This window comes from Cebidichthys violaceus, unplaced genomic scaffold (assembly GCF_023349555.1).
Source record: "Cebidichthys violaceus isolate CVI_PGR_0920_01 unplaced genomic scaffold, fCebVio1.0.p SCAF_6, whole genome shotgun sequence".
NCBI lineage: Eukaryota > Metazoa > Chordata > Actinopteri > Perciformes > Stichaeidae > Cebidichthys > Cebidichthys violaceus.
In genome coordinates this window covers 9,044,580-9,186,964 of record NW_027176816.1, presented here as the reverse complement: position 1 = coordinate 9,186,964, position 142,385 = coordinate 9,044,580, and the positions used below count along the sequence as shown (strand labels likewise).

The 142,385-nt window shown below is 41.2% G+C and overlaps 10 protein-coding genes across 17 annotated transcripts in view; 5 read left to right on the top strand and 5 right to left on the bottom strand.

The window, feature by feature from the left end:
- LOC137889596 (forkhead box protein J3-like) overlaps positions 1-34,597 on the bottom strand; it is a 53,179-nt gene extending 18,582 nt beyond the window's left edge. For 3 of the 4 annotated variants that reach the window (XM_068733523.1, XM_068733526.1, XM_068733525.1), the window contains exons 1-6: positions 34,326-34,597; positions 25,354-25,477; positions 24,574-25,053; positions 9,629-9,703; positions 4,931-5,014; positions 1,136-1,237 (exon numbers count right to left, since the gene is read on the bottom strand). In XM_068733523.1, the coding sequence (XP_068589624.1) occupies positions 1,136-1,237; positions 4,931-5,014; positions 9,629-9,703; positions 24,574-24,936 (624 nt within the window). In that variant the 5' untranslated portion in view covers positions 24,937-25,053; positions 25,354-25,477; positions 34,326-34,597. Of the gene's footprint in view, positions 1-1,135; positions 1,238-4,930; positions 5,015-9,628; positions 9,704-24,573; positions 25,054-25,353; positions 25,478-27,222; positions 27,281-34,325 lie in introns of those variants that run through there. The other variant, XM_068733524.1, reaches the window with a different exon arrangement.
- Positions 34,598-38,578: 3,981 nt separating this feature from the next.
- On the top strand, positions 38,579-53,667 carry rimkla (ribosomal modification protein rimK-like family member A). 2 transcript variants are annotated; one of them, XM_068733121.1, is made up of 5 exons: positions 38,579-39,504; positions 46,406-46,636; positions 48,409-48,495; positions 49,797-50,000; positions 50,696-53,667. In XM_068733121.1, the coding sequence occupies exons 1-5, from the start codon at positions 39,342-39,344 to the stop codon at positions 51,205-51,207; spliced, it is 1,197 nt and encodes a 398-aa protein (XP_068589222.1). In that variant the 5' UTR covers positions 38,579-39,341; the 3' UTR covers positions 51,208-53,667. The 2 variants fall into 2 exon arrangements, with proteins under 2 accessions (XP_068589222.1, XP_068589223.1); XM_068733122.1 differs by lacking the exon at positions 48,409-48,495.
- A 1,611-nt stretch (positions 53,668-55,278) lies between these two features.
- Positions 55,279-61,184, bottom strand: zmynd12 (zinc finger, MYND-type containing 12). Its single transcript, XM_068733419.1, has 8 exons — positions 61,027-61,184; positions 59,397-59,520; positions 58,388-58,559; positions 58,129-58,292; positions 57,803-57,925; positions 57,607-57,700; positions 56,881-57,026; positions 55,279-55,628 (listed from the first exon to the last, which is right to left on the bottom strand). Exons 1-8 carry the CDS (start codon positions 61,161-61,163, stop codon positions 55,497-55,499), a joined length of 1,092 nt encoding a protein of 363 aa, XP_068589520.1. The 5' UTR covers positions 61,164-61,184; the 3' UTR covers positions 55,279-55,496.
- A 292-nt stretch (positions 61,185-61,476) lies between these two features.
- Positions 61,477-64,390, bottom strand: emp3b (epithelial membrane protein 3b (MAM blood group)). Its single transcript, XM_068733215.1, has 5 exons — positions 64,306-64,390; positions 63,128-63,215; positions 62,924-63,026; positions 62,676-62,816; positions 61,477-62,165 (listed from the first exon to the last, which is right to left on the bottom strand). The coding sequence occupies exons 2-5, from the start codon at positions 63,203-63,205 to the stop codon at positions 61,990-61,992; spliced, it is 498 nt and encodes a 165-aa protein (XP_068589316.1). The 5' UTR covers positions 63,206-63,215; positions 64,306-64,390; the 3' UTR covers positions 61,477-61,989.
- A 3,083-nt stretch (positions 64,391-67,473) lies between these two features.
- Positions 67,474-81,977, top strand: ccdc30 (coiled-coil domain containing 30). 3 transcript variants are annotated; one of them, XM_068733119.1, is made up of 28 exons: positions 67,474-67,531; positions 68,350-68,537; positions 69,611-69,760; positions 69,924-70,044; positions 70,353-70,543; positions 70,666-70,746; positions 70,913-70,990; positions 71,481-71,637; positions 72,106-72,177; positions 72,975-73,090; positions 73,180-73,307; positions 73,473-73,665; positions 73,916-74,014; positions 74,451-74,579; positions 74,751-74,888; positions 75,070-75,248; positions 75,344-75,611; positions 76,445-76,567; positions 76,993-77,163; positions 77,376-77,585; positions 78,015-78,172; positions 78,299-78,464; positions 78,808-78,929; positions 79,113-79,254; positions 79,461-79,597; positions 79,959-80,076; positions 80,233-80,297; positions 80,514-81,977. In XM_068733119.1, the coding sequence occupies exons 2-28, from the start codon at positions 68,526-68,528 to the stop codon at positions 80,719-80,721; spliced, it is 3,732 nt and encodes a 1,243-aa protein (XP_068589220.1). In that variant the 5' UTR covers positions 67,474-67,531; positions 68,350-68,525; the 3' UTR covers positions 80,722-81,977. The 3 variants fall into 3 exon arrangements, with proteins under 3 accessions (XP_068589220.1, XP_068589219.1, XP_068589221.1); XM_068733118.1 differs by having other exon boundaries at positions 69,611-69,793; XM_068733120.1 differs by lacking the exon at positions 70,913-70,990 and having other exon boundaries at positions 69,611-69,793.
- A 99-nt stretch (positions 81,978-82,076) lies between these two features.
- znf362b (zinc finger protein 362b) lies at positions 82,077-90,101 on the bottom strand. The gene is made up of 9 exons (XM_068733471.1): positions 90,059-90,101; positions 88,050-88,113; positions 87,500-87,761; positions 87,260-87,364; positions 86,766-87,084; positions 85,980-86,204; positions 85,571-85,649; positions 85,288-85,446; positions 82,077-84,301 (listed from the first exon to the last, which is right to left on the bottom strand). Exons 2-9 carry the CDS (start codon positions 88,110-88,112, stop codon positions 84,185-84,187), a joined length of 1,329 nt encoding a protein of 442 aa, XP_068589572.1. The 5' UTR covers position 88,113; positions 90,059-90,101; the 3' UTR covers positions 82,077-84,184.
- A 1,775-nt stretch (positions 90,102-91,876) lies between these two features.
- Positions 91,877-102,940, top strand: si:ch211-112c15.8 (tumor necrosis factor receptor superfamily member 1A). The gene is given in 11 exon segments (XM_068733163.1): positions 91,877-92,055; positions 93,575-93,665; positions 93,771-93,896; positions 94,288-94,401; positions 94,539-94,587; positions 95,945-96,114; positions 96,396-96,560; positions 97,307-97,344; positions 97,630-97,732; positions 101,162-101,457; positions 101,460-102,940. Coding segments are annotated over 11 exon segments (1,251 nt in total). The 5' UTR covers positions 91,877-92,040; the 3' UTR covers positions 101,544-102,940.
- Positions 102,941-103,532: 592 nt separating this feature from the next.
- Positions 103,533-111,315, top strand: ttc34 (tetratricopeptide repeat domain 34). 2 transcript variants are annotated; one of them, XM_068733212.1, is made up of 8 exons: positions 103,533-103,734; positions 104,752-106,536; positions 106,946-107,168; positions 108,231-108,423; positions 108,736-108,902; positions 109,281-109,554; positions 109,715-109,929; positions 110,497-111,315. In XM_068733212.1, exons 2-8 carry the CDS (start codon positions 104,825-104,827, stop codon positions 111,040-111,042), a joined length of 3,330 nt encoding a protein of 1,109 aa, XP_068589313.1. In that variant the 5' UTR covers positions 103,533-103,734; positions 104,752-104,824; the 3' UTR covers positions 111,043-111,315. The 2 variants fall into 2 exon arrangements, with proteins under 2 accessions (XP_068589313.1, XP_068589314.1); XM_068733213.1 differs by lacking the exon at positions 103,533-103,734 and adding an exon at positions 103,958-104,000.
- A 95-nt stretch (positions 111,316-111,410) lies between these two features.
- Positions 111,411-118,843, bottom strand: alas2 (aminolevulinate, delta-, synthase 2). Its single transcript, XM_068733214.1, has 10 exons — positions 118,699-118,843; positions 117,118-117,469; positions 116,935-117,030; positions 116,581-116,803; positions 115,892-116,076; positions 115,580-115,759; positions 114,752-114,916; positions 113,383-113,651; positions 112,251-112,413; positions 111,411-111,908 (listed from the first exon to the last, which is right to left on the bottom strand). The coding sequence occupies exons 2-10, from the start codon at positions 117,446-117,448 to the stop codon at positions 111,745-111,747; spliced, it is 1,776 nt and encodes a 591-aa protein (XP_068589315.1). The 5' UTR covers positions 117,449-117,469; positions 118,699-118,843; the 3' UTR covers positions 111,411-111,744.
- A 983-nt stretch (positions 118,844-119,826) lies between these two features.
- LOC137889621 (N-terminal EF-hand calcium-binding protein 1-like) lies at positions 119,827-138,765 on the top strand. Its single transcript, XM_068733561.1, has 12 exons — positions 119,827-120,128; positions 123,464-123,488; positions 128,190-128,298; positions 129,462-129,487; positions 129,694-129,791; positions 133,138-133,396; positions 133,591-133,670; positions 134,799-134,852; positions 135,960-136,072; positions 136,202-136,279; positions 136,455-136,546; positions 137,528-138,765. Exons 1-12 carry the CDS (start codon positions 120,012-120,014, stop codon positions 137,554-137,556), a joined length of 1,080 nt encoding a protein of 359 aa, XP_068589662.1. The 5' UTR covers positions 119,827-120,011; the 3' UTR covers positions 137,557-138,765.
- The last annotated feature ends 3,620 nt before the right edge of the window (positions 138,766-142,385 follow it).

Here is a 142,385-nt window from a genome sequence, read left to right as displayed (position 1 = left end):
AAAACAGAATAAGTGCAAACTGACACCAGTCTAGAAAACAATAATCACATGACGCTGATCTCCTTGGCCTTTAATGATGCCCACCTCTCACTTTCTGTTTAAGACTCTATTTGTCTGTGGATCTAACAAAACTGTTTTGCACAATAATGTTATTTACGCAAACTATTTAGATTCAGATTATATCAATCTATGCATGACTTTGTTATTCAGTCTATACAATGTCAAAATGAATGAGAAATACCTTTAACTAATTCCAAAAACCCCAAAAGACAAAGCTAGAAATATAAACATCAGCAATTTTTCACATTAAAAAAAGCAGGAACCAGCAAGTGCTTACCATCTTTAGTGGATAAATGATTAATGATATAATGATGATGATCAAATCATTTTTAATTAACAGCGTTAATAATCTCTTATAAAAGTGTTTCATATTGACAAATTCTGGGAAGTATGAGTCAAAATGTGTGAAAAGAGCAGAATGGAGAACTGGAATAAGCTGTCAAGTCCAGACCTTCACATTACGTCCCGACCAAACACTCAGGAGTTATGTGAGCTGCTGCTGTGGGACAAATGTTCCTCTTTGGTCGGGGTCAGATGAAGAGGTCACGTACCACACGTCATCATTCTCTTTGTGTGTGTGTGTGTGTGTGTGTGTGTGGCAGTTCAGACAGGCGTCAGAGGTCCCAGTCGCTACTTAATCTCTGACCCTTATACAGACGGTCACACCAAGTTTATCTTTTTAGTCAGCGTGTGTGTGTGTGTGTGTGTGTGTGTGTGTGTGTGTGTGTTTGTGTGTTTGAGTGCATATAGGTTGTGTGTGTAAGTGAGGGCCTGTAAAACAGTATTTGGATGTGTGCGACCACTATGCATTGTTTGACCTGGAAGACTCATTCTGCTGCAAGTACGTCTGACATCCAGTTAGTAATCATTATTAAAAACTTCAACACATTCTTCTGAGCTTCAAGTACAAATGACTACAGCTTCCTGACTAATTCATTTGTGAAGAATCATCATTACACATCATTAGAACAGGAATATTTATTAGACTTAAAGGGCCACTAAGTAACATTGCAAAACAAAAGTTCTGTATGTGATATTAGACAAAACTTTCAAAAGTGAGTAGCCGGTGTCTTACCTTGTTGGTTACAGCATTGATGGCCAGAGTGGGGGACGCCCCTCCTGACATAATGCAGTCCATTCTCAGAGACTCGGACTCCAGGCTGTAAGGAGTTGATGCCTGAAAGTAGAGGACAGAGGACTGACGACAGAGGACTGAGAACGAGGACGGACACACCACATTAATCTATGCTTCCAGTGGATCAGAGACATTTTTGATACGTCAAATTAGAAAAGCCAGAGTGTAAAAATATTTAACAATATATGTTAGAGTACGTATTTTCTTTTAGTTTTCTTTATACTCATGTGGTGCCAATCAATTTGAAGAGGCATATCATTTACTTTCATTTGCACTTAAAGCTAGGGCTGGTAAGAAGAAAGTAGCTAGCAGCACTAGCTACAAAAGTTGCTTAATCTAGCGGGAAAGTAGCCAAGTTGGCAACATCGACAGCCCGTCCCTTCAGGTTTCCCTCCAAAGCCACTCCCCTAAAATGATCATTATGAACTTAAACAACAAACATGGCTATCATTACAGCTGATTGTGACAGTAGAAATTATGACGGAAATTGAATTGGACAAATGTTATGAGAAATCTCTGAACGCTGCAAATTCGTGAGCCTTTCTGAGCCTCCTGAATCACCGCCACGCCCCCGGGCTCCAACTATGTGCCCCAGTCGAGGTGCACTTAATTTTAACGGCTGGACACTTAAACAGCCTGAAAAGTTGATACATCATTCGCACTTGATAAGATAAATGAACCCATCCCTCATGCATTATTCAAAAATCTAAAATGGATTCAGCAGCATTTCATTTTCTGCTGTCCTCACAGAGAGCTAAAGTAGAGTTAACCGAGTGTGGGGATATGAGCAACTGTTCAAAGAACGATGAGGGGCTAAATTGACGCCAGCAAAATAAAAAAAAATAATATTTAAAAATAAAAACGAGGACACATTTTTTTTTTTTCTCTTCTGACTCCTTGCAGGGTTCAAGACAGCTTGCATGCCTTCCCAAACTGCTTACAGTAAGAGGATTGGTTGGTAACAATGCAATCTTTAATTTATGATAAACTCCCAGTGAAATGGGTTGTCGGTTCCCTGGTGGAGGCACTTAAAAAGAAGACAACGGAGAGGTGAGGAGAGGAGTGAGCAAGGCTTGTGGAAGAAGGGGAGCGAAAAAGGAAGAATAGGTAGGGAGATAATTGAGTGGTGACGGACCGGCAGACAGGCAGACAGAGAGGCATACAGGAAATGAAAGAAAGTGATTATGCTGAGGGGCACCGGAGACGCAGCTACTAAACTAAGTGTACCCTGCCTGTCTACACATTTATACAATGCATTTATGCAGCTGCCGTTTAGCCTCGCTGCCAACTTCAAATCTTTTCATTTGCACACCCGCTGTCATCAGGAGACGTTAAAGACTTTGACAGTGGAGCCTAGGTGCAACAAAACCCTAATAAAAACAGTACCACATATTTAGCCCAGCTTTTTTTTTTTTTTTTTTTCAGACGGTAACACTGCTATAAATCTTAGCACTTAAAACCTCCCTGTTTCTCTTTAGCCCATGTGACAGCCCACAGTGTGTCTGCCAGCAGTGCAAGTGAGGCGTAAGAAAAGGGGTCGAAGGGCCCATCCATGTAAGACGAGATGACAAGGCTCTGAATTAATTAATGTTTGTAATAAAAAAACGGTGAAGAAAATATGTCTAATGGCAGCCCCGGGGCCTTCTGTGGTAATTAACTGGAACACAAGCCTAGAATACTCTCCCTCCTCTCCATCTTACTTCTCTTACTTTTTTCCCCTCTCCTTCCCCTTGCAGCTCGATTTCCCCTCTCTGCTCTCTACCTTGATGTCATTTTTTTTCTGCATCCTTTCTTTCACACTTCTTTCTTTTGTTCCCCCCTCTTTTCGCCCCCTTCTCTCCCTCTTTTACCTCAATGCTTTCTCCAATGAGCAACTGTGATTGTGCACTTTACTGCGCCACGCCTGCCTGAGGTCCCTGGAGAGGAGAGGGCTAAAGCAGCGATACAGACAGAGAGAGAGGGAGAGACAGAGGAAAGAGTGGCAGACAAACAGACGCACAGAAAGATAATGATCAAGATACACAAAGAGTTACGGAGACACGGGAGGAGAAAAGAAAGGAGACGACCAGCTGTGCTGCACCATGATGAAAGACTCTGCAGGTTTTTAATGCAACAACAAACACAGTCAGCTGTACATTCATAAAAACCTCAGTGGGTCAGAAGCTGAATACAGAATGCAATGGAACAAAAACAGATTGGTATCTGCATACTGGAATTAAAAGACTCACATTTGAAATAGTTGCTCAACCTTGGCTGAAGGGTTGTCATGCTACTTGAAGTTTAGCGTTGATATGGGATGTTGATAAGTTATGAATACTTATCATAACATCACCGAATTACAGTTTATTATGTTCTATTTATACAATCTCTGAGGTATTTTCTGCAGAGCATGTGGTAATGTCAACTGTGCAGCAATATAATGCCTGCAGCTCCTTTAACAATCCAAGTCTTGGTGTTTTTCTAAACGCTACGGCAACTTCTTTATGGGTGCTAAATTCCAAATTTAGAGCATATTGAGGGATTGGCTCCACACAGGTCTCAACATGTATGTACAATATATGGTGGTGACCTTGTTTAATTGAGACTATAAGTTCATTCAGCATGCGGTACACAGGGACACTTTCTAGCTTAGAGGTCCAGTAATAAGCAGGTAATATCAATCAAATAGCACAAAGCAAATCTGGTGTCACAGATAACCCTGCCTGTTCAACTCAGCCAAGGAAAAAGGTGGACAATGTAATTGAGGTCTTTGCTACTTTTGTGTGTCTTTACAGAATCATAATTATACAATCCTATTCAAAGTCAGACTTTTTCTGGTCGACAATTAGACTAATGGAGATCATCCAAACAAGCACAGCATGAGGCAAGAGACATTTATTTGTACTACAGTCAGGCAGGTAGCTGTTTAACGTTGTTCCACACAAAACTGCACAGTGTCAATATAGGAAGTCTGGCGTCGGGAGTGCTTGTATCGTCTCTAAACCATACGTTCCCCTGTCACCAAATCCTCTTGGGTGTTTCACTTGGTATCACTGATCTAGCACATAATCACAGACTCTTTTCAACCGTGATGCAGAAGCAATTACCAAAACGGTGTCATCACACCACACAGAGCCGCAAGCTTGGCTTTAGACTCTTAGGTTTTTGCTTTAAAGGGACACCTTGTTTGCCTGCTGGTCTATAAAAAGATTGTAAGTCTGTTCCCACACAAACATTTCTGTAGCATCTCAGTTGACCTTAAATCAAGGCTTTGCCGCTGCCTTTTATTAAATCAATTCTTACACTTTTATTATTGTATTATTGTCTTATTCTTTTTTCATTCATTTTATCTTGTTTTTATTTTCTATTCTCTCTTAAATCACTGATTGTAATTTAAATGTCCTTTTCATAATGTGTTTCTTTTGCACTTTGTCATTTGTTTTATGTAAAGTGCTTTGAATTGCCTTCTGAAATGTGCTGTATAAATAAATTTGCCTTGCCTTTTCTCGCTCTCTTGTTTTTTGTGACCACGGGCCTTCTCACACAGCTACATCCTTTGCCACTTTGATGTCAGTGAGCTTGAATTGGTGTAAATAAATATTTTTTTTAAATGGAAACTAACAAAGGTTATTGAGATTATTGTTTTGCGGCAGCAACAGCCCAACTGAGCAGCGTGCTGCCACATTGTAAGGTTTTTAAAACAACCAGCTTTAGTGTTAAAAGGAAGATTTTATCGCGCATTGTTAAAGTACTTACCCTCTCTCCAGAGCGCGGTCTCTTCTTTGGCCTGCTCGGTACTGCGTCTTCTTTAGGATTGGTGTCTATGGCCCAGTACGAACCCTGGAGAGTGACAGCAACAAAACATAGAGGTAAGTCTTGAGTTTGATGGAAGATGCTCTGCTTGTCATTTTTCTCCACTGCTTTTGATTGTTGGTTTAGGTACACTTTCAAATTCCTTTTATTTCTATTTTACTTAAATAAGGAGTCAGTGGTGGAAATTAAAGTCCTTAAATAATCACTTAAAAAAACAAAACAGAAAATGTTCCATTACAAGCAAAATTATGAAAGTTAGAAATTAAATTTGTATTTGTGTTACCTGTGAAATAAATACAAATATATACTCTGTGTATTCATAAAATGACTCATTATAAGGATTCAATATTTCTGTGTTAAAAGGTGTTTTCGGATCTGGATCTTTTATTGGTGTAGGTGGTCCAGGTGGTGTTAGTCAAACAATGTAACTGTAGTGCTGGGCAGTACTGCAGCAAATTATATATCTATTATATAAATATAAATAATTATATAAATATGAAGTAGATAGACCAATACAATAAAGGAAATAAGTAGATAAACTTATGTTTTCAATGTGAAAACCCAGATCTGTAACTAGTAATTACAACCATTTTCCAAAAATCAAAACTCAAAACTTTATTTAAATACAGTGCTTAAGAAAATGTAATTGTGCTTCCCATCTCTTTCATTACCATCATTGATCTCCAGATGGTAAACTTATTTGTTTGCCCTTGTAAAGTGACAAATAGCAAGAGAAGCACAGGTCAGACAGATGGCAACATATGAAAGACAACTAACACATAACCCAAGAGGAATATGAAGGTAGCTCAGCAGCCTGCCAAACCACTAATTCTAAAACTATGTATCTAGCTGATCAATGACTAAATAAGCAGCCTACTACAAGTATATAACAAATAAAGCTCTAGCGTAAGTTCAGACAGGAAGACTATACTCTTGTATGCCTAAGCCCGTAGTTTATTTCTCATATATCTGCCAATCACCCCTTACGCATGTTCACTCATAATTTCCTTGCTGTCATTGTTTGGGGCTGTCAATCATGATATCAGATGTTCTGATCAGCTGGTCTTTTCTATCCAATAGCACAACGACACAATTACAGCGTTAGCCTATCATCTTGCTGCCGTCTCTTTTTAAATACGATTGTCTCTCTACCTTCAGTACGTTCATGTTGCTGTTACAATCCCCTCCACCTCTCCATCTCCACCCAATCTTCGCAGATCCATCAGCTTCATCAACTCATCATTCTATCAGCCTCATCAGCCACCACCACCACCACCAGTGTCTGGACTTCACTTGGGGATTTATCTTGCTGCTGCTCAGGGCAGACGCCCCTCGCTTACAAATCTCCCTGTAGAGTCCAAGTGCCAAAGACTCTGTCAAGACTTTATCACCACATATCATCTGTTAATTATAAACAATTATTGTTTACTTCATCTGACTCGTCTCTCCTGATTGAAAAATAAAATTAAACCTTCAAATTGTACAATTGCATAAACAATCCACATGAAACCAAACCTAACCTATGTGATGAACAAAAATCATGTGAACACAAAGGTTCTTCTAAATCTTTGGAGGATCTTAACCAGTCACTCACCACTACCAACATCAAACAGGGGTAACCTTTAAACTTAAACCTCTGTCTCTAAGGGGACTTTCAACTACTCCAAAGCCTCCATTCCCACACATTTGTATTAACACTGGGCAAATAAAAAACACAACATGATGGTTTCATCGGCCAGCATATGTTTTGGGGGTATTTACTGACAACTGATGACTGCCTGTACAGTAACAGCACTCTGGTTGTCCTGTCCTTCATACACGCTCGAGCTGTGAGCAAAACCCATTCCTGACTGTTAGCTCACCAATAGCTAAGCCAGCTAAGAACACACTTGTCCTGTTTAGGTAGAAGTTAACGGCCTCCCCACACCGCTCCCCGTGTACAACTTTGTTTATTATTGCAGATGGCGCGCCAGCTCCAAGCATGCACGGACGCGTTTATATTCAATGAGCAGTTCGTTGCATTACTCTCCGAAACGCCAGAGGTCGTACAAACAAAATTAACTGTGAAGAAATAAAAAGACGAGTGTAACCCATAGACTATAGGTGTAACCGGCAAAAACCAACACTGCCGAGGAGGGAATGTAATTATCTGAAAACTCATATCTTATATTCATGGCCTACTTTATTGCCTTTGTACAAGCCCTGTGAAGAAACAAGTCAAGAATTAAATGAATTATGAAGAAACAAAGGTTAAATATTGACTTGACTGGCAAAATATTTACCCAAATGAAGATTTTTAAGACCACCAGTTTCTAAGCATTTAAAACTGGCCTTCTTTGTATAATCCCCAGACATGTAAAAAGTGCTTTTATCAGTGAACTATTTGTGACAGTGACGTGATGGTCCGGCTTCACTACAGCGAGTATAAACTAAGCTTTGAGCAAGCACGTCACAGACTGAACGATCAGAGGTGAAAGTGATATGAACCCTGCATCAAACACCTGGTGACAGAGCGTCACGGATACTGTATGAATACTTGTAATTAATCACTACATATCAAACTATAATCACGTACACTACTCACACTTAACACAGCTAGTAAAAAACAATTACGGATCCAGTCTCTTTAATTAACATGTTAATCCTGTTCTTATTATTGGCAGTAATGCTGTTATCCCGACATATAACAGCATAAAACAAGGCACTACATTTAAACATTTAAAAGCTTCTGAGTGACCTAGAGGGACTTTAATTTCCTTCAGAAACACAAACCAGAGTCTGGCCAGTTCAGTTTTATGTCAAATATTTGCATGAGATAACTATTTAAACCCTTACATCGTTACTGTAAATAATATATTAGCTCTGCTGTCATTATACAATGTCAACTACTATGTGTGCTAGAGTAATATCCATCTCATTCTTTACAATATTTCCATTTGTCTCTGGTGTATCTCCTCCTATTGTGGATACTATTTAGTCTATTTTTCCCACTTCTTTAGTGTCACTAAACAGAAAAAAAAGCACAGCAGAGGGATCTCCCTTGCATCTGATAAAACCAATGTATCAGTTGTTATTCCACTTCTCTATCCAATCAGTTTTCTCTGGGTTTATTTTTCCTGCGGTGCACGCTCCTGCTTCGCTTCCCCGAAAAAATCCACTGCAATCCTTTTGATACACAATGTTAAAACACAGCACACTCCAAAATAAAGACAATCAATGAGAGCGGAGGAAATCAGTTTGCTTTTAGGTCCTTGATTTCCTGCCGGTCTGCCCCCCCCCTTTTCATTTTCCCTCTGTCCTCCCAGGGAGGTCCAAAGCTGCAGACAAAATTCAGGACGTTCATCTAGGCCACACACACACACACACACACACACACACACACACACACACACACACACACACACACACACAGACAGACACGCACACACAAGGCTCATCTCTGAACACCTCGCCCCCTCCCCCATACTTGCCTCTTCTCCTCCCCCTGTCTCTCAGTCCCACATCAGTGAGCAGTACACAGCCAATTAACGTTAGCACATGCATGATTTAGCTTCTCCCCGCTCTCTATGGCTTCAAACAGAGCTCACACATTCAACTTCTCCACACAGATGTGTAGCCGAGGTATCGACCACTTCGATCCACGGTGTGAATTAAGGGGCTGGTCAGGTCCAAGTCGGGCTAATCACGGGGGAGCTGCTCTCTTTGTGTCTTTGCAGACTATAGGCCTACACTCAAGCCCATGGATTTTGTTTGAATTATTTAAACCTTCTTCCCCCTAATTCATTTTTCAATGGCTCAAAAATCCCTGCAGCCTGGAGAAACTCCCCCCACCCTACAAATAAAATTAGTTTTGAGTGCACAATGAAAAGTTTTGGCTTGTCAGTTTTTTGAAAAAGTGGTGGATTGCTTCTCACATTCACCCCGTGATGAGTTGAAAAGCAAACATTTGAGCTTTTAAGAAAATATTGTAGGGGCAAGCTTCACTGATCAACTTGTAATTATATACTTTCTCCATCTGAGCAATTCCTTCGATTCAGCACAAACAAGGAGTTGACAAATTGTTGTTTTCAAACCGGTGCTGCTGAAGTGGCTGTGGCAACTGTGCTTCCTAACCACAGCAGTAGCAGTGGTGAAACATATCAATGCTTCCTCTGATTGTGTGTGTGTGTGTGTGTGTGTGTGTGTGTGTGTGTGTGTGTGTGCGAGAGAGAAACAGGGCCTAATAAAGCATAACAGATGCATGAACAGCCTTGCAACTGAAGGAGTGTACCTACATATACTTATTATTCATTACTCTCTGTAGCACATTATTACTTGGCAGAATCAATATGCGAAGAGCCGCAGAAAACGAAGAAAGCGTCCATTAGGCATTCAGGCGGTTACGGAGCTACGAATTGCTTTTAAGTTCAGACACTCTGCGTGTGCGACAAAGAATCTGAGCAGGTGAGTGTGGTCTGTTGGGCGCTCCCATGCACGAGCGTGTGCACACGTGCGGCACAAGGGCAACTAAACACGTGACAAGTAATCGCCGCCGCCGCATTTTTGTAAGCTCGCTGAAATGGGCTTGTATTTTCATTGTGTGCCGCACCTTAATTCAAGCTGAGCTTTTCAGTCGCATTACATTGTTCAGGTCATACTTACTTTTCCAGGGTCATCTTTGGAGCGAGGCACTTTGAGAAAACACTTGTTCAAGGACAGGTTGTGTCGTATGGAATTCTGCAGGCAGCGACAAACAGCGAGAAAGAGAGAAGGTAAGGGGAAGAAAAAGGGAAGGAGAGAAGAAGAAACAGGAAAAAACGATTGTTGGTTAACACAAATCCATTGTTTCTAACAAGTAAAATACATTTTCAGTCAACTGATTCTGGTACCAGTCTATGTTAATTGCAACAGCACTTAGTTGCCTTTTTTCCAGAGAGAGAGATATTGGATATTCTGTCCCTTTATCAGTGGTTCACAACCTAGGGGTCAGGATCCCCCCAGACGGGTCATAAAATGTCAGGGGTCCAAGGCTGAAATGGGGTTGAATGCAGTTTTTAATATGTGAAGGGGGCGTGTTCAAGCTAAAACTCAAGCAGAACTGAGACAACACTCTGTTATACAATAACAAATTCATAGTTCTGGCCCTAATGAAGGGAAACCGACATTTCCACAATTTGTAACACTTCCTATTGTTTGTGGGTGTTGTGTACATGTGAAAATAGGTAGAGAGAGAGAGAGAGAGAGAGAGAGAGAGAGAGAGAGAGAGAGAGAGAGCTCACAGCAGTGCAGGCTAACCTAATGTGAACCTGTTCTCCCTTCAGGCTCCCGTTCTCCACTCATCTGCTGCTGCTAATTAATACCACTGGGGAGGAGGAGGAGGGGAGAAGACAGAGGGATGGGAGGTATTTCTCCGCTCTTTTTCCTGAGCTTCACTGCTCTACACCGGCTTTGTTTCTCCAGCAACAACCAACCTCTCTCTCCGTCTCTAGCATACCATAACAGCCTTGTCCACCTCTGCCTCGCCCTTCCGCACCCGGAGAAAAGCTCCAGCAGTTTTCGGCTGCTCTACTTAGCGGGTCACTGGCTGTATGCGGCCGTCCGTCAAGGAAACGCGTGACAGTGGGGCGATGAAAAACGGCAAGGAGGACTGCCACCAGCTCGCCGCACAAAGGCAACCATCTGTTCCAGAAAACTTTCCTGTGGGAGGTGGTGTTGGATCATTAACATCGAGTCCAATCACCCCTTCAGCGGCCAGCCCGCCTAACTTTGCAAACCTCTATCTACGGTTTCTTTATTTACACACTATTTTTTATTACCCAAGCACTTTTTGCACACCTGTGCACTACTGGCAAAGCACAATCCTGTGTATTTCAGACTTTGCACACTCTGGCAATTTCACCTTCAGGCATGTGTGATCTCTGTTGGGGCCGGGCAGTGTACCGAAAAGTTACCAATGCTGACGTTAAAATCTCATATTAGCCTTTGTTGGCACTTGTTCATGTCATTAAGTATGAATGCATGGAGTAATTTCCTCTCCCCTTATAGAAAATGAAGAGTTTTTATTTGTATTTATTTTTTATTTCTAGGATGGTTTGGGGAGCTTGTTTTTCTCATCAGTGTGTCCTTAATATGTGATCCACACATATAACCCTTTAACACCAAACCCATTGAAACACCAGGATACCAAACAACGGCTGTTTTCACATCAAAATTATCTCCTTATGCCGTTAGTGATCAGTGTCAGTAGTCTGGCATATTTAAAACATATTTTAGCATTTAATACTGAGATACGATGCTTTGAGGTGAATGCTAACATTAGCATGCTAACATGCTCAGGATGACAGTGCTGCTAACATGGTGATGTTCAGCAGGTATAATGTTTAACGTTCTTGGAAATCCACCCAATAGCTGTTGAGATATTTCTGGACTAAGTGTTGGACCAAACAACAAACCAAACATGTGGATATCACATTATTATATTATAATTATTATTATGATAGCTCATATTTGTGTTTCCTGCTCTCACTGGTGTCTATAAGTGAAACAAATAATAAATGCCTCTGCTTGATGTTTTTTTCTCAAAATGTTCCTGTCAATTATCTTCTTAAAGCTCCAATTGTCAGCCACAAGCTAATCTCAGCATTACATCAATACATGTTGGTTTGGTCCAAAATTATAGTGATATTTGAATTTGTCAATATCACCCAGACTTTGTATTATCCAAAACAACTATAATTGTATCTGTTCAATTCCATTTAGTTCCATTTACAGTATGATCTTTTCTACTATGATCATTATGACCATTTCATTTCTAATATGCTTAGCAGGGAGCTTTTGTAACAAGACGTCCATACACAGCTCAATGACAAAAAAGGAACCAAAGGGAAAAAAAATGGACAAAGGAAACAGAAAACAAACCTACCACAATTTTCCCACTTGCATAGCTTCAAGGGCGAACATGTTCGTAAAAGAAACTGTGTGTGTGTCTTTGTGTGTATAATTTTGTTGCGAGAAAGGAGCCCGTCATCCTGGAGAGCATCAGTCTAAGCCTGCTTGTGCGCACATACTGGATACAATGCCTTCTTTCCTGCATGTTAAGGAAACAGTAATATCCCCTCACTGAAAGGGAATAGACATCATCAATGAATGTACTGATTAGCAGTGCTGTGAAGTAAGATAATGAGATTCACTGCTGTGTCCTCCTTCCTCCCGCTCCTCACCCTGCCTGATTAATGAGCTTATTGGTCCGGGATGAGGCCACGCCATTCCTGCCCAGTAGCTGATGGATCGCACCGTCGCAGGCGTCATGTCTGCGTGAAATGAAAGAAGGACATTGGGCGACTGGTCCAACTCTATAACTCCCTCTCGATAAATATTTGATGTTTCCACTGCAGGAAAATATCTCTAAATGGAGTAAATCAGTGTTTGTCTTCTGTATATGCAGCAGTATAGCCAAACTCATGAAAATCAATGTCACAGTGTTAGTGTTTTTCATACACAACCAATATTTGTATACAAAGCCATAAGGTGTCAGATGTCTGATGATCACATAGCTTCGGGTTCCCCCTCCCCCCACACCTTTCCAACATCGGATTACTGGCGTCCCTGTCCCACCATTTCTATTACTTTCCGAAACCAACAATCCCAACGTGCGCGCGCGCGCACACACACACACACACACACACACACACACACACACACACACACACACACACACACACTCACTCACTCACTCACTCACTCACTCACTCACTCACTCACTCACTCACTCTTCATGCCGGGATTGGCCAGCTGTGTGGAGGTGAGAAAGGAGCCAGAGTTTGAACTTCTCTCTATGGCTCCCTTTGTTTATTCTTAACACACCTATACGTCACTTTTCATGAGTACAATCAAGTGCAACACTATGGATGTCTTCCAGAGGCGACTGTCTGAAAATGTGCACCGTCACAGCCGTATTTAAACAATATCCTGACTCCCTCCTCTCTATGCTTTTCACAACAAGTACAAACACTTAGGATTTCCCACTCGTGCTGTGCATAGCTTGTTCAAACCTAAATAAACCCAAATGAAAAAAACACTACAGATCCAAAAGTTTCTTGAGACATGTCCCAGACTGAATTTTGGGAAAATGTATACAATATGACAAGACTACAATATTTCCACTTGATAACATCTTTGATTTAAATAATGTATGAATAATTGTATAAGCATTGTATATTCTAAGAAAAAAACGTGCATATTGTCTTAGGTAATACTTACATTTTCAACACAATCTTATTGTTGTAAAATAATGATATTGTATGAAGACACTGGATATATCATGTTTAGTGCAAACTAGAATGCACCCCGTTCATTGTTTAATGTATCATACCAGTTCAGTTCCCATAATGCCTCATGATTTTACAGGACCACTTTTTTAGAGACTGGAGATTAAGAGCTATGTTGCAGAGAAATAAGGTCAAACTACTGTTTTTACACAGTTATTATTATATATGAGGCTTCGTGCATGCATGTGTAGTATCTACAGTAGATACTGTTTATGTTTGTGTGTGGCTGCTGCTGCTGCTTAACGTACGGCGCAGCATACTGGCATTGAAGAGGTTAGTTACATAAGGCGGGCTTGATAAGCATGGATGACTTTTTGACTAAATGCAATGTGATATAATGTGATGTGTGACAAAAAGTCAGGTTTTGGAAACTTGCTTTCGGGTGGAGAGGAAAGACAGAGGAACGGAGTATAAGACTCTCTCTCTGTGTGTGTGTGTGTGTGTGTGTGTGTGTGTGTGTGTGTGTGTGTGTGTGTGTGTTTATGTTTGTGTGGATCAGTCAGAAGCGTGATCAAGGAAAGACCGCCATGTTTGAAGCTTGACAGAAATGGTCGAAAAGGTAAAAATACGTACGTGTGTGAGATGAGGTAGGGTGCAGGTTAAAAGAGCCAGAAGGATGTTCTGGCCATAGGCAGGAAGCTTGCTGTATGTGTGTGTGTGTGTGTGTGTGTGTGTGTGTGTGTGTGTGTGTGTGTGAGCGTGTGTAGATACGCCAAGGAAACAGGTCACACGGAGAAGGCTGAAGTTATATAAGCCGGTAGGTTTGGAAGATTTGGGTCATGGCAGCTGAGTTAAATACAAAGGGGCAACACGAGATGGCATTTCCTCTAAACTGAATTAAACAGTCTTGAAAAGCTTCACAAGTCAGGCAACAACACTTAAACAGTCCCACTTTAACAAAACAATGCAGATGACACTGAAATAGAGGGTTGGTGAAGTTGGGTGCACTGGAAACATACAGTGCAGCCCAACTGGTATAGAGTCGCAAATTGGAAAGGAAGTACTTTCGGTTGCCTAAGTTTCCAGGAGTGACAGTTCTATTGCTCTGCTGTCTCCTCTGTTGCTCTCCCAACGGTTTCTTCCTTTCTTTTCTCCCCGGTAAAGGGGAGTTTCTCCTGTTCCGATGCAAGGGTCCAAGGATGTCGTATGCTGTGCAGATTGTAAAGCCCTCTGAGGCAAATCTGTGATTTTGGGCTATACACAATTAATTGAATTTAATTAATTTTCTGCAGAGAAAATGTGAGGTGACTCATAATTCAAACACTCCAACTGTCCTGGTTGAATCATCAGCTGAGCAGCTGCATTAGGAAGATATCTGGTTCTTTGATAAAAAGGCACAAGTCTGTGAGCATAAAAACTTAAGGAGGGAGGTCAACTACGACTCCCAAACAACATTTATGTGATAAACAAAAGCTTAAAGGCCCTCAAAAAATTTTTTTTCAGCATCTTTCTATGAGTGATTGGATCCTACATGAACACAATGTTTTCTGCCAATGTTAGAAATGTTTTGGTGAGTTAGTTACATCATGGAGGGCGATAAGCAGGTCAAGTTGAAATTAATTCATCAGTAGTAAAGTTTCCATCCAGAAAATTAGTGAAGCAGAATACAAATTAATGTGTTTCTATCCGCTACTGTTGTGTGAAAATAGAAGTTGAATGCATTAAGATAAACACTTCTCCAGTTGGGTCATTAAACCAAAAGAAGAGGGCAAACCTCTAACAGACAAAACAAATTTAAAAACTTGTTGAAAATATGAAATCTTTGTTAATTTGAGGAGCAAATGAGGAGTCTCATTTTTACTCCATGCAGATCTGATGTTTATGTCTCCTTCAAATGTATTTGCTAAGTTGCTTTTTGTTTTTATCGATAAACCAACTTTTTCACCTCAGACAACTGCTTTTTTAAATGTTTTTTAAATTGAAAATGAATACACAAACACAGGTGGATGGCACCTAGTGACTATGACTGTGTTATTGTACTGATGGAACAATTGCTGTAAAAAATGAAATCACACTAAATTTTATTTGCTAGACTTTAAGTATAGACATTGATACTTTTCTCTTTCTTTTTTCAATCCTATCTATTCCATATTTCAGACCCATCCATTCTTCAAGTATGGCTTTTGGATTATTTAGGAATTTAAACATTAAATATTAAAGGAACATTAAACCCAAATACAGAGAAGTAAAATGCACAAACACAGGTATCAACTTCAGGACTGTTGACAATGTAAAAATAAATTTAATGATGATCAATTTAATGATAATGTTAGATTTTACAGCTGAAAAAAAAAATGCCAAAAATAAAGAAAGTAATTCAAACAAAAGGACCATTGCTGTTTTAGATATGGCAAAACCTCAGAGGCTGAAAAAAAAAGTGAGTGTGGCTTGGCAAGCTGTGACAGAAAGGATGTATGTGGTTGTGTGAATCCCTGCTCAACTGTGCGCCTGCAGGGAGACTGAGGTCAAAGGGCAAGACGTTTACTGGCATTGATGTATTAACCTGTGGAGGGCCTATGGAGTTTGACGTGCACAAACAAACAGACACTCTCACAGCAGTATTCAGGAGCTTCTCATGCCCTTCAAGGTGCATGCATTGTGGAAGCATATAGAGTCCTTGTGCGCCCACAGACTGAACAAGACATAGAGCAACGAAGAAAAAGACAGAAAAGTAAGGACGATATTGCGAGAGGGGATATATTGAGAGAAGAGAAGCAGTAGGAGATTTTATTAACTTTCAGCTGAACCCATACAGTGCATGAAGAGAGGGTAAAATGTGGTAAAGTTTCAAGGTAAGGCAGAGGAGAAGGAGCTGGGAGGGGGGTACAAGAGGCACAAAGAAGAAGCGCTGGAGTCGGCTGGAAGAGGGAATGTGGGGGTACGAGCGCATATGGACAGGTGTCTTAGATGTGAAAGTCTCCTGGGTTCTGAGCATCATTCAGATGCCTTATTATATCCTGATGGTGACGGAGTGACAGACACTCCGTGAGAATGCGGGGTTGGATACAAGTCACTACTTCAAACTCCATCTCATACATATTCATTTCATTTGATGGACCCTTCCCCGCCCTCTTCACTCCCTCACTGAAGTACTTCACACAAGTCATCTATAAGATGAGGTGTGTGTGTGTGTGTGTGTGTGTGTGTGTGACTGTGCAGTGTGTGTTTGTACACTGCTGTATGTGCTTGCATGTGTGTGTGTGTGTGTGTGTGTGTGTGTGTGTGTGTGTGTGTGTGTGTGCTTGCAGTTGTGAGTATTTATAGTGTTTGTTCAGTTTTTGCTTGCGCATTCACCTGAGCACAAGTGTGTATATATGCAGGTGTGTGTGCATCTGTGCAGGCGCCTGTCACACCTGTTTATCTGTGTGAATATGAGTGTGTATACGCATGTTCTACTGCAATAGTGTACCTGTATCTGCTTACAGATGTGTTTGTGTGGGATGGGAAGGGGAGGAGAAAAAGGCACGAGTGAGTGAGTGTGTACGTGTGTGTGTGTGTGTGTGTGTGTGTGTGTGTGTGTGTGTGTGTGTGTGTGTGTGTGTGTGTGTGTGTGTGTGTGTGTGTGTGTGTGTGTGTCTGGCACAAAGACATCTCAGACAAGGTGGAAGAAGGATTGCTGTTGTCTCTGGAGATCTAGTAAGAAGCTGCAAAACAATAATATTCTCAAATTTTGAGATTTTTTCCGTCACAACACCAACACCTGAACTTGCAGATACCGAGTATCGATCCAATACCAGTGCATAAAAAACTAAAAAAGTGAAACAGGTCACATTTCCTTTTCCTACATTTATTTTATATTGCTGTGAAAACATCTCTTTTAAACAACTGGATTTATTACAAGATAACATTTGAAAATGATGTTATAGTTTACCATTGGCCAATACAAATTTTTACTGAATAGAGCATGAACGCCTCATATTGTAACTCATTGCAACCTCTGTGCGTTCGCTGTTAGCTCTGTTATTTAGTAAAGCATCACTGTGCTGTCCAAGGGCTGCTAACAGCTAACGTTGGTTAGCTCTCTTCCTGCTGATTTCGACAGGGATTTGTTGTTCACAGTGTTGCATCATCAGTGAAAAAATAGGGATCACGAGTGTGTTTAACCACAGGTAACAAGCCTTAGTCGGCCTGCTTTAATTACCACAAAGAGCTGCGCCAAGCCATTAACACATGCAGTGGTCCTGCCTGGTCTCCAACTCCCCCCACCCTCACCTCCTCTCCGGCTTTTCTGCAAACCAACACATCTCTAAGGTAAACAACTTCTTCTACCTCGTCATTCTGTACAGAGGATAAACACCCCAGCATGACGTGAGTGGTCGCAGTTGCTCACGGCTGTTCCCACTGTTTCCACCACTTAAAAAAACAAAAACAGTGTCATAAGCAGTCCGAAAGTGGCAAAACTATCCAGTCTTTCACAATAAAAAGAAAAGATTAAAGAAAAGTACCCATCTAGTGACCCTTGGATTTATCAGGGTGTCCTGACCTCCAGGTTGGTCACCAGTGTCCTAAACTGCCAAACATTAGACAGACTCTTCTAGCTACCATCCTCCCTGTGTCACATCAGCAGCATTTTCTCACCTGACGAAAGCTTTCAGCTGCTATTTTAATACAATGTTTCAAAAAGCAATACTGAGACCAAACTAGGTTGCGGAGCAGCAAGAGGCCACTGTAGTACACTTCCTGTTGCTGCTTGTGTCGAGGCCGAGCGGTGCGGTGAGGTGACAGCTTCTGTCAGCGGCTTTCTGGGAGCGGAGGCGAGTGAGCAGGGAAGGAGGCAAAGGAGAACAAGGAGTGTCCTGCTCGTGCTCTGTTGCTCTACCAATGTTCGACAGCCTCATTTTCTTATTCTCGAAGCTGTTCAGGTTGGTTTATTAGTTAGCATTTACCAGCCACGATCACATCTCGTTTATGTTAGCTTAGTTGTCTGACTACAGAATCCCAAAAATATGAACAAAGTTTGGAGGTTTATTCATTTCAGATTCAGCAAAGTACCCAAACCGTTGTCGGCAGTGACGCACACCTTTGTTGTTTGGCAACACAAAGAGGATGAAGAAGAGGAGTTCTAGCCTATTTTGACTTGTTTCAGTGTGGAAACTGATGTCTACCAAAATGACCTGAGAGTGCTAAGGGTGGGGGCGTGTGGGTTTATACATGCAAAGTGAAAAATTGGATGTTTTCATGTAAAAGTGTCCACACATTTATACCGTGCAAGTTTGATCGCAGTGACCGTGTTCAGAGCACAAACAAGCTCAAATACAAAACGAGATTAAGAACAGTTTTTTTGTTACTTTATACCACTTACTTTGGTATGATAGGAAATATAGCTTTTAGTCAACACTTCCATTGTCTTTATATTGATTTCTGAAAAACCTAAAAATGTAAAATCGACTGATCACAACTGACAAAAGTCTGCTTTGGTTCAAACTTGGTTACGTCAAAATACTTCAGTGAAAAGTCAACTGATGATACCAGTGTCCATTTCATATGCCAGCTTCTAACTTTGTCAAACATCTACAGTTTCCTCTTTAATTCTATAAACACTGTGATGTTATTCAGGATCAGACAAGAGATGGGCCCCATGTCTCTTTTCAGGGTTCAAACCCAGTGACTAGAGAATAAGCTCATTCTGTGGTATAATTGTTGCATTCCAGAGTGCTACGGAAACCAGCCTTAAGCCTATTATTAGCCATATGGAGAGTGCTACAGGCCTGGCTGGTTAGAGAGGGAAACACAGTGCTGGATGGGCGCCAAATCCTCGAGGAGACCGCAAGAGAAATCCTTGTTTTTAATTAAGAATTCAATACCGAGACTGCTATTAGTGATTAGTATGTAATTAACAGCACAAGCAGTGTTACACAGTTAAACTATGTATGTGTGTAGATATACTGTAAATATATACCATAAGTGCCTCATTTCATTGTTTCAGTTTCACAACTTCTTGCAGAATTAAACCTAAATATTTGTTGCATGAGATATTACCACAGTTATAAATCTCAACATTAACTTTGTATTGAAGAAGAAATACTTTGTTGTTGTATATTATTTTAAAAGCCGTGGTTCATCTATCTCAAGATGCTTTCATGTTACAGAAGTATAACTTATGACAGTGCATTTTTTGAGAGTGTCAGAGTATTTTCTACCTTCAGTAATATAGGCTCCATCTATACACTTTATTACTTCAATTTCCATTGTGGTATGAGCTTTGATTTGAAATATAAAAATAATGTCAGAGTCTCAGAGTCAAAGTTTTATTTGAATGACATGGGATCTGTATTGTATATTATAATGTATTACAGTTTCAGGTAGGAGACTGAGGCACGCACGCGTGCGCACACACACACACACACACACACACACACACACACACACACACACACACGTCTGGACAGCAGACTGATCTAATGTGACATGTAAACTGGGACAGTTATGTATGCGTTACCCAGTGGTGAAGGGGTCAACACAGAGACTCAATAAAACAAACAGGCCGCTGTGGCATTCTCCTCTTCTTGAAATGACTCTCACAGACAAAAGCAAGCCGCTGTACACACAAACGCATCATCTCAGCCCCAGACGTACATGTGCATCATATTCTGTAGCTGTACAGACACACACTGTGTTTTCCACAGACTATCTCAAAGCTGAATCACAACAAGCATATCACTGTGGTGAGATTTCAGTTGTGCTCATAATACACAAGCTCAGGAGCCCCGGTGTGGCTACATCCACATAATAAAAACTCCCAGCAGCCAATGACAACAGCCTTTCCCCACACACGTAAGTACACTTGACACTGTGCACCGATCTCCACTGAGCTCAGCCGGAGATCTCCCACAGAGCAGGCAGGAGAGGATGGGAGGCAGAATAATGGCCCAGTGCTGATTCATATCAGGTGATTGTCTGCGACATGTGGTGTTCAGCCAAAGGCCAAAGGCCACTACGGTAGCGCTGCCCTTTACAGCGTCACATTAGGCCTTGCTAATTCGCAGGCAATTAGCCTGGCTGCATGGGAGCTAGCCTGAGGCGATGGGGGTCGCCAGGGAGCAGCACCGACTGCAACAAACCATTCGGTGAAGGTACGGGACGAGACTGTGTTTCTCAAGCGGTAAATAATGGGAAGGCCTTCACATTTCAATAATAATATAACTGTGAGGTGAGCTTTGAATAACCAACACTTCCCATCATTATTAGTTCAGCCTGAATAGAATAGAGCAGCATTGAATATGGATTAATCTTTCATAGCTTTTCATTTAATCAATTTATCATTTAGTCTTTAAATTGTCAAACAAATAGGGAAAAATAACAGCATAAAAGGAAAGCTAATTAAAGCAAAACGGAAAACGGAAAATACTGTAGGGCAGGTGGTGAAGGTCTGTTTTAGAGTTTGGAATTGCACTTGGAATAAAAAAAGACATTCTCAAAAACACCAAAAACAGATTTCATTTCAGACAAACTGATGAATAAGAGACAAAGACAAAAGCAACAAAAAGAGAAACCCCTGCCTGGCTTTGGTCTCCCGCTGCGTGCTCACTACGAGTTGTGGTGAAAGTGGACCCTAAAGTGGAGGGACACGTGGGTGTGAAAGGGCGGCAGAGAACACGGGAAAGTAGAGTGATGCACGGTGTAGGACACAGACAGAGAGCGGGAGAGATAACATGAGGGACATAATGCTGTTCCAGTGATAAAACATAATGTGGGAATGATGCAGCCTGATGCAACGCTGTTTGCATTCTGCTCCAGTAGCTCCATTCGGTTGCTTTAAAAAACAGAGATGCTTTTTGGGTGCGTCAACGAGCTTCATAAACAAATGACAAACGCATTTGTGTGTTATCTAATTTCATGTTTTTATTTTGTTGCAAATTCCAAATCTCCTCCACAGCTCTGGAGGAAGGTGCTCATCATTACTCCACCAACACAAAAAAATCTCACGACCTTGGAAAGCATTTGAAAGTGTGTGTGTGTGTGTGTGTGTGTGTGTGTGTGTGTGTGTGTGTGTATACGCAACACATGCAGTAAGCCTGTGGTGTTCAACCAGGGTACGTAATTGTGTGATTTCTAAGGATGGAAGCTGACGTGTGTGTGTGTGTGTGTGTGTGTGTGTGTGTGTGTCCTGGTTTCAACTCTGCCGTTCCTGCGCTCCTCTCACATTATCATACAGAGCAGACGGAGTGCGTGTGCTGGGTAGTAAAACTCTCCTCTGCTCTCTGACAGTCTCCTCTCTCTTCTCCGACTCCCCCCCTCACCCTCCTCTCCTGCTGCGCTCCTTGTGTGTAATCTGCAGACTGCACACGTACACTGCCTACCTGAGTGGGAGTCTCTCTGTGTGTGTGTCTGCACGCATGTGTGGCAGAGGGTGAAAGGAGATGGCAAACACAACGGACCACGTATGAGGCGTTTTTCTGAAACCTGAAGTGTTTCGCCTTGAGTCGGTACATTTAGAAAACACGGATTTCCAAGAGTGCAACGTGTGCACCGACCATGTCTGCCGAACGTGGCAGCCAGACAATCTCTGTGTCTGTGTCCCACTGTGTACAGCTGACAGCAATCACCTGAACTGGAATGAACCAGACTTACGTAACTTTCCCTGTGACGGCCATTGGCTGGTATAAAACAAGCCCCACTGTTTTGAGTCGGGTCATCCAGGAAGCAACAGTTTACAGCTTTTTCTAACACAGAAATGGGACTTTTGCTTTACCTTGAAGTACTGCTGAATTTCATACTTTACGGACTTCTTAAATATCAGTTCATGTACAAGTCAGAGGTTTCTTATCTCACCACAGATCTGTGTAAGACTGTATTACGTTTCACTGGTAACAAAACAGGCCAAAAACAGAAAGGACAAACTGCTTTGAATACTGCATATCATTGTGTATTGTTTAAATGGACCTGGCCTAACAGGAAAGCAACACAACGTATTATATGTATGTCACAACAAACTCTCTGCACTGACATTGTGGATAAATGCCAGAACATGTGAAACTATAGCCACAACACCATCAGTGCAGTGCTTTAATGACGCTACTTGAATGCAGCCACACATACGCACTAATCAATGAATCTAAAGGTGTAATTATGGGATTCTAAAACATCCCGGGCGCCCAAGTACAACCAGCAGGAGAAGGCAGTCACGGGCTGCAGCGAGAGATATCCTGACTGGTCTTAATAACACATATCCTCTCTCTCCGAAACAGAAATCAAATTGATTGAATCCTACATGCAGGTAAGAAGCTCTGCCAACACAACCTGGCTTGTATCATAACCTTTTTGTCTCCGTTTCTGGCATTGCATCTCTGCTCAGGGAACGGCGTGTTGAAGATTATAGGCGGCGAACAAACAAGTTTGTGAAAGGGAAAAGAAGAAGAGAAGAGAGGAGTGAGTGACTAAGAGAGAGGACGAGAGAGAGGGAGGGGGGGAGTGCAAGTGCTTGGAAGATGAAGATAGAAAGTGAAAGAGAGAAATAATGAGAGAAGAAGAAAAAATGCCGCCGCTCTCGGAGAGATGAATTGGTTGATAGTTTGCAGACAGCCTTTACAATGTGTCAGTGGAAGGACTGTATCCTTCCCCTTCTTCACTAATAAGGTAGAGAATCCCCAAGACACAACCGTAGGGATCTATTCATTTCTCTCCAATAACACTGCCACCTCTCTGCTCATACCAGCCAGGATTTGCATAGCGGCATTTACATAAGGATTTAATAATGTCGTCTGAATGAGACAACACGCGTCTGTCAATCATTCCTGGTTCACTAAAAGGTTTCTGTGCTCTTCCGGGCAACCGCTGGTGTGCAGGTTTGAGCACTAAGCAATGGGGTTGAGGTCTGATAGCATTTGATCAGTCCAGTAGTCTAGTCTAGGTTTGGCTTTCAACATTTGGAAGTAAATAAATAACTTCACTTGAAATGGAGATCTGTAATCACCTTTTGTTGCATGGGAAGGTAGAAGCACTTTGAACAGCTATAAGATGATAATAAGATGAGCACAATGAAACAAATAATTGTTGTCGCCTTAGTGCTGGGTGGTATGGCCAAAAATGTGTATCACGGTATTTTGTAAGTTTCTGGCGGTTTCACAGTATTTTTTTTCCTCTTTAACGCATAAATTAATTAACGCATTATTTCATTATTAAGCGGCCATTTTTAACACAACCGGCCGGTGAGCGGTTTGTGTGGCGTGTCTTCCGTCACTTCCTGTTTCTTTCACCTACATTCCCTTGGGCCCAAGTCCCTCCACGTACAGCTTCTTATCACCCTCTATGTACCAACGTACATTTATAACAAATACCACACATAGCACACGGTAATCAGCATTGCATATGTGTCTAACCAAAATACCCAAAAAAGCAAAAGTCTCTTTGTTCCTCCTGCATCGCTCTTTTCTGTTCTTAATGTAGCGACGGAGCCTCTCCCAGCTGTTAGCAGATTTGTACTACCGGGGTAGCTAGCGAGCTGTACCCAGCATGCCGTTCGGTGGTGTAATTTTATAAATGTACAATTATTAGTGTTACAAATTGTTGCTGTGTCACAAACTGTTGTGTCGTGGTGTTTTGCCCTGTTAAAGAGCGTTAGTTGTGGGTTATTAATTGTTGTGTTATAAAGTTATAACCATGATTAGGGGTCCCTCTCAATACAGTTAAGACAACTAGCTCCGACCGTAGCGCTACTCGCAGCAAACAATATATTTTGCTGCTTATTGAAGAGCGACAGCAGTTGTTTCGGCTATGCACCTGTATGGCGGTATATAAAAAATGTATATCATATGGGAAATTAAAACCGGTATACCACCCAGTACTATGTCGCCTGCTTGGATTTCATGAGCTACTTGCTCCAAAACAGAAGGTCCTACTTCAGAATTACTAGGTTGCAATCTGACACAGACTAAACCTAACCAAAAACAACATAGATAAAGTCATTCTTTTAAAAAGAGACCACACTCCCCAGCAGAGGATGCGCTATGAATAAAATAAAACAGCGGCAATTTAATAATAACGACCTCAGAACTAATTTCTTAAGAGCTAATTAAAAAAATAAGTAATTTAAAGGCTTCAAATCTGTTTATTAAATTCAAAAAAGTAAATGTTATTTAAAAGCATAGAAGTTTGACATAAGCTACTGCCTTCCTCCAATATTTTCACCCAGTGATTGCGATGACCACAAGGTCAGAGCTGGAGTGCACTCGGATCCATCCGGATCCACTTGGGTATTAGACATGTCGACACACAGAACTGAGACCAGATATAGAAGCTTGACAACATATTGCAAAGTGTTCCTCTCCTGTCTGGTCTTACCTTCCAGCCGCTGCCCGCCTCTCGGTAGTAGGGGAAGTTGTCACAGATCCACTGGTAGATCTCGCTGAGGGTCATCCGTTTGCGCGGCGAGCCGTTGATGGCAAAGGTGATCAGGCTGGCGTAGCTGTAGGGCGGTTTGCCGTCTCTGTGCTGCGCAGCTTCCTCCTGGTCCAGCGTCGTCCCCGGGTCCAGGTGGACCACTTTCTTGCCGGGCCCGTGCCCGTGATGGTGGCCGTGATGGTGGTGGTGTCCGTGGTGGTGGCTGTGGTGGTGGCCCGCGTCGGCCTTCTGGATGGCCGCCCTCATGCTGAGCTGGGGGAGCCAGTCCATTGAGGTCAGGCTGCTCTCCAGCTCTGAGGTCATGGCTCTTGTAGGATGAAGGGGTCCAAAGGGAAGGGGTGAGAGGCTCAGCGATGTGGCGTACGGAGGATCAACTGTTGGCTCACTGAATGGGTGCTGTGCAGCAGCCTTGGCTCAAGTCTGGAAGAGCAGGAGGTTTGTTTACTACGACTATTCATCTCCTTTAGCTGGAGCAGAAAGCACACTTGGCAAGAGACACGCAGATGTTAACTTGCACATCATTTTCCACATACAGTGCTGCTTTGTATAATGGAAAACTAAATATTTTGGCAGGTTCATCACTTCCTCTTTGCACATAAATATGATCTGCAACGTGCGCTATGGCTATGAGAGAAACTTTAATCACACAGTTGTATTCCATTAATTACAAAGTGAAAAGCAGAGCAGTATGGGAGGCTAGGTATGAGTTAAGGGTCTTACTCTTCCCATTGCTTTCCATCTTTCTTTGGGCCAAAGCATCTGGGGAAGTCACCGAAGTGAAAGGTAGAGTCCTTCCCTCGTGCATCCTCACACGTTCTTCATTTAGCCACGGCAATGGCCGCCGCTGCAATGCACAAACACAAAAACCACACAAGACGGTGAGCTTGCGCTGCCAGACAGCCTTCATGAGATATTAATATCGCACAAGCGCTCAACTGGCCTCGGCATCTGTCCAGTCCGATTAAAACTCTGCTCTCTTTCCCTCTCTGTGTTCTGTCTATCTGGATTGCCTCTCTCGGTCTCGTTCGCTCTCCAAAGTGGAAATGGCAATTGGATCTGCAGAGTGACTAAAAGCTGGGGAATTGTTTTCACAAGTGCCTGCCAAATGGGGGGGAACAGCGCAGGAGGAATTCCAACCCTCTAGAGGAGCCGAAAAGGCTCGTCCCCTTCCCCTCTCTGTGTAGCCCCCCCGCACCGTGTTCCCATTCTTCGACTCTCGACGTGCCTCACTCTCCTGTCAAACCCCCCCACCACCACACACACACACACACACACACACACACACACACACACACACACTACTCCCCCAGCATCTCAGATCCTGTTCAGACAGACACACAGACAATGAAAGAACTCAAGAAGTCCCAACATTTTAACTTGGTAGCTATTTTTAGAGCAGCGCTGAACTTAGAAATGTGTCCTGCATAAGTAGAGAACTTTTTTTTTTTGGGTGGTGGGGGCTTTTGAAAATACTTTGAAAAAACAAAGACGATCATTTGACACTCGAGTGAAATTACTCACCGATTGTTCTGTCACAGAACATTCGTAGATGTGTCACTACTGGACTGAGAATGTCATGTAACTGTTACTCATCGCTGGAGCGAAGATGTTGCATTCAGACCACACTCTGATTCTACAAGGAGAATGGCCTCATTACGTTTCTCGGTGCCTTTAGAAGATAAACATCCTGCATTCTGGGAAATGCAGGTAAACCGAGTTTTATGAAAGAGATGGATACAGAGTGGGCCAATGCCAGTGAGTAGTTAACAATGGCTGGGTGGATTCAGCCTCCTAAGGATACAAAAATCTACATCTCAACCTTCATCTGCCATCCCATCCCGATTGTAGCGAGACCGAGACGCCCCGTCAGCCTCAGCCGTCCTACCACGGACCCCGCCGCCCCGTTACGCGCTCCCCTGGCGAGCCTCCTACTCACGCCCAGGCGGGTGCTCCGGGAAACATGCACCCGTAACAAGTAACCTTCACATGTCCCTGAACAACAAAGAGCCTATTGGCCCACGCATTTTCCATTCATGCTCACTGTATATAATCAAGGTGGGAGAACTTCAAGGAGCCTGCCTACCAGCAACACAAATCCCTGTCTCTCTCTCTCTCCACCAATCCCCCTGGAGAGCCCGGTACGCCAGGATGAAGAAGAGGAAGGGAAGTGCTCAGCTCCTGCAGAAACCTTGCTTAATTACAAGTAGAAATGTTTAGCCGCAGACTCGTCAAGCCGAACGAGCCAGGCAGTGGGTCTACAGGAAAGGAAGGAGGAACGGAGAGAAGAGATGTGCCCGATGAGGCCTCTTTCACAACACCACCCCCATCTCCTCCCTCAAGGCCCTGCTACAGTGGGAGAAGCCATAGCCAACCCCCCCCCATCTTACAAATCCCAGGAAGCCGTCTTAATTAGTGCACCTTTTTCTTTTTTTTTTTCCTCGCTGAAGGGAAGGTAGCATTGCTAGTTGTAGTGGTGGCGGGTAGGTGGGGATGGGGGTGGTGACACACAAGACACATCACAACAAGTACTTATTTTCCCCTCATTAAAAGGAGGCTCAAGTTGCAAATCAGCCCGCCACAAGCCCTGACCTGCTGTGCTGCGCTGCCGCGGCTGCTGTTGTTGTCGAGAAGTTTGGGAGCGTGGGCTGGCTGCACGGCGGCATGGTGTAGCACCGTTAGCCCGGTCGGGATGATGAGTAATAGAAGAGAGCAGAGAGCGGAGAGCGGAGAGAGAGAGAGAGAGAGAGAGAAAGAGAGAGAGAGAGAGAGAGAGAGAGAGAGGGAGGAGAGGAGGGGCATGACTTGGCTTCTGGGGGAGAGGGGCCCTGCTCGGCGGGTAGACGCTACCAATTACCTCGTCGACTCAGTCAACTGCTCCCAAGGTGACTGGGCCAACCTCAGCGCTGTGCCTTTTGTTTCTGATATCTGCTGTTTCACATCAGCCTCGGGGGCCCGCATGGTACCAGGGGAGAAGAAATGATCACGGCAGAGAAGTACTGTATATCTCCTCTATCTTAGGGCTATCAGTTTTCTAAAGAAACGCATTGTATTGTATGCGTAGATGCTGAGTGCTCAACACTCGTCTCATGTAATTGTTCGTGATTATCTGAGTGTACTGAAACAGCAATGTGTGTGAGAGAGAGAGAGGAGAGTAACCCTTCCGTCGCTGATGTTCCTTCAGGTCAAATTTTGCATTTCAGGGACAAACGTTTGGACTAGGAACATCCATACGTTCTATCAGTATACTGCACGTACTTCACTTATGTAGCCAGAGATCCTTATCAAGTGCCTATGATGCAATTTTACCATTTATTAAATCCAGGTGTCACCTTAAACACAATACTGATATTATGTTATCATCAATAACAAAATATATCTGTTTTCGTTCATAAATATGCGATTAACTGCATGTTTAGAGACAAAACTGAACCGAATAATTTAAAGTAAATTTCGTGACAGTTCAGAGAATCGTCCCTGAAAGTGATTCTCCTTGCTGCAGGGCAGGAGAGAGCTAATTGTAATACAATGATTTAGGGGCTCATAGAGTAACCCAAATGACACAATTCCTGCACAGTAAAAGACAAATCCCCCACGAGATATCACTCTGTATCATCGATCAGGACACACCAAAAACTCAACCAACCAGGCACATTTCAAAGAGCTGTAGTTGAAGACAAAATAAAGGTGGTGAAGAGGGGATATCCTGGCAGCTGATCATACAGAAGTATAGGAGTGTTTGATTAAATAGTTTGAACGCTTGTAGTATGAATGTGCATGGGAACGTAGAATTTCAGAGATAGACATTTGGCTAACATTAGAAGAAGGAGAATATGTGGCATCTCAGATTTTAATTTCTTACCCGACATTTCTTTGGCAACTTGGAAGTTGTGATCTATTTCGACTTGGCACTTCCAGAAAAGATTACAAGCATTAATATAAAAAGAAGAGCAAGGATTTGGATGTTTACGAACAAGAAATCTTTCATCCTCCAAAGAATTTAAACACATCACTCTCTGCACTGTGGATGGGGGGGCTTTCATGACTGGGAACATTGTCCCTTTAAAAAGAGTTGAGGGTCCGTGTGTGATTGAATGTATTCACCCATTAGACTTTGTAGCTGTGATGCACTCGCTCAGCTGTATGCATCCCTAACAGCTAACAGTCCCCCGCTGCTAGCAGGCTTTTAGACTGAGAGAGGCTTTACAGTTCTGCATTTTAATAGAGAACTTTGAATGGAGTGACGGGGGATGGGTGAGCGAAGGGGGGGGGGGGGGGGGGGGGCAAAAGAAAGAGGCATCAAAATATTTTCAGAGGAAAATGAAGTAATGACAAAATACCCACCCGGAGCGCGCAAAAGCAGAGGGGGTTTCTGGGAAGGACTGCCTTGGCAACGGTAAGGCTAATGTGTCAAAAGAACGTCTGTAAGTGTCGAGGAGGGTGGGCCATTCAAAGGAAGAAGGAAAAGGTCCAAAAAGCAGTATTGAACGTCTTAATTACTTTCTGCTTCGGCGCCAGAAAACATACCCCTGAAAAGGCTCAATTATAAGATATCAAGGCAAATCAGCTGCCCTTATGGTGGCTGCTTGCTCATCGCTCAATGGATGCTGGGTTAAGCAATTATCGCCTGATACTGTCTACGTATTCTCAAAGGAGACCTGGAGAGGCATCGATGTAACGCACCGTTTCTAACTCAGATCTAGTTTTGTGGCCTTACTCCTTAAAGCGAGTGGTCAGGCAAACTAATGCTTAAGAGGAAAAAATAACATTGGGGGGGAGTAGGCCTAATTCAGAGAAAGGACGAGATTTGATCAGAACAACACTTTCATCAATGGTTTCTGATCGCTGGCCCATGTCAATCAAGTGGCATCTCAAATGAAACACAACCTCCTGATGAAAATATTTTTTCTAAGGAAATCAGTAGGTTCCACTGAATCCCCGAAGGCCTCGAATGAAATATTGAAGTCACTGAGCCCACACAGAACATAACACCTGAAAACATCTGCCGAGGTAGAGGGAGTTAGCGACCCTGAAGACTTACCGCTGCCGACGAGGAAAAAGCTATCACAATTCCAGATTCTGACAACGGCAAAGTTAAAAAGGCATATTTTGTCATAAATAAAACATAGGAGTGCAGCATTTCGGCAAACTCCCCCAACGAAAGGTCCCGAGAGAGGGACGGGGATGCTGTTTGTGAACTCATGCTTTGCACAGTAAAAGGAGGCTATAGCGCTGCATCACCACGACTCAAACTACATTTTCACATCAAGCCCTATTCAGCGAGGACTAGTCCTCTTTAAAAATTCATTAATTTACAGCAAAAATAGATTAAAGCGCCCAACCTAAAAAGTTTGGCTTGTGAATAGCATTAATAATGGAAGCGAGCATCCAAAACCTAGAGGCCCTGGCTCAGAGGCATGGCTTAGGTTTTTGTTGCGCTTTATAAATGGAGAGTAATTTACATTTTTTAGAAGTATTACAGCTTTTTGATGCTTGTTTATAATTACATTGTTTTACATGCAAATTGGCTAACAATTGTTCCTCATTAAAACGTTACCAGGAGAGTGCAGCAACACTCTCAGCTTGTGTACAGACGCAGGCTTTACATCAGGTTCACAATGGAGGCTTTGCACTGAACTCTCATTGCTGGCAGCGCTGCCGCTGAGTTCAATCCAAATGACAGCCCTTTAAAAGTGATCATCCCCCGTCTTATCTTTTACATCTTTCTCTTTCAAATCACGGTTTCTGAACAGAATCAAAAGAGGATTTTGACAAGATAAAAGGATTTGCTGCATTTGAATCCAAATTATGTGTACTTTACTGGGGACAAGACAGAAAAGAAAAAAAATCACACTGACTGGTAGCACTCAGAGAACTTAAAGGTACTTAAAAAGGAGAGTAAGTCTGCTGTAATGCCTTGTCAAATTTCTTTTTTTCGCCTTCCCAGCCTGCAGATAGAAGAGTTTGCTATGGTACGATATATAGGTACATCAACAACTAAGGAACAGCTGATTGGGCATGAAGGGTTTCACAGCCACTCACTTGCAGAGGTCTGCTAATTACATCTAATATCAGGTCATTTCAATAATCACTTTGTCTAAATGATGATTTAAACAGCTGATTATTGACGTGACCTGAGGTAATTAAAATGACCTGTTGACCCAGTAGTGGCCGGATAATTACAGAGGAAGATCAGATGGCTTTTGAGACCACTTCCTCATCTCTTTTAATAGCTGTGGCCGAGCCATCTTCCAGCATGGCAGTTCATCAACAGCCGCTCTGGCGGAAGTGTTCGTGATAAACAGTAGAAATGGAAGACGCTTGCAGGCATCAATCCGTACAACTGAAGAGAGTGGGTGTCAGTGTTTGCTAAAAGCATAATCGTACTTAGTAAGTCCTTAAGTAAACAGATCTTCTCTCCAAGGTTAAACACAGATTCTGTATAATGGCAGCGGTATGAAGAGGTGAGCCTATAGTCTCTTTACAGGGAGCTGTGGTTAAGACAAACATTTTACGCAGAGCTCATCAAAGCCATTGAGCTGTAAAAAAAAAAAAAAAAAAAAAAAGACTGAATGATACATGCTAACCCTAACTCATGCTGAGTTTTTCAATAGAATGAACTCCGAAAAACAGACACCAGGATATGCTGGGATCATGTATATATGTATACATGTATGTATGTGTGTATATATCATATATATCAATCTTGGCTGCCCACTATTACTAATGAAGTCACACAAAAAGAAAACATTACGAGTCATATTGAACATGCAGGAACACAACGTAAAATCTTGACCGCCACGATGATTCATAAACCAGCCACTGTAACTGGGATAAAATGTACATAATTTATTAGTTCCGAATTTTATTTTGAATATGTGAATTTTATTCATAATGAAATAATTCTGTTTAGAATTTGTGAATTTGATCTCATTGAGCAGCCAAGGCCTTCTATATTTACCAACGTTTCCTGTGCTAATTAAGTCACATCGCTGTTAATGGACTGTACCTGCCGCGTTCCCGTAACACCCCTCACAGTGCTGCTTTGCATTGTGGGTAACTTGTGTGGTGCTATTTTACTGTTTATACACTAATCAAGTTGTAATCTTTAATGCCTATTGTTAACATTACTTTGCTGTTTTTAAGTGATTGACAGATGTTATTATTTTTGTAGATGCTTCCATTTCACATATGTGTTGGGGTGACCGTGGCTAAGTGGAGAGCAGGGCCGCCTTTCAATCAGAGGGTCAGCGGTTCGATCCTGCTCTGCTAGTCTCATGTCAATGTGTCCTTGAGCAAGACACTTCACCAAAATGAACCCAAAATTGCTCCCGTAGCTGCGTCTACAGTGTGTAGATAGATACTGAATTGTAAGTCGCTTTGGATAAAAGCGTCTGCTAAATGACTGTAATGTAATGTTGTATTGTCTTCATACAGGTACATGCTCTGTGGTAAGTGTTATGTTGTCGCTTATGTTAAGTGGCATAACTCCACATGCATCTTATTACACTGGATAACATTTTCTATATTTTGTATGTTATTAGTATGTTATTAATGTCTTATTGAGAGACACAGTTAATGTTTTGTTCTATTGATTTAAGGAAAATGGAAAAAAAGGAGTTCCAGTCAATTTTAAAAACTCTTCGCTAATAATTTTCTAACATAAGGAACACATTGTCAAAGCTATATATGTCAAAGTAATGAAGTATTGTTGTGTTGCTTGAGACATTATGAAGAAAAAAGTCCTCAAAGTGGTGCTTTGCATTGATGATCCAGATGTGCAATGACCAACCTGGAGGAAATGTGTGTGTGTGCGTGATATTGTCTTCTGCAAAGAATGGAATAAATGGTCTGAGTGTTGCTCGTCTATGCCAACCTAACATCTGTTACACTGGCATAGGAGTTCATCTTGATAAAAACGCATGTAGTGTATCCACAAATAGCCCTTGATTCAAAAAAGTCACTCATACACCCGTTTCTTAGCGTTGCATTTGCTGACATTGACGATAATAACAGCGACCTTTCCGATGATAAAACAGAAATCAGTCAAACATTATGAGGGTCCCTTCTCTTCGCGTTTCATGCGATTTTGCATAACGTTTTAATGAGGCATTTAGGGGCCTATGAGTGATCTACTGAAAAAAAAGTCTACAATGGCAATCAGCAGTGAGTGTGGCAGCTGTTTGGCAATTAAAAAGCCAAATTACCCTCAATCAACACCATTTACAAGCGCAAGTAAATCTCAGAGCAAATAATGATGAGAGAAATCTGTTCAGACAGCTCTCATCTTGATAGGAATTAGAGGCGCATCCAAATCAGGAACAGTGTACTCTCTCAAATGTTTTCTCAGTCTGTTTGCCACAAGCACGCACGCACGCACGCACGCACGCACGCACGCACGCACGCACGCACACACACACACACACACACACACACACCCCTCCCCATATCTGTGCATTTTTGTATAGTGTTGGCTGGCCAACTGCAGCATGATGAAGGATAATGACTCCTTTACAGTAATGGATGGTCACTGTTCATGTTAAGGTGGTGTAGTCTCTTCATGGAAAGAGACTACACCTGTCTATTTGAGGCCGCCTGTGGAAAATAAATCCATAGTAGGTGAGCATAACTGCACCATCAACAAACTCCAATTAGTATTGGTAAATGGCAAACAAAAGTGAACTGCATGCACTGTTGAAAAACAGGCACTCAAGGGCAGCCATGGCAAATTGCAGTATCTACTGTCTGCATCAAGTATACCAAGATATTTTCACTCAAAGATGTGCCATTTTGTGCTATCTGTGTCTAATATGAAGCACCACGTTAAGTCTGTAAATAATGAATGGTGTAAATCTGACTTGGAAATTCAAATCCTCATACTGCATACAACCTTTGTAAAATAGTCCCCAACAAGACATGGGGAGCCACTGAAAATGACACATCCTGCAAAAAATGTGCCGGGCTGATGATGCATACAGGGATAGTATATATGAATGACATACTGTACATCCACACAGGAGCCTACACACAAAGGAAAAATACTGTCAAAGTCTATGCATTCAGAAACCAACACCTACAGTGTATATAAAGCTATGTAGAATATTTTAATAAGCTGTAAAAACAAAGTGGATTAGACCATCATGAATCCACGCGAATCAAGTGAACCGACTTATTTTTCCTCCTCTTACTACTTTTTCTTCTCCACTTATAGAGTCAATGTGCTTTAAACTTTGCGGTGGATTCACTACTTTAAAGATAAATTTGCCTCTCCATACATTGACGTTGCTGACGGTAAGGACTCGGTGTTCTTCGAGCTTGGTCTGTGGCTCGGTCAGACTCTAAGCTTCTTCCACCGTTATCACTTCAAAAGTGTTTTCAGCTGTGCAGAGCACCGTCCTCCAACTGCTTGGATAATTCTTCATTAAAACATTACTTTCTTCACAGCCCGTTACCCGACGGCTCCTCGCTGTCTGAATGCTATTGCAAACTTATAAATAAGTTGACTTTATCTGACTGACATTCGGGATAAAAACGAATGCTCCCGTGTCTGCATGCATACAGTGACAGGCAGCGAACTTGTCATAGCCTGCCTACCCATTGAGTAAAAAGCACTAGAAGCTTTCCCGGTAAATCAACATACTGTCACAAAACCACAACGACCGACATTCAAACATTCTTCTGCACAGACTACTCACCGTCGTATGCTGAATATGAACCGGCTCAATTTTGTGTGTGTGTGTGTGTGTGTGTGTGTGTGTGTGTACTCTGGTTCAGAAGCTCCAGACGCCTATTCCGCAATTGAAAAATCCCCCCTCGAAGACAAAAGCTCCAGCGGTGCCTGGACGCTGTCACTTGGGCTGCACGCAAGTGAGCGTCTGCGGGCGTCAAGCTGACCGCTGCTGTGGGTCATTCGACAGTCATGACGGGCGGACTCGACCCACAATTCGCATTTGCGCTCAACAGCACGAAGATCCCAGGTCTCTGTGCTCCGCTCCGCTGCTGAACCACCGGAACTACTTCCAACGCCAGCCGGAGCACGTTGAAGATAAATTCATGCACCACAATGGGAGAAAAATAAAATCACATCCATTTAACTAGTTCCCAAATTCATATTAATGAGATTCTACCAGGACACCACACGCAGACACACCACATTTAACCCATGGATAGCATATAAGCCATACATATAATAACTATTAATATTAACAACGTGATCATTATCACACTATTATGTTAGGTTTATGTATTTAAGTAATCACCATCATCTGATGCACTCTGATCATCATAAATATTAGATGTATGACAAATCATTAAAGCATGACAGTCATTTTGACTGTTTTGCTAAAAGGGTGAAACTATTTTTTGGTTTTTAAACACTGTGATATCCAGAGTTATTGTCGGGAGGGAAACATGCATTTAATTTACACACTGCTAAAAGTGCAACAAAACATTTGCTGCAAAATTAGTAGCATTTAGTGGCACCTAGAAGCCTTTTATACTGTTCTGTTACACAATAAATTGGGGGGCTTGGTGATTCCTCAGCCAGGCTGCAATCCTGGTTATTTGTTGATTAAATGCAAAGAGAAGCTTGATGTGAAGCACAGCGCGGCAACCTGGACAGAACATCAGTCAGAGCGCCTTGTTGAAGCTGAAGATTTCTGGTCAGAGTGATATTTGTTTGACATTTTTTAACTCACCCAGTCTCAAGGATGTGTTTTGCAGTGTGTGGTCTCGCACTGGCTGTTTGCTGTGGAGTTAACACACAGCTAACTCCATAATCCCACCATAAAGCCTGAGAGGATGGCTGAAACAATTCACTTTAAAATAAAAGTGTAGAGATATAGTTGTATGAAATTTCATTTTATGTCTTGTGTGGAGCACTTTGAACTACCTTGTTGTTGAAAAGTGCAAAAATTAGCTTATTAAAAACTGATTAATACTGGTATGATGCTGGCAAGATGAGCAAATACAAAATAGGGAACATTTGGCCTGACTTGCAAATAATAGCAGTTTTGCTTATTGTTATATTTCACTTGGATGTTTGACCTTTAATGTGGAGAATGACTTAACAAGCATGGGTTTGTGACATTACAACCACCATTGGTGATCCAGCATGTAACTTACACAAGTGCGGTATGGATACTTGAACCCTCCGAGGCACGCACAAAGTGGAATTTACAGAGAAGTAAAAAACATTTTGTGTCCAACAGTTGAACTTTTGAATTTCAATTACAATGATTTTCAATTAGGGAGAAGGAGCAGATGCCATTTTAAATATGTTAAATAAGGTAATTCAACTTTTTGGAAAAATCATATTGGACACAAATGTATGTATGTATGTATATATATATATATATATATATATATATATATATATATATATATATAGTTTTGTGTCTGAATGGGTTCTTTAAGCTTCCTGCAAACTCCAGTGTTCATCTATTAAAACAACTAAAATTACGTTTCTGATCAGCATTCCTGTAATATCATTTCTTCCTCTATCTTTTAACACCACTACATTTAGTCAGACCACTTCAGTGCTTTTGTCTGGAGCTTGGTCACATGGCTTCAGTCCCACTTCATCAGCTCAGAAACAGCTCAGTGCTGCACTCGTCTGGATGTTGGAGGTGCTTGCAATTGCACATATTTGTTCCAGGATTTGAGGATTTTCAAAGCAGCAATAAACAGTGCTACATATTTTTTTAGGATGAAAGAGATTATAAAACTGTAAAGATAAAAATCCATGTATGTTCATGAATTTTCTCTTATTTATTTTTTTAAAGATTAATAAAATGAAAACATAGGAATAAACAATCTTGGAATTTCTTCTGGGCCAGCTGTTGTATTTTGTGAGTCCACCACCAGAGGACTCTCCAGGTTAAAAAAAAAGTGTTGCCATAGTTAGACAGACCTACTGAAGGTTTTTTTTTTTTTTTTTAATGTGCACTTATCTGTGTTTTGTATTATTTTAATCTAATTTATAAAACTCTGTAAACTGTGAAAAGCCACGTTTTTCGTCTTTTAAGTCGTTAAATGAGTATCACCTGTCTGCTCCATACCAAATGCAACCAGGCTTGACCTGTCATGTTAAAAGCTATTTAGCTGAATCTTCTGTGTTGATTCCATCCAAACATGGTGAGCTTATAGTCTGCAAATTAAGTGACACTGAATTATGATTCAAAACAGAATATACTAGTACAGTCATGTGTGGGTCAATATGCAGTGTATTTTGCCACAATACATGTACAACATAGGCTGTTTCAGGACAACCACAGTTAATTTTGGCACAGAATTAAAGGTTTAAGTTTGTGTTGTAAACATGATAGGATAGGAGGTTGGCTTCAAAGCAGAAAACCTGTCTGTTGTTGAATGTGTGACGTTGATCTTGAGGCATGTGTCTACCTCGATGGCTTACCCCTACGTTGTAACAATTAGGCAGCACGACTGGATCTGCCCGGTTTGATCCTGCTGACTTTTAGACGTTGCAGTGTGTGGAGGCAAGGGATGCCCGAGATATCACACACACACGCGCACACACATCACAACCGGATATGCAACTTCTCAGGGAGGAATTGGGTGGAACCTTAAGGGTGCAACACGTCATCAACGCAAACATTTCAATTCCTCTGATGAGTAAACATCTCAAGATGGCAGATTAATGAGTTAATGAGTCCAGTCACATAATTTCATCATTTTGTATCATATATGATGAGAGCAGAGCAGCGCATGAGCCAGCCTCGCGAGAATACGCCTCGCTCGCCATGAGAAAGAGGAGAGTGTTGCGCATGCGCACCGTTGCATCTGCCGAAACAATTATCCTAAACGATGGAGAAAAAAAATAAGTTTGTAAAAATAAGTTTGTTCTGGTGAGTTCTCTTCAACAATTTGCTTTTACGTTGACTTGTATGTTAGGTAACATGTCTGTTGATGCTTCCTAATAGGGTCACCACGAGGATCATCTTGAAGCCGTTTTAAGCGCCTGGGATTCGAGCAAAGATCGTCAGATGGATGTAATTAAAATGTGACGTTTCAAATTGTTATAGGCAGTTGCATGCCTACTTTTGACTATCATATTTTTCTTTTATTCTAATAAAATATTCCTTGGGCATGTCAGTATTGACTCTTTGTTCTGTTAAATTGAATAGATTACTTGTACGCCTTATTTAGTCAAGGATTGTTGTGTGTTTTCTATGTGTGTATATATATATATATATATATATATATATATATATATATATATATATATATATATTGGTGCACCATTGTAATGAGCTATTACCTTTCATGTTTGCAATATGTACAGACATACTTTAAAAAAAATAAAGACCTGATTCGGGAGTTTTTAAGCGGATTCGTGGACGTTATTAGTGATGGACGTCGGAGATGAAATCCTCGGAAAGTCCCACTGAATCTAAAAATATGTGTATCATACACACACACACACGCACACACACACACACACACACACACACACACACACACACACACACACACACACACACACACACACACACACACACAGCGACGTTAGTCTCTGGCACAGGGACAGAGGGAGGAAGTGGGTCACACGCATAATTTCGCACCATTATCACATGGGAGTGTTTTCCTTCCAGTCAGCGGACTCAGTGGTCCCTGGAAGGCACTGCTACACACCAGGACTGTCACAATACTGGGTAATAGCGGAGTAAGCGCCTCTCAATCTGGGATTATGAAGCAGAACTGAGGAAAACAAAAGGAATATAGTCAGTGGCTTCGGTTTGTGATGACCTTGTTTCATTTCCTGCCACTTCGGCATGGAGACAGCGCTGTCGGTATTCGCCAAAACCTCCTCGCAACGTCTGGTCTGAACCGGTTCGGGGATGTGCGCAGTCTCGTGCGCACTGCAGACTCCACGCACTGATTTCACGCAGCACTCCGCGCCCTTCTCAGGCTCCGTCCTCATTGGTTCGGACGCTTGCTTCCCGCCCACATCTTTCAGCGTGCTGTGTGGACAATGGGGAAGTTTCCGATTTGCGATTGGTTCACGCCACTCCAAAACTTTTATTTTGGGGCAGGCCCCGTATGTTGTTGTGCACGGGCACGCACAGAAGTGGAGTTGTAAACGAAGCTCGTGCACGTTTCAGCACCAAAACTCGTGGACAGCAGCCAAACGAAGGAGAGAGGGTGGTCGTTGTGGGCTAGCTTATTGTACTAAACCGACGAGTCTGCGGTTTGCCGTACCATACCGCTGCGATCGCGGGAAAACTTCATTGGTAGTTTTGAGTCGTAAAGTGGACACTATACAGCGGCACGGCTTTGGCTTTGTTCGCCCCGGCGGGCAAGTAGCGCCGAGATCCGGATAACGGTGGAAAAGGGGACACGTTTCTGCGGGTAAATATACCGTTATCTTCGGCTCACTCGTGTCGAATTTTGCGCGGTCTTGGGTTCAACTAGCTGCACCACGGGAAGACTAAATGGCTGCAAATGAAGACGATCGAAGGTGATACAGAAGATTGTTCGTCCTAGCCGGATCGGTCCAGACAACGGGGGAGCAGTGGTCCTGTTTTTAGCCACATTACAACCTGCTCGTGCTGCTAGCCGCGGAGCTCTCCATTGTGTGAGCCCCTGGATCACCACACACACACACCTGCCGCCTCGCACAGCTACAACTGTGTGTGTTTTAGTTTTTTGCCGGATATATATATTTTTTTACTTTAATCCACGCATCCAGAATGTGCTCTCGGGTTTGGTTCGTGACCGACCGCCGTATCAGCCAGGAATACCCTCAGGTTCAGATCCTTCGGGCGCTGAAGGAGCGCTGCGCCGACGAGGACGTTGAATTCCGCTCGCTTCTCATGGATCAGATCGTGCTAACGATCAGTGAGGGACAATTAGGCAAGTATCACACAATTAAACCAAAGCAGCAGGTGCGTCTTGACGTAGAGCTGTGTCAATGGATGGTGCAGTGGAGCTGATTGTTTCGGATCCGCGGTGATCTACGTGGTCCAACAAAGTTATAATGGCAGGCGGGTATTGTTTGGGGACCAACACTGCTGTGAGGAAAGGAAAGGGCTAGCCCGGTCTGCCTGCTAGCAAGGAAGCGAAGTGTAACCACAGACGTGACCGCCTAACCCACTTTCCAGCGAGAGTGCCTCCAGAGGGGGAGCGAGGATGCTTGATTTGATTTCGCTGAATAAGTTACAATCCCAGCAAATCCGTCGATCATACGATTTACTTAATATCACAAAGGCAATTACTATTACAGAGGACTTGTAATTAAAACATTGTGCTATGCTCTCATGTGCTGGCACCACAGCCCATAGGAGGCACACGCGCATGCTAACATGCTTCACATACAAAGGGGCGTATGTGGACTAGTGGTGTTTGAGTGATCAATTCAAATATTTACTCTGTAAGGATTTTATGTACACCAGATCCAACCAGCAACTAAATGTATATCTTAAAATTGAGTCCAAATAAGTGTACAGGTTAAAGGAAGGAAAACATTAAGCAAATTTTGCATCAATGGAGCCTTGACCGGGACTTGTTTATTGATGATATATTGCTAAATTGGGGCATTGATTATCAAAACTCTCTTATTCGATTAGTCGACTAATCTTTCGAATGACTTAATGCAGAGAAACGTGATGCACATAACTTTGGTAAACACAAGATTGTATGTGATTTATTTCCATGATTACTCAGTTTTACAGATCTATCGATTAAACCAATTAGCCAACAAAATCACACGAGTGTTAGTCGACTACTAATTGATTTGGTCGAGGACAGCCCTATGTATCACCTTAATCCTTCAGGTTTTCTGTATATTTTTACCGTATCTACGCTGCCCACAGTATGTCACAATGACAGATCTAATGTACATTTTGTTATTGTGGTACTGCTTTGTCCAGAACACATTGTTTGAGTTCAGCTTGTTATGAGATGACAACATTTTCTCACTATTTACCCAGGAGGCCTTGAGAAAGAGATGGTAACAGTAGGAACTCTCGACAAACAGACACACATGGAATTCATCGGGACGGTGTGAAGTGGGGCTGGTGTCATCAGATGAGAGGCGTGCGGGTCTCAATTAACACATAAACGTGTAGGCTGGCACTGGCAGATGCTGAATAGTTCGGAGACCATGTGGGACGGATCGGGGTGAGCTTGAGCAAGCACGTCCCTCACAGGCGACATACTGATGATACTGTTACATCAGCTCTACTGTACGGCTCAGTCATGGCAGAGCTTTTCAACTCAACGCGGGGCTTCATGCGCCAACAACAGAGTATTAAAGTGGAAGGCATGACATTTAAGAAATCGCATGTCTTTTTAACACCTTAGTTCAGCCAAAGGACCATTTGTGAACATAAGGAAATCCTGGAAACGGCTAGTTGTAAAGAGAATATCACATAAAAATCACAGTATGACGCCGTTTTTTGCTACCATATCAAGATAATCCTATTTTATGAATATGCTAATCATCACAAAATGCTAAATATATCAAGGAAATACTGAATTTGAGACCATATTAGCCAACACAGGGAGGTAGGTAGGCGGGTGTCTAGACCTGTGGCTCAGCAAGATACACACAACTGGAGCAGGGCAGTTAGCATGAGCTGTAATACAGCCTGGCCCCAAGTCTGCGTACGTCTTCTGAGCCTTGTCTTAACATCACAGATTAACAGCCAGTGGACAGATTAGCCACGCTGTGGGCCTGCTACACATACTCTGTGGCTGCATGCTGGCCCTGTACACCGAGCATTACGCGCAGCTTTTTATCTACGTTTGAATTAACCCACGTTACATTTACACATAGACTGCAGTAACTCTGGAGCTGGACGATACTTTCTAGTGCAAAATCCAAGTGGAAACTGCAACTTGTCCACATCATCTTTACCAAGTCAAAGTTGCCAGTCTCTTGTAATATGCATATCCTTTTACATTACATTACAGTCATTTAGCAGACGCTTTTATCCAAAGCGACTTACAATTCAGTATCTATCTACACACCGTAGAAGCAGCTACGGGAGACATTTTGGGGTTAAGTGTCTTGCTCAAGGACACATTGACATGAGACTAGGAGAGTAGGAGCCGGGGATCGAACCGCCAACCCTCTGATTGAAAAGCGGCCCTGCTCTCCACTTAGCCACGGTCACCCACTTTTAAATTGTCTGAATTGCTGTGTGGATTAGCAATATAGCATAAGCATACTGTACAACATCAGTGAGAGTATACAATCCTCACTGTTTCTAACACAAGTGGTATTTCACCATCATGTGATCAATAAGGCCCATTGGTCACTGACCAAAGAGTTATTCTCCACTTCACATTTCATGCATTTATATTTGAATAAAAACTAAAACAAACAATGTTTAGGTTAAGTAAAAATAAATGTTCCTGGACACAAAGTATTTGTTAGGGTGGGTCAGAATGCAAACCATTAAAACACCTGTACCGGTTTCTCAGGTTGAATTCCCCAGGTTCAATATGGCCACAGGAGGAGAGATAAGTGCACACACCTTAGCCAGCCAAACCAGTTTTGAGCTCATTTTAAACTTAAAACAGAGATTGAATATTTTACGATCCTTTGAAGTCCTCACACATGCCGCTGGGCAAATTTCACCCCCAAAGATGATAAATGCAACGCTCCTATGCCAGTGAACGGGAAGATGAGGTTCAGTATCTTGATTTACTACCAGACATGTAGGTGTATATTAGCATCAATATACATGCGGTCAAAGTTTATGGCATGAACACTAGTTCATGCCATAAACTGGAAAAAGGGAGAATTGATGGGTCTTGATCATGGTAATGAATTTTACCTCCCACTGTAGGTCCTTAGTTGGAAAATAACAGCTCCTTTTTTCTGAAAAAATGCTTTGCAAATATATGTTAAAAAAAGTGTGAGATTTAAGGGCTGTGGCTTGATTGCACATGTCAATCCATCAAAGGAAAATTCTTTGATCATTACATAACCTGCAGTAATCTCATTTGCAAGTTCTCTCATGCAGCCAGGAACATTTACATGTTATTGGTATTGCCAAAGAGGCTCATACTAGCTTTTTTCTCTTGATAGAAAAGCAACAAAAAAACAAAATAATAGGATAATATCAAATCATTTATGTGACAGCAACATTGACTGATACTCCCTCAAAAAATACTTTTACTGTTATTGTTCCTGGAATAGCAGCACCGTATTAGGGTGTGAGTGGCTGACACATCTTTCCCATGTCTGACTAGCTGTGTTGAGTGTTCAGCCTTTTCTTTTATATACGGTCATACCGCTAATAAGCACATGCGTTTGTAATTTGCATAGTTGCAGTAGTCAAAGAGAACAGTGTCTAGTGCACGATTACTGGACTCCAACCCTTCTAACGTCATACTATCTGATGCTGACTGATGTTGCATCACTGTAAAAACTCACTGTGTTGGGAGGAAGCTGCAAGTTAACTCAAACCCGCAAATATTAAGGAAAGAATAATGTTTCTCTTCTATTTTCTTTCCTGATTTTCCTGTCATACCAAATAAATGACTCGCCGTACAAGCTGACAACAGCCACCACACTAAAGTTGTTCAGTATTACCAGTCACTCTGGCAGGTAATGACACATTACATGTCAAAGACACATCAGTTAAAATAGCAGTGGTGGATATGTTTTTTTGTTTGTACCAGCCCATGTGGCTGGTGGGTACAAAATATGCCCTACACAGCATTATGTCAAAAATATAAAAATAGCCATTGAGTAAGGTTTGGCAAGACTGTGTACAGACTCACTCTGCTACCAGACCAAAGTACTTTCTCCTCCATTCTCTCCCACAAACCTTATAATGACATGTTGCATTATTCATTAATAACATTTTACTTTATTGTACACATATAGTATATGAATATATATATATATATATATATATATATATATATATATATATATATATATATATATATATATATATATGACTAATGTACAGTATATTAGAGTAATTAAGTATTTTATAATATTGATTCATCACTGTAGTACTGCCCACTACATTGAACTGGTATCTTCAAAAACAATCTTCATAAACATGTTTCATTCTTTTCAGAACTTCATCAGTTTAAATCAGCCAAAATAAATCAGAATATATAGAAAATGGCTCTACTTTTCACTTGATGTATAACCTCAAACATCGTATGAGTTCATGGTCTCAATCCTTAGTCTTCTTTAATACAGCATGATGTTCGTTTAGTAAATTATGGTCTCATTAAAAGTAAAATAAACAACAAATCAGGTTATGCTTTAGGGCGTGGCTTCCTTGTGATTGACAGGCCGCTTCCACGGCCCATCTGGGAGTTGCCCTTTTATTATATTTAGAACTTATTTCGAACTTTCATGAACTGTTTTCAGTTCATGAAAGTTTATTGTAACCTTTTAATCGCCTGAAAAAATGTCTTATTCAGTGTTGGGTTTTACTCGCTGTGCTGTGCCGATGCTTGGCCTCACAGTATAGGCCTACAATATATGATTTTTTTGTCTGAAACTGTGGATAAACCTGCTGCCCCATCATGCTAATTTAGACAGGATACCCAGACCCAGTCCGGACCCGCCGGCCTAGCGTTGGCACAGCATTTGTCAGCGTTGCGTGCTTTGTGACGTTGCAGCGGTATGCATAGAATGCTTGTAATGCTTGTTAGCTTTGTCAGGCAGATGGACACACACACACACACACACACACACACACACACACACACACACACACACACACACACAGTCCATTGAACCATAAAACCATAAAACCATAAAAACATCACGCTCTGTCATAGAGCACAGAAGAAATCCCATCCGCTGTCACTCTGAACAGGTCACGTCCACACTAAATGTAGACAGAAAAAAACCCTGCATGTTGCCTTTGTTGTACACCAAAATGGTCAGGAAGGGTTTCTGAATGTTTTTTTTGCAAATGGTCACATGACTTACAGTGCAGTGCACACCAACACTTGCACACATGAATAGGACTGATTCATCTGGCTGCCTCGCTGGTCTCTGTTTGGTTCCCCTGGAGATGGAGACGAGCACCATGAACAGAGAATATTGTCTGTCAAAAAAGCATGAGACCGTGTCCCCTGACACTTCCCACTGTAATACCATTCTCAGTGCTCTCAGTAGCCGCACAATCAGAGCAGTGTGGCCGGAGAGACAGTAAATCCTCCTGCTTCTATACTGAGATTGTGAGGAGGAGGAGAAAAAGGGAGGGGCGGCAGTCTTTTCATGGCTTCATACTGCTTTCTTATGCCCCTCCCCTCCTCCCTCCCTTCCTCTGTGTTAAGGCTACAAGACATCCCTGACCTTTTCTGCCTGCTGCCTCGTCCCCCGTTCCCTCCTCTACCTGTCTCTGCACAGAGCTGCCTGAAGAACGAGTGCCGGCTGGGCCCCGCCCATAGTGCGCGCACCATACACACTGTGTGGGCTTGAGGCACGGCGCATCTGCCGGCACATTGGGGGCTGTCTGTTCTAATTACGTATGCAGCAACCATCAAGCTTCTGGTGACCTCTGATGATCTCAGCCAGTGGCGCTGTCTCTATAGTGAGCCGGCAGATTCTAAGATGGCTGAAATTCAGGTCACGGTTAGAGATGAAGTGCTGTGCTAGTGACAAATGTGTCTCCTCCCTTCCATCCCGTACACACACACGAACACACAGGTTTGGTTGTCACCCAATCTGTTCTTCCCGATGAGCCGTTGGGTCGCATCGCCTGCTCAAGAATCTCACAGTCTGTCTCTGTTTCCTCCTCTCAACCGGGGTGACAAAGTAACACCAGTCACCAGTGAAATGCTGCCAAATCTCTGGCTTTGGCCGGTGAATTTGCCATCTGTGTTTGGCAAATATCAAGCCAATATTCCATCAAAACTGTATTCTGTTCTGCAGATCCAGATAGCTGTGGATAGAGACTGGAGATGGCGAGTAGGAAAGTTAGTGTCACGCCACGTGTTCATTTAGCCTGTTGTATTTAGTAAGCTTACATTAGTATTATATATATATATATTAATAGGTGTCTGAAATTGGTTTTTAATGTCTAGTCTGTCAACAAAACACCTTGAATTTCAGATAACAGACACTAAAGACTATTATTTTGCTTTGTTCATAAAAAGTGATTACCAAATACAATATAATTCCAACCATGCCTTTCTCCATGATGTGTGTTCATGTGTGATTCAATTCAAGACATCTCTGGCTACCCCACTGCCCTACATTTAGACAAAGTAGAGTATAGTGTTAGCACATCAGCAAGGATATCGGCCCAAAAGGCAGAGGAAAGCTGGCAGCGCTGCAGGGGAGTACTGTTTATGGATATGGGCAGCATGTAAATAATCGTATCAGCTAGCAAGGCAGCTTCCAAATTCATGACTTAACACCACCAGCCTCGGATAGCTGGCTGCTTCTGCCCGGTCCTGTAACCCGGCCAACTCTCAGTCTGAGCTGTGGGGGACGACTGCAGCAATGTCCACAAAAGAGTCTCTATGAGAGGAGTTAACTTTTCCACCAGGAGATGGTGGATTCCAAATCTCACCTACCCCCTTTCACAATATTTCCAGCGCCTGTAAATATGACTTTGGGGATGTAACGGTAGCTGTAAACAATGACACGTTGCTTTTCTCACGTAAGGTCTCGCTATAGTGGCTCAGAATTTTTTTGCATGCTCTGAAGAACTTCCTATATGTATGAGGTTCAGGTCCAACCGTTTGGATACTTGTTTAATGATGGCCTTCTTGTTTCCACCACCTCCTTCAACCCCGGACCCACTTTCTCAACCTCCAGGTCTGCGAGTGGAGCAGGAATTGGTGACATCTTATCCACAGGTGGTGGTGGTACGGGTGCCCACGCCCTGGGTGCAGTCAGATAGTGACATCACCGTGCTGCGCCACCTGGAGAAGATGGGCTGCCGGCTGATCAACCGTCCCCAGGCCATACTCAACTGTGTCAACAAGTTCTGGACCTTCCAGGAGCTGGCCGGCCATGGTGTGCCTCTGCCTGACACCTTCTCATACGGTAAATCAATACGTGACGTTTGTCCTTTTTTTTAGTGTTGGTGTGTTGTGGTGGCGGCACGGCGCTGTTGCAACTCAGGCGTCAGTCCACAAGTCAGTGGAGGAAAAGTGTGATGCAACTGGCTTCATTAATACTTCCCAGTGTGTGGACAACAAGTAGTCCATGCTGCATTGTACCTTATAAATGGCTCGAGGGGTCCAGTGCAGACTACAGAATGCAGACTGTAATTCCCTCAGTGGAGGGCATAAGGAAGTGCACAGACGAATAAACACAGGCACCTGCTGGACAATTTCTTATCAGCAGTCCCAAAGATCTAGTCAAGTTTGCTTCAAAGCCTCAGCTCTTTCATACATCATTCATCAATTATTTATGAAATTATGTCCCACATGATTGTGTTTCAAAAAAATATGGACAGCCCTTGCTGCTTATGTCAATGATATGGCTGTGTTCTAGTAAATACAAGCTATAGATTATTATATATTATATTATGATAGATGTAATTATTGTCTGCAAGTATGTATAACAAATTATAGGGGAGTATAACTGCATCATCTACAGTGAAATGACTATTAGCATGATTGCCATCACTGCTGTGTCAAGTATGTTGTTTTTGGACATTTCAATCACATCAGTCACATCACAGGCTTTAGTCCATGTGTCTGTGTGACAGTTTATTAGGCCATTCGTCAGACCATCACTACACCACTGCAATTATTCCAATAACAGAGAGAAAACTCCATTTACATACCGAGTCAAATCCTCATAACCGTCCACTAAACCACGTGTATTTAAAGTTACCACTGTTGATAACAGCACAAGCCAGGCTGCTGTTTTCATTGGTTGTAGTTTGCTGATTTTGTAAGATAAAACCGAGGCTGACAACCAACACCACGCATTTTTATTTTTCTTCTCTTTTCCAAAAATCAACAGCGGTGTGGTGTTTGTGAGAGCAGACAGAGAAGGATACAGACAGAGAAAGAAAGAAAGAAAGAAAGAGGAGGGGGGTGTTTGGCCTACATTCCATCCGTCTCTCTGCACAGTAGGCCAGGCGATGCATGCAGAGCGGCTGGAGAGCTTATGTAACACCCCCTCAAACGCCCCACCCCATGCCCCCCCTCACGATTTTTCAAAATAAAAGATGCCATAGCTCTCCCTCCTGCTCTCCACCTCGGCAGCTTATGACGTGGATGGACCCACATTTGCTGCCCACTCTCTCCTCCTCCACTCCCTCTGTTCTTTCTCCCTCTCACTGAAAACACACACATGTGTGAGAGAGAGAGAGAGAGAGAGAGAGAGAGAGAGAGAGACAGTAGTGGAGTAGTGGAGATAGAGAGGAAAAAGAAGAAGTTACACCTCATTTTCTTTTTCAATATTTTCAATCGCTTCTCAAGCCGAAGCACATCTGTTGCTGCACGAGCTGCCACTGAGTCAAAGTCAGATATGGTCAGCTGCTTCACATTAACGCATCCCTCAGTGACTGCTCTGTTCCAATCTCATGAATCAAGCAAGCAGCAAAAACGATTACAAGCTCAGGACAAACACTCCTACAGCCTCGCTGTTTTGAGTCACTTCTGTTGCCATGGCAACGTGCTACATCCCCCCCTCCCCACCCCCACCCTGTTCAGCCGGCTGTAATGTGTGAACCATGCTATCAAAACAAAGGACGATTTTTACAAAAAACATAATTATAATTATATAATTTGACACCACTGTGTGGGTGCATGTTTCTGGGTGTGTGTCTGCTGCGTGTTTGTGTGCATGGCGTATCCCAGGAGGGCATGACAACTTCCGTAAGATGATTGACGAGGCAGAGCCGCTGGGCTACCCTGTGGTGGTGAAGAATGCACGTGGCCACAGAGGTAAGACCATCAAGTCTATTTCTTCCTGTCACCAGCTCTATTCACCACACCACACCTTAAAAAAAAGAGATCTGTTTTCACTGCAGGCCCCCGGTGGCAGCTCAGTCCACCCTGACATGAAATTCATTGACAGAGTGTTAAATGATTAGAACTCCGGTGCTGCAACAACCAGCGTGACAGAAGCTTGCAATGCTTGCAGGATGGCTGCTAGGTTAATCACTTCTGTTTCTAGTAAATTTACCCCGGGTTTCACACATTTTGCATGAATTCACAGGGGGCTTGTGTGGGGAAATTTGAGCCTTGCCATTGATGTTGGAGATGAGCCCCAGTGTCTGCTGACCCATTGGGATTTTCCTTTTCATAGTAATTGACACATGAAGGACTCGCCAAGGAATAACAATGCACCGCGGTGAGCCCAGGCTGCCGTCATAACGCATTGTTAGTCAAAGCAGCCATTGGTCAACCACTAACTTGACCCTTTTTTATGGAGTTCTGCATCTAAAGGGTTGCTTTCCTCCCCTCTGTGTTTAACCATTGTCATTGGCTTAAGTCTAGCTTTCCTTCCTTCTGTTGAGCAAATATAAAGGCCTACAAACAATTATAAAGGGCTCTTTCAAAATCATTTGTATTATCAGGCCAATACTAGATCCCACATGTCATGTGATTTTCCTGGCCAGTTGTTGGGATGTGAAATACTGTAATTGAAAACTAAGTGAATGCCTTCGTGTGCCCAATCTCTAAATCAATGTTTTAGTGCCACCAGTACAAAGTAGTCATGTGTCTCAGTGAGTCACAGGACCATGATTCCCTGCTTGTCTTGTTTTTGTAAAGTGTGCCTGCCACTGTCCGTCCTCACATCTTCATGATGTTACCAGGGGATTGCCTTGTCATCTTGTTTGGATTGTCACCTACTCACAATGTACACACACGTAGCATGCGCAACATTTTCCCTGGTGCCGGATCAGGGCTTGACAACCATGAGACGGAGCCGAGTGGAACTAATTAAAACAGGCGTTTTCTATCCTCTGTGAGAAGCAATTCTGGGGCTGCTGAGAGGAGTGTCCCATCTATTATAGTAGACACGGGAACTGGCATGAGACTTGGTCAGCAGAAGCAGCTTCTTGTCAGCAAGACTTAAAAGAAGTTACCCAACCTCAGCTAATATTGCGCAAATGTCAGACCCCGCACACATCTTATTTTCATGTTCACATAAACCTCATCTACTTTATCGTCACAGCCTGAAAACTAGCTCATCTTTCCTTTTGTTTCCTTAATCTTATCTCTCCTCCTTTCCCCCTCAGGCAAGGCTGTATTCCTGGCACGGGACAAACACCACCTGACAGACCTGTGTCACTTGATCCGGCACGATACCCCCTACTTGTTTCAAGAGTACGTCAAGGAGTCGCACGGCCGCGATGTCCGGGTGGTCTTGGTGGGTGGCCGTGTCATCGGCTCGATGCTACGCTGCTCCACCGATGGTCGCATGCAGAGCAACTGCTCCCTGGGTAGGCAGACGATGACACACTGAATTACTCAACTATTGAGCACTGTCACACACACACACACACACACACACACACATTACATTACATTATTGAACTCGCTGCCCCTTCCCTTCATTTACCGTCACAGTCACCAGTCACCCCCGATGCCACCTCTGTCGAACTGGAACGGATCTTAATCTTGGAAAATATTCTATTTTTAATGTTTTTGTTTTGACTTTGATGTAATGATCCTTTGGATCTTATGGGATCTGTTAGACAGGCATTTGTTCTAATCATTTGTGTATATGAGGATAATATTTAACGATCATATCGTCAATGCTCCATCTGCTATACAAACCAGTTTTGGGCGACAGTGTCAAATCTACAAGCTCGTCCTGAAACGGCCTCGGAGACATGAAGTGACATGAAGCATTCCAGCTGATGAGACTGCATGGACAAGATTGGTCTAGTGGATGCTGGAATGTGCCGTGACATATTTAGGACACCAGCCATCAGATTATTCTGAATTTATGAAACAGATCATGTTGACACTGACTGTAGGTGGATCCGATGTTTCCTATATCAGCCACACACACTGTATGTTTTAATATTGCTCTTGATTCATCATAGATTATTTTTTGACAATTTGGTGAATTGAACGATGCACAGATTCCTGTGGGTTTTAATCAGTTTGATATCTCTCTCTGGATCGTTAGGCGGCGTCGGTATGATGTGCCCACTGAGCGAGCAGGGAAAGCAGCTGGCCATAGAGGTGTCTAACATCCTCGGCATGGATGTGTGCGGCATCGACCTGCTGCAGCTCAACGACGGCTCCTTTGTGGTCTGCGAGGCCAACGCCAACGTGGGCTTCATTGCCTTCGACCAGGCCTGTGGCATGGACGTGGCAGGCATTGTCGCCGACTACGCCCTGTCGATGCTCCCCAGCCGCCTCACCCGTAAGATGTCCCTGCTGTCCGTCGTGTCGAGCACCAGCGAGACCAGCAGCGAGCCGGAGGTGTGCCCCGTGCCCACCGGCGGCGGCTCGCTGCCCGAGGCCGTCTGCAACATGAGCGTGGGTTCTACTTCCAGCGAAAGTGACCCGGAGCTGGCCGAGCCCTCCCAGTCCTCGCCCCGCCAGTCCACAGCCCCCGCCCTCCCCGATCTCCCCGATCCAGCCTACAACTTCAACACTCTTCTCGCCAATGAAATCAAATTATTGACTGAGTAAGATTCAAGCAGCTTCATGCACACACAAACACCACAAATACATATTAAAAACACGCAGACACACACCTGTACGCATGCCAACAGACATTTCTTTTTTAAAACACATATCAATCCAAAAACTATGAAAACATAGAATGTTAAATGCAAAACAAGAGCAGAGAAAAAGAAAAAAAACTCCACACACATACAGACACAGACCACAGAAATACAAAACATGAGCCTTCTCCTACTAACTCCTGTCAAAAGTAACAAAGATCTGAGGCTGCTCCCCTGACTCTCCTCACTTTGCACCTCGACTCCCAAACGGCAAACCCCACTTTCCAAACTTAGCTCACACTCAAGCAGGGTGGCGGCACGGTGGTGGGAGATAGTACATAAGATGACTGCCAAATTGGCCTCTCCTAGTTTCTATTTTGCAAAATAGCAAGGGTGAAGGTAACTATGTATTTTGTATGGGTGTGGGATTCCCATAAAAGGCACCTGCCATGTTTTTATCCTTACGTTTATTTAAAGGCGAATCTACAGTATGTTGTCATAAAAAAAAGTGGTTTCCTGCGGGGACTGTAGTAAGGTTTGGTGGATTGGAGGTGGGGGTTTTTTCTTCAAGTGATTAGCTCCTTGGGAGAGGAATACATCCTCATGCTAGGCACATTATACTGACAGTTCCAATGTAGCAATGTAGTACTCTCAAGGCTACAGAACAGGATGGGGACCGTCCTACAGCAGCTGGATTTCATGTCACATTTACTTCTTACTCATAACTGAAATGAGACTTGAATTCACTACATATGTCATATGTTGTAAATCCAACTACAACAGAATGTATACACAATGTTTTACGGCTCCTATAACTAAAATCCCAATTTTGATTCGCTAATATTTAAATGTAGCCAGAGCTTCTACTTTCACCGTTAATAAGAGGCTGACGTTGTGCTGTCAGAATGATTTCCCTTCCATGTGTCAATAACAATATTATCAACCCAGACCACAAACCCCACAGCACCAGAGAGTCCTCCTGGGTGCTAACACGGTGTCCATTCACTGTGAGTGAAGCAGGCTAATATAAATGTCAGCAAAGCTGCACTAACCTGAGCGAGGTGGGAGAAATAACAAATAGCTGTTGTGTTTTAGAGTCACATCCCGGAAAATAAAAAAATTAATTGAGTGCCATGACTCGAATCCTAGTTTTTAATTTCTTAGATAGCTTGTTTGATTAGCCTTACCAGCAGCAGCAGTCTGCAGCTTTTTAAAATTCATTCAATAGCACTTTATGATAAACAGATGCTTTTTTTTTTTTTTTTTTGTCGCTCAGATGACATATTTAGGAAAACACAATATGTGAAAGCTGCGTCTACACATGCGAACAAAATATACCTCAAAACAGTGACTTTTCACTGCCATGACGACATAGTTATTCAAACATACATATCAGCCAGGATCCTTGTGGTTTTCAAGTGGCCCCTGATACACCAGGTGTTCCTTCTCTTTATGTCCAAGAGCTAAAATGGTAGTAGTGTTATTTTTATTTTATTTTATTTTTTTAGCTTTTTTGTACATATTTAGGTAGTGAATTAGCTTAATACTAGTGTCCAGCGGATGAAACCGGAATGGCCAACATAACTGCCAACATTGAAATCTTCTTCAGCTAATGTGGACAGACTTGTTTGTACAGACCTGCAATACTGAAAAGGTTGAAACTGAAAATTGGTGCTAACATTTCTGGATTTGGTCAGATGTGTTTTCATAGTCATATGATTTGTAGATTTTTACTTTTGTTGTTTTCACCTTATTTTTTGATAACAATGAAGTACCTAACACACAAAAATCTGTTGGCATGATGTACAAATAAAAACAATGGGAACTATATTTTTTGCAGTCTCTTTGATTAGAATGTTACGTTTTACGAAAGAAAAACAAATCCAGGGATTTCAGTGGCCAAGAGCTTATTGCTTATGGTTTTTGTTCCAGTTGATTCGCCCCCCTGTACACCTTCGGAGATAGCTGTCAACATAGGGGTTGGGTATTCTGGTGAAAATGTCATTCAGTAAGAAAAATAATTTACATCTCTGATCAAAAGCACAAATTCTTCAGTTCCACGTAGTGACGTCCATGTTTTTAGACTCCTAACCCTTTCTGTTGAACACTACTCAGGGAAGCAGCCTGGATCTCACCCCTGAACCCCAAAAAGCACGACATATCCATTGGAGCTTAAGACATGTAAAAAAAAAAACATTACACGTACCTACAGGCAGACAAAAAGATACACAAACAATGAAAAAAAGGCTGGAAACTACAGTATGAGACAATGTGGTGTATACCATGGTTAACATTCACTTTTTTTCCTTGCTTGTTTTATATTGTTCCTTGTTTTCTTCCTAATTTATAGTATTTTTAAAGAAAAGAAAAGTGGTTTTTGTGCACTAATATTGTCTCAATAAAGTGAAACCGCTGTGAAGCTTGATTTTATTTTCCTTTTTTGTGGGCCAAATTTACTAACCGCCTGGAATCTAACAGGGGCCCGATGGTGCCAAATCTGAACACGAAACAACAGGGAATGCAGCTTTTATTTTAAGTCTGCCTGTCAAGTGATCACAGTGGCTCCACTGACAAGATGACACCAGTTACACGGCTGTGACGTCCCGTATCTACATAATGAAAGTATCTGACAAACAAACTGTGAAATCCGCTGATGTCCACTCTCCTGACATGCAAGGGCTGGTGGCCTTGATTATCAACAAGTCACACCCTGACCTAGAAGCTTGTATGATTGAACTATCTCCAGATGTGGTTGTCCCCTATTTTTTTGAAAGTCTTTGTCTTTTTATTGATGCCTGTGTCATTCTACATTGTGTACGTAAATGTTGATCAAAGATCACATATCCTTCACATTGACAAGCCAGCCATAGGAAAGAGTGAAATGTTCGTATCATTCCTACAGCCCTGTTATTTCAATCTGTAGTTTACACGGCATCCGTATGCACACAGAGCACATCTAGCCGTTTCGGGTTAGCACTGTGCCCCAACAACTTTCACAATGCCTTTTCATTGTCTGGTCTCCTCTGGGAGCAATGATTTGAGGATCATAGTTGAGTCATGATCCCAGTTCAGGTGGGTTTCTTTCTGCTTGGTATTTGTACAACAATGGCCATGATAAAGTGGATACAAGACATGGATGCTGCTGAAAGAAACGTGTACTGCGTGGTAGTGACACAGGGAAGGAAGAGAAAAAGTGTGCAAATCATGAAGCGATAGAAAGTGTGTTGGCCTGTGTGGGGCCTGGGCAGCCTGGAACAAATGTGTTGGGACCTCTGAACTGTTCACTGTGTACAACAACACACAACAGAGCACAAGGTTACTATTTAATTCCAAACTGCTGCTAATGTATATTTGGCTCCGAAATTAAAAAGGGAATATGTGGAAATCCCAGTGTTTCCACGTTTTGCTGCCTCTCGACACATAAAAATGAATCTGAATGCCAAAAAAACAAACTTTTTGTTGTTCAATTCAGTACTAGTGACACTAGTAGTGGGATGATTTTAACGGTGATTCTTTGTTTTGATATAATGAATAAATGTTTCAGAATTGTATATAATATGAAGAATTTCACTGCAATCATCGGGTTCATTTTTTGTCAATGTGTTTTAAAACGAACCTGAGGTTTGCTTCGGTTTACAATGTACTTTGATTTGCAGAAGGAAAATGCAATGTTTATGCTCTGCTGACGATTTATAGGCATTGGATTATATTTGCATAACATGGTGAATAGATGATGAGGTTCTGGACTGCTAAGTACGAGGTACGCAAATAACATTGCGCAAAAAAATGGTTTTACCAAATGCCCGAACCATTATTCTGTTCTGTATCATTCTGACAGTGTTACGAAATGATCCTGAAATCATGTTATTTACAAATGTGCATAATGATGTAAATATATATCCTTCTTCTTTTTTTTTAGATTCAAATAAAAATGAGTCATTATTCAAAACCAATGAAAATTAGTCTCCTCTTTATATCAGCACTTCAATATCAAAATGTTTTCACATGCTTATTAAAGATATGTAACTGAGCACCAATGTGATTTTCTTTCCCCCAATTTTTTTCATCATCCGCTTACAACACCAATTCACAACATCTGGATAAACCCTACATTACATAGAAAGCTCTGTCCTCTTTTATTTGTCTCTAATTCATTGAGCTCTACATTTGAACGGGTGAATCATTGTCGGCCTAAACAGATGTCTCGGTGAAGCACATCTGTAAGCAGAGGGATCGGCCGGGCCAGTACTGTGACTAGTCAGAACTAGTGTGTGGCTCTGTCTGTAGACTCTGCACCAGCTGCAGCAGGCCCTGGATAGGTTCTGTCAGGTCATGGTTCGGTATCAGCTGGCTGGCCTGCAGGGCCGTACTGCCAAATCCCAGTGCCTGGCAAACACACACAAATGGAAACAAACACAGCAGCTGCAGCTGTTAGACTCTCCGGGGAGAGTAAAGCTGACTTATATAATAATATAACTGAAAATTGGATTGCAACCTGGTCGGCTTGACTTATCCCACTTAACCCCTCCGACAACCTGATGTGGGAGGTTGTTACACTGTATAACAGTTAGGATACAAGAAAACATGATTTATACTGCTGACAAAACCATGCATGCTTAGATGGAAACATGACAAACATTCAAGTGTTTGTGTTAGTGTTATATCCACCCAGATCTCTCTCAGCCGTGAATACCAATACTCCTGTGCATTTTTTTTTTTTTTTACTTTGTAGTTCAATAAGGAAAAAGAGACAATTAGACCGAACAGTAGACTTGTGGCCTGGCACAGAGGTTGAGCAAATGTTATAGCTGACAATGATCTCCATATTGAGGAAGGCAAGCCAAAATGTAATCAATGTGGAGATCAAAGATACTGTTCAATCAGGCCCTCAGGATTAGTAACTTCGACTCCATCCTGGTGAGCCTTTGTCCTTCTTCCTACAGCTGCCAGTTTATAAGTAACTGCTAACTTTCCTATGTTGCTTAACATTTTGAAAAGTCACCATTTTAAAAGAGTTTTGGAAACTGGTGTGGGTGAAATTAAAAAAAAACTTCAACTTCAAATTTCATCCAGCTGTACCAACCCACCAACCCACCAGATAGAAACATGAATGTGAAACAATAGAACACATAAACTGATAGTAGTCTACCGCTCTGGTGTCCCGTCTGTTTCTATGAGTGAGGCTACTTGCACTTTGCCATCAGATCTGATCCAATCTTCAATCCCCCATCTGCCCAGGACCCACTGAACCTAAGACCTCAACAAGGTGTTAAGTCTGTGGCAGTCGCCACTGATACAGGACGTCCTGTAGAATCAGTGGTATGGACACACACACACACACACCATTTCTCACATTCTCTAAACTGGCGTGACACACTGGAGATCTGCTCATTCATCCCACAGCTAAAGAGGAGCGGTTTTGCCTCTGAGGCATTACAGAGACTGGAGGACGTCAGAGAATCGAGACAGTCAAATCAACTTCCGCTAATTCCCACCTCATCTTTACGGCTTTACCAGTTAGAGATAATCCCATCTTGAGTCCAGCCAGCCAAAGCAGGTGCGTGAAGGGGAAATGTGGAACTGTGTCACTGTGTCAAACCGAACCTTTAGTGCCTGCACACCTCGACAAGTGACTCACCTTTAGGGAGTCTCCTCCGAGGAACCACAGCATGGCCAGGCAGTGGGCCACCAGTGCAAGCTGAGCTGAGTCTTTTCTGGAGTAGTTCTGCTCAAACTCCAACATGGATTTTAACATATCGTGCACTTCAACTCGCTGGCCTTCGTCTGATTGAAAGTCAGGGATAAAAACAAAGATGCGTATGTTCGTTTTACTACCCTGGGTAGTATATTTGAAGATTGAAACACCTAATTAATTTTAATAGTGATGATCAACATAAAATTCTGGTGTTGTCTGTGTCTTCTGTATAGTTTGCTTAAGCTTCCACATCCACTTTTCCCCGGTAAACATCCCAGAAAGCCTTGGAAATTGCACGGCAGCTAACAGGCTTAGAATCATATGTAGGGCAGCAGCTGCGATAGAGGCTAGTGGTGCGGATGCTGCACAGCCAGAGATGTGTCAGCACTGGTCTCAGGTCAGCCCTAAGCATGCTAGTGTAAATCTGGGGTTTAGCTTTCGGATTGCACAGCAAGACAGCTCAGATAAATATAGGCACTATTGACCTTGTTTTTTTTTGTGATACGCTAATGGAGATCCCTGCTGATTAGCGAGTGGAGCAAATGATGGATTGGTGATGTAATTTTCTGATTCTTTCTGTTTTAATAGTGCGGCAAATCCTAAATGTATACATTTTTTTGGTGGTTCTTTATCATATTCAAAGTGTTCATGTTTGATGACAAGACTAACCATGAGAGGGCTCCAACACCCTGTCAGGATCTTGGTAATTTTGTGCATGGGTCTCGAGGAGTTTGGTCAAATGGCCGTGCCAAGTTTGTGCCACCTACAGTACAAAATGAGCAATATAAGATAAACCATGCAGCACATAAACAAAAACAGATTTGGTCAAATTGCCTGATGCCTCATCACATCTGACTTATTTTACCTTAGAGTACAAGGAACGAGCAAGGGGCATTTTCCCCTGTTTGGCAAACACACCAGCCATGAGAAAGTAGCCGCCACAGGCGACTGTGCTGTCCAGACCATATTCCTCACTGGCAAAGTATATCTGAGAAAGAAATATCAGAGAAATTAGCTTTTTTAGGAGGTATCTCAGGTGTACATCCTAAGACATCAACAATGTACACTATTATGCTGTTCTGAAAATAAGCTGTGAGACAAGTTCATATGGTGAACAAAGTGCATACAAAGTAACTGAGCAGTTGACAATACTTAATGTACTCTGGTGAGTGAGTTACTTATGACACAGACGTCATTTGCAAAGTTGAACAGAGCTGCTTCGAGGTTTCCAGTCGCTATGTGGAGGCGGCCCAGGCTCCTGTGCAGCCGGTGGTGGACTGAGTGCTCTGGGCTCTTCAACACCGCCCACTCTGCCTGTGCCAAGAGCTCTGTTACCTGGGCTAGATTACCCAAACCTGGAAAGTACAAATACACACATTAAATATCATATAGGGGGAAGGAGACAGGAGACAATTTGAGCTATTTAACCATTTCTGTGCTCTTTCCTCACCCATGTTAGCCTCAGCCAGTAGCAGGTAGGCAGGGACCATTTGGACAGCACTGGGGCCGTGGACGTCTTTGGAGCAGCGCAGGCAGCACTGGGCGGCCGGCAGAGCCTCCTGGTGTTTCCCCTCAGACAGCTTGCTCTGAGCCACCAACCTGCAAATCTCAATCAGCTCCACCTAAGCAGGGAACCAAAGCACTCGTCAGGTTGCTTTTACCCTTCATTGATTTTGCAGGAGTGAACCACTCTTTTTACTGACAGCGATCACAGGAATATCCCATGTAAGCTTGAGTATCACCATTGTAACATCCAAACATTGATCACTGAAGATGGAACTCGCTCTGGAAACCAGACTAGGAAGCAGAAAGGAACCTTGATAAAACATTGTTCAATTAAACTTTAAGAAAAAAAATAACTTTGTCAGCTGTTCTCTATGGTAGTTATTCAAAGGAAAAGAAAAAACAAACAGTTTTTAAGTAGTTCCCTGCACTTATGTCAGTCACATGACAACCTCCTGCTCAAATAAAAGACTCTAGGGAAGAACTGAGACTAAAAAAGTGTAGAGTGCAGTAAGGAAGCCTCGTTATCCCTCTACTCTTATCTAGTCTGTGTTTTATGACATTTTCACTCAGCTTACTTCATAATAGCAAAGGTCCTTGTGTTTCACCATTATTGTTTCCTGAGCGATAACACAGGCTGTGTTGGAAATTGTGAGAATCTATGCTGTTCTGTTGTTGTTAGACAGTTAATTCTACCATTTCATTGTATGCTCCGGGTTTGGATTTGGTCTTATGAAATGATGACGGCTAAAACAAAAAACCTGGAAGCGAAACACTAGGCCATTCAAAAAGATAAAATACATCGTGAACAGACTTCTGGGAATAAAATTAAAAATGGCCTGAGGATAGTTTCCAGACTCCATGTTATTCGTTGCATTTTCTAGTAAACTAGACTCAAACTCGAAACAAGAAGTCTGTGTGTGCATGTGGTCCCAATGCATAGCATAGATCCTCACCTTATTTGGCTCTGTCTCATTGTGGCCAGCCTGTTGGAGAACTTTTGGGGTGCGAATGGGAACCAGCAACGGACAGATTCTCTCATGGATCCCCACCCAGTCAGCCTGCTGGTGCTCTGCATTACTGAGGAATACAGAAGTGCAACTTCAGGTCATGTTTATATTCCCGAACTGACTCCCTCCCTCAAGTTACCGTAAAATTATTCAAATAGCTTCAATGTCATATCGCAAATTTGCCTCAAGGGGCTCATGGCCTCAGTTTCCCTCTTTCAATTCTGTCGCCTTGGATCAATAGAGTCCCCAAATCTCCCCTCTGGGCACAATGCAGGATGATGTTGGCAGAATGGAGCTATTGAAAAATAACCTGTTCTCCATGCTATGATCTGAACAACTTTGCCGCAATTTGCACTGAGTGAAATGTGTCTAAACAGTTTATATCAGTTGGTTTGCTAACATTAAAAAGCAAACCAAAGCAGAGCCTCTATCCCATTTAGAAAATATCATCTGAGTGCACAGAGGGCATGCTAAATTGTATGCCATTACATAACTGGTCTGTAATTTTGTTCATCTGGCTCTCCTCTCCTGCACACTTCTGTGGAAACTGTCGCGGTTTTCCTTGCTTTTTTTCCCCTTCTTCTTCTACTGAAGAGCATGTGTGTTCGCACCAGTGTATTTGTGTTTCTGGCCTTGAGACAGAGACAGCGAGCAGGCAGTGATCCGGCCACGTCACATCAACACTGATATACCTGGTGTGCACAGGGTCACTATACTATACACTCTACTTTCTTGTCGCTGCTGAGCTTTCTTTGCATATAATTCTCTGCATAATAATAAATGATAGCTTTACAGTCTTATTTTGAGCCACAGTAAGTAAGTCTCTTAACTAGCAACATGTAGGCTATAAACTGTAGTATTTGTTTCAGTTCTCATGGAAACTCCTGTATTCTCCTCTTTATACCTTGTTCTGAGGTATAGCTGAATGTCATGTAGGCTATAATGTTCATAATCTAACTCATGAAATGTGCTAAGACATGTAAATAATTTTAAAAGGCAGAGAGGGAAGCAAGCACAATAAGTGTCTGTAAGCTCCTTTTAGGAGACTGGCTTTAATGCATCATCCCTTCACATAAATCCCTGCAGGGAGGGACGTCACCACGTGTTCCTCCTCACTCTCCATATTGTGCCAATAAGGGTTTCACCCAGCACCATCTTATGATCTGTAATTGACTCTGAAGAGTTGTCCACCTATGCCAAACGGTATTGTTGACCTTCATTTGAAAAAAAAAAAAGATGAGGTGGACTAATTCAAGCAAAGGCTTCCTGTCACATGAACAAAAAACAACCGTTTTGGTGATTGTATTTCCAGCTGTTCCTCTCCCTCCCTCCTTACGTCACAGTCACGTGATCGTTCTTCACGCCAACGTGCTACATGCATGGTTTTTCTTATGGTGTGTGCTGTGAAACAATATGGCGAACACTGCCACCTAGCGTCCGAACCGCAGACGTAATTTGAACAAGCTCACACAAAAAAGAATACAAGACGAGTTATCTTGAGTATGCTCTCACACATTAATGTCCCGACAGCCATGAACAGCCCTACCGTTTCATGTCTAAGACGACTCGAACTTACCAGTAAAAGGTGACCCGACACCTGGTGCATTGCAGGCGCGCTGCTCCTTGACACAGTTCACACAACTTTACCTTTCCTTTGGGTAAGGCAAGAGGAACTACCTCTGATGTCCCCAAAACACGAGGTTGAGCTTGCATTATCACAAGATAGCCCGCTTAAAATGGGTCAACACACGTCCAGTGTGATGCTAGTTTTTCAACCAAACTAGCTGATGAAGCTAATGCCAGTTGTTGAGAAACTCAAAGTTTACGGTCGCTACGACAACTATATTCTCCAGCAGACACACACACACGCACGCACGCACACACATATACACACGCACACACAATAAACACTATAGTACATGGTCTAAATAATGTAGGATATATGCTCTTAATATGATCAAATAATGTCGAATTTACAGCTTTATTTAGTGTCAAATGTGTATTTTATTTAATGTATTATCAAAAATGAAAACGGGTGCTGTAGATAATAACAATAGAGAACTTTCTTTCTTTGTGTGATATTTATTTCAAACAACTACTGAATATATTCTTAATATCAGCTTTAGGTAAAAAAAATATACACATTTTCAGCTTTCTCTACAGGCTAGGTGAAATTAAAAGTAATTCAAATGCCTAATAAGACCTACAACACTATTTAAAAATACATAACACTGCTTTGGTATTTACTTTCCTTGGTCAACACAGGTCAACAGTGGACAACAAAACCTCTTATAGTAAAAAAAAAAAAAGAAGGGGAGCATTATATATTGGATTGATATTAAGGATTCAATGTTTGAAGGCAAAAATACATGTAGGCCATAAAAACATGATCAGATTAACCAAAGCCTGAGCAATGACCATAGTATAGGCATTTGTGACTAAAACAAACAAAAACATTTCTGATTAACAAGAAATGTTAATCAGAAAATATTTTCCCCATTAAAACAACAAAAAAATGTTTTTGTTATCCCTTTTCTGGTCACTCTTTCTTACGCAAGTGTATGTAGATGACCCCGCTACACAGCAACAAGGGGACACACACCCAGGCCAGGATGAAGCAGTAGCCAAAGTGTCCAGATGTCAGTTCTCTGGAGTCCTGAAGGATTTCCTTATTGTGTAATGTGTAAATGAGAGCTGCAGAAAAGGCAGTCAACCCTAGAAAAAAAAAGAGCCAAGATTTTTGTTTTAGTTAACCTGCTTCATTTTGTTACCTATTGATTAATGTAATTAATGTAATGCAACAACCACCCCCTGCCCACCTGTAGATTTTGGGCAAAACAACATGAATACATCACAACATACTAACTTTTACTTCCGGCAGTGTCACAGAAACGCTAATATCTGCAAGCAATGCAAAATCTGTGTAGGTGTTTGCGTGACTCATTCAATATAGACTTAAAAATGAGAGACGTATACAAATCAGATGTATACCTCATCCACCACATTACACAGGTTTGTACCAATTTAGCCATCACTAAGAGTAATTTAAAGGCACAGCCACTGTACTTAAGGATTAGACCAATATATATATTAACCTAAACCTAAAATTTAGAGGGTCAAAATGTATAGCTTATTTAGTAGATTTGTCAGACCAAATATTAGCCTTTTCAAACAGTATCATGATAATGAGACATGTCGGGGGACATTGTTTCACTCCACTGTTACCTGCAAAGACTTGACACAGCCCAGTGAAGTAGAACAGTCCACCCTTAGACATAGTGAACAGTTGACCCAGGAACACCAAGAAGGAGACGGAGGAGAAGACCACTGAGAGAACCATCAGGACCTGCACTGCCTTAAGCCACTCTGAGAAAAAGAAAACTTTCAGACATCTAAAAAACTCAGATTCTCAGATTCTACCTTTTGGAGGGAAATGTTCATGTGTAAAGGTGATGAAAAAGACTGTTGCTTACCAGTTTCTTTGGAGGATGCACACAACCAGGTTCCTGTGAAGTTGTCAAATCTACAGTTGTACCATAGGTCGGAGTTCTCCATGCCATCCCACACCCACCAGGACTTTAAAGAGAGATTAGACATGATAGATACAGCTGGATAGGTTGCACATACAGCTGAATATGTTGGGCATGATTGTTTGCCATCCTAAATATGACTACTACCTTCTCCATAGTTGCAATGAAGAGAATTGCCAGTGTGATGAGATGCAGCAGGGTCACAAACATAAGCAGGTACGCCATTTTCAACCCCCTGCCAAAAACAAACAAAACTGTTTAAATATAGGCTTCCTGAGCAACTGCATCCAACGTAACTGTTAGCAAGGAAATAGCGTGCAACCAATTTAACGTGTTTGTAGGTTCCACAGTGAAAATCAGTGTTGGGGAACTTTCTTGTTTTGCCTTGGAAAAAAAAAAGGGAAAATCTGAGTAGCTGAACAGAGCATACTCTGTTGCGTAAGACCACGCTTCAAAACAGAGTTATGAGTTATTTCTGAAACTCCTCTTTGACTGGGCTGTGTGTCGCCATCACACAGCAAACCACAGAGAACCTGGGAGAGCCTATTGAAATCTAAACGGCACCAAAATATTTACCCAATTAATCTCTCTACCCTTCTGAATGGCTGTTTTTGTAATTGCGTATAGGGTATACTGTCTGTAATTTAACTTACTTTTGGATTTCATTAAAGCAGGGAATTATAGTTTGAGGAAAGCCTATGATTTCACAAAGCTTTTTGGCATTTGCACCTATACAGTAGTAAGCCTAGAGCACAAGCAAACGCTTCAGAGGCTATTAAAGCTGTCGTGACAATAATTTCAGTTCACAATAAGGAGACATGCAGCGAGAGAGAAAAAGACAGGGAAATGAAAGACAAATATTGTCTTTGAGATTTTTATCTGTAGGAGAGGTCCATTTGGGGTTGGGTGATGGAGTCACAACACTGTAACATTATGTCATTACACTAGATTTCATCCATCACATGAAAGTCAATGAAAGGTAAACATTATGTGAAAATAGGTTAAAAACAAAACCAATGGTTATGAAAAAAATGTTAGTGCAAGAATCAAATAAAATACACCAATGACACCGATACAATAAGTAACATACTTTTTTCAGTGGCAGAATTATCAAAATAAGCAATGGCACACAAAATGTGTGATAATAAAAACATGTGTCTTTTGACGGCATGATTTATTTTGCTTCCGGTTACTTTTAAAACTTGTGTTCTTATAAGACGTGAAGAATCACTATAACGAAATCTTTGTTTTAAAATCAACTGGAACCATGATTTAACACGCTATGAACTGAAATCATATGAAAACGCAAGCATTTGTCTACTTACTCTGTGTATTGCTTGTCTCTGTGAATCAGGTCTCAGGAGCTGCGTAGAAGCAGCTTCACCACTCCACTAAACGTTCTGTCCCTCTTGGTGGTCCTCTCCTTTCCAGCCATACCACACCCCCTTATTTTTACAGTCACTCCATCCAAACTTTCCAAGGAGCACGCCCATTTCCTCTGTGCAGAACAGAGCTCTCTTTTGCTGTGCGTTGTAATCGCTTGGCACAACATCACCCTCCAAAAAAGCCTCAAAAGAGACCCACCCATAGGCAGTGGACGCACACAAAACCACATGAAAATCCCTCCTGTGTAAACAGTCCACTTGGAATGCTTTTCGGCATGATGATAATTCTACCATGTCACATCCATTCATGATTCCAGTCTTGTTGGGGCAAATATGAAAAATAAACACACAGCTGCAACATAACAAATTTCTAAACCAGAACATAATGAGTATTGAGAGTGCACTGGTCACACAGCAAACATCTGAGTGGGGGAGACCATGTACACATGCCTTAGTTCATGTAGTAAGATCAGTGGAGGCCACAGCAAAACAACAAATCATGAAGTTTCAAAACACCAATTATGCATTTGCATCTACGTTAAAAAGGGAAAGAGTAAGATGGATGTACTTGAAAATGTTTATGTTTATGTGAATGCCAGTATCCCTCCATTGAGTCTATAAACAAATACTTTCTAAAAGTTATTGGGTGATTAGTGGTAAAATCATGACAAAATTCATTACATTACAGTTTTTCTTGATTGCTTTGACCTGCTTAAAGAAACTGGGATCCACTCGGTTTTCATCGTCACTGTCTCAGCAGAGCACAAGACACCTCTTGCAAATGTGTTAACCCTTTCTCATTGGATTGACACATTTTCCCCACCCTTTTGCAGAACAGTTAACACGGATGTCATTCAAGCAGTCCAAACTCCATTGTTTTAGCTATGGTAACCAAAAAGAAACCATCTGTTCCTAACTATTAGAAACTACCTACATCAGTATGAAATCACTGAAGCACCTGTTTGACACTCCTTCACACAAATCTGCAATTAGCAATCAGTCTGCAGGCCTTAAAAGGTGCAGCGTCTGGGTTGTTCTTTGCCAACATGGATGGAAGAGGTCTAAGGCAGATGAGAGTGAGAGTAAGAGGTAGAGGGGTCCGAGGAAGAGGAGTCCGAGTGCGAGGTGGAGGTATAGTTGGAAGGGCTCAGGTTTCTGATGAAATTCGGGCAACTGTTATTGATCACGTTATCAATCATGGTCTTTCACTGAGAGAGGCTGGACAAAGAGTCCAACCTGTGCTAAACAGAAACACTGAAACAACAGCTCTATACAGTTCCATTTCAAAGGAACTCTGACGTTGTGAAGGAGGCCAGATGCCAATATGTGGAGGTAAGGAAACATTACTACAGTATACTGTAATGCCTTGTCATATCATGCAGTTAGAGTCAACTGGAGTCACTTTTCATTGTCATTTTGCCTTTTTTTACTTAGAGAATAATGGAGCTTGAAGCTGAGGGGCCACATCATGTCTTCATTTATGTTGATGAAGCCGGCTTCAATCTCTGTAAAGTAAGGAGACGTGGAAGGAACCTCATTGGGTACAGGGCCACTATCACAGTTCCAGGACAGAGGGGCGCCAACATAACCATGTGTACTGCCATCTCCAATGATGGTGTCCTATGCCATATCCCCACTATTGGCCCATACAACACCGAGCGCCTCATAATATTCCTGAATGCACTTCATGACAGGCTGATCCCACCTGAGGAGAGAGGGCTGTTGAGGCCTGGCATGCCACTCTTCGTCATTATCTGGGACAATGTGGCGTTCCACCACTCTCGCCTTGTCAATGAGTGGTTTGCAGTACACCCTCGAATGATGATGCAGTTCCTTCCAGCATATTCCCCATTTTTGAATCCCATAGAGGAGTTCTTCAGTGCTTGGAGGTGGAAGGTTTATGATCACCGTCCCTATGAGCAGATGCCCTTGCTGAATGCAATGACTGCTGCTGCCCAAGAAATAGGTGCAGAGGAATGTCAAGGTTGGATAAGGCATGCAAGAAGATTTTTCCCTCGGTGCATTGCAAGAGAGGATATTGAATGTGATGTGGATGAGGCCATGTGGCCCCATCGTCAAGACAGAAGAGACTGAGTATCAATAGTGGCTATTTCTTATACTTTACTGTAATAGATTTTATTTTGGTTTACATGTATTTTGTGTAATATTTAAAGTATTTCAGTTTTCAGCCACAGTTTGAAAAAAAGAATCAATGGAATCAATAAAATTTGCATCAAAGCATTTCTGATTCTGGATCCAATTCTTTGCAAGAAGGCAAATTTGACAACAAATGGCACTGGCATGAAAGCTACGTACAGTAATTGGCTACAATGACAAGCAATGGTGCACTGATTCGCACTGAGTGCTGTATTTTGTATTTTGTTGTCCACTGTGTAATGGTTGATTGGAAGAGCTCATACACTTGTTTGCAAGTTGTGTTGTTTGAAGGCAAAATTTGCTTTTGTTGCATATTTTAAATGTTTTGGCACGGTTAGAGCCTTTTGCAAACAAAATGTGTCATTTCGACCATGAGTGCCACTGTTTCGGCCTGTGTGTTAACTGTTTTGAAAATGTGGAGTTTGAGTTGACTGCTGCATCAAAGCAATCAAGAAAAACTGTAACATGAATTCTAATATTTCACCTCCCTGTAGAAAAAGACTAACTTGTTTGTTAGTCGCCCCCTGGTGTTTACATCCAGGGATTCATAAGGCTCTATATGGGCATGCTTCATCAAAATCGATGTCCATTAACTGTCACTGAAAACAGTGAATAAAGCATGATAATGGTAAAGATTAATCTCTTTTGGATTACTCCCTGGTTGCCAAAACCGAAACGAAACCAATTTTGAAGATTGTTTAATTGCCATGAGGTCCATTCATAGGGTCCAGGTCAAGACCCGGGTCAACCCTATCTCGGTTGGAACTCCTTAGTGTTAGGACTTGCGCCAAATTGCAAAACTATCATTTAAAACAACAATATTCCCGGAATATTTCTTTCTAAACCAAAACGAACACCACCATTTGGTCGCTTGCAACTTTCCTGACCGATTGTCCCCCTGCATCATTTCAATGGTACGGTCCGTTGCCTAGGTGCTAGTAGAAGCCAATTCACTTCGCCACGCCTGTCCTCGGTACTTGGCTTTCTGGTCCCCTTTACCTTTTGAAAGGTGAGTACAACTATAGCGACACATTGCATACTCAGGTTCTCCACTGCAATTAAGTCACTGTTTAAGCAGCAGCCTTCAGTCACCACAACGAAACCCTCGCAGCGTTCACCCGCTGCTGCCAAGCGGTCACTGGAGAAAGCTATGGCTACCGTTAGCGAGCTAGCGTTAGCTGAACGTAAACTATACCAATTGTAACTTTGAAACTAACTTAACTTAACTAATTTCGCAGGGCTGTGGGTAATCACAAGTGTCGGTGTTGCTTATTTACCAGCTTATCATAACACGACGTGGTCAGCAAATATGCTAATGTTAGTTAGCGTTAACCATATCTTTATGACAAGTGAGCTTGCGTGGCCAAAAGGAATGCAAGTGGCTGTTGTTCTACACAAACCCTCGTTTGCTCCTCCTCGTCAGACATTTTGGGAAGAATGGGTAAGCTGGAAAGCAAAGATGTTTACCTCCACATGAGGGGGAACTCGTTACTTACTGCAGCGACACCGTGCACATTGCAGGGAAGTAATGTAACTAACTGATAGTAAAATTGTGTTGAAAAATGCATCGTTCCCAACTGCAAGCTTCGATGATAGAGGTGTCACCCATATTGCTAAATTCCTCTAGATTACATTGGCTACAGTAGATCAAACATATCTAATCATCATGAAGATTTGCATAGCCTCAGGTGATGCCATATAACTCAGCTGTTGAACTGAAGTGTGCTTGTCTAAACTGAGAGAGATTGTCTAATCTCTAAACTTGTGACTGCAAGTCTCAACATGACATGATGAAGCATTGTTCAAAAAGTATCTCATGTTTTGCAGGGGAGCTCGAGGACAAGAGACGTTGTCATGGATGAAATGCAACAACAATGGAAGTGACTTGTGTTGTATTGGATACCACATAGGCTAAACTGTTGTTTGAGATCAGAACTATCACTTTTGAGCAAAAAAAAGTCCATCATTCACAGATGCTGCTTCATCAAAGTTAATGTCTGACCATGGATCATGAGGTAATGTTGACAGCTGTTCATTTGCTTACATATAACATAGTGGCAGTCACTGTTGAGTAGCTTTGTTCCAGTGTTCAACACCAGAAATATGTGATTGCACTTAACCATTTCAATCTACACAATTTGTGACATTGTTTTGTTAATCTCTGATGCTTTTTTGTCTACCAGCAATTTGTACACTGTCAACTCGTAAATTTAACAAGAATAAGTTACTGTAAAAATGAAAGATGCAAAACTGTCTGTTGTAGTGTATACGTACAGCATTCAGTCAATACGGATGGTGGTTGTAGTTAATGTCCGATCTTTAAGCTATTTGTCCCACGAAGGCAAGATCATATACCCGTTTCTGTGATGTTTAAATACAACAGGCACAGGAGACCCGATACCTAGCAATATGTTACATGTTGTTGGAGCAGTGACCGCTCCAAGAGTAGTTTGAATGCTGCATGGGGGGGGGGGGGGGGGGGCTGCTCAGGTTACAAGTCCTACAACATACAGTATTGAATTCAGCAACAGGTGTTTAGTGCTGGCATGCCACTCTGATGTTGTGATGTCCTTCTGCTGTGTGTTACACGCACAGGCTCAGCTTTCAGCGAGACTGACCACCTTGATGTTGAACATTGTTGTTAATGCTATTGCTTGCAGGTTAGTTTGCTGGATAATTGTTTGGCAAAAGTAAGTAATTCAAGTACAAAAGTACGACTATTTGTGCTGCAGTTGTCATAGCGTGTCACTTATTAAAAAGCAACCTGTAGCGTATACAACCGCATAAAGCATAAAAGTTAAGGACATTTCTGCATATGTGGCTTTGAAATTGTATCAGCCTATAGCTTAGTGACACTTGAGTTGAAGTATATTATGTTATAACTGCTGTGGCATGCAGGGTAATCAATGCCACTCATTCACTGAAGAGCCTAATTTGTGGGTGCTTCATGATTTCCCACACTACTGAGAGGGATTTCATTAATTTTACAACATTTTACAAGCTGCAGCTTAACAAAACAGTTCAACACTTATGTGATTAATATGGTATCTGGTCACAAAACTTTCAGCTCCTCCTCTGGGTTTCTCAGGTGAGGACAGAGCTGGACCAGATTTCTATGCGGCTTCAGGAGGATGGCTTGCCCCCAGGGGCAAGTGTGGAGGAGCAGCAGCGCCACCTGTGGCAGCAGCTGCTCGCTAGGGAGGCAACGCTTCAGTCAGCCAACCAAGAGCTGCAGACCGTACGTACGCAGCAGGCCAGTGAAATGAAGGAGGTGAACACTGGGTGTTTGATGTGTATGATGGAAAGCTCCCAAGCTTCCAGTCTATCATACATTTGCCAATTGCTCAAAATGGTATGTCAGTTCCTGTCAGCAGTTTGATTTTTGTCTTTTTGTCTGTCAGGTGGAAAGCTATGTTGCACATATTCGAGGGCTGCTGGAAGAGCGAGAGTGTCTGACTTCCGACTATGAGAGAGACAATGATCACTTGCGACAAGAGCTTCACCAGATCAGACAACATCAAGGTGAATTCAATATAAATGTAGTACAACGTTGGCATTCTTTCCTTTTGAGTTGTCGCCTTGCCTGGCTCTCCAGAGCCCCTGAGCTGGATATTTTCAAACACACCATAGTTTACAGTTTCTAAAATCGTGCCTGTGAATATATTACAGGATCTGCTATCTGAGTTGGATTTGTATTTGTGTTTATGTTAAATATTCTGCCATATAGCAAACTTGTGCACTATTTTGTTGTTATTCTGTCTTGTCTGCAATGTTATTTCACAGTCCTGCTGGACAAACCTCTGACCAGTGAAAAAAACCCTTTCTTCCAGAGATTCAGAGCAAGGAGCTGGCGGAGATGTTGGCTCAGGAGGACCTTGGGGAGATGGGCTTGAACAGCCCCAGCGAGCAGGTGGCTTACTTGCTGGTGGAGAGAGCCACGCTTCTGGAGAGGCTGGAGGTGGCTGAGAGGAGACTGGAAAGTCAGAGCCTCACTGTCGACTTTAGGCAAGTCCACCACCAGGTAAAGGACTGACCTACGTACATCAGAACTGTTCAGTTTCCTCAGAATATCAATGTAATGGTTATCCAGGGCAGATACAGAGACCATATAAACATGGTTAAGTGAGTCTCTATCTTGGACAGGAGCATATTAGCCACACAATGGGGGAAGAGCTAAGGCAGCAGAGGGAGGACATGCAGAAAACCAAGGATAACCTGACGAAGGTGAGGCGACGGTCATTGTGCTGTGTTACAGCTCTGTATAACTTTAGATTGAATTAAATTCATGAAGAAAAGAACAATATTTTGTTTCCAGTTAAAGGGCAGGGATACCACGTGATAGTTATGTAGTGTCTGTTGTGACTCTGCACACATGGGTCTCTCCTCTCAGCAGTGTTCATCCCAGAGTCCATGGAAGAAGCTCTTTGGGCTGCGCAGGTCTGGTCAGAGCAAACACAATATTACCCCTGTAGGTTTCCCCCTCACCGCATATACAGTACTAACTAAGTAACTAACACTGACGTTGTGATAAAGAGGGCATCGCAGGCTTGTTTCAAAGTGTTACGACATTTTTAAATACATTCCACGCTGACAATGTGCTTCGATATCTGCATGACCGATACGATGCGGACGACATTGCTTGTCTCAGTAACACGTCTGTGAATGTAATTTTCTAACAACTGACGAGTGCTCGAAGTGGGTGGAACAGTAATGGCATGTCACAGGTAACAGCATGTGTACTTTTTGTCCCTCTGGCGCAGGAGAATGTTGAAATATAAGAGAATAACTCATTGCCCTCACTCCTTTCCAGGCCTGTGGTGATGATGAATCTCAACCTCTGAATGCATGTCTCTTACATCAGCATGTTGGGACACTTGCATCTCCAGCCTAACAACCAATCTTCTTTCCTGTTGCATTCCTCCCACTCTTACCATCCGTGCTTCATTCTCTTACATCAGGCCCATGGTGAGCAGATTTCCCAGGAGCGAAATGAGCGCCAGCGGCTGGAGCGGGACCTTGAAGAGGCGTCTAGGAGGCTGGCGATGGCTCATCAGGATATTCGCAGACTCACCAACGAGCTGGATGCTGCCAAAAACAATAACCTAGACCAAAATGGTATGTTGCAAGACTTACAGTATGTATCCCTTAAAGAATTGTGAGTCTGGGGTTAGATTTTGATGTAATGTTTCTTAAGACTATACACTAAAGTTTTGTATTTTGTTTTGCGCACTGTTGCTGAATTAGGTGGTTGGAAGAAACATGCAGATGTTCAAATGCAGCCCCAGTCTCTGGTCTATCCAGCTGGCTACCTCTGACCTTTTTAAAATCTTTTTACGTCCATATAAAGTAGCTTCAATGTCTTGCCCCACTCATATGTCAATATTTTTTGTTGTCAGGCTACAGATTTGGCAATATAACAACTTCATTTTCTAAGCTGTACATTTTTTTATGTGGAACTAGTGTGTTCTAGCAATCTGCAGGACACGTGAACAGCATGTGAAAAGAAATGTAATAAAAGTCATGCATGTGAAGAGCGCATATTTTTGGCTTTATAGAATTAAAAAAATATGCTTATAATCTCAGGATCTGAGCTTCAAGGAACGGTCCAAGAAGTAGAGAACCTGAGGAAGGAAGTGGACAAACTGAAACACTGTGGTGAGACAGACTTGGGTGTGAACTTAAAAACTGCCATTCAGTGTGTGACGTTAACACCAGCCACATAGCCACATCTATTTTACTATTCTACAATTCTGGTTGGTTGAAGAGTTCGGGTTGGATATTGTTTACATATTACTGTTCTGTTTGTGCTTAGGAAAAGGAAAATATAAAATGCTTTAACAAACTTTTTTCATTTTTCATATTTAGGTTAATTTCAATCCTTTTACTTTCAGATTGTATTCTTTTAAATGTAATTCATTTTGATACAGGTTACTAGTTGAAACGCTACCTGATTAGGAAGTTGATTTACCTACTATTACTTTTATACTGTATATCCCTCTCCATTGGCTTGAATAGGGCATTGTATTATTCCCCTTATATTCATAATAAGCTGGGGTAAATGTTTGATTATGAAACAGTCAAATCTTACAGCAGCTACCAAATGCATCCATGGTTTGGCACGACATTTGGCAAGTAAATAATCTTGCATAACCAGACAGATGCACAAAGTCACTAATGTAACACTAGTCCCAACAGAATGTTCCATTAGTTAGTTAAAATGCTTCATGCGGTTCGCTTTACGGATTGAATAAACACATTTTTAACATGCTGAGCAACTTTCAAACAACTTTCTTAACAAATTGATCACCTTCCCTTTGTTGCCACAGTGTGCTATAGGTATTAACATCATAGTTACTTCATACTGTATATGTGTAACATTGTACAATATGGTTTAAAAAGACAAAACAGGATTTTAGATGTTCATACACAGTCATGGTTTTCTCTTATCACAGATATGATGAAGCTGCAGCGAGCCAAAGAGCAAAATGACACGCTAGACGTTGAGAACAGAGCTCTGATGGAGAGAGTCCGCACTTTAGAGTCTGAAAAGAAAAAACTCCTGGACCAGGTTGGTATTTCACTAATTTTCTTCATTGAATTGAAAACTTATACTGTTGTTGCAGCAGCTTGGCATGGTTTGGTGTTGTGTTTGTCCAGTTGGCAATAAATGACGCAGACCAAGATGTTGTGACCAAAGACGATCAAAAGGACAAATGCATTAGCAGTGAACAACAAAACAATCTGTCTGGCTCTTCAACCCAAGACAAGGATTACATTCACAAACGGTAAATACATTCATTTTTCATCTTTTATTTATCCCACGCCAGGCATATTCAGTTGTTACAGCAGCTCAACAGTGGTTGATAGTGTGATAAATGAATGTTGGCATTCTTTGAGACGATCCCACCTGCTTTTTCCAACTTAAAATCATCATCATCGTTCTCTGTCAGGTGTCATGAGGCGGTAGAAGACGGGCTTATACAGATGAGGGAGCTGCAACGGCAAATCCAGAGGCTACGCAAGGATCTGGAAGAGCTGGAGGAGAGGAATGAGGAGCTGGAGGCTCTGCTAGGGGAGGCCCAGAATGCCAGCAAAGGGGCGAGGCATCGCCACGAGGGAGAACTAGAGGGACTACACAGGAGGGTAATGAGCAGCGCTAAAAAGACATTTTCTTAACCAAACAAAATTGGATTGGACGAATTATTTACTTAACATACTAAATGTGATTTTAAAGACATTTCACCTGAGATAATGAAGAAAGCTGGTGTCTCAGACATTCATTAATGCCGGTCTTTGACTGTAAGAACTCATACAGTATGATTTAGTCTAGCACCTGTCTTGGAAACTGTCATCTCCCTAATGGCTGAGTAATAATCTTAACTGGTCAATGCAGGTCAAGGCCCTGGAGGCAGAGTTGAAGAAGCAGGAGGTCCATGAAAGAATGTTGAAGAATGGTGAGGAGGTCAAAACCACTGAGTCCTACTTACAGCTGGTAAGACATTACTCACTTTTACATATCATATACTGTATATTTGTTGTATATATATCATATACGTTTCCTCTGTGCTCATTTCACAGTGGTTTGTTAACACAGCAAGAACACTACGGCTTGTGATTAGCTCAGCTACACAGATTTGAATAGAGCACGAAGAGGTGCAATTACAATGCTTAAAATGTTAATTAAAGTTGTTGTTTTTTAAATATAAGCAGCAACAGGACAATAGACGTCACTCTGTAATTTCAACTCAAATAGAATAAAATAGAATAGTTTTTACCGTACAGTCAAATTCTTACAATACTATTGACATGCAGAGAAAGTTAAATGTGAAAAGGAGGAAAAACCTTAAACTTTGACCATCAGCCTGCAGATTCTATGACTCAGTGCAACCTATAAAATGCTTTGTGTTCCCCTGACACTGTGTGTGAAGCACCTAAGGGACAGCAGCCAGGAGAGATTGGTTCTTCTAGAGGCTCGTCTGACTGAGGAGAAAGACTGGAGGAAACAGCTGGAGGTAGACCTCAGTGCTGCCCAGGCCGCCCTCAAAAAAGACAAGGAGGTAAAAAACCACACATAGCCAATGCTTTGGCTGACAGAGAGCAATAACACTACAGTTACACAAATATCTGAAATTCAATTTTCAGCTCAGGAGATTTAGTCCTTAAGTACAAAATTGGAGTTACAAGCCACGCAGATGCGTTATCAAAATCCCTCATTCACTACATTAAAGGCTTTGCAGATAGGTGAGCGAGAGCTGAAGAAGCTGAGACTTGAGGTCAAGAGCCTACAGACAGAATGCCAACAAGGAAAAACACTCATCAAGAGCCTCACCCAAGTCAAGGGGGAAAAAGCAGTTCTGGAGGAAAAGGTTTGTTGATTTTACAAGTCTGCCTGCTCTGCGATAGGGATAAATGATTATTGAATAGTGGAAATGAATGAAAATGAACTTGACAACATTAAAATAAGTCAATTTACAGCATCAATTCCACATTTGCGCCACTAAAATGAGTTTCTGACTACTTTCCCGTCTTTGCCTCTCTGCCTGACAGGTGGCCCAGATGGAGCGTGCCCACAGCCGGCTCGGGAACGAGTTGGAGCGCTACAAGGACGACAACCGAGCCCAGGAGGACAAGAGGCAGAGCAGGCTTCAGGTTGACCAGCTGCAGGAACAGGCTGACCGGCTAACTGCTGAACTCAGCAGCCTCCAGACGACACACAGTGCCTTGAGGTACTTCTATCATGTATAATGGCCAGTCCTATCCTGTGACCCGCCACGACACACCGGAGCTTACTTAGTTTTGCATAACTTTGCATATGTTCCAGGGATGAGATGGTTTCTGAGCGGCTGCAGACTGCCAAGCTCCAGACCAAGCTGAGCTCCAGTGTCCAGGAGAAGCTGACAGCTGAGGGGCAAAGAGAGAGACTGGAGCTTGAGATGCAGCGCCTCAAAGAGCAGCTCAAGTGGCATCAAGAGCAACTCTCCTCAACGAAGGAAGCGCTTACTAGCAGCCAGAAGCCTGAACAGCACACGGCTCATATAGAATCTAGGCTTAGTCCAGTGGAGAGGACAAAGGAGGAGTGGTTGGATCAGGTAATAATAATGATAATAACAATAATAATATACATTTAAAGTATGCTTTGTGTGCTTTTCAAAACAAATTTACAATGTGCTTGACATGTTCGAACCAGGATGAAAACATTTCAGGACTAAAATCTGGTAAATAAACAAATAAGACATGAAGATACAATGGTGTGCTAAAATAAATAAAACGCTTTACTGAAAAGATCAGTTTAGGGAAGTGATATCAAAGATGCCAATGATTCTGCAAGCCTCAGACGCTCATGCAGGTAGTTCCAGAGCTGAGGGTCCTTGACTGCAAAAGTCCGGTCACATTTAGTCTTGAGCTAGGTCTCAGGAACAGCCAGCAGAGTCCTCCCTGGGGATCTGAGCAATGTAGCTGGGGGCTGAACCCTGAAGTGTTTTAAAGGTGATCAATAAAATCGTTAAGTCAATTCTAAAACTAACCAGTGAATAGAGACTAAAACAGGACTGTTATGATCTTCTAGTATTTGTTAAAGGCTGAGCAGCTGCATTTTGTACCAGCTGGAGGTAACTGGATTAAATGTCCTTTGGTAGTTTTAAATTTGTTTGTAAAAAGCTCCATCTGTATTGATTATTTAGAAGCTCAGTAATCGGGGTAACAGGTTATATTGGAGAGGATGTCCTTCAACATAACAGCCTTGGATCAACGTGCCGCTGTCCAGTTTTTATGTCCTTGAGTGAGACACTAGTTCCCACCAGCTTGAGTACTGAAGCTGATCCTAACCGTTGACCTGCTTGTAGAGGAAGGCGAGCAGAGAGGGAATTTCCTCTGCCAGAATCATGTATTATGCATACTGTATATGTGTGTGTTTTCTTTGTAGCTTCCATGTGTGAAGCGGGAGCTGCATCATCTGCAGACCAAGCTGGGGGAGGAGCGGCAGCTGGCCTCTCAGCACCAACTGGCACTGCAAGCTCAGGTCAATGAAGCCCAGGCACGCATCAAGGTATGCATGATCATAACTCACCCTTAACATGCCCAGATAGCCATGCTGTTTCTGCAGTTCCATTTCAAATCTCTAATAATCACGGTCTCCTTGTATTCAGTATTTCTGAGTTTCAGTTTATTACATAATTGTCTTTGTATAGCTTTACTTTGGCCTAGGCAGCAGCAATTTGAGCATTTCTGACATTCTTCCTCTCTGTAATATTAATTATAAATGCTGATGATTTAAAAACAATCAACTTCAGGTCTCCCAATTCCAGTGCTACATCATGCTTTTTACAGAATTTAACTTTTCATTTATTTAAATCAAGGGCACTTGGGATTGGCTTGGTGGTTCACATCAGCCACAAAACAAGCTTAGCTGGGCTACTTTTATTTATCTGTACTCTCTTACGGTTAAACACATCCCAGCATTTCCCTCTTCAGTCCCAGGACTCGGTGCTGAGCCAGAAGGCCGAGGAGGCTAAACAGATGAAGCAGGACCTGCAGAGGGCCCAGAGCCTGTTCACCTCAGCAGAGAGAGAGCTGCGCTATGAGAAGGAGAAAAACATGGACCTGAAGAGACACAACACCCTGCTGGACCAGGAAAAACTAAAAGTTGGTCTTAGTACAGCGCAGTTGGAATTTCCTGAATGCCTCTGACATTTATTACATAATCATCATATTAATCAATCTCTTCGTTACCCAGTCATCTCCCTGTAAATGATGAAACTGTAACTTAACTTCTATAAAGGTGCCATAAAAAAAGCTGTAATTGTCAGAATAGCTGTTTTGGGCTCATGCTCCGGTGTTTCACATGCTTCCTTCAGCTGTGTGCAGAGCTGAAGCAGGTCCAGACCAAGCTGGTCCAGGTGGAGCAGAGCGTCCACAGTCGTGCTGCTGAGTGTGAACGTCAGCAGCAGAAGATCAGGGAACTGGAGTTGGACCTGGCACGCAATTCTACAAACCGCAGCACCACAACCAGTCTGCAGGAGGACCTGCAGGCCGAGAGGGCGCGGCTCATTGCTGCTGACAAGAAGGTCAGCTCTTTCATCTCATCTGGTGTCGAATCTGGTGCTTTTTTAACAAATCCCAGCTAGTGATGTTGGTTAACCCAGAGGTAACAGGGCTATTTGGTCATCAGCTTTGCGACAATAGTTATCCCTGGTTGCCAATTCTAGGCTTTGCGACAGAGACCCCAGAGGATTTCACTCCTTAGTTTTTCCTCTCTTGTTGAGGTTAAGAAACCTTGGGACATCTTTTGTGCTTTTGTAGAGATATAGAGAGTAACATGTGTTGTGGTTTACTTGGCATAGCTCTTTTTTCGGGGTTGTTCACCAACATTATAGACTATTTGTGTCAAATACCTTCAGGTAATCCAGGGGTAGTCTGGAAATGATGGGAGGTTGGCAGCTCATGGTATCTGTTTGTCACACTGAGTGAAGCCTGTGGCTCTGTTGGAATGACAGGTGTTGGAGCTGCAGCTGCAGCTTAAGAGCACCCAGCACCAGCTGCGCGTGGAGGAAGCCCGGGCCGGAGAGAGCAGCCGCCTGGAGAGGGACAGCAGGGATCTGTCTGACACCTTGTCGGCTCTGAGAGCCCAGCAGCAGGAGGAGCACATCACCAGGTTGCTGCTGACGCTGTCCAGTTTGACTTGGTCCCAGTAGCAGTAATAGTGCCATTACCAGCATTGCAAGGCACTCCTTTTTGTTGCTCATCCTTCTATCCATCTTTTCTTCCATATCTATCTCAGGAAGCTGTTAGAGCAGCGTGACGAGGAGCTGCAGCAGCAGGTGCGCTCCCTGAGGCTGAAAGAGGCCTCCATGACGAGGACAAATGCAGAGCTCAGCCACCGTGCCCAGCAGCTAGACACCCGTCTGAACATCCTGGAGGCTGAGCTTAGAAAGGCCAGAGAGGAGGTAAGGAACAGTGTACAACAGCTCATCAGATGTTACTGGTACTGCAGGGTTTTGGACACCAGAGACGATTCACATCACTTAAATTTTTGGTCTGTCAGACCTGTTGCTTTATCGCCACTTCAAATTTTGAGTGCTCTCAAGATTTCAGTCAGTAGCTGCAACCAAGTAAATTCCCATAAGTGGGATAGGATCTTTTTTTTTTTTTACTGTAGAAATATGTTGTCAGGATTTTTTCAAATCTATTTCACTTTTGGCTTTTTATCTTTACAAAGTCAGTATACACAGTCCTCACATTAAACTGTTGGCCATATTTATCTTTTATGTATTTATTTGTTTCCCTCAGGCAAGAGACAGCCAGAAGTCAAGCCACAAACTGCAGGAGGACTTGATGGCCAGTCAGCTGGAGTGTGACAGACTGCAGGAGGAGCTGCAGCAAGTTCTCCTCCAACTGGACGCACACGGCAGGTGAGACGCCCACACATGCATGAATATAGGTATTTACATTGAAATAAAATTCTGGTACTCAAAATACTACAAATTACCATCTTTTTTTCTGATCAACTGAACAAGGTTAAAGTGTAATCAGTAATTAAAACACTTGGAGAATTAGTTGCGTTTGAGGTCAATTTCCTCTGCTCCACCAACCAGAAAGTACAATGAAAAGCAGAGTCAGCACAAGATCAAGCTGCGTCAAGCCAAACAGGTGTATCTCAAGGAGACTGCCCAGAGGGATCGCATCATCCAGAAACTGGAGAACGACCTGGTGATGGCCTCCAGCCTCTCACACAAGGTCTCACACACACACACACACACACACACACACACACACACACACACACACACACACACACACACACACACACACACACACACACACACACACACACACGTGCGCGCGCACACACAACGCAGAACGCTGTCAGAGTTCCTCTACTTGCCAGAAAAATCTTTTCTAAAGCATCCCTGTTTTTGTTTATTTCTCCCTGGTGGCTTCAGGAGAAGGACAGGATCCATACAGTGACGGAGGAAAATGAGAAGCTTTTGGAGGAGAAAAGGGAACTGTTACAGAAGATGAGCGAGGCAGAGGAAATGGGCAGCAAAGGCATGAGGACCGCCTCCACTGTCCAACACAGGTATCTTAAGAAATTACACTAATGAATTACTTTTTACACTCATACCTGCTGCTGTTTCTTTTGAAGGGGCAAATTAAGTGTTATGATTGGATATCAGATTGCTGAACATATGTAAACTTATTTTAAACTTAAGTAGAATTATTTTATTGGTACAGTTATAGATCGGGACCTTTCTAAACAAAGACGTTAAAGATTATTGTCAAGGAAAAAACTACTAAAGCAAAGGCTAAAGATTCATGGGTTTTATACTTTTCATTGTCAACCAAAACTGTCATTAGCCTACATGCGTTGGTGAGGACATGAAGGCCACATTGGGTGAATTATTTTTGTGAGTGAGTGTGAACACTAATCTGTGTTCAAGGGTCAACGTCTTAGAAGTGGAAAACAGACAACTTCAGGATCGAACACTGAAGCTCTCCAACCAAGTCAGTTCCTTAGAGCGTGTCCTGAGGAACGTCCAATCATTCTACAGCCTGGAGGTAACGCCATACACATCTTTATGCCTTAATGGGGCATGCCACACAAAATTCACAGGTTTTATATATTGTTTTATATTGCTTTACATCACAGCTGAGGCAGCTGGGTGAAGTGTGGCTTCTTTAATTGTAAATTGTAATGGTGCAAATGCCCAACAGAATGCCAAGAAAGTGCTCCCCTCTGACAGTCTCTGTGATGGCTTCCTGCATACATCTACGCTGAGGTAAGGTGGTTTTGAGACAACTAATTGTTTTGTTATAATGATTGTTGATTGACATTTGTAATTTGTGCTGCAGCTTAAGTAATAGACAGCTTTGTTAAGCTCTTCAAAGAATTCCTAACTTAATTTTCTCGTCATATCACACACTGATAGGTTTACAAATAGGTGGATGCTTGTATGTGCATTTTCTGCCAATTCTCACTACGCCTGTGTTGCCAGTTTGACGTCAGGTTCGTGTGACCCACTCGACATCCTTGATGCAATCTGTCGCGTGAAGGTGTCCGATCGCGTGGTGGCGGACGGCACTCGAGCATCTGTCTCCTCACACCAACCGTCAGAGCAGAGCTACCTGAACCTCACCTCACCATTAGTTCTTCCAGACACCAAAGGCACAGAGGGGAGCTCTTATAACAGTGACCAGGTGTGAGCGGTGGTAGGTGTTTTCAACAGCGAGCTACCAGCGAGGATATGTGCAAGGAGTCAACGTCTTGGGTTGTACTAAAGCATCCGCCACTTCCACTGGAGACAAAAGTCAGAATAAAGGAGTAAAAACATCTAGAATAATAAATAATCCTTATTTTAAGGCAGTAATAATGAAATTGGAGCTTCCACTGGAGCGCTGCTCTGGGTGATATCTCTTTTGTATTGCAAAGCTGATTGTTGTTCGGATTGCCAGCACTGTTTTTTGATCCAGATTCAGATTAACATTCGGTGGACTTTAAAAAAAAAAGCCTGTGCAAGTGTCAATTTTGATGACATATGTAAAAGGAAACCAAAAGTGATGTAAGATTTAATTGGAAGCTATACATGTGGCACATCCTTGTTTATGTGCACCTTTGTGTGCATATGCCTGGGAGGTTGGTCAGTTGTTTGCATCGGCAAACCAAAGCAAATCAGAATGCTTCAAAGCCCTGTGTTGGCTTACGAAAAAGATTATATATTTTTTTAATGTAATGGTACAAGATACGACAATGTACTTAACACTAGCACAGTGAATGTCTAAAAGACATTTCACGAGGGAAGTTTGAGTGAGACTAGTTTAAACTGAGCACTTTATAAGAAGTTTTACTTGTGTTTACAGTTTGGGAAAACGTAGCAGTATGTCAATAGTACGTATTTTCCTCAGTTGAATTTAATCCTGGCAGTGTTTTCAATGAAAAAAATGCCAATGGTGTTGTATGTCTATGGTTTTACTGTGTCAAAAATCTTAGTGCATTTTTACTCATATCATACAGTATATAACATTGATATTGTGGACCCACTTGCCTATTGCATGTGACGTGTAGCCACTCCAGTATTTACAATTTGCTTCTTCGCTTGTAATTTTAAAACAGCCAAATGTCAGAATTAATTCTTCTTTTAAATAATTGGTCAACCTCAATAGTTTCCTCCAGGGACGCTCATTCAGAAAGTACTTGCACCCTTTTACGAAGAGATGTGTGCGACATGGGAACTAACTACACATGAACTAGTACTATTTTGTGTAATTAATGATTGTATAGTGTGGAAAGCATGGTCTATTTTGTCTACAATGTGCCTGAAATGATGAAGTGTTTAACTTTATCCTGCTGCGTGAACACGTCGAATAACAAAAGCCTATTTGCAACAGACATCTAATCGACAAGAAACTTTGCCTTGTGTTGCATCTATGTAAATACTTTTTTTAAACAAATATTTTCATAAATAAAAGTGAATAAATAAACGTAATAGTTGTTTCCTTCTCTTCCTCTCCCTCCTGCTCTCTTAAGGTACAGTTTTTAGTACAAACCAAGCAATCAGTGATGAATTTATAACAGTCTGTTTATTAAACAAGGTAAAGATACAAAGCTTGTTTTCCTTTTTTAAACATTGATAACCTTAGTTTAACTTCTCAGTCTTGGCTGTGCATATTTAGTTGTCTAGAAACTGTATATGAAACCACAATGCAAGACAGGAAAAAGTGTAATAAATCTACGCAATATCTTTTCATAGAGAACATGGGTTAAACAGTTATCATACATATTACAGCTCAGGAACTCCATGCGGAAGGAAGAAAATTAAAATGTTTACACGACTGAATACTGCAGAACACAATACAGATTAATGGAAATGGGATGAAAAAACAGTTAAGGCTTACATGTAAATAACTGATATAAAACATGAATATTAATAACATATGGGTAGACTAAAATAATTACAGTAAGTTCATACATAAACTTTTACAAAACCCAAACAGAGCATGTTTATGAAAACTAAAAAATAGGTACTATAAATGAGTAACATGTTTTACAGTACAGCAACATGTACATTTTCCCATTATCTCAAAAGAGATTAAGTTGAAGAGGCAGGGTCTGTTGTTGGCGTAAATGTGTTTTCAGGCCAGTGGCTTGAGTAATAAGTTTTTATTCTTTTGAAAACATACTATATACTGTATATGTATTTTACATCATTCTCAGTTCCATCTCAAACGTAACGTCTAGCCGTAGCACCTTTTCTGAAGTGCCCTGAAGAATACAGGGTACTCTATTAGTACCATCCAGAGGTTAAAGTTACAGTAAAAATACAACAAACAATACTGTGTACAATAAAAAGAATACAAAGGAGAAAAATAATTCAAAAAGGAGAAGCATCACCTCCACACAAACTCATAACATAGGCCTATGGAATATGACTTGTACTGCAGTTTATTTCAAATGGGTAAAGCTTATTAAAGTTTAAAAAAATACTTAACTGGGTCAGAGGAGCTGTACATAACTTCACATTTTGGTCCAATGTTTGGGTTTGAAATTTACCACCGGGGTAAGATAAGTCATTTTAGCTGAAGTGTGTTTCAAAGAAGGGATGAGTAGATTAGAGCTGGCACGGATACATGTGCAATGCATTCAACTTCTAATACTTCTAATAGTCAAAGCTTAACTGACTAGAGAAAGCAGACAAGCTATGGCAAGATTTGCTTTCTCTTAAAACCTAAACAAGGTTCATATATGGCACAAGTTAATGGGACGTCAGGAAAATATAATGTCAAAAACAGTGTTTCTTTGATCACATGTTATGATCATAAAGGTGCCGTAAAGATGAATGTCAAATATGGAGTGAAAGAAAAAACAAAAACATTCATCCTTCTTCCCTTCCTGCTTGCTCTACTTTTTGTCTTCCCAAGTCAATAATTGAACTTCTTAATACAATCATTAAATGTTTAAATTGTCATCTAGCGATTGCCTTTCTTCAAATTTAGATGACCCTGTAAATGTGTACTTTCACAAACTGTGAGTAAAAACAAAAAAAAAAGCAATAGAAAAAGACTGTTATTTATACACAGACAGTACTCTTAGCTGCCACAAGTAATGCCCTTTGGCATTTCCCATCCAACAAGATTGAAACAATTTGAGCCAAAACCACAAGGCCTAAAAGTGCTTTAAGATTATCTTTGGATGTCTCCAGAATACACCCAGCAAACATTTCTTTTTTTTCTTTTCTTTTTTTTTACATTTTCTCAATTCTTTATAAGGGCAAATATCATCTGGCACATTTTTGAAACCCATTTAATGGAAGAGGAAAAAATAAAAACAAATCTAACTAAAACATTTCTGATGGCCAATGCATCCGGCAGTTTACATGACGCTTACGAAAGTGCTTATTAAATCTGACGCAAGACATTCTTTGCCACTCGATCCTCCGGGCAACATCTAGCTGTATTTTTACATTCACAAAATAACGCTGTGCTCATTTTGACAGACGGCCTGTGTCAAGATGGATGGAGGCAGCCTGTTTACTGAATCTCGCACTGAATGCTTATGTCAGCTGTCATAATGCTAATGTAAGCCTTATGTAGATGGCGGTGGGTGCAGGGCCTCATAAGCTCCAGCCTAACATAGACTTTGAATCCGACCTGCTGCTGAGCGGCCGGGAGCTCAGATGAGGGAGATGCGTATGGGGATGCTGGGCGACTCGGTCCTCTGAGGCGACTGGTGGCTCACTAGGTGCTCCACCACTGTGTGTTTGGACATGTGCTTCATAAGGTAGGTCTCCTACAAAAGACATGGAAACAAACCAAATAGTCCAAGATTAAAGGACAACAGATTGGACATCTTATCTTTGTCAGCAATAACAGTTGAATTTCCTGCATTACTGCTTGCTGACATTGTATTTTAAGGATATTGGACCCTTTTCTTTGCTTGTATTTGAAAAGAAAATATACGATGAGACCGAAGAACAGAGCCAAAAGAAAACGTATGTTTTTGGACTGACCACCGTTCACACTTCAACCAAACCACGACAGAAGCGGTTTCATAGAGTAGCATCTTTTTGAAGGTGTGCTTATTGGCAAAATAAGATTTTGTTGTGTTTTGTTGCAAACTGTTACACCTCGATGGCACTTGGTTGTGAAGCACTCATCTAATCTATTTAGGAGTATTTGCTCCAAGCAATTTTTTTTTGGTCCAATTCAAAACTCAAAGATATTCATATTATTATGATGAATAAAAACAGCCAAAATTCAAATTTTAGGTACTGGAACCAGTAACTATTTGGCATTTCTGCCTAAAAGATGCCATTACAATGCTATGATCAAAACAGTTGATTGAGGTAATACATTTTATGTTGATTGAGTGCTAAATTAATTGAGTAATCCGTCGGGCATGGAGAGTAATTTGCAGATTGGTGGTGGTAGAAAACACTTTGATTTGACTGGATAAGAGATTTAATATGTACCTTGCAAACCAGTTTTACAAGTAAAAGGATCAAGTGAACTGGTGCTTTGTAAATCCCCCGTATGCCAAAATAAGGAGTGGACCCTTTTGATTATAAAAAAAATAATTCACCTCTTTTCTGTACAGTTTGAATACGAGCAAGAACATGTTGAATTGTTATTTATCACAAAGGAGGAAACTGCTAGTTTCCAGCAAAGTGAGGCAGAGTAAGATCAAAGGCCATCATCTTCTCCGCCCGTCTGAGGGCACATTGGAAAAACCTGACACACATAAAATAACATGCAGATAACCTGTGGTTTACTCACTGAGGTGTATGCCCGGCCACACATGCTACAGCAGTAGGCCTTAGCGTTTTTGATGGCGTGCGCTGATAAGTGGATCTGCAACGATGCCGAGTCTGAATATGCACGGTAGCAGTTAGGACATTTATACGGCTTGTCTTTGTTGTGCTGCCTCTGGTGAGACTGTTAGGGAAGAAATGCAGACAAATGCTGTTAATTCTGACATCTGCCTTAAAAAGCAGTAAAGTAACAATGACTGTTGTATTATCTGCTGTGGCAGAATTAAATAGAGTGACCATGCACTGACCTGGAGGTTAGACAGCTGGGTAAAAGCCTTTTCACATCCAGGGTGAGCACATTTATAAGGCCTATCGCCAGTGTGGATTCTGTGGCAAAAGAAGCAGATCAGAAATAACAAATAGGTTTGCTTTTTAATGAGAGATGAACCCCTAGTGTTGGAAACAAAATCAAACAGATTCCACTGAAGTCCAACTTCTTGTGGAAAGTTTTAGTCACAACTTGAATGCATCTAATGTACAATAAGAGACATACCTAGCTATGTAAATAAATACAAAAATGGGGCAACATTTTATTCCCCAAATGATATGCCTGAAGCGTAACGGGATGTCAGAAAACATATCCACTGCAAGACAAAAACACATTTGTCTTGCACACAAGCTTGGCTTCCCCTGCTTTGTGCTCACAGCTGGACCAACCTGGTGTGCTGCTGCAGGTGTGACAGCTGACGGAACGAGTTTTCGCAGTAGGAGCAGTGGTAGGGTTTGATCCCCAGGTGGATGCGCAGGTGCTGGGACAGGTAGGAGGCGTTGGCGAACGTCTTGGAGCAGTGGGGACACTTGTGTGGTTTGGCCTCCGTGTGGGACTTGGAGTGAATCTGCATCTCTGACTTTGATAGGAAGGTGAGCGGGCACACTTTACATCTTGGTGACAAAAACAGAACACAAGAATGCATAAATGTGATCAGTTAAGGGTGGTATAGAAATAGAGCCATTGATGTTTTTAAGTATTGAACCATTGTTTTCCCAATAGCAAGACTACTTCCGTCATTTTCAAGACATACAAACCAGAACAAGAACAATTCTGAATCATTGTCATGAAGCAGCAGCACTGAGTCCCAACCAAAGTCGGAAAAGAATTTAATTGTAGATTAATATAAAAAAGAAGATGTCGGTAGTGGTTTAGTATCCAACCAAGTATTCCAGGTGATAATAAGGGGTAAAGATCAATTGACAGTCCACTGAGTGAATCCAATCAGGTGAGAGATGGGTTCGTGTTGATGTCTCAGTAAGGAGGACCACATCTCAATCATCTACAGCCTACTTAAAACCAAACTTGTCTCAAGCAAATGACTATTGATCTGTTGCAGACCGCAATTCAATTTGTGTATTGGCTTTACGAGGCCAGCGCTGAGAGGAAATATCCTTCCCCTTGTGATGCAGTAAAAACTTCCAAGACAATAGTAGAGGCTTCCTGTGCCCAACCTGTAGATTTTGCCCTCTTTGGGTGCCACAGTGACACAGCCTTGGTCAGCTAGGATAGGGTAGGGCACCACCAGCAGAGGACCAGTCTGGTTTTCAGCTTTGATCTTCTTCCGTCCACGGGGTGCCTTGGGTGGGGGGCCCAACAGGCCAGCCAGGCCGCCGATTTTCATGTGGTCCATGCCAGGACCGCTGGCCAGCCCAGAGATGATGTTCACAGAGGGGGCACCGCCCAGGCGGTTCAGGCTGCTGGAGGTTGGAGTCGTGGGGGTCAGGGCCTCTGAGGTACTGTGACTGTCAGGTCGGGATGAAGGAGCCAGACCTGTGGAAATGAAAAGCAGACCTGCTTTAACACAAACACCTACCACAACATTTGTGTATCCCAATCTACTGCGAAAATATGAATTTAAAATCGACTGTAATCAGTCACACTGTTAAACACCACTGCTGTTATTTTCCCATGTCAACAGACCACAGAGACCACCGGGCTGCAGTACCTGAGCGATGGTTGATCCGGCCCTGTTGCTCGCTGAGCTGTCTCATGTGCCAGTCTTCCCACAATCCTTTGGCCTTCACTGCTGACTTGTCGTCCATATTTCCATCTGCAAGTTGTCAGGTGGTGGCATTTTAATCCATGAACAGTTAATGGTTTTGATATAGATAGACCTTTTATACAGTACCAATACTCAAACTTTATATGCTTGCCAGTTTTACAAACAACAAAGTGGAGGCTGTACCTGGCCCAGAGCTGGAGGCGGGGCGAGCATGTAGAGCAATGTCCGGTTGTCCAGAGCCCTGCTGCTGCGGGTGGTGGCCCTGCACCTGCTGCGACTGGAGCTTAGGCACCGACATGACGTGCTGAACGCTGCCGTCCGGGGACGAGGTGGGCACCAGCAAAGACTGCTGGGGTGGGGTAGAGGTAGGCGGCAGGTGCAGGGGTCGGATCTTCTCAGCCATCAGCTGCTCCTTGATCTTGTTAATGAGCACCAGGTTATCCAGCTGAAAGGGTTAACGGGTCATGCTCAACAGAAAACAGCCACCGTGTGTGAATGTCATTCACGCCCCAGAAACACTTCCCAGGAAAGAAAACATGGAGCAGCACACAGTACAAGTTTAATTATTACTTCTTTTTTTTAATCTCCGAGAAAGACCTGTGAAGGATTCTCACTCTGAGAGGTTGTTTCACTGACAGACTGGTGCTGAATGGCTGAAGACATTCACACAAGGAAACAAATGGCAATGAAAAGCGGAAATGTCACAGTAATTACATGTGAGGAGTGGACTTACCTGGCCTGGCATGGATGGAGGTGGCGGCCAGAAATACGGGTTGTTAAATCGAGGCTCTGCCATCCTGAAATATATAAAATGTATTTTAGTCACAATCAAAAGTCAATTTATACTTGTTGAGCTCAGTCAGAGAGGGGTTTATGACACAAACCACTGTTTTTCAAAATGTCTAAATGTTCTGGACAAGATCTACAGGCAGTGTGCATTAAAGTTACAGACTGGCAGTACATGACAGTAGAAAAGGTGAAGCGTTTCCTCTGGCACCAAATGACTGAACAGGTTTCATTAGTTTCCAACACATACACTCTCATCTAGCTTTGCGTGCACTTCCATGTTTAATCACACAATTTACAATTAATGGTGCTCAAACGGCTCCACTTATCCACCGAGGACAGATTTTGTTGAGGAACTTTTGAAACCTTTTCTAAGACCAAAAATAAATAAATTTAAGAGGTAAGTTTCACTGCACTGGTTGCACAATAACAAGCAACTGGAGGTTATTTATTAGGAAGCTCCATAGAAGTTATTCATATTTTAAAAAGGGCTTGTATTAATATATATTTGTTACAATTTCCTGAAGGACAAATAAAAAGGTTATTTAGCATTTCTCAAGACAGGTAAGTGACACTGGAGGTTGGGTAAACCTAAAATAATTAGGTAAATGTTATGTTGGCTATGGGTTTAAGAACTTAAATCAATCAAATAATTTTGACCAAAAAAAACTACATTTAACTACAATTTAGGCTGAAATTGCAAAACTTGGAAATGCATAGTTTGAAAAACAAAAATATGAATTAAAGTTTGTTTCAGATTGTTTCATCAGCATCTCATGGTATTCCTGTTAGCAGTTGAAAGGTGGAACAATCTAGTAAGCGGATCTGAAGTTTCTTTGTCAAAATAACTACATTTAAGATATTTTATAGATTTTTTGAGGACCTGCATTAACCTTGAAAATAAAATTCATGAATTTTAAAATAAGTCATAAACCTTGAATAAAATGTCAAGACTATTGTAACAGTGTTGCTATAAATGTATGTTAATAAAACCCGATGTGTAGATTAGGCCTACAGTGTGACCATGAGCCAAACTGTCACTTTTAAGTTAACACAGGTCAAACATTAAATGTCACCTATAATGTATCGTGTCACTTATAAAAAGCATCAGTATGACAGAGCATTAGCCGATTAGCTTCCACATTTAGCCCCTCTGCTCCTTTTGTCTGAGAGTGAAATACCGAAAATAAGTGGACGTCGCTTTAAATGTTCAGATAAACGCCATGAAAAAAACTGAAAACTTTAACCATTCTTTGACTTTTCGGACATGTCGGCTGTCTTTGAGAGCGTCTCGCGACCCTGAACGATGGAGGGTTTCGCGGATCGACCCTCCCGGTGCGACTCAGACATTCTCAGACAGTTTTCTTTAAACATTTCCAGACAAAAGAGAAACAAAAATGGCAGCCTTATTTTTATAAGGCGGGACGCCATATTCTGCAGACCCCAAAAAATTTAGGAGCATGAACATCTAGTGGTGAGGGGGTTGTCGGGGATAAGAAGCGAGCCGACGCGGACACAAAGGTGTGTTTATCATGTCAAAGGCATGAATGATTGTTTACGGCGAATTGCAGGTTTGAATAGCCCGGCCTCCCCAGCTCTTAAAAAAACTGACACTTCCTACAACAACCATGCCCTGCAAAAAAAAAAAAAAAAAAAAAACAGCACGGAAACGGACAAGATGCAGGCGCGACCCAAACACCACACCGATTAAAACAACCGTAGCTACGCGTTAAGGTCAAAATGTACCCGGCGCACAATGTCCTTTCTCCCGAAAAACGCTGTGCCATCTTAACCACATTTCACTTTAAGGGCAGCTTTTTTTCCCCCACATTCTGCAACTTTTGGACGAATCAAAGGACAGCAATTGCATTTTGTGCACATTGCACACATCTATGGTGATATAACCGATCAGAGAAATGCACCGCAGCGAAGACACGAACAGACATGCACAAATACCTGGTGTCCCGGTTGCAGATATTGTCTTGCGAGAAGGCTACAGCTATAATATAAAAGGTTGATGTTCTTTCTGCCTGCTTCCAGTCGGACCACCGCTTCCGGGTCGCTTTGTTCACTTCTGGGTGCTGCTGCAGGCTCAGTGCAGTACAGACACAGGGAAGTATACAGCTAGTGTTGTTTAGGGTTTTTACACGATGACCTGCTCTATTAACGTTTATTGCGCATGTATGATTCATCTAATAACGTTATTTAAGCGCGTGCCTGGGTTGGATTTAGTCGACAGATCCGCAGGGGTGGAAGTAGTAGCACACTCAAATCCTAAAATAGCAACGCCACAGTGTAAAAATACTCCCATTACAAAGAAAAAAAGCCTACTGCATTCAAGATAGCCTACTGCATTCAAATGGCCATTTAAGTCAAGTAATGACATGAAAATATGTAAAGAAACAATGGTTAAATACGACAAATGGCAGCTTTCAGCATCATATTTTGAGTCCATCTACATCATAATGTTGTATAGGCTGTGTGAAATATTGCAATACTACAAGGACAGTCCCAGACAGATAAATGCAGTGAAGGTAAATCTATAATATTTCTAAAATGTAGTGGGGAAAAAAAGAAAGTAAAAACATAAATGCACCTGTATCCCAATCGAATCAGTCAAAAGTCACATTTGAACTCCCCAGTAAATATTAGCAGGTCAAATCTTGTCCATTATTTTTTTTTTTTAAATCACTTTTCAACCAAATGCTGCCCAGTTATAAACTTGACACTATCTAGGTTTTTGTAATAATTTTGTATGATACCTTCTGAGCCATGTCTTTCTCTATATACCAAGGTTACGTGCAGTATATACTATGGACCATATACTGTCAATAAGAGATATATACATTATAACACTTAGTTACAGACATTGTTTTAACAGCATTTCAATGACCATATTTCACTGGAAAATGGTAACGTTTAGGACTTAAATTGAAATAGTGTTGAAATTATAGTTATATGTAGCCTAGACATCTAAAACAGTTGTTTTTCACCCACATCTCAATCGTGACTTTCACGTCTAGATGGCTTCTGACCTCCAAATAACCAAATCAATACTCACTGGTTCGCTGCTCTGAGGACGGTTTTATCTTGTTCAAGTCTTTCTGCCATGCAGAAAGGAACTCTATCAATATTTTACATATTGTAGGTATCCCATACCACATCAATATTATACATCTGAATTATATACACTAATAATTCAAGACTGAGATTTTTCCTTTGAACACTGACCCAGTGGAGGTTTACTGCAGTATATACGGTATTCTCTAATTTTCACGTTTGTTCGAAGGCTTTTTCGGAGTCAATTAGACTTTCATGTTTTCACCCCTCTGATCAGGGATTCAGTTTGCTGTACTTGATTGATCCTCTCTCCAATACCTGCCTACAATCTCATCTAAATTTGTGTCTTTAGTTTCAGACTCGCTTATGAACAGAAGGAAAATAGAGTTGCATCGAAGCCACTAATGTGCCCAGTATATCCAGTGTACCCACCCTCTTCTTACACACACCACCACTACCTACATCCAAACACTGTATCCGGCCCATGAATTACTCTCATGTACGTATGCATCATTATGTCAGCGGTGCAGTGGACTTATAGGAAACAATCAGGCGGAAGATCTCATTGACGTTGCCACCGGAGGGGTTACGTCATCTCACTCCTGTTTCCTGTTTCTCGCACCACTTCTTTGAATTTTTCAAAGAACTGAAGACTCTGACACACAAACACACAGGCTTCCTTTAACACGTTGTTTGACTCAACTTAAGAGGAAATCTACAGATGGCTTAAAGCCGGAATTCTTCATCCTTTGTGTGACTTTAGTGGTGTCCTCGCCTGGTGATGACTATTTTGTGATCATCTGACTTTTTGTTTTTCAAATAAAATCAACTCTCATCTGAAGTTGATTGTTAAATTCCTCACTGTCTACTCTTTCACCATGGATTTTGTTTTGGTGAGTAATTCAAATCAGATGTTTTATTTTATTTGGAATTCACGGTTGTTTCAGGGATGATTTAGCTTCTATGAGTCGGTTTTAGATCTTCACTCATCGTTACAGTATCTGTTGTCTCTGTACTGCTGTTCCCATGAAAGTACAACAATCCATTATTTGCTAAATAAGGTCGGTTAAAGGCGTTGTTTAAAATTGAAATGCTTATATTTATTTAAGAACTTGTCATTTGTGTATTCTTGGGTGACATTAATCACTGCAGAGCATCGGTGACTCTGGAGGATGTTTACTGTCAGAGAGAGACATACAGAATATACGTACAGTCTCACTGGTGGTTTCAGTTTTTACAATTAAGGCACAGCATGTTGCTTCTTATATGTTTCTGCAATACACTGAGGTTGTTATATGTTACAAGTTATATGTGGATGAGTAAAGGGATTAATGCGGCTAACTGTCATGGTCTTGCAACTCCAGAACAGCAAAGCCTACACATTTAATAACATAATACATGTTCTTGTTTATTGGGATTATCTACGATATTGATTAATCCACAGATTATTTGATTAATCATTTGGTCTGTAGAATATCAGCAAATCTTCAGATGTCTTGCTTTGTTTGATCAGCAGTCCAAAACCCAAAGATATTCAGTTTACTGTCTTAAAAGACAAACAGAAAACTGTCACCATTGAGCAACTCAATCCTCAGACTTTTTGCAATTATTATTCAGTTTTGGTTGGTTGACTAATTGATTAATTGACTCATCCTCAGCTCTAAGATTTACATACTGTATATTGACGCGTCTGTGACCAAAAATATCAGGGCTTGTTTCACAATGGCTGGCAGATTTAACCACTTAACCTCTGAACCACTGTAAAAAAGATGATCACTGAACAACAATCTCACAACCCTGTTACACCGAGCTCTCTGATTTGTTCCCAGCTGCCACTGAGCAAGAGCCTTTTTACCAACAACCTTGGCACCCGCTGCCATATTGTTTGATCAGAGGTTTTTGATAATCTTCGAAACAGTTATTAATCCACATTCAGGGTGGTCTCCAAGAAGGTTAAGATCAATAACCTTTGCTGCTACACTGTTTTAAAAAAATGCAATTTCATCTCAATCTCAAACAGCTAAAGTATACATAGTCCAGCAAGGCTCAACCAGAAGACTTGATAAGATCTGGCAAACCTTTCTGCTCTATTTTCAAAATTGGACAAATCCCCATTAATGTACAGTTTATTTTGTCTCTTTTCCTCTCTTTGGCGTTTTAGTAGTATGTGTTTATGTATAGGACGGATGTAAAATATTTGAATATACATATGTAATAACTTGAAGACCTGTTTGGTATCTTAGGTGCATGGAAATGAAAAAACAATAGATGCCCGTGAAATGACTTGATGAGTCGTATTGAGCCATGTATCCACTACAGTTGTCCTTTTGTATGGCAGCTGTAATGGCAAGGTGTCAGTTGATTTGTGAGCATCTTCTTAGCCACACTTCAAACCTCGTTTTTTTGTTTTAGGTACTGATACTTGCCTACCTTTCTGCTGGACAGAGTAACAGTGAGGTTACAGACAAAAAGTGGAATTCATGTTATAAAATTTGCCCGCCTGGTAAGTTAACAAGGGGCAGTATGCATTGGCCTTGTCTATTACAATTTTAGTGGATTAACCACATATGAACTCATTTCCTTTCTTCTTTTTTTCACTGTTTCCCAGGATATTATAAAGTTGATGATTGTGATGATCCAGGCGCAAACTACAGATGTGAAAAATGCGGCAATGACACATTCACAGAAATAGAAAACTTTATTACGAAATGCCTAAGGTGTAGCCACTGTGGTAGTAAGTATCTTCTTCAAATACCTTTATAAGGCGATAGAGACACATGCCGTCAACTTGTGGGATATTATGTAAAATTGCATTTGACCGAGATAATAAATTGGATTGACATTTTCTTGTTATTTAAATGAAAATATTATGTTTTTTTGTTGCAGCTAACATTCAACTCTTTTCATGATGAGATTCACTTTTCTGGTATCCAAGGAACATTTTATGTTTGATAAGTTAAAACATAGTGCAAAGTAGTAGGTTTAGGCTGTATATCTGAGGTTAGAGACATTGTTCCGTGAAGGCAACATGGAATCAGCATGTAATCCTGTGGCCACCTTGGCATGACTCGATGTTTAATGCTTTGGATTGAGACAGAAACACTGTGTTTTGTTTTTTTCCCCAGATCATGAGGAAATAATAAAGCCCTGCACCTCTACCAGTAATGTGGTATGTGACTGTCAAGTGGGATACTTCAAGTCTGACCAGTGTCAGCCATGCAACTGTAATAATTGTAAAAGTAAGTGAAGTCAAAGGGAGTTAAAGAGCTGGATTGGCAATCACAGCTGCCTTATTGAATAACATCCTGGCTTATTCAATATACCCGCGAAAGGAAACTTACTTTTTTTTAAACTCTCACAATTTAATTTTTTTTAGAGTTTGATGAACATCCTGAATTCAAAAACAAGTGCCAGCCCTGCCAAAGGTAGGAGATCTTACAATATGATAGCTGTCTAAAACAGACATGTTTAGATTGTCTTTGGTGCAAAGTGGAGAGTGCACACAGACCTGCAACTTCAACTGAAGGCAGAAAACAGAACATTTGCTATATTTACCTATCATAATTGCTTCTTTTTTTAATAATTTTATGCTTTATGCATTTTCTCGCACACTAGTAAATTCAGTTTGTGTTTCTCTGTCATGTTAACTGGACCAAACCTGACAAAAACCCTTTCTCATTGTTTCAGTAGTTTAATCAAGCAAAAATGGCAAGGGATTTGTTGACTCCAGCTTCTCAAATGTTATAATTTGCTTTATACTGTTTATATTATTTAGAATTTGGGTTTTTGACTGTTGGGTGGACAAAACAAGACATTTCAAGATATTTTTAATAAGTAAACAAACCCAAGACTTATGACAACTTATTTTTCTTTTAACTGCATTTTAGTCTTGATATAAAATGTATCGCCGTTGCCAAATGAAGCATGGCATAATTTCAGGTCAAGGGGCATGTTATCTTCCTGTTAGAGCGGTGGAAATTTATGCCATTCCGTTGCAAATTTACAGATTTGTTTTTCACAGCTCTTATTAGACAATCAGTTCCTGTGGCTTTACTGAGGCCCTGCACTACTTGTGCTGAACAGTTTGGCTGCAGATGTTAAACGTCTCAGCATAAAGGCAGTTTTGTTAAGACTGTTAGGGTAGCCCCACTAATAGTAATAATCATTTAAACACACACACACACACACACACACACACACACACACACACACACACACACACACACACACACACATTAAATGATATCAATAGTCAGGTGCCCTTAAGAATCATTGAAACGGGTTTTTCTCTAACCATTCCTTTTGTTCATACTGGCCATTGAAAGATCACTTTCAAATGCACTTTTAACGTAAGCAAAAAGGGACCAAATCCATAGTCCACAAATTTCCTTCTTTTGTTGCTATACCTCCTCTATCTCAGCAGGGAGACACTCTCCAGGCAAACACAAAGAGGACATTTTATATTAAAATGACTTACTACTTTTGAAGATATCTACTTAATTGTAATAACTCGGACTGTTGAAGCGTGAGCTAAACCTTGGAATGTATTTTCAAACAGAGCAAGGACTGTGGATTTTGTCCACTATCACTTACATTGGGATCACATCAAGAAGGGACTTTTTAACGTCCAGTATGAAAAAATACAGCAAGTAAAAGTTCTGATGTTCATTAGAGCTCCTGACTATTGTTTTAAGACTTTAACGATTTCAAAAATCCTTTATCGAAATATAAATGTGTTGTCAGATACCTCTGTTGTCTATATTAGTCTCTTCTTTTTTTCAGCTGTTTGAAAGATCCAGAATGCACGAAGAAATGTCCAGCAAATTCATTTCCACCTACAAATTCATCCACAGCTGCAACTACATCTACAACTACAGCTGCAACTACAGCTGCAAGAACCACAACTTCAAACAACACATCAAATCCTGTTGTGAATCCAGTTCCTCGTAACTGTTAGTGCTAACTATATACTGTACTTTAATTAACATGTGAAGTGACAGACAGAATAACTAATTGTTCCATGGTTTCGTAGTTCTGTGACCCATATGCCCAAATATACTTTATACTCACATTAGCTGTGGATATTTTAGTAAATTTAACAGAACCTGATTAATTTGGTTTTGTGCGGTAAGCGTTGAGTATTATTCAACTTATCCTGTGGATCAGACAGAACTGATCAATTTGAATTGATGGGTAGTGGAATGATGTCAGTGTTTCTGTGTGTCCACATCAGTGAATGACATATCCTGGCTGTTACTCGTGGTGGTTCTGGTGACACTTCTGTTATTCCTTGGGCTCCTGCTGCTCTTCGCCAGGAGCCCCTTCAGATATCCAGACAGTCTCTGCTGGTGTGTGAACAAAGACCTGGAGCCGCCTCTCGAGGACCCCAACTTCAACGGTAACCACTGTTGGAATGTATCTAAGCACCTTTACTTAAGTGCAGTTTTGAGGTTATTGTGCTTTACTTGACTCTTTACAGCTCAAGTTCCAAGTTATTTTAGAGATCAGTATTTTAAATAAGAAAAAACGTATGATCAGCTTGTAAATATAACACAGTGTTATATATTTAACTACTCATGAACATGAACATTAAAATGCTTCTTACACATGACTCAATCTTTGATGATAATCCACTATTATAATACATAATAATTTAACACCGCTATTAGCCATTATGCCTATAAATTAGTACTTTTGATATACTTTACATTTAGCTTTAAATACTTCTGTACTTGAATGGGCCTTTACTTACATGTGGAGTGTTTGTGGTATTGTTACTTGTGCTTAAGTAAAGTATCTAAGTACTTTTTCCACTGCTGACAGTAATAGAAGTAGCTACATACTGGTGCTTGGGGGTTTGGTAGTCATCCACTGGAGAGATTCACACACAGTAAACAAATACTATATATATTGTAGATATGCCTCAGAAGCTGTGACACAACACACATTAATATAAACTCTCTATGATTCCTTAAAAAATTAAAACATGCACAAGTTTAAAAGACATGTATTGCCACAGAAGGTATTTTCATTTAACCAAAAATATATTGTTTACTGAGTGTCCTGTTTTTAATAAATGTGCTTTCTCAACTGAGCACATTCAAGCAGGAAGCTTACTGATGATATCTGCTTTCCTCCAAACAGAACAAAGCAGTCATCAAGGCGGAAGCCCAAACACGCTGGTTTGTGCTCCTTTATGCATTTTGTGTTCTGTTGAGATTGAGATCTAGGTTGTAGCAGTACTGTAGGTGGACAGTCAGAGGGCTGTGTGAAAAAACACAATCAAAAAAGGTCAACAAGAGCAAAGGTGAAATGTTGATCACATTTTGTAGTTAAATTGAACTAAAGCTGGGATTTTTTTTTGTGTGTTTTAGAAATAATGAAGAATTTCACCCATCACTCTTTAACATTTAAGAGATGTGATCACAACAAAGATTTTGACTTCCTTTTTTTTTTGTCCTTTCAAGACATTAAACATATCTGAAAATACTCCTATGATGACTCTCAGCCAGATTCCAGCCAGGCCAGAATATCCAGCCCACATCAGTCCTGTAGACACTGAACACAAAGGTAAGATTCAGTATTTCATGCCCGGCTACAATGCACAGCGTGTGAAAGACTTGGTTGGAGAATTTTTCAATATTTCATATATATATATATATATATATATATATATATATATATATATATATATATATATATATATCATTGTTTCTCTCCTGGTGCAGAACCGTCCCCATGCTGCCTTGCTATTCTACTGAATGGGTTTAAAGGTGTTAATTATAATAATTAACAGTCAGGATTTCGAGCACAGCATCGAGACTGCTCTTGTTAAGGTCTTGACTTACAGCCACTGAAACACAGACAGTGGAAAAGTGGACATGGACTACTTTGTGGCAATCGCAAATTTCACATTTAATCGTACAAACATGACATGGAGTTACCAAAGGCTCCATTCTCGGGTGTCTTACCATAATCATGCAGACAACACACAGATTTATATAATGATGCCATTTTGGTTCCATACAGGCTCTCAATAAGTCTATTCAATAATTCAGTCATTTAAACAAGATAAAACAGGAATATATCTCCTTGGACCTGAAGAAGAACAAGTAAAAGTGTGTCCTCAGCTTCAGTCGCTAACATTTAAGACTACAAAAAAATCTAAAATAATGTATAATCTTAAAAAGAAATCTGTCAGTGCATTGACCTGCACTATTATATTTTCCCTTCTGCCTTTATAATGGAAGGTCAGAAATCATCTCATGATATTATCACTGCTACTAAAATGAATGTCAATAGCGTCATAGGAGACATGCATTAAAGGCAGCTCGGAGGTGTTATGAGTTACTGAATCAAGCTGTAATGAAATCATCACCCCCTATGAGTAGAGCACTCTCCATACTGTGGTTAGATGTGAAGGCAGACTCATATTTATCAAAGAGACATTGTGCTTCATGAGAGTAAGAAACTACTTTCTCCACAACTGCCAAGAAATATTTGTGAAATTGGTCTGCATTAGAGTCAAGTCAAGACTTCTTCAGGAGTGTTGGGGTGTTGGGGTGAGCGGGCTGTTACTTAGAAGTTAAGAGAAACTGGTAATTTGAAGGAAGGAGCAAACTACCTAAACCTTGCTATTTGAAAAAAGAAGTATGGGAGAAAGTGTAATAGATACATTTTATCTGAGATTTCAGAGAGCCTGTTTAGATAGATTAGAAAGAAGTGATATGAAAGGTATGCCATTAACGAAATACTAAATTAGGGCAAAAACTGGAAGCAAAGCCATGGGTTTATGTAGGACAAAATGACTAACAATGTCAAGAAAGTTGACATCAGATACATTTGTTTTCGGGAAGGATACATTTAAATGTCTTTGGGCATACAAGTATCCACTCTCCTGAAGTAAAGTGTCCTAGAGCAAGACACTAACTCCTTTACTGGTGATAGAGAGTATTGATACTTCAAATACAAATAATGCTGCTCTAACATTAATGCTGGGATTCCTATAGTTTGAAATGACTCTCTCATTCAAGGTAAAGTTCCAGTTTCTTTCAGTATCTTATTTACCAACTCAACTAACTCAACTACCACTGTTTTTTTATCAAAGAAATGTCAGAGCTTCTGTTTCATCTTGTATCCCAAGTACTGTATCTGAACCACAAACCCTTTCTCAATTACCATCATTGTTTAGCATCTACAATCTAATAATAGGTACCACAAACATGTGGATGTTATTGTTCATAGATGCATTTTGCTTCATGCAATACTTACTTTTTACAGCTCTATTCACCTGATGGTAAACATTTGTACTATTCCTCTGCTACCAATTTTCCAGAAGCTTTGGACTCTCTCTGAGGAATCAGGGTTAGATTATTTGTTAAATTATTGCAATTCCAGTGTCACCTCACACAAAGTCCAAGGTGAAAGGAAAGAGTTTTTGATGTTTCACACATCTCAACTAGCATCACTTGTCATCATGTCACTCATACCAAACAAAAGAAATTAAATAAGATGTCATGGTGAGACTCTGATTAGATGTGTTGTATTATTGTCAACTGCTGTGTTCCTACTTTGTGCCCTTTTTCTCTCTGCTTGTTCAGCACGTTATTTATCATTGATCAGCCTTGTGGCCCACAGTGTGAAAGTGGAAACCGGGAAACAGGACACCCTCACTTTTTCACACTTTTTCAGTCAGCAATTCAACATTAGAGGAAATGACACATCAGATAGTGAGTGCATGAACATCATGTTTGAACTCTTTTGAAATCCTCAACATCCACACATGTTCAGATATTATTTATAATAGAAGTGTGAAAGGTTGATGAAGCCACATAGATTTTCCCCTGCTTTCTTTTAACCTTTCATTTGCTCATTCTCAGAATCTTTGATTCTATTAGTTTCTTTTATCTGAAGCAAAGTACGGTGGATCAATGCTTCACTCTTGATAATGCCATTTAAGTTGTTACGTTCTAATTGACTGATACAGGTCTATGTTGGTAAACCAGATAAACCTCTGAAAATACTGTACTTTTGGGAAGACCTTATGTTGTTGTTTCTGGCATTTGTGGTGGAGCTGAAAACCCCCTTGTGTTTGTAGTGCTGTTGGTTTTGTGGAGGATTCATTTCATGAAATGGACATGGTGGTTATCTGCTTTGCGTTTACTGTCAGGGAAATTTTATACGGTGGACAAATTAAAAGGAAGCTGCATCCAAATGTTGTTGGCTGTCCTGTGCACTGTGTTGTTCTGAGTCATGGTGTTGAGTGACTTGACTGTATGGATGCTGGATGTTTTACAGTACGTTGTTTTATCCGCCTGTGTGATTCAGTGTTGATTCAGGATAAGGCTGCTGTTATTCTGTATTTCCTTGTTGTGAACACGTGTTAGTCCGTCCCTCAATACTTTCTGACTTCCCTACTTTGTCTTTAGCACTCAGATCCAAGCCTATTGGTTCCTACAGAAGAGGTACATCTTACAATACCTGCTCATATAGATTTCATTTTTTAAGAAGGTTCAGTAGTTTCTGCACTCTGTTATTTTTGGCAAACACTTCTAAAACAGGAGGAACTACACATAATGAATAAGTGAACGACAACTAATGTCACATGTAACCCAGTACAACAGTGTGGAGCTCTATGGCACATGGAAATAAGCTAAATTAAGCTTTGGCAATATATGTTTTTAGAATCAGTGTATTGTTGGTTTTGGTCTTTCCATGGGATTTGTTGATAATAATAACAACAATAGAGAATATCACCACACTTAGGCTTTAATAGCACCTGAACCTTTACATAATGAATGTAGTCACTGCAGGGCTGATCTCCTCACATGGTCTACTCAAATGCCTCTATACAGTTTCTGTATCTTGATGACCTTTTTAGTTTAGTTTGAATCTGGGTTTACAGTTGGCCAAAAAACAGACATCCCGCTCTCGCAGCTGACGTTTTTCCATGGCCGAGTTTTCACTTTCCTCTTATTGTCTGTGATTCTCTTCTTCCAGCCACCACACAACAATCGGATCGCTGGACGGCCATCGTCCTCTATGCCATTATCAAGGAGGTACCCTTGCGTAGGTGGAAGGAGTTCCTGCGTCTGCTCTCTGTGACTGATCAGCAGCTGGAGCGGGTGGAGCTGGAGGCCGGTTTGGGCCTGGGCTCCATGGAGAGGCAGTACCAGATGCTGAGGCTGTGGAGCCAGTGTTCCTCTGCGAGCCTGAACGATGTCTTCTCGGCCTTGCACTACATGGATTTATCCGGCTGTGCCCAGCAGCTGCAGGAAAGCCTGGAGAAGCTGCAGGTTGCAGGCCTGAACTGAAGCAAGGTTTCACAGCCTGCAGAAGTTACACAGAACATGGTTTCAATGGGGCATTCCAGGACACCTGAGGCCACACCTGGGGACATTAGTGCTTCAATTGTGGACGCCAGTCCCTGTAAAGGACGTTTCTAACTGTAGCTACTACATGGTACAACCACAGAAAACTGCAATTATGTCACAAATGACTCATACTGAGTAATGCAGATGTGTATTATAATCAAACTAAGAGTTAAATGGCAGTACGGAGCACTGTGGAGATCCTGATAGGCCCAACTACAATTGGGGTATTTCCTCTTCTACGATATCTTTTGGTATTTGTATCATCAAATGCACTCCAGATAAGTGTATAATGTTTCCCACTTGAGTGCTTATTGGGTTGAGCTTTTATTACCTCCAGAATGACACTTAAAATGCAGAGTGTAGATTTGTTGCTGTGCAAATTCAGTTGCAGAATTGGGGAAGTGGCTTCCTCCAAGGCACCAACAACAGTAGCATTTTTCAGAAGCACATCATGGCGTGTTAATTCTCAGGCAGAACTCTAGTAATCTTTGTGGAGATTTAAAAAGAAAAAACTAAAAGGGAAATCACATTTTATACTGTCAAAACGCCCTCTATACCACACCACTTAACCTCCAGCTTGTCATGTGCCGTCTCTTAAATGCCAGCAGTTGAGGGCTGTGGTTTTAAAGGAGAATGCTCAAAAGTAAAGTTGTGTTACTTTGTGATTGCATATGTGTGTAAGAAGGGAGTAGTGAAAAGGAAGATACGTCCTTCTTTGAATTCTAAAGAAGAAGATTTTTTATACCTCCAGAGATTGGTGCCTATTTTTTTTTAGTCAAATTCAAGACTCCTCTTCAGTTTAATTATTTAAACTGTGTGAACATTTTAGTGTACATCAATGATGTTTGAGCAGCTCGTCTCCGTCTCCTTTGAGAATGAAAGTTTGGTGTAATAACTCAGCTACTCATTCTTGTTGCGCACCCTTGTAAGGGAAGAATACTGAAATCCCCACAGGACGTCAGATTTTCAGTTTCCTGCAAATAAATGGTGTCAAGGTGCAGTAGGCTGGGTTTTCCCTCACCACACATAGTCCATCCAAACGGTTGTGGTGCTGGGGTATCTCACTTTGAGTTTTTGTGTGTCAATTCAGTTCCTGGCAGTAAAGGACTTTCCAGTAACTTAAGTTTATTAATGAATGTTTAAATATGAATCTAGGTCTGTGGTTTGTGGCTTTGGGCCTTGAGACATATGTGTGTGTGTGTGTGTGTGTATATATTTTTTATAATTATTATTTTTTATTTTGTTACATTTTACATATTTTAATACAAAGCTCAATGAGTGGACTATTATACTGAAACTGTCAGGGTTAGGAATGTTATCCCTACGTGGTACAAATGTGTAGTAGGCCTAATACTGTAAGAGCCTCAGTCAGGGTCATCATAAAGAATAAAATTCTTGGCCACAAGGTGGGAGTGTTGGCTGAGTGTTTGAACAGCAGCAACTGGTGTGCAGTTGAGCACGTCCCAATATAAAGAAAATGAAGGCAGGGTGCTTAAGGAGCTTTTATTCTTGAGGTGGATTCGACCAAACTCATGAATTGCAAATTCTGCTTCAGCACAAAGAACAGCTGTCCTACATTGTCCATATTCTTTGTCTAGAAAAAGCATAGGTCCCATACAGAGACACGTTTTTCACATTGGCAGACATACAACCATCTGAAGTTCTGACAGCAGGGTTAAATAAACATTCACGTGTTTTTGCATAGTAGCCCACAAACACATACTGATATGCTGCCAACTATAACTTCTGATGAGGAAGTCATTTTTACAACTGTACTTTTTGTCCCCAAGCGTTTTATTGACCGATATACCAGTAATATCGGGCATCCACGCAATTCGTGTTGATGGGAGAAGTTGCAGTTGGCACACTTTGTTATCGAAACATCGAAGGGGAAATAATGAACGCCTTTCTGGAGGTATTTCAACGTATTTGTTTATCACTTTAACAGCGGTTTCACGCTTTCAACATTCCTAGAAGCGCTAACAGACTACTTCTGTAAAGGAACAGATTTGTATCGCCGACTTTTAAGCCGTTGAAACAACGAGAGGCGTCTCGTTCTGGGGGCCTGTGGTCTTCCTGAAAGCACGAGACGAGCGTTAGTGGTTTCCATTGGCAACCGGACCCGTGCTCACAGGAACAACAGCTCGCGGCCACAGCACAAAGCCACGAGGAGTTTACTGTGAAGTGAAGCTAGTTTCGGTAAGTTTGTTTTATCTGGTTGCTATCTCTGTGTCTTTCCACTTGCGACACTCTAAAAAAAAACTTTGCTGCAGCTTTTGTTGTGTGCGTGGACACACCGTGTTGCCCTGGCAGCTCTGGGACCAGAGCTATTAAATTACACCAATGGGGCACAGACAGGCCGTCTGCTCATGGGACCTTCAGGAACAGAACATAAACTGACACCGTCAGGGATTTTATTTGGTTTCGCTCAGGTTTTGGTGGGTCTACTAAAGCCAAATGACCAGGTAGGCATGGGCTCAAGAATGCAATACATTCCCTCTAAGAGGACTATTGCGTTTTCAGAGTGCAAATCATCATTTTAAAAGTAGGCATTTCATTCATTTGGACCACATTTTTTTTCCACTTACATTATTTGTAACATCATATTAATGCATTACAATTTTTGCTTTAATAATGTTTTCACGCCAGATTTCGCTACTGTAAACTGCTTAAAATACACTGCATGCCAATATATATATAGTTTATATATAGTATATCGTTTTTATAAAGCTTAATTTGTTATTTTGCAATGCGGGTGCAAAGCATATTAAAACGTTCAAACATGCTTGATTGAAAGTAATTAAGTGTTTCTTGTTATTATAAGAAAATATAGTGCTGTTGCTAAATTGGGAGTTGCATCAGTACTACAGTCACGGTTAAACAAATGTAGCAAAACACCAGTTCCAGCAGTAAAGTAATATTGAACCAGTTAATACAATTAATGATTGCTGGATTCCATTTAGCTGCTTCAGTTTCAGGTTCATACTGTCACATTGTCCCGGTTTACTGGGACGCCTGAACAGAACAGCATCATCGTTAATGTTCTTAGTAACACCTGCTTTTCCTGATATACCAAGTCAAAAGTTCTGTTGTGAAAAATGGCTATTGTGCAACGTTTCGACACGTTGTGCCGAGTATTGATAACTCTGCTATATTAAACATAGTAATTTCCTGAAAAATAACTCATATCCTCATTTCCTGTTTTGTAACCATCAGGTGACATCAATGCCGTCGTCGCTGTGAACCGGTGAAGGGAGACGCACGGATAGAGAGGGCCTGCTGCCTGATCATGACTGCTGCGGTTCGACCTGGTGTCAATGTTTCAAAGCTATGTGAAGATGGAGACAAGCTCCTTGCGGTTGGAGAGCTGGAGAGAGCTACCTCTCTCTATTTGTCGGCCTTTCGGACTCACGCAACTTCCACCGTTACCCACATGCGGAAATTGAAGTCAGGCCTGGGTGGGGTGATCTCAACTTTAGAAGGTTGGCTTGACAGTCACGGGGAGAACCACCCCGCCGAGGGTCTTAACAAAGGTCTTGCGGCTGTGTTTCTCTCCACACTCTGCCCCAACAATCTGTCAGCCACCATTTTCAAGATGGAGTCTCTCCTTCAGAGTGGCGGCCTTGGCTGTGAGGAGATTTTTGCTCGCTGCACTGCTCTGCTTGAGGGGATGAGAAACCCTCACCCACAAGATGTGACTCACATAGTGTTGGAGGTAACTCGTGCCCTGGCCTGCTTGTTCTCAGAGCCCCACAGTATCACAGGGTTGAAGCTTTACCTCAAAGCTTACCAGAGGAACAAATCCGAAACCGTCACTCTGGTGAACAGCAGACAAGCTCAGCACCGAAGCAAAATAGTGAAGGCCTTTACAGATCAATTACTGCTAATACACCCCTCTTTAATATTTAACAGCGAGTGTGCAGTGACAACAAAGGACAAGGATAAGCTAGATGTGGAGACTTCTGCAACAATTATTGGGTTTTTATTGGCTATCTCACCTGGCAGTACAGAAGTGCAGGAACTTAATGCAGCATATTTGTCTTTGACAGGCAGGTTTTGGGACAGTGCGGATGTGTACTCTGCTCTTTTGCATCATGGTAATTGTCAGAAAACCGGGAGTAGTACAGACAAGTCATTCCAAGACCCTCCTGAGAGGAGAGCTAGACTCCTAATCAGTCGAGCAGCTGCCTGCTTGTCGGCAGGTGGACGGACTGCTGAGGCTTGCAGGGATCTGGCGGAGGCATTTGAGATGCATCCTGCCACGGCCCGAATTTATTTTCAAAAGCTGTTCACAGATCGTGGTACAGGGGTGGCTGCTCGCAACCATCTCCGTCAGCAGGCAGAGCGGGGCCTGTCTGGTTACAGAGAAAGGGTCCTCATCCGTCCAGACCTGCGATCCACCGAGGGAGTTGAGCTCCTGGACCCTGTGATAACACAGTTACGGACTCTGTGCTATTTGGAGCCCGACGGAGGAGGTAGAGAGCTGCGGGTGCGACTGGCCGACTGTCTCCTCCTCAGAGGGGAACACAAAGAGGCCCTCTCTATCTGTAGCCAGCTAGCTGCTGCCCGAGGTCAGCAGAGCTATCAAAACACGGTGCAGGTTCTTCGTGGGTATGCCAGACTTCTCTCAGATGACGAAAAGGGGGCGTTAGAAGACTTCAAGGCTGTGATTGAACACAATACCCCCCACCCGTCCAGCTGTGTGCGGGCACTCTGTGGCAGGGGGCTCCTGCGCATGATGGGCGGGTTAAACTACCTCACAGCTCTAGACTTTGTGACAGCCAGCATGCTGCACCCCCAGGAAACGGCCCAGACTGTTCGCTGCCTGGTGCCATGGAACTACCGGGGGCTGCTGTTTACTGTTTTACTGGAGCAGGGGCGAGTCATGCTTGAGGGGACGGGAGGACACAAATCCAAGTCCAGTTCCAGTGAAGACTCCCGACAGCCCCAGCAGAGGGATCAGCCGCAGGCCCCATCAAAGAGAGACAAGGACAGAGCAAGGTATGATGTTGGTCTCTCAGCAGTTTGACATGCCACAGAAGGAAAAGCACAGCTGTAAATATTAAAATGAATGATGGCTGAATTCCAAATACCTGCTTCGGTTTCAGGGTCCCGGTATCGTGCATGCCTTTTCTTTGTCACGCTGGCATGACTTACTTGGACAAACTGAGCCATCCTTAATGGTAGTAACACCTGTGCTTTTCCTGTCAATCAAAATGTGTGCTGTGAAAAAGGCCTTTAGGTGCGTAACCTATCCAAAATTGGAAATTAGCTATGCAATTTTTGGAAAAGGTATTTAGTTCTGTTTATATTTCAGGTATGATCTCTGTTTTGATGAAAATCCTCGTTCATTTTTTCTCAATAAAATGCATTTTCTTGGTGTTACACTTTCTTCTGCTCCGTGCATTAGGACTCCTGCTGGTGTCCAGTCTCTGGCTGGTCTGCTGATGGAGCTCCAGCCGGGTGCTGATGGGTCTCAGATCCTGGCAGCAGATGCCTTGTACCAGCTTGGCCGGGTCGAGGAGGCCTACCGGCTACTTCTTTCCATCGGGCCGACCGGTCCTAGGGCACCCATCCTGGCTCGACTCGCTCTGCTGCAGCTGCACAGAGGCTTTCTTTATGACACCAATCAGGTAAGTAGGTTTGTGGCAGTGGGTCCCAAAGATCCAGGGTTTGTTCACACCTAATTAGGAACATTAAAATGTAACTATTATTCTTTGTGAATATTAACAATTTTGTGATTGAGGCCATGTGAAGATTTTACAAATGTTTCAATCGGTGATTTCACAATCCTAGCTGTAGTTTCTGCACATATAGCAGACACAGTTATCCATTGAAGATTTCTGTGTGACAGTATTTTAAACTTTCTGTTATTTCCCTGGTGTTTATGTGTTACACGGGGCACATTTGCATGAAAATAGAGAGGCCTGCATGTGTCACTCTCATTTGTTCTACTCTTACATTCAAGAAATAAGAAACCACAATGACTCATTTACAACCATGCTAATTCGATTTTAGGATTTGTAAATGAGTTGATGTAACCTTTGTCAAACCTGGTGCCACAGCAAATCTATACTTGTCTCACCACACCAACCGCAGGACACAAGAAATATTAAAGCAGTCTAGTCAGCTGTAGCATCACCAGCATGTTCAGCACTAAAACTATAAATCAGTTGATTCATTCGTTATCATAAATTAATTTTAATTTTGAATGTTTTTTTAAATAGAGCAACATTTAGTTTATTACCTACAATTCCACCTGTATGTTACTCTCATAAACTTTACAGAGCTCTAACCTACAGCTATAGCTTACAGAGGTGTGACTGTGAATTTTCTTTTGCTTAGATATAAAACACATTAATATTACAATTTTATTTTGGGGGTGTAAATTGAAATGGATAGGCCTGGTTTGCTTTAAGCCATAAAGACATTTTATTATTTTTAAACTAAGAAATGTTGCAACACATTGTTACCACATAATAGAAAGACAAAGTAGTGTGTAGTAGGTGTTATACATTAATAGTCTAAGAGTGGTCTCAGCCTCAAATGATCCATTGAACTGAACTGAATACCATAATTTTGTCGTTATTCTGAAGTGATACAGTTACAACACAGTGGTGTGTCAGGTCAGGTAGCTTAATACATTTACATCTTTTACAGTGAAAGAGATAAAGATTACATATCCGTCTCTGCAGCTGCTGAAAAAGCTCATTCAGTGCGGCGATACGAGCTGCTTGCGCCCCCTGTTGGCGGTGGCTCAACAGAAGGATCGGGCTTTGCTGCAGGGTCACTGCCACTCTACTGCTAAACGAATCCTGGAGGGCACGCGGGAGGAGAGCGACGTCAGGGAGGCTGTGGCATATCTCTCCATCGCTATCATCGCCTCTGGTGATTAGAATTTGATTGATGACATATTGATGTTTGCTATTGGACTGATTCCGATTGTTGACTTAATAAATAGTGGGTAATACTTTAATCTAGGAAGGATTAGTGGGATAAAGAGAAGGGCTGGCACAAAACAGAGGCTTTGTTTCTGTGTTTTAACATTCAAAACGCAAAACAGGGAGATTGGCTCTGTATTATTTAAGTAGAAGAACTTGAGCAGAAGCAATTATAACACTCATCACACATGTGTTTGAATCAGTGCTTCATTATTTGGGAATATGGAAGATGTTAATGCCGTGAATGTTGTTTTTTAAGGTGGCGAGGCAGCAGAGTCTTTGCTGGAGAGAGCGAGGTGTTATGCCCTGCTGGGCCAACGAAAGACAGCCATCTTTGATTTCAGTGCCATTTTGAAGGAGCACCCAAAACACACCCAGGCTCTCTGTGGAAGAGGCTTCACTTATCTCATGCTGAACCAACAAAAGGTGCTCTTGAGTTGAAACGCTGTCAAAACCTATACCGTAGCTCGGAGCTTGTACTGTATTTTGAACATTTCATTCCTTTTCTGCGACCTTCTTTAGTAGTAAAATGTCAATATATAGTGGCACCTGTAAACTGCCAGTATCGCGCTTGTTGATCAATGTGGGCAGGAAAAAAGAGGCAAATGCTTTATCATTTCATGTTGGCAAAGAAGTCAGCAAACCTAACAACAGGAATAATTTGAGCAAAAGGGATCTTAAAGAAACACAATAAAATTGTGGCTGATAAGACAGATGTATTTTTGCGTAGAAGTGTCTAAAGCAGCTGCAGGCAGTATTTATGTTCAGTGTAAATATAAAATTCAAACGGCTTCTTCCCCTCAGGAATGCACTCATGATATCTTGGCAGCACTTCAGATAAACATTGACATAGTCACCAAAGACATCCTGTCACTCAAGGACAAGGCACGGAAGCTGGTCTGTGATTGGCTGCATCAGTTCTGTCGGACCAATCTGTCAGACATCCTGCTTGCTAATGCTGTCCCCTGCCATGAAGAGCAGCTCAGAGAGGCTTTTATAATAGGTGGAGCTCTGATGAAGACTGACTGCAGAGACCCCAGATGGCATCTCCTCTATGTGGACACACTTATAGCCAAAGGTGAGATGGGCCAAACTTGCTGCTGAAATTCGCAATGGGATCCTTGATGTCATTGGAAATGGTCTGGTTGGAGATAATAGTTTAAGCTGAGTAGTGTTGAGCCTGGTGCCCCTTGTTTACAGTCATCTTTACTCCTGATTTTATGGGCCATCTGCTCCAGGTGATGTCAAGGCAGCAGGCACTCATCTGTGCCAGGTGTTTGGCCAGGAGCCGAGAGACGCAGTGGCCCAGGCCAGGGTGGGTGTGGTGGAGGCCTGGCAGCAGAACTACCGGAGCGCAGCTCGCAGGCTTAGCAAACTGACTGAAAAAGATTCATCAAGTCTGGTCTTCTTGCTGGCCCTGATCCCATTCAATCAACGAAAACACATGGCACAGGTAAGCCTACACGCAAGAATCCTAGATTCAGTTTAGAATGAGCGCCATTGCCAGAGTTGTTTGTGCTAGTTATAGATAGAGAGCAATATAGTCGAGTGTTGCCAAATATGTGCTGTCTAATTTGTGGTGTTTTCAATCGTATTAGTCTAAACTGAGCTCCTCTTTGATTCTGCACTTTTGCTTTAATCTCCTCTGTTTGATGTTTTTACAGGGCATCATTCTTATTTACTTCACTTGCTTTATGTTTTAATACAGTGCAGACTAAAATATACAATAAAAACTAAATTAAAACAAAGCAGTCTGAAACTGCAGTGACACCTCCATCAATTTAGGAGGTTCTCACTGAATGTATCCCAATGCATATTTCATATGCTTAAGATGGACAATAAGGTCAAAAAAGATGGAAAGGTCGGCGTAATGTATGATGATAGAGAGCATTAATAGTTGATTTAAAAAAAACTTACAAGACAGGGCAACTTTACATGATCTGGCTAACTTATTGTAAATTAGGAATATTTAGGTATCTATAAGTTGCATATGAATTGCTCGGCTTCTGTATTGTAACAGGCTGCAGCACAGGAGGCCAGCAGTGTGTCATCAGGTGGCCAGTGGGACCAGGCCCTCACACTCCTGAATGTGGCAGTACAAGCTGTGGGCAATCACAGACTCCAGTATCTTCGCCAGCGGGCTGCCTGCTTCTCTCAGCTGGGCCTACACGAGCGGGTCGTAGCTGACCTGGACAGAGTTATCAAGAAACACAACGGACCTGACTCCAGCTGCTCGGAGGATTCTCAAGTCTGGGCAGAGGACCTGTGTCGACGAGGCCGCAGCCTGGTGCTCTGTTCCAGAGAAGGAGCAGCTCTGGAGGACTTTAGTCGGGCCTTGGATCTCCACAGGAACCAGGCCATCCAGTGTGTGGAGGCTGGTCTGGGGAGGGTGCGTCTGGCCGAGTGCTTCCTGCGGGGGGCGCTGCAGCACTATGGGGAGCAGCAGCTCAATAAAACCTGGACAATGATTGAGTGTGGCCTAGTTGTGGACAATGAGAACGCAGAGCTCCGCAGACTGAGGGCAAGGGTCAAACGAGAAGTGGCCAGTCCCTGCAATGTCAACTAGTGTTGATGGTGAGAACCAGCTGAGCTCACTTGATGTAGCCATGTCAGTGACTGTAGGAACGATCTAACTGATGAGAAATATTCCACAATTTTATAGCACCTTTGATGGTTCTTTGGAAGTTTGTAGCATTAATAACAGTGTTTGTTATAGTATTCATTAATATCTTTATAATTATAGCAAATCAGTATACTGGATATGAGAGGAGGATGTGAAAGGTAGCTATTTTCAATCCCTTATTTTATTAACAAATTTAACTTTGGCACTTCATACATTTTATAACTGAAACATCAGTAAATGGATTATTGCAGTAATGTGAACAAAGCTGGATTGTGATGGTCAATATATGGTATGAAGAAAATCATGTAACATCAAATTAAATATAGTTTAATTCAAACAATCACACCTAGATAAGATATATAAGAAAGTGCCTCATGTGCAGGTTTTTATGCTTTTGAAATGGAGAAGGCACACTTTTCTTTAATCATATCCATGACAGAAAACACAATTTAGAACACATAAATACATAAATAAAAGTAAACTTTGGAATTCAGTCTATTCCACTTTAAAGCATGATTAAACACAAGAACAAAATTAGTACTTTAGTATTCTTCTCAGTGCACCTGAAGAAGGACTTTAAAAGGATGTTGAATATAACATTTATGTATGTGCAACTTGTGTTGAGAAGTTACATGTACTTTGGTATTATGCCAACACAGTAATGTATTGCGGTTCCATGTTGCCGAAGTAGGATTTCTCCCACTCACTCATGAGATCGAAATGCAACGGGCGATCACAGAAGTTGCAGGAAGCTGTGGCCGGGCTGTTGAGCAGAAGCCCCGCCTCCTGCCACACCTCCACCAGTTTCTCTGTGAATGAAACATAGACACTCATAAGAATGAACAATTAACTGCCAATATTTATTTCTCTTTTACTTCTCTGCCTTAGAATTGTATCTCTGCTCATTATAGCAAGCACACACCAAGGTTATAATGTTTAGTTTAGCTACAAAGGGACAACAATTGAAAGATCCCCACGAGTATTGTCATTTTTACTGCATTGAAGTATACGGTGACAAGTGGATGCCAAGAGACTTATATGCTCACTGAGGACAAATATAAATCACTTGTACCAGCCATTCTCCCCATTTAACTTGATTGAACATTTACTAGAACAACTCTGATAATTTCGGTAAGGATCCCCACACTCACCCACAAAGTACTCCATCATGGCGGGGTTGTGATGAGGAGACGGAGCCAGCCTCAGCAGCTCCTCACCACGAGGCACTGTGGGGTAGTTGATGGCCTGAACATAGATGTTGTGTTTCTCCAGCAGGGTGTCACACACCTTGGTGTTCAGCTCAGCGTTGCCGACCTAGAAAATGGTTCATGAAAGTTGATGTGAGGCGTTCAGTGCATGCTTTTTATTAAACACAATCAGGTCATACATGAACGAATCAAAGCCATTATTGTGATTAACAGGGCCGATAGATTGAAGATCATGCCACTGGAAATATTATAACAGTTTCCATATAATCATATGATGCACTTGAAAAAATAAATTGCAAATTGATTAATTAAATGTGCATTTAAATGACGCATAAAAAACAAGATAGTCCTAAATTACTTTACAAATTGTATCACAAAAAAATGGTATAACAAAAATAATTAAGTTTGAATGGAAATTGAATTATTTCAATGGCTTCTAATTGCTTTTTACAGATTATACATTGGATCATATTTAAACACTGAACAAGTCTAATTATTGGGTCGACACACTCCGGTCTCCATATGTTCTGTGTTGTACTTGCAGAGTTATAGAGGACTAAACACTGCAGATGTTTTGACTTGTCATGGATGTAAAGACTCAGGTGTTTGTAATTTCATTAACAACGGCTCCGTTCCATTTAAGTGTCCAAGTGTCCCAGTAAGTCAGCCAACATGCACAATACCAGGACCCCGAAAGTGAAGCTAAATGGTGTTCAGCCATCATTAATCTCATTACATAGACAGCGGTACTCATAAAAATGCTACAACTTGGATGTACAAAATGGCAGGTTACCATATGTTTCTTATTCATCATAATATTAGGTTATGCCTACAATCTTAAGGTAGATACAGAGGAATGCTGTTATAAGTACCAGAGCTGTTTCCTAATGATAACATGCAAATACGTTGTCATCCAGTTCATATAATAATATAATTCTCTGTGACAATCATGAGATAAATGCATTGTTAATATCTCTCTGGACGTAAAGACACTCTAACAACTAGAATATAAAGAGTGTGAGCTGGTGGAGTGAGATATGGTAGAGGAGGCAGCAGCACTGCTAAACCTTCCTACCCGTATGGGGATGATGTGGCTGGGACAGTTGACCACAGGTAGGCCCTTATCCATCAACAGCTGCCTCATGTGTTTGACGTTCCTCTGGTGAGATCTGCGGAGCACCTGCCCCTCAGGGCTCTTCAGGACCCGGACAGACTCCAGAGCTCCAGCCAGGACCATTGGGGGCAGGGCAGTGGTGAAGATGAAGCCAGCTGCGAAGGAGCGCACCGTGTCAACCAGGGCGGCGCTGCTGGCGATATAGCCTCCAACACAGCCAAAGGCTTTGCCTTGAACAGCAACAAACAAAGAGTATGTGAGGTGAGGAAGTAATCAGTAAAGGGAGGTGCAGTTATTTAAGTACAAACATAACACAATAACCTGAGTATATCTACACTAATACACTACCCAACAGTGCATGAAGTTGTTCTAATAATAACAGCAACAATACAGATATATAACATATACAACAATATAACAGTTGGAAAACGACCATTCTGCATATAGTATTTACTTTTACTTTCAATATATATTTATTAATGAGACTTTTACTATTTTAAATGCTAATTAATTGTGATTATGTATTTTTACAGTGTGGTATTGCTACTTTTACTGAAATAAAGAATCCAATGGATTCTTTCTCCAACATAAAATATGTCATGCATTATTACACATTTTATATATGCAAAAAATTAATTGTTATGCATTATTATGCATGGCACATTTTGTCAATATATTATGTTGATAATGAAAATAAACTTTTACTATTATACCTATAAGTCTCAAATATTATAGTTTTGTAGTGATAAATGATCATTGTTTCAGTGTAAAAGAATGACATCATAATAATATATCAAATTGTACTGTGAGTTTTGTGTACTGATACATCACTTTAATTTGCAATTTCAGTTTGAGTTTATCTTTTTCTTTATTGCCAAGAGTTGTAATCCAGGATAAATTACTTGATATGTGCCTGACAGGGATTTTAACCTAAAACACTACAGTTGTCATAAAGCTACACACTGCCCCGACTGGCGATGGTTTTATCGGTATGACCAGAGAGGGAGTAGAGCCGGCACCCAGCTGATAAAACCTCTGGTTCTTCTGATGAGAGCTCACTCCTCTCCTGCCCTCATCTACCAAACTCCAGAGCAGTATCATGCTTGTTGAGAGATATTGCTGCCGTGTTGGCAGTATGACAGTGTCAGTTAGGGCAAAATGGGAGTTTGGCCAAGAAAAGAGTTAATCTAAGACAGTTGAAGCCGTTTGCCTTGCCCTTTCAGTGTCTAATAGTATTTTTCATCATACCTTTCAAAACAAAATAGAGATGAAACAAAACAGTTGGCTTACTTGTCTAAAAATGTCAAAGGGAGAAGAAAAAGATACTCACCTAAGGTCCCAGAAACAATGTCAATCTTGTGCATAACGTTGTCCCTCTCTCCCACTCCAGCTCCATGGGCTCCGTACAGGCCCACAGCGTGAACTTCATCAACAAACGTCAGAGCTCCATGACGATGAGCGACATCGCACAGCTCTTCCAGAGGACATATTGCACCTGAAAGCACCAGAAAATAAGGTGTTATAATAAGAGTTGTGCAATATACATTATACAAAGAGCAGGAAATGCATTCATCAAATGTCATCACTGTGTAAAATCTAGATACTATATGTTTCAAATGTATGCAGAGCGATATTTGCACTATTCACAAATATCGTTAGCGTTTATATTCACACATTTAAAAAATCCTACTGGATATGGTCCAAGTCATCCATTCAGGGTACTTACATTTTGTGCTTCATGGAGCTGTCAGCGGTGTAATATTACACAGAGAAATAGAGCTGAGGGGGGAAAACTATTTTCTCTCATGGATTGACACTGATGAACTCATATGTAAATTTATGTTTCTCTTTTTTTATCTTAAAGCATTTCATTATTAATACTACAAATATATTTTAGCTTAACTTTGAGCTGGATATTTCCATAACCACACAGCCACCAATGTATAGTAAGCTAAGATAACTCCACTCTTAAAAAGACACACATTTATATATATTTTTCTTTTTAAAACTACTGTATGCATCATATGACTCAGATCAGTCAGAGTAAATATATATCTCTGAACTCTTGATCAAATTGATTTATATCTAACCTAATATACCCACTTGAAATCAAAATGATCTCCTCTATCGTTCCATGTTAACGTTTCATAGTACCCACCGTCCATTGAGTGCACGGTCTCGAATGCCACTATTTTAGGTGTCTTGGGGTCTGAGCGTTGCAGCAGTTCCTCCAGGTGTCGGCTGTCATTGTGGCGGAAGATGAAACGCTTGGCTTGGCTGTTCCTGATGCCCTGAATCATCGATGCATGGTTCCCTGCATCAGAGTATATCTCGCACCCTGTGTGCCACAGTGAAGACACAGTGAGACCAGGGGAGATAACTTCCCTCTAAACAGTATCAACCCTCAGATAGTATCACTTTATTCTACAATGTATGAAACAAGAAATATGGGTCAGAGGTCAGTATTCACCTGGCAGCATCTTAGCCAAAGTGAAGAGGGTGGAGTCATTCGCCACGAAGCAGGAGGAGAAGGCCAGAGCTGCGTCTTTCTGGTGTAGCTGGGCCAGCTCCTTCTCCAGAGACACATGGAAGTTACTGGTGCCTGAGATGTTCCTGGTGCCACCAGCTCCTGCACCGTGCCTTTCCACAGCATCTCTGAGAACATCAAGAACGAAATGATAAAACGTTTAGCTGACATAATCTAATGCCATGGAAGTTGTCAAGTGTCTTGTATTCAGAAAGACAGTGAGAATAGATTGACCCCCTCATTGACATCTAAATACAAATGGTGCAATGGTTTGTTCTTTTGCCAGAGCTTTAGAATCAAAATTAAACTTAAGTAACAAAATTCAGGATTGACTGGACTTGGAATTAAAACTTAATTAATTAGATTAGATTAATTTGACATTTGCCTCCTTGAGTTGGCTCGAGACCTGGCAGCAAAACCATTAAAGAATCACATTTTGACCTGATGCAATACAAAAAAGGCAGTGACAGGGAGGTCCTTGAACACAATACATCTGCAAAAATGATTAGGCCTCTTCATTAAAAGGCTTCATCTCCACTATGTAAAAAAAAGACACTATTAAGACAGCTTTGAAAGGAAATGCAGTCAGACACCTGAAAGACGTCCAAATGACAAACAAACTCTCCTTTTACCTGATAGCGCTGAGGACCCGAGGGTGCCGACTCATTCCCAGATAATCATTGCTGCACCAGACAGACACCTGGGAGCCTTCCCGCCCAGAGACGGAGTAATCTTCAGCAAAGGGGAAGACCTCAGCACTCCTGTTCACGGTCTTGAAGACTCTGTATGTGTGATCATTCTTTTTCTCAGAAATCTTCTCAATGAAGAAGCGGTCATAGTCGTAGCTGGGGCCAACTGCAGATGTGATAGTTGTGGTTTTGAATCAGTGACAGCATTCAATGAATATCTAATCTAATCTAAAGATACATGTATTATTTAATAGGTAACATTAGAGGGTTTGAACTCATTTCAACTGTAAAACATACCCATGTTGTCTTTGAGGAGGTTGGTGACAGTGTTAGTTTGAGCTGATGTTGGGAGGTTTGAATCCTTTAAACCCTTCAACAGAGAAGTCATCAAACCTGTGCAAGAGGAGTGCAGGTTAGTTAGTGTGAGATGTTACTATTTTGTCTTGTACGTTCGCATCATCACATGATAATTCTTCCTACCTTCTGGGACGTCCTCCTGTACTTCAGGGCTGGCTTGGACTATCCCAAACTGAGAGGTGACAAAGGGGCAGCCTTTCGATACAGACACAGCCACCTGCGTGGCCCTCTGAGCAAACAGCCTCCTTTGGTCCAATGTGGTAAGTTGGTGACTCTTCTGTTTGCTGGGTGAGACGCTCACCTTGGCCTCCAGAGAGGCTGTGCTGCTCACACTGATCTGGCGAGCGATGATGGGGCATTGATCGGCCAGAGACATCAAGGAGGCTCCAGTTCTCCTCAAAGCTGGCTTAGGCGCAGACTTTAGGAAGGGGCAGTGATGAAGGAAGGCAGCCATTGTACTGCAGCTGTTCTTACGCTGAGTTAGGACAGAAGATAGGGAATTAATTTGATTCCCCAAAACCTCCGAGGCTTGTGCATTAAATCTGTAAAGAGTGTGAATATCATTGCAGCCATGACGTGTAGAGAAGTGTAATGTTTTTACGTTTGCCTAAGAAATTGTTGCTCAAAACTCAAATCTCATCTCTTTTTATAGTAGGTTGATCAAAATGTAAAATGAGGATGACTGAATTTGAAACTCCCATCATAGTTACAAAGTTAAACATGTTCAGAGGGGCCAGAAATGTATGCAGTGGCTCAGTTTAGCTACAGAGAGCAGTCGGTGCCTCCTCCAGGGTGCGGCAGGTTCCTGCTGCTTATCTTAACTCTGCAGGCACTCAAGTACTGACGTCATCAGTTGAGGCTGATATCAAATAATCCCCCATTAAACACAGCAGGGATGCATCTACTTCTTTTGATGAATAACTTTTATTTCCCTGCTGTTAAGATTTTCTTCAACTCAGAGGACAAATTTAATGTTGAATGTAATTAATAAGAACCAAATGATGAAAAAAATATTCCTGATTCCAGATTATAATTTACCGATGAGGACGTCTATGTGTAGTTTATGTTACAAACAAAGACCAGCTGTATCACTTCCCTCACAATCTCCTGCGGTCAGCAGATAAGGCAATTCTTGGAATCTGTGGCTTTCTCTTGTGGTTAGATGTTATCTTTTTGCTGGTCTGTCAAAGACCGGAGTCTTTATTAAACACCACATGCAGGTCAAAAGTTTTATCTTAGTGATGTCTTTATCGTTGTTGAATACGTTTAACTATTAATCACGTGCAAAAAAAAGACACATATCCTTTAGCTATATGCTGTAGTATCCACATCTCATGGTTCTTCTCATTGACTGTCAGAAAAAGTAATTTAGGGATGCACTGTGTGTGTGTACAAATTACTGTGCATTCATATAGTGTGTTGTCTACTACATGGATGAATAAATAAAGCATGAATAAATATTAAAATGTATGATATATTCCTTGCTGTATCATGTAACAACATATATTATGTTATATGGCAGTCTATTAAACAATAACACTGATTCTAATAATACTCATGATAGTAACACTACTACTACTAAAAATCTAAATAATAACAGTAATGCTGATAACAACAACAACAACAACAACAATAATAATAACAACAACAACAACAACAACAACAACAACAACAATGAAACAGATGAGAAGTTAAGAAGCTCACCTGTTGACCTGCACTGAGGACGAACTTCAGAACAGCAAATAGACAGAAGGTCAGAAGATGTCAACAGTTATTAGTCAGATGTTGAACAGCATTATGCAATCAGCTCTGCTGTTACAGGTCTTAGCTTTGGGGGCCACCCAGGGAGGTGTGTGTGTGTGTGTGTGTGTGTGTGTGTGTGTGTGTGTGTCCAGTATGGGAGGTGCAAAGATGCTGATAGGGTTACATTGAGGTTGGGTCACTCTCTGTCATGTAAAATGACTTCATTGTGGTCATTTCACTCTGAAGTCTGAGTTGTCAAAACAACGCTTCTGCATTCACAAAAACGTATATTTATAATAATAATATTAATTCTAAGGTCACTTTAAACTTTAAGCATTGTAACCTTCCACAAATATTTAAGTGAAGCTATAGGTACTAAAAGTAATATAATAATGTCTCTTTTAGTGATAATAACTATTTTAACAGCACCCCAAATAACAATTATTTTAACAGTTAACACTTGAAAATGACAAGGTAAAAATGTTAACACACACTGGTGTTTAATTTTTACTTCTTTACTTAAGATTTCATTCAACTCTTTTTTCTTTTTTTGAAAATGAACCAAAACACTGACAACGAGGACAATCTAAGGTTGATAATGAGAATGAATATGAAACAACATTTAAATAATACCCTCTGAACTAAAAATGCAGCAGGTTTGAATTGAAATCAAACACCATTACTAAACCTTAGTTAATGCTTGATCTATAGAGGAAACCATAATGTGCATATTCAAATTGATGGGGAAAACAATGGTATGGGAATGCTATTTTCTCTCATTTCATTTCAGCCTATAAATAATTAATAAACAGTTACTGGTTGGTTTGGTTGATAGTCATATATATATATATATATATATATATATATATATATATATATACACAGCAAATGATCTATTGTGAATATAATTTGAATATCTATATATTTAAAAAAAAAAAAGGCCAAATACTGCCTTTCTGCTCGAGCTGTTCTCCTTTAAATTCACTGACTGTAACTAACCTGTGACTGTGTGTGTTCTCACCAGCAGATGGTGCATTTTATGAATCGCTGCTGCTTCTCGTGGAGAGGCGGAGTTTTCCTTTTGCTGCTGTCAACTTGCAGGGGGCGGGCAGCAGGCAGAGGGCAGCAGGCTCGGTCCATCTCATCCTGACTGGAACACAAAACCAACATCATCCACCATCCACCCTGACAAGGACAACCCCTCCCCCCTAAAAGAACACAGGGACAGGACCATATTTTTGAATTTAAAAAGAATTCGCATCGACAGCGGCAAGATGCTGGCCTGCACAGAGATGATCACCATGTGTCTTCAGTCTGCAAAGCACGAACACTTGAGGAAACAGCAGGAGCTTTGCCACAACCAAAATCAAGGCATCTCCCTTTTTCATGATGTAAGTACACACTGGATTTTGTGATGTTGAAGTGGTATCATAATTCACCCTCTTGACATTCTCTTTAGAATACCTTTTAGTTTGGTCAATGCATGATTGTATCTATATTTAGACGCGTTTTGCTCACGGGTCGTCATAAGGCGCAATATGAGTAATACACCGTCCTTCATTCTGCTCTTTATGAATGGTTTTTATTGAACCTCCCATTCACATTGTGCGTGATGTGCAGAAGTCCTATTATATAAGAAAGGTGAGTGCATGCCCACCGGTGCGTGAATGACCAAAGAGATGACACAACACAATCCTCTGACATACAAATGTTTTGAGTCATTTGACCTGCAAAACATTGCAATGTCGTTGTTATAATTTGGTTGTTTTACATTTTTTCTCATATGATAATGAGGATCATGACATTGGTTGTACCCTAGATAAAACATGCATAGCGTCTATATAAAACATGATATGGTATGCATTTTTAATGTACAGCCTTCCCTTCACACAGAAACATAAAAATAGATATTGCATTTTGAATTATTTAAGCAGGGTATGCTTACACAGTTGACAGAGGACTGGATTTACATGCACAGAAATGCTCGCTAACTGAGCGGTCTGGTTATTCTGCTCTTACAGTATGAAAAAAATAGCAGCTGATCCCTTCATATAAAAGACAGCAATACTAAAGCAGTGCATGCAGTATTACAGTATATTGTACACTGCTTTATGTTTGGAGCCTTTATGGCTGTTTTTTTCTCTGGTTTACTGACTTAAATACAATACAGTGAATTAGCAGCATCATTTCCCAGCTTAGATTCCCTGACAGCTGGCTGTGAATACAATTCTCCAGTTTCCTTGAGGCAGATTATTGGCCAGCGAGGTGAACATTAGACGGGAGCAAGTACAAATTTGGTTTAAATGCAGTTAGCATCTATTCTTTCCAGCCTAACGCCGCAGAACCGTTCTTCTCTGAACCTATTACAGTGGTAAATGGATGGTCATTTATTCTTTAACAGCTGCAGAAAGTAAAAGTGTGATCACTGGAGGGCAACTTATCCAACTACCCGTCATTTGACTGACATTGATTCTTTTTTGTCTTCCTAACAACAAAATGACATTGGTGCTCACACTCATCTGCAGTTTTTTTTTTTTTAAGAGAATTGAGCCTCATTTGCTCTTTTCTCACTCTAGACAGACTCATTACAGTTTTTTTTTTCTTTTTTCTTTGGGTCTCTGTCTCTAAGAAAAAGACTGTTTGTCTATTTATATAATTAGACAAGCTGAATGACTCATTGTCTGATTTGACAGACTGCTGTAGTTTTATTGTGTTCAATGGGAGTCAGAGAGATAGAAATTACAACCGATCAGCCTCCAGGTGATCTTAATTGACTCTGTGGGATGTGCTCCATCAACTCCACCAACCTCCCACCTAACAGCACCAAGGAGGAATAAAGGCCATTAAATCTCCGTTCAGGCTTCACCAGAGCTGATGTTTATTGCTCTCAATCTGTTTCCCAAATTTTATGAAGCAGTTCCCTGTTGGCTTCTTCTGAGGTGTCACAGGATGCTTGCATCAGCACTTCTAAGGTTTAGGGAGGTTTAACAGTGATGGCGCAGCCTCCAGGTTTCACGTCATCACCTGCCTCCAAAAGTCATCATTGAGTTAAAGGGCCAAACCAGTTGTGTTGCATGGTTTAGTGCATTCACTACAAGTCCTTTATACTTGAGACCACTTAAAACCTATTGCCTTTCAACAGTTCGCAACATGAGCCAGTGGCTAGAAGCTAACGGTGCTAACAGAGCTAACAGTGCAATCAACGTTGCCAGTGCTGACCGAGCTAGCGGTGTTAAGCTGAGGGGGAAGCGGAGGGTGGGTGTTACGATTCTACATCGATGCTATCGGTCGGGACAACGTTATCAGCTGTAACCGCCATATGAGAGCCATTCAGAGCGGCGGCCATGAGCTAACTAGTGGGGCATGCTCATGTGCACTAACATGCACCAAAAGGCATCAGGGCCGGCCCGGCTGTGTCATTAAAGCAAGGAGAAGCTCAGATAACACACACAGAGGACATACCTCCTTTACATAGTAAATAGTTGTTTGACGCTATATTGATGCTCTAAATTTCTTATAGAGAACCTTTAAAAACAAATGATCTGATATTTTGAAACACATGATTGGTATTAGTCCCAATAATCAGTCTTGCTCTAGTTTTTGTAATCCTTCATAGTAAACATCACATCTGCATTATTTGTTGTTCATTATTGTTTTGAGGTAGACTTTTCAAAATAAAAAAATAATAGTGTAGCTTTGAAATAAATGAGCACAGACTTGATCATTCACTGTGATTAATTATACGCATACAAATAATCAAGTATCAAGAGTCTGTAACTGATTTTATACCAAAATGAAAACGATTGGTTGCCTGGAATTTCAGGGAATGCCTAAAACTAAAGCATGTGTTAGAAAATGGTCAGCAAATATGTTAAATGTGCACACTGGTGTAGTCCTTATAGTGCACTCTAAAATGAACCATAAAGGTTGAACACTTTTACAGGTTCCTAACATATTTATTACAATCATTCTTATTCTGTGCACACGTTAAGTATCATTGTTTCTAGATTTCTTTGAGGCTCAGTAGATGGGGGATGGGGGATGTAAGCAAAGCATGTTTATGCCTTCACACTTCGATGTGCACAAAAGGTGACAGCTGCATGTGAGAGCACTCTGAAGAATCAACCAAACACTGGACTTTATATGTCCAAAGGGTGATTAAGCAGAAAAAAAAACACACTGAAATGAAAGAGGTGCCACTCTGATCTCACACAAAACACTCCACTGACTCACCAGTTCGATGTTACACGGGAGATAAGGTTGAATATATCAGAGATATTTTATTATCGTGTTCACAGCATAAAGCAGTTAACACAAAGGACTGTTGCTTCCTGCATTCAGGTTTTGCACAAATTAAGGCAACATCTTAAACTCAGCACGATGGTTCTCAAGAAAAAAACTACATAAAAGCTATTATTCCAAAGCCCCTCATGGGTGCACATAAATGTCAGCTTTTCATTTCCTCATATGTCTCATGTTTCTTTTGTTATTGAAATGTGGAAATTACAGCTCCACTAATGTTTTCCTGTGTATAGAAAAACAGAATATGCCAAAAAAACAGCTCTTTTACAGTTGGATTGTCTGACAGAACTGTTCTTCCTCGTAATTGCTCAAAACTTCAAAAAGTGTTGCCATATGTTTAAAAAAAATGTTCACTGTCTTTTTCATTTACGCCTGTAACCAAACCTAAAAATAACTTTAACGTGATCCTCTCTTCTCATTGCAGATTTTCCGCCGGGCAGACAAAAATGGTGAGTAAGCAAAATATGCAGCTAATTAGATCACAAGGCTAATTAAAACTCAACTTTGATTGCTGTGTTCAGACAGGTGGCTTGTTGTAGCTCTGAGGGGATTCATGTGAGTCTGGTGGTGGATCTTTTTGTTTCAATGCCATCCTTACTAGATCAGATTAGGGAGGATATAAATAGCCATGGTCAGGTACAGCTGCATCGTTTTGGTTTTTGGATTTGATTTTACAGGATACTGTCGTTCGCCATGCAATGCTCATCTTAGTGATTTCCAATGATGTATCCTCAGTGAGACGGCAACATATGCAACCTATATATAATCTTGCTATACAGTAAATGTGGCTTCAGTAGAAAATACATTTTAGCTCAAAATGGTACCAATTCACTGGAGACTTGCACCTAATGCTATTCTACCCCCCCCCTTTGCGGACATGTCTCTGTTACATTTGATTAATGTGTTACAGTGTTACATTGAAATCATCTCTTTACTTCAAAGGAAACCCTTTTCTCCCCCTAAATATCTCCTGGGAAAACACAGAACATTTAGCTCTGCATGAAAAACACTGCTGACAAACAGGAAGAGGTTTTTGCTCTTAATTTTTTATTCATGCACTGCATCTCTGTTTAATGGAATTGTAAAAATGCAAAACGGGCAAGACATTAATGTAAGTAGATAATCAACAAACTCTGATCAGTTTCCCCAGGATGACGGTGAATGTGTTACGTAAGAGCTGGATTAATGACATGTACCACCATGAGCAGGGGTCGTCTGGCATGCCTCACAGCTCGTGTGGAGGTATTCAGATACAAAAAGGGAAAAAAAAGAAGCAGTTTGTGAATTATGAAAGGGCCCTTAAAAGATGCTTGCGTCTGTTGTGAAGAAGCTGTAGCAGATAGAAAGAAAAGGTGGGTGGATTTTTATTTCTTCAAGTCGGGTCTTGAATTAGAAGAGGAACACTGGCTGAAAACAGAACATAGGTGTGACATTTTAATAGAATAGTGATCTTTCTGTCCACCTGCCACCCTCCAGCAAAGCTTTTATTTTGTAGTCTTTGTAGTAAGAAGGCAGATAAAGCAAGCAAAGAGAACTCTGGTGTATGTTTGTGGTAGCTATCTTCAAATTGCAGCCGAGCTCTGTTTGGTTCCTCGTCTTCACGAACTCACTGAGTCGTGCACCCGAGAGAAAAGGGCTTCCTACCAATCAGCACTGAGTGGGCTGCCATGATACGCCTCGAGCACTGCGGATTTACCACATAATGAGGGCTGGCTACCACAATCTTATTCCTCCACGCTATTGTAATGAGGAATTACATTTATAAAGCAATAAAACAATTGCTCATGTATTCTTGTATGAATACAAGAACATGAAGTAGATACTGAAAGCTTTTACTCACCATTGTTGTGCTGAGATTAGTTTCTAATACATTTATGTCGCTGCTCACTGAGCTCAGAGATGTACACAAGGATTTAAACAATGATGTAAGAATCCAATTTTTCACTGCAACTTTGATTTGTCATCTGGACATAGCAATAACAGGCATGAAAAACACTGATAAGTAAGCAATTATTATTTAGCCTTTTAAAATAAGTGAACTCTTTCTTAACCGCGATAAGTCACTGATTTGCCTTAAAGAGACTTTGATAAGTGTCGTCATCTGAGCTGAACAAGCAGTGGGCTGAAAAAAGATTTATCAATGCCTTTGATTGGTTACACTAGTTTTATAATGTGGACCAGTATTGTTTTACTTTATTTAGTTTTATGATATTGAAAAACAGTTTCCATTAAAATGTAAGGTGCATAAGGTAGTTTAGCTTTTTCTCTCTTGACACACAGATAATAAAAATCACGTTGAGGTTTTTGCCCCACATCCTTGCAGTCTATTAATTAATGCTGTATTCAGTGCAGTAGCAGAGATGATTGTATACGACTGCAGAATCCTCAAAGGATGCAGTGATGTACAGAAGTGCTGCAGCTCTGGATGGAAGAGAGGAAATTAATAAATAGTTTGCGAGAAGAAGATATTAATTTGACTGTTTTATCAACACATTTTTTTGTTTTGACAGCTGGAATTTGGACAACATGTATAATCAGTAATTGCTTTCCTTGTTTAAACTTGATATACTGCAGATTAATGAAAGTTAAATGTATAATTCTGAACTTGGTTCACCATGTTTCTCTGTAAGGTGAGTTTATCTATTGTCTATGTCTACTCTTCGGTCTGTTCTTATCATTCATATCCTCCTGAAATGAACTGTCAGGCTTTATGAACTATTGGTGCTACTTTGATTTTTTGCATTTTTAGGATTCCCGTATGGAAATCTGATCCTGGTAAGACACAAGCTTCAACAGGGAGATATTTTCATTGAGGTTGCAGTTAGAGCTGCAGTAGTGTGAAATGAGACAATTAAAACTAGTAAACTGCCTTGATTCTGTCGTGAGGTTCTGATTCATCATCCGTTCTAGCAACACTTAAAATTCCCCTGCAGAGGTGTTGTATTGACAGTTGTTAGTCGTCACAAAGCTCGGGGATCAGTTAAAAAAATTCTAAATCTGCATCTTCTTTAATTGAATCTCGCTGTCTTGAAACTGAATGTTGATGAAAGTCACCAGTTCTTTTCCTCACACAGACATAAGAGTTTGTCTGATGTCATCAATATATCACATTGTAGCATATCGTTAAAAGACACCAAACCACTTCACAAAGTGGAACAAGTCTGCACAAGGCTTAAACAAATAATGCACTGTATTAAATCACTTAGATCATCATCATGTAGAAGATCCCTACATTTGAGGACAGGAAAGTGACAAATGTTTGCCAAAATTGCTTGATAAATGAAAACATGATTAACCGACTATTCAAATCATTGTTGATGGACTAATCTATCAAATCCTCCTAAATAAATGTTTGTCATTGCATTCTGAAATGATCATTTCCTCATGATCTGGTTTCCGTATAGTATTATGGTAAGATCGATTTTAAAGTTATGGTTAAGGTTTAGTCAGCTAAAAGTTATAAAGTTCACTCTACTTCAGGAGACAACGATAGTTACTCCCATGTCCAGAAAACAAAACATAAGTCTTTTTGAAGTGTTTGACCAAACAACCTACAATGCTGTATGATTTTCACTTGAGGAGAGTCTCACTATCCAATTAATTGACTAATCGTTTCATTACGAATTGTCATTAAGTGCCTCCAGAGCCTACTTCTGCACATTCTGATTAAGTGATAACATTTGGAAACAAAATCTTCCAGGCCAAGCGCATGCTGCACAGATTACTGTCCTTTAGCTTGTGAGACAAATACTGTCTATATAGCTAGAAGCTCAACCATTTTTCCACTGCTGCTCTGCTCTCTGAGAAACAGAGAACACTTGCATAATGGGCCATCTGAGCTGCACTGTAACTTGTATTCCGGTGTCTAATTGGGTGTGAATCTACACCAAAGCAGCTCTGATGGAGAAGGCTGGAGAATGAGTCAGAGGTGCAACAGATTGTGTTTACTCCTACATCATGTGGAAAGAAGATTTTTACAGGGAAGTTTGAGAAGTGATTTATGGTTCTAATAGCTTTATCTTCCATTTTAGGTTTAACAGAGCTAGACCACAACAAATGATAAGTAAACCCACAGATTTTCATGTCAAGGGTACAATAAATATGTAATGATAAACAAAACTATGTAAAACACTTTCAACTTAAATGCTACTTGTTAAACACAGAATAAAACTTGCCCAAATAAGAAGAAAATCTCTTCTGGAAATTTTAGCTTACAAGCCTTGGCTGCATCGCTTCCAGAGTCATCCACTGTGTTGAGCTGGCAAAAAGTCAAAATAGTTCTTGCAAACATAACAGATGATATGATTTACTGTTGGCGCAGGCCTATCAGTCTGAGCTCTGTTGCCTGGTGGAGCCAGGTCTCAAAAGATTTCTGTGCTTACAGAGCGAAGCTGGCGAGATGGAGGCGAGATCGCATTACCGTCTGAAGTTAAGTCAGCTAGTGAGCTCTGCTCTGAATACTCAAACTAGCCCTCAATGCTTGTTACCATTTCCTCAGGACCCTGCAGGCCCTGCAGCACACAGCCCCAGACGCTGCTAATCAGAGGCAGACTGTGCTTATCTTCAGCACTCACTTGTCTTTGTGTTTATCCTCTGCCATTAACACACATTGGAATAGGTTGGTTAATTTGCAAACTGTGCCTTTGTGATTGTAACAGAATTGTCAAAGGAGAAATTGATCGTAGCGGATATCAAAACAGTGGGTATATTATTATGCAGTATCAGGTTTCAGCAGTGATGTGGTGTCGTTTAAAAAGCAAATGTGCCGCTCTATTAGCTAATTATTACTCCTGAGAGCAAGAATTGGATTTCCAGCTATATCACATCACCAACAAATAATATTTGGCTGCATTAATGGAGTTGCATAATAGGAACTTATTGCCAAAGTTTAATTTATTTCAATGGAAAAGAGTTCTAAGTGTAGTTTTATCCTTGACAGAGCTAAATGAAGTCAGTTTTTGGGACTATGCCAATTGATGTGAAATATTTTTATTTGCAGCAGCACCTCTGAGGTTATCACTGGAATTGATATAGTGTTGTGAAGCCAAAGTAGCCTTCTAACATTATCTTGAATGATGGAGAAATTCTTCATTCAGGTGATAAAACCTTTCAGGTTTCAGCTAGGTGTAATTTTCACGGTCTCCTTTCAGACGATGGGAAGCTGTCCTTAGAGGAGTTCCAGTCGTATTTCACTGACGGTATCCTCACTGACGACCAGATGCAGGAGCTGTACTGTTCCATCGACAGGCAGCAGACAGAGTAAGCTGATCTTCCTTTTGGACGTCCTCCAACTCTGCTGCCATCTGTAGCCCATCCTGCTCTCCTGCTGCCTGGCAGTCAGACGTCAATACCTCACTTCAGTGAAGATTATGTCAATATTCCATAGAGAGCCTTAATTTGGGCGTGAAAGCCACAGAGTTTGCAGCACTCGGTATGCACACTGATGAGCACAAATAAGATTGTGAAAGATGCAAAACATTGCCTGTGCCAACAGCTCTTGCAAAAACATTTATTGGAATAAATAACGTCTGGTGTTAGAGCAAAATAAAACACCCAAGAGGAGGTTTTGTGCTGTGTTTGTGGGCACAATACTGATGAAATAGAAATGAGACATCACTCATTTGCTGTTGGCATCACTTAAGTATCAACTAATCAAAGTGAAGAATGACCGCTCAGGTGTTAGCACCCTTTCTTGTGTATTGTCAAAACAAAACAAATAAACACTCTAACTGTGCATTCATTTAAATGTTGAAGGAAATATAATTAAATCCATCATCTTTCTAAATTGTTGAAACCAAAAGATCATATTATACTGACTGAAACAACACTAATATCATCTCGAAGACATCTTGCCTTACTGTGCAGTAAATTAATCTTCATTACAGTATATGTAATTACTATAAATACATGACATTACACTGCAATGTATGTGCAGTAAAAGTGCTGTTAGGTTTAGTTGCAAGGCTGTTGTGCTCCTGTGTTTAGTGCCTTGTCTAAACGCCCCTCAGTAGTGAATATCATTGCACCTTGTTTCAAATGGAAAGCTACAACAAGAAAACAAGAGTCTACAGCCAAGCTAGTGGCCGAGGCTGTGCTTTGAGCTAAATGCTAACATGCAAACATGCACACAATGACAAAGCTAACAATGACAATGCTATTAAGCTAGTATAATGTTTACAGGTGTCATTTTCACCATCTTAGTTTCTTACACTAAACATTAAGTATAGCAGAGGCTGATGGGAATGCCATTAGTATTGCAGGTGATAAACCAAAGTACTGCACAAATTGACATGGTGATGTCGCTAAATAAAAAATCAGAGAATCACCAAAGTTTGACACAAAGTCATTTTTCAGGTTTCCTGAATAACATCTCTTTTTAATTAACATGTCTCTTTTTTTCTTCTTCCCATTGCCTCATATAGCAACCTGGACATAGACAAACTCTCAGGTAATTGTGTGGCACCCTTGCTTCATTTTACTGACTTTACACGAGATCGCCTGTATGTATCACAAAAGCCAAATGCTTCACTGTTTAAGTTAACGGTTGCTACTTGCTAAAGCTTTCTGAACTTTTTCCGTCTTGTTGGGAAAACCCCACTTATCAGTGTTTTTATCAGACATTAAGTATGCTGAACAAATCTTGTTCTCCTCCAGAGTACTTCACTCCACATCTGGGGGAATACGTCAACGTCCTGTCTGCTCTGGATAAGCTGAATGTGGCCATTTTGAAGGCCATGGATAAAACTAAAGAGGTGGGTGATGATGGCTTTCACCTATCGCCACCTCTTTGAAATTTGTACAGCAATACATGATTTAAATGTTGCACGGCATTGTGTTATCCATGTCAACAGCATTCAGAACTCTTTCAGAACAATTTGTAAGCATCCGTTATCCCGCCAAGCATGCAGACTTTCAGGCTGTTTTATTGTTTTTGCCTCAGCTGTCAGTGTGAAACCCTGTCAGAGGTCTTTGAGGTCACTCTGCTATGGCAGGCAGCTATTCAGATGAAAAGAGAACTGCCCAGCATGACTGACTCTGCCTGCTATCTGCTCTGCCTCTCCTCATTAACAATACATTTTTAAACATGAGCTCACAGAACCTTACAGACCGAGTTATGCTTTTAAAGAATTGCCTTGTTAGTGTGAGCAGCCGTTTGTTTTTGTAAATCTGCTGGACAGCCAATAATGAGGAAGCAAGGCAAATTATTTTTGAAGGTATTGTAGATTCATTGATTGCTATGGATGTCGTAGAACTGCAACATTTATTAGTGAATAATCTGTTGGTTATTTTTTTCTTACGGTGTTAATTGTGTAGTCTATAAAATGTCGGAAAATCATGAGAAATGTGTGAATTTTCCACTTCCTATAGAGATATATTTATTTTACTTGAATTCTCTGACCAACAGTAAAAACAAGATTAAGAGTCTACAGCCATGCTAGTGGCTCTCTGAGGCTGTATAGGCACAGCAGCACTTTGAGCTAAATGCTAACGGCAGCATGCTGTAATGCTCACAACGATAATGCTAACATGCTTGATTATAATCTTAAATTAGTGTGTAAGCTTGACTAATTGGCAATAAACAGAAAGTACAGCAAAGGCTGATGGGAATGTTAGTGGTTTCGTAGCTACGAAGCAAAGTATTATTTAAGTATAAAATAAAAAAAATTGACCTGATGATGCTACTCATGGAAATGTCTGAGGATCAATGAAGTTATCACAATTCATCCTGAGGAAGTCATGAACGTCCGTTCATTTAAAACCACGAATGTGAACTTCTCTGTGGTGCTAGAGGACAAATCAAGGGATCACACAAGTCAGTAGGAATCATCGTCTGGGCACCATGAAATTAAAGATATTAATGTCATGGCAATCCATTCAATAGTTGTTTAGATTTGTTATGAGATATGAGTGGTGCATGTGGCTAATAGATACCCAAAGACATTCAATTAAGATTTAAAACAAAGAAAAACTGCAAATCCTCACATTTGAGAGTTAACTATTGTATGTCTTTCATTGTCACATAATAATACTGATTGCATTGCATTGTTTATTTGACATTACATTGACTATTTTTTTTCCACATATCCAGTACCTAGTATAAAAACATGTTTTTATACATTTGGTGTCATGACTTGCTCCATCCTAATTGAGGAGCTGAAATGGAGATCAATGCTACTTCTACTCCGCCGTTACTTGTTTCCAGCAAATGAGACACAGAATAGCATCAAATCACCTGCCTTGAATTGTGAAACATGCTAAGTAGAGCATTATGAAATCCTATTATGAAGCCTGGTTGAGCAGAACACTATGCTGTATATTCCATGAGAAGTTGAGGGGATTAAAGTGTCTGCCCCCGCCATGCTGGGCTGTAATCATTCTGTTTCAGGCACACACAGTCGAGATCAACATCAGAGGACTCCCACTAAGACATAATCATTAGCTCAGCTCACTGTTTTATCGATCTCAGCTAACCCTCCATGTTAAGACAGCTGGTGAATATGTATTTCTATGTGACAAGGGAAGAGAATCAGGTGCGGACTGTGAATGAATGCTTGGATGTGGATGCAGACTTGTTATGAGGTTGTTTTCTGTGATAGCCAGCGACTTATTTTCACTGCAGTGCAGGAAGTTGGCTTTCCTGATGAAGAGAGGGAACATAGGGCAATAGTAGAGCATAGATGACAGTAACTAGAGCTGACAACCCCCCCCCCAGCTGTCCAACTGATCCGACGTCAGATGTCCTCCACAGAACTGCAACCACAAACATACAACCATTTTATCAGATGCTCTAATCTCCTTTTCTTTCAGTTTCTTTCCCTCTTTGTTAATCTGAGTCTATTATTCACTCAGACGTATGCTTCTCTTTCACTGTTTAATCTGCTTTCTCTGTACATCCATCTTCTCCGACATTATCGCTTTCTCTTGTAATTTTCTCTATATCACCCATGCCTTTCTACAGCTCATATATTTTTCATGTTGCTATTAGGCGATCAAAAAGCATTCTTTGACCTGAAGAGCAGCTGCCCTTTTAGCCATACTGAGATTCTTATTGCTGAACTAAAGATAAAACTGATCCTATAGCAGTGTCCAAGGGCTACCAAGACACATGTAGCGTTAGGCATGGGTATCATATGGGTAACACTTTTACATTAACTACAGTTAATAATGCTTTCATAAAGCTTCGAAAAACTAAGAGTAAAATGATGAACTCATAAGACTGAAATGTTTCATCTGTGTTGTGGTAGTGCTCCAAGATAACAAGCCAACATCCGCTGTGATTTGACAGATCTTCTGTCTCATAAATAAAGGGAGGAGGAATTGAGAAAAGGGCTGAGGTTCATTACTCATGTAGTGCAGCGTCTCTTCTGCCAAGAAAACGGAGAGTGGAGAAACAAATATTACAACAACCTTGGTGGTCATTTTTCAAATGTGTCCTAATCATTTTTTCCTGAACTAAATTTTGTTGCACTGCGGGATGCTGTTGATGGTGATGGGGGTCATTATCCACAAAATCTCAGTTTAGCTAAAAAGAACAGCAGCCACTGCACTGAAATTTGGCAAACTGGCACTAGACATATAATTTTTACCTTTAGTGTGTGCATTTATTAATTCAGATTAATCTACACAGTAACATGCTGACTCCGGGTTTCCATTTTTGTTTTTAGCAGGTGGGAATAATGCTATTTTAACTTGGTTCCTTTTGCCAAATAACTGCAATAAGATACCCATTAAATGAAGATCTTATTCCCTTTTCAAAGGAGGAGTGAGAACATTATCCCGACAAAACACAAACGACCTCAAAATACAAGGTTTTCAGTGAATTAAAAGATTATCTGAGAATGAGCAATTTTCATGCTCAAAGCATAACACGTCCCAAGAATCAATTGGCGTCTGGAGTTGCAACTTTCTTCACAGTTCATATAATCACTCAAGCTGAAGATTAACAGGCAAACAACCATCATATCACCAACAAAAACACAATAAACATTACCTTAGATAAGATAAGAAATGAGTGAACAATGAAAAAATGTATATTTTCTTTCCCTCACATCATGGCTGATTCTTGTCCTTCATTTCTACCCTCACCCATCCTTTCAGGAGTATCAGGGTTCATCAGTGCTGGGCCAGTTTGTGACTCGTTTCTTGCTGAAGGAGACCTCCACCCAGCTGCAGTCCCTTCAGTCATCAATGGACTGCGCTATGGATGCGGTTCATGACCAGGGCTGTACTGAAAGGAGGATACTGAAGAAACCTGAGGACCTGCCTATCCAGAGGGTGGCCAAACGCCCCGGTCGACGCATCCAGAAGAACATGTGTCTCTCCCCTACTGACCCCTACTCTGGCATGCTCACCACAGGTACGTTTCAGTAACATTGCAATTAAGATGCTGGAGGTAAAACTGATAAGGGCAAACGTTTGGCAAAATACTCATGGACTAAAGCCCAGGAGGATACTCACAGTAGGTCATCCAAAACCAAAAATGCATCACTTTGATATACTGTCGTTGTTCAGACTTCTTGTGTTGTGCTGATGTTGTGTTTCTGGGGTCAGGGGTCAGCGTGGAGCCAGATAACCATTGGGGCTCCCAGATCAACCAATTGGAGCAGCTCATAGACAAACTGGAGTGTGAGGTTTGTACAAAATCTGTTTTTGGACTTTCAGTCTTTATGCTAAGCTAAGCTAACTGTCTGGCTCTAGCTTCACATTTAGACAGACACGAGAGCGGTGTCAATCTTTTCATCTAACCCTTAGCAAGAAAGCAAATTAGTGTATTTGCTAAAATGTCTATCTATGCCTTAAAGAGATAGTATAATTATACTTGAAGGACTCTTAATTTTAAAGAGAGTTTTGAAAAGTATTTTTAAAAACAATTTAAGCTTTTTTAAATGAGCATCAGCCCGATACTGATGTGGTTTACACAAACATGCCTTAGTTTCAGTTTAATGTGTTAGAAAGACTAAAATGTTCAGCCAAAAGGTTTGTCTCATGAGGGACAATTGCTCTTTGTGCGGATCAGGTTTAACTACAGAGGCTCAGCTGCTACAGACAGAAATGTCAAACAGACCGTATGAGCCCAACTGTGTGTCTGCAGATACACAGCGTTTGCCCTGCGGTACATGATGTCAGAGGAGATGATTTGTACAAAGTGCATGTGGTTGTTGAGGCCAACAATGCAAGCGGTATTGAACTACACAAGCTGAATGTCATCCATAAGTATCAGCCTGCGAATACATGCTGTGCTTCACTCGAATCCTCAGTGTTTCACACAGATATTGATGCATCGGTGCAATCCTGTTGCTCTGGGATAACAGATTAATGTTGAATTTATGGAAATTTACAAAAAGCCACTGGTATTTTTCCTGTGGGTCTGAAGAAGAGAATCATGGTGCTCCGTTGGGATTTATTTCATTATTTGTTTTTCATCTGAAATTATAAATTAGGTATTTACCCAGGTTAGATATCAGCACTGCAAGGATAATGACTTTGAATAATTAGTTTTTCTTATCTTGGCCATGCAGACTAGAATAAAGTGTAACCACAGTTCTCAGAGCTGCAGTGAGGCTGTTGGAGGGTTAATATGAATATAGCGATCTCTGCCTTGTGAAAAAAATATGAATATAACGATCGCTGCCTTGTGAAAGCCAATACTTTGTGACAGACGGTAACCAGAGACCGTTTCTTTGCTGGTTTGGTTTATTTGCTGCTGTATTTCTTGTTCTGCTCATGACTGACTGAAATGTTTATGCCTGCATTTTCAGAGTCCACATCTTGAACCTCTCAAAGAGGACACATTGGCAGGGACGTATAAATCGGTGAGTCCTGCTTGTGCTAAATATTAGGGGTGTAACGGTTCACAAAATTCTCGGTTCAGTTCAATAAGATACAGTGGTGCCACGTTTCGGTACGTTTTCAGTACAGCAAAAAAAGCACAAATGCCAAATCCTCGCTGGTGAGACTCTCAAGTAGTCTTTAATAATGAAAGGTCGTGTTTGATACTTAAGATCTTCTCTAAAATATTCCTCTATGAACTCAAACACACACGTTTCCTGGGAAGTTTTATTTTTCAGACTTAGTTACAGCGCTGCGGGTCTCTCTCTATCTCACCTCATATTTACTTTAATATTAACACTTACAGACAAAGGTTTAATAGATTATGATTCATAAATGTGGTCAACACTCGTCTCTCACTCGTTTCCTCGGTGTCGTTGTTTCTGTTCTCACTCGTAGCTCTGCTGAAGTCTGAAGTCTCTGTCGTACTGGAGAGCAATCCATGTTTTGTTCCTTTATAGTTTATGTGTGTTAACTTGTTGTACATAGTTGTACAGAACAAAATAAACATTAATAAGAAAAGGAAAGTCCTCCGTTTTGTGTCCGTCCTCCCTAAAGCCGCTAACCGCGGCTTCAGACGGCCGCTCCGTAGGTCTGACACGCGGCTCACTGATCGTTCCGCTAACAGAGCTTCCTCCACAGACATGCAGACTTTAACTGAACAACAGCTGCTAGTAAAGAACACGGTCAACAACACCTGTAATCCGTTGTTCATGTTGAATTAACCTGGTAGTCGATCGATAATCAAGACTGTTGTCGTTTGTGAACATCCGGTCACGTGATAGGAGCGTGGCGAATCAGGGAAGGACATCACGTTACGTCGGGTAGGTTGCCATGTTTGGGCGCAGTGGCTCCACCATCAATACGAATACGTGTATCGTATAGGCACACTAGTATGTAAATTGAGATTTTACAAGATATCTTTACACAGAACCAAACAAATTGTATACGTTATAGTATTTCATTTAAATACAATATTTTTGAATAGCTGTAATTCCTCATATGCAATGCACTAAAAATCCAAAATGCGCCTTATCTGTTGAGGTTATTTGAAGATGTGTTTATGAATCTGGTTTGTTTTCTCTCATCAGAACATACTTCTGGTCCAAAGACAAATGTCTGTGAAGGAGAAGGATGTGGAGCAGTTTCAACAAGCTCTTAAAATCTACACAGATACCACCAGTAGCCAGCTAAACAACCTGCAGTATGTCCTTTCGTCTGCCTCGAGATCTCTCTGTGATTTGATGCAGTCACATCAAATTGCTTAAATTTTCCCACACATATGAGATAACCCCCACTGCCCTTTTTTTTCTCTCTGACTATTTATTTTTAGCGTTTCAGTCCAAAACCTGCCAGACAGATCATGCTTCATCATGTATGAATTTTGGCAGGACCGTCTCTCCTGGATGAGGTAGGATCACAAGAACTTCACGACGTATTAGTCTGAAAAACATGTTCTGAGAATATCACTGCTAAACCAAAATGTGCCCTGCACACCAAGCTGCTCACATGTTCTCTTTGAAGCATTATTGCGTTACTGAGAAGCAAATGGCCGTCTCATCTGTGTCATCCCTCTCTCCTCTCAGCTACCTGCAGTCGTCCATCAGTAAAACCTTCCAGCGCTGCGTTATCGACTCACTGGAAGAGCCAGAGATGGTCTCCACCATGCTCCTCCCAGGTAGAAACCAGATCCTTAAACAATAAAATCTATTTTACGGAAGGCTGCTATTTCATGCAATTAATCTCACACAAATCCAGTTAGAGTTGGTTGATATTTTTATTAAATAATGATAACTATTATCAGTAAAACTGTGAGAATGATTGAAAATAGTATGGCCTTGTGGAGAAATATTGTTGCTTGTGTCTCACACAATAAACACAGGTTTTCAGTTCAGGTTCAAGATACAAAGGATTATATTTGTATGTCTTTTTGGGAAAATAATTTGTGGAAACAATAGAATTTAAAGGTAAACAATGCCTTTGATATTAAAGCCGCTTTAATCAATATTATTATATAATAAAAGAGCAAATAACAATATAAAAGGAGTCGCTCATAGTGTTGAACTCACAATACTTCTATTATTACTATCACACTGCAGCTCCCCTCAGTTTTAGCTTTTCTCGGCACATTATTTTGGTTTCTGGACCATAACTTCTATGTTTTGGCCCTCATCAGCTGCCCAGCACTGAATGGCAAACATTAGCAACAAGCATGAACATAGTGGAGCACTTAGCAACTAAAGAGCCAGATATTCTCCTCAGGAGTTGGTGGAGACCAAAACAGAGTGAATATTGGACTTGCGTTCATCAGGTTCCCAGAAATAAATGAATGCTAATGTTGCTCTGTATCTGCTGGATGTGTAAATATGCAACTGTTTTCCAACAAATTCGCCATATCATCTTAAAAGGTGATAATGTGCCAGTGTTGTGTTGACGGCTTGTTTCCACTGCCTCCAAGTGGCCAAAAAAAATATGTTAATGCAGGTTTAATATGTGAGAAATACTGTATTAGATATTGAATTGTAATCTTAAAAGGCCATTGCTTTCTCAAGGAAAAATAGAAATACATGTTGATATTCAGCTTATCTTCCTGTTGTCATTGTAATTTATTTGGCCATAACACAAAACGTTGATGCTTAATTATTGTTTCATTTAACAGCCTCTTGGTGGATTATGAACAACAACTGACAGGACAAAGCTGCTGCTATTCAACACAAAAAAGCAGGAGGAAGAGCTGATTGTGTAATTGTTTTATATTTTTGTTCTTTGATATCCACTTTTTCCTCATGGCATGACCAGGATTGTTTTTGCAAAGCTATGCTCTGAGGTTATAAAAAAGAAGACTGCTCAGATAAGTCAGTCAAGAGTGAAACAAAATTAAAACCTTGGAGAGAAAGATTTAAGGTAATGCAATATTTTTTGTGTGATGAGGATTTGTGCCAACATTCATCTAACAGGCACGTTTCTTGCTTCTGATTTAATAGGAACATAAGAACTGGAAGAAAAAAAAGATTTGCATGATTTCTTATTTCTCAGTGCTAGTTTATTTCAATCAATCAATCTTATCTTAAAATAAATATAATGTCACTGATACCACAAGAATAGAAACACATGAATGACAATTGATCTGTCTATCCATCACTATCCATCACACATTCTTCAGTGCAGACAAAAACAGATATACTGTAGTGGTAGGGTTAACCTGCATTTCCCCTTGTTCTCTCTGTGGTATTGTGCTTTGTTGTCTCCTTCAAAGCTTTGCATCCCAGCGTCCTTTTGCTGGTGGGTTAGACAGCAAGAACGATTATGGTCCACATCTAAACTTTTATCATCCGTGTGTCACTCCTGCACTTTAGAAGAATATGAGACGTGGACCTAATTGTGAAAAATGGACATTTATTGTTAACTGTCAGGTAGAATTAACTGCTGCTAAGAGCAGCACTGAAGTGTAGTGAGACATTAGCAGACAATAACAATTGAATAAGTTAGTCTGCAGTTTTCCTGTACTGTTACTCTAGAATTAAAACTCAAAAGCCATTTTTTTACACACTTGCAGTGTGTAGTCAGTATACAATAAACACACACACACATAGAAGTTTATATTTTAAGTACAGAAATTAAGCAGTTGGGTGTTATAATAGACAGAAAGTCTATTTAGATTGTGAACTGTAGTTAATGAAAGCTGTAAGCTGTAAGTTATTGTTGTAGAACATTGGTAAATGTACAGTATGATAGTACATTGAGCAGTGGTTGCTCTGATAATTTGAGGAAAGAATGTGTTTGCTCTTTTTTTAAGTATTTTATCATTTATGTTATGAAGAATATACAGTTGTTATGTGATTGCTATGTTTGTTTTCTGGCATGAAATAAAGTTCATGACTTGTTGATGACATTAAATGATTGTCCTCTTGCTTAAGAAGAGTGCGGGGTTTATAAATTGTGATTAAATAGAAAAAATAATACATATTTATTAGTAAATGAATGATAACGTCGACATGGTCCACTGTATTGCTGCCATCTCATTTTGTGTTCATGTTTATTACTGTCTCTAGTTGGCTTCCCCTGTATGTTGTATTCTAAATTGTATTAGAATCCAATTGACATGTAAAACAGCTGTCAAAGAAACTGAAAAAAAGAAGAAATAATTTTCGTCTCCTTTACTGAATAAAACAGACGGACTCTAAATAAATATAAGCTCATGATATCAGCAGCTGGAATGAAAAATGAATGAAAAAAATTCACGCCCACCCTTTGTTGAATCAATCGACTTGTTTTCACGCTTCAAAGCCAGTTTGTTCTTTTTCGATTCCTTCGACCTTAATCAACTCTAACCTAGAACGTTTAAGCACAACACTTCCATTGCAGTATATTCACAGTCTGCATTTTCTGCCTTAATAATGTATACACATCAGGATATATTTGACTTTATAGCTTCTTTATACCTGAGTGTATTAACTACTAAAAATAAGCAGTTTAAGTTGTTGAATTGTTTTACTTAAAATCCTCTCAATATGTAATTTATGTACAATAAAATATATGATGATAATATGAGGATTTCTTAGGAGTACTTACTCTATATTATTGCATTTGAATAGCCACATATTTTCCACAAGTGGTTATTCAGACATTGAAAATAGGCCAATGTGTTACCTCTCATTGCAGCTGAAAGTAATAGAGTCTCAATGAGTAGAAGAGAATATAAATTAATCATATTTACATATGATTCTAATAAAACCTAAACAGCTTGAAAGCAAAATCTGTAGTTCCAGCAGGCAGGGAGATATGCAACCTCTCAGGTCCCAACAAAGGTAAAGGTAAATGGAAAGGTTTCTCTATGATGTAAACTGAAGGAAGAGAAGATGGTGCAGGCAGGAGGTCTTTTACAGCTGCAGCCTCTCATGGAGAGAAATGCTTCTGCTGCTTCAGATCCCATACACTAATCCTCCCCTGCGGCTATTTTCTCCTTGGTGACAGTGGAGCTTCTGCCAGGATGTCAAGGCCAAAACAACTGACAGTTATGTGGGCTAAAAAAAACATCTTGTGTATGTTCCATGTATAAGCAGTAAGTCAGGTCTGCCAGAATCAAAGAGGGAATCACTATTCTCTGAGCAGTTTCCTAGAGCTAATTGTGCAGAGAATAATCAATTCTACAGCAGACTGAGTGGACACTAACAAATATAAAGTGGTCATAAGAGAAGTCAATATGGTGTGGATTAATTGCCTGTAAATTGGTGCAGGTTGTAGTGGTTGGCACCCATTAGCAGACAAGGCTTTTCGGTCGACGATATTAAAGCACCTGAATGTCACTACACAGCTATTTGGTCAATTAGGATCTTATGTGCATGTGTATGATCAAGAATAAGTGGTTAGAATCGTTGGAGACAGGGTGAGAGGGAATGGATGGACTAGAGAGAAGAAGAAATGGTGTGTGAAGAGACAGGGTCAACTGTCAGGGAACATTGACGCCAAATGAAAGCAAACTCGAGCAGAAAGCCTGAGCTCCGATATCCTCAACAGACTCACGCACCAGTGGCCAGATTTGTGATGAGCTATAAGGTAACAGGAGGATGGATGGAGGAATGTGGAGGAGGAGGTGGGAGCTTGGAGTAGAGGATTCAGAGAATGCAGCGATGGGTACAGTTTCATGTCTCCTAGCGTTTTCAGGCCTGTTTACTGACAGTTTATCAAGGAGTGATTACTGACGGCCCAAGGCACAAAATATATTTCTGGAAGTAGAAGGCGTTTGATCTGTCTTATCAGATGGGCTCCGATTCCTATAGTTTCATTGGGCACACATTCACTCTGGCGTGAGCGGCAGATGATACAAACACTGTGGAGGAGTGCATCAGCTCATGAGCAGAATAACGGTGGAGCTTTCAGAGGTTTTTTTTCAGTATAATGGTGTAGATCGGAATAAAACTGAAATGATGACATTCAACAGTATGGTTATGCTCCTGCTCCTGCCCATAAACAAAGAGAGTGATGGAGAGATTTAATTTGTTTTATTGGCCAGTGTAAACATCAGTGAATCAGCAGGGAATAAGTACAAAGACACTGCAGTAAGCACACCATTACATTGTACTTGCTGTTTCAGGTCTTATTATAACATCACTAAATGGAATAGTCATAGAGATGCCAAAAATAAAGACTGAACCTGAAACACAAAATTACGTCCCTGCTTAACAAGCTTCAGCTCACCTAAAAACAAGCTTTGCATGTTTGTATTAATTGACTGAAAAGGAGAACAGTTCACATTTGGAAATTATTTACTGAGTCACTATCTGGATAGTCTGGCTTGACAATAAAGCACTTGACCAACCACAGAGTGGTGGAGAGGCTCAAGAGGACCTGGACCCAAAAGCACCAAAGAGATCACAGAAAGAGAGAAATTACATGACAAACCCTGGAAAAATACAGTATAGAAAGATAAGGGAGCGATGAAGAAAAATGAAGAAAAATACAAGAGGGAGGTAAAATAAACCCAATTTATAACATCATCATCTTGTGCAGGCAGAGTGGGGTTATCAGGGGGAAATGCAAGAGGTTTGGATGGAGGAAGCCTGATGAAAAGACTGATGAAACCGAGAGGAATGTGGGTAGGTAATGGAAACGGGGGTGGAGGTGGGGGGATGGGGGGGATGGGGGAGGGGGGATGTTCTTTGAAGAGTGGAGAGATGGTAAATTGGCACAGTGAAATACAGGACAAAAAACTGGGGGAGAGGTAAATGAAGGAGGAGGGGGAAAAAAATGAGCAGATGGAAGCCTATAGAATAGAAGAATATTATGAATATTATGTAGGACAGTGTGAGGTAAGATGGCAGCACTTGTGATGTGAACGACACACTGAGAAATATGTGATCATCTTTAGGTAGAAGTACAGTGATTAATAAAACAAGAGACAGAACATCTAATCATGTGTGAATAACCTGCTGTATTAACAATGCATCTACACTAAATGGCATAAGGTCTGTGGACACCCCTGTCCATACAATTGTGTACTTTTCTTGGGTTGTCTTTATGTTTTAGACTAGACACCTCATTCAGTTACAATAAATATTAATGCTACAGCACCCAATTACATTTTATACAAAGGGCTGCATCCAACAAAGAAAGGTCCACAATCTCTAATTAATTTTTTTCTCTCCCTTCTCTTTCCTTTTCTCTCTTTATTCTTTATTTTGTCTAACCTTTCTCATGCCACACTCATAAGTACATGCACACATAGCACACAATCACACATGCTAATTCCAAGAGACACAAGTTTACATTTCCCCCATCAATATAACTCTGTACCTGCATTGATTCATTAACTCTGTTTCACTATGTCGTGTTGCCTTGCATTGTTTTTCCCTGTTAAAGGGTTGATTTGTGTAGTTTTCCTTACCTAAATTGAGGGCCATAATTTTGTATGTTGTACAGACAGCCTCTTATGGAAAATTTGTGGTTGTGATATTAGCCTTTATATATCAAATTTAACATTTCGTTGTATCTATGTTTGTTCAATCTACACCACCTTT

What these genes read in the sequence shown, in the direction of transcription:
- ccdc30 (XM_068733118.1), top strand. An exon ending in AGAAAAAACTCCTGGACCAG is followed by an intron (nt 73,091 to 73,179) that starts GTTGGTATTTCA and finishes GTGTTTGTCCAG; the next exon opens with TTGGCAATAAATGACGCAGA. An exon ending in TCATTGCTGCTGACAAGAAG is followed by an intron (nt 77,586 to 78,014) that starts GTCAGCTCTTTC and finishes TTGGAATGACAG; the next exon opens with GTGTTGGAGCTGCAGCTGCA.
- emp3b (XM_068733215.1), bottom strand. Translation starts at nt 63,205, where the DNA reads ATGGCGTACCTGCTTATGTTTGTGACCCTGCTGCATCTCATCACACTG. An exon ending in TGCATCCTCCAAAGAAACTG is followed by an intron (nt 62,817 to 62,923) that starts GTAAGCAACAGT and finishes TCTTTTTCTCAG; the next exon opens with AGTGGCTTAAGGCAGTGCAG. An exon ending in GCTGTGTCAAGTCTTTGCAG is followed by an intron (nt 62,166 to 62,675) that starts GTAACAGTGGAG and finishes TTTTTTTTCTAG; the next exon opens with GGTTGACTGCCTTTTCTGCA.
- znf362b (XM_068733471.1), bottom strand. Translation starts at nt 88,112, where the DNA reads ATGGCAGAGCCTCGATTTAACAACCCGTATTTCTGGCCGCCACCTCCA. An exon ending in CTCCATCCATGCCAGGCCAG is followed by an intron (nt 87,762 to 88,049) that starts GTAAGTCCACTC and finishes TAACCCTTTCAG; the next exon opens with CTGGATAACCTGGTGCTCAT. An exon ending in CACCTGCAGCAGCACACCAG is followed by an intron (nt 85,650 to 85,979) that starts GTTGGTCCAGCT and finishes CTTTTGCCACAG; the next exon opens with AATCCACACTGGCGATAGGC.
- alas2 (XM_068733214.1), bottom strand. Translation starts at nt 117,448, where the DNA reads ATGGCTGCCTTCCTTCATCACTGCCCCTTCCTAAAGTCTGCGCCTAAG. An exon ending in CGGGTCCTCAGCGCTATCAG is followed by an intron (nt 116,077 to 116,580) that starts GTAAAAGGAGAG and finishes TGATGTTCTCAG; the next exon opens with AGATGCTGTGGAAAGGCACG. An exon ending in TTTGGCTAAGATGCTGCCAG is followed by an intron (nt 115,760 to 115,891) that starts GTGAATACTGAC and finishes TGTGGCACACAG; the next exon opens with GGTGCGAGATATACTCTGAT.
- ttc34 (XM_068733212.1), top strand. Translation starts at nt 104,825, where the DNA reads ATGACTGCTGCGGTTCGACCTGGTGTCAATGTTTCAAAGCTATGTGAA. An exon ending in TCATGCTGAACCAACAAAAG is followed by an intron (nt 108,903 to 109,280) that starts GTGCTCTTGAGT and finishes TCTTCCCCTCAG; the next exon opens with GAATGCACTCATGATATCTT. An exon ending in GGACACACTTATAGCCAAAG is followed by an intron (nt 109,555 to 109,714) that starts GTGAGATGGGCC and finishes CATCTGCTCCAG; the next exon opens with GTGATGTCAAGGCAGCAGGC.
- LOC137889621 (XM_068733561.1), top strand. Translation starts at nt 120,012, where the DNA reads ATGCTGGCCTGCACAGAGATGATCACCATGTGTCTTCAGTCTGCAAAG. An exon ending in CCGCCGGGCAGACAAAAATG is followed by an intron (nt 123,489 to 128,189) that starts GTGAGTAAGCAA and finishes GTCTCCTTTCAG; the next exon opens with ACGATGGGAAGCTGTCCTTA. An exon ending in TAGACAAACTGGAGTGTGAG is followed by an intron (nt 133,671 to 134,798) that starts GTTTGTACAAAA and finishes CTGCATTTTCAG; the next exon opens with AGTCCACATCTTGAACCTCT.
- rimkla (XM_068733121.1), top strand. Translation starts at nt 39,342, where the DNA reads ATGTGCTCTCGGGTTTGGTTCGTGACCGACCGCCGTATCAGCCAGGAA. An exon ending in GATCAGTGAGGGACAATTAG is followed by an intron (nt 39,505 to 46,405) that starts GCAAGTATCACA and finishes CTCAACCTCCAG; the next exon opens with GTCTGCGAGTGGAGCAGGAA. An exon ending in GCAGAGCAACTGCTCCCTGG is followed by an intron (nt 50,001 to 50,695) that starts GTAGGCAGACGA and finishes CTGGATCGTTAG; the next exon opens with GCGGCGTCGGTATGATGTGC.
- zmynd12 (XM_068733419.1), bottom strand. Translation starts at nt 61,163, where the DNA reads ATGCAAGCTCAACCTCGTGTTTTGGGGACATCAGAGGTAGTTCCTCTT. An exon ending in ATGAGACAGAGCCAAATAAG is followed by an intron (nt 58,560 to 59,396) that starts GTGAGGATCTAT and finishes TTCCCTGCTTAG; the next exon opens with GTGGAGCTGATTGAGATTTG. An exon ending in TCGGAGGAGACTCCCTAAAG is followed by an intron (nt 55,629 to 56,880) that starts GTGAGTCACTTG and finishes TGTGTTTGCCAG; the next exon opens with GCACTGGGATTTGGCAGTAC.